This window comes from Oncorhynchus mykiss, chromosome 7, assembly GCF_057628025.1.
Source record: "Oncorhynchus mykiss isolate SJ-2025 chromosome 7, ASM5762802v1, whole genome shotgun sequence".
NCBI classification, from domain to species: Eukaryota; Metazoa; Chordata; class Actinopteri; order Salmoniformes; family Salmonidae; genus Oncorhynchus; species Oncorhynchus mykiss.
Genome location: NC_143028.1, coordinates 54,130,730 through 54,274,908, shown reverse-complemented (window position 1 = coordinate 54,274,908; position 144,179 = coordinate 54,130,730). Strand labels below are relative to the sequence as shown.

The 144,179-nt window shown below is 42.6% G+C and overlaps 6 protein-coding genes, 2 long non-coding RNA genes and 1 pseudogene across 14 annotated transcripts in view; 3 read left to right on the top strand and 6 right to left on the bottom strand.

Moving 5' to 3' along the window:
• LOC110528128 (vasopressin V2 receptor-like) overlaps positions 1–3,125 on the top strand; it is a 6,889-nt gene extending 3,764 nt beyond the window's left edge. Inside the window, exon 1 of the mRNA XM_090241349.1 lies at positions 1–3,125. This exon is cut by the window's left edge and continues 3,764 nt beyond it. The gene's annotated coding sequence lies outside the window, so the exon portion shown is untranslated.
• Positions 3,126–30,092: 26,967 nt separating this feature from the next.
• Positions 30,093–45,568, bottom strand: LOC110528985 (protein cereblon-like; annotated as a pseudogene).
• A 231-nt stretch (positions 45,569–45,799) lies between these two features.
• On the bottom strand, positions 45,800–47,357 carry LOC118965306 (uncharacterized). The gene is made up of 4 exons (XR_005052623.2): positions 47,328–47,357; positions 47,199–47,225; positions 46,453–46,475; positions 45,800–46,132 (listed from the first exon to the last, which is right to left on the bottom strand). It is a non-coding gene; the product is annotated as an uncharacterized LOC118965306 (long non-coding RNA).
• A 1,032-nt stretch (positions 47,358–48,389) lies between these two features.
• Positions 48,390–56,938, bottom strand: pa2g4a (proliferation-associated 2G4, a). The gene is made up of 12 exons (XM_021609950.3): positions 56,562–56,938; positions 53,347–53,475; positions 52,826–52,931; positions 51,690–51,759; positions 51,446–51,602; positions 51,200–51,278; positions 50,760–50,838; positions 50,490–50,623; positions 50,216–50,310; positions 50,005–50,132; positions 49,778–49,831; positions 48,390–49,695 (listed from the first exon to the last, which is right to left on the bottom strand). The coding sequence occupies exons 1-12, from the start codon at positions 56,644–56,646 to the stop codon at positions 49,630–49,632; spliced, it is 1,182 nt and encodes a 393-aa protein (XP_021465625.1). The 5' UTR covers positions 56,647–56,938; the 3' UTR covers positions 48,390–49,629.
• Positions 56,939–57,822: 884 nt separating this feature from the next.
• Positions 57,823–95,993, bottom strand: LOC110528126 (receptor tyrosine-protein kinase erbB-3-like). Its single transcript, XM_021609949.3, has 28 exons — positions 95,361–95,993; positions 87,320–87,474; positions 83,844–84,030; positions 83,357–83,482; positions 82,486–82,548; positions 82,227–82,345; positions 81,943–82,084; positions 81,606–81,719; positions 81,364–81,481; positions 75,165–75,238; positions 74,949–75,039; positions 72,051–72,268; positions 71,794–71,926; positions 71,577–71,670; positions 71,131–71,285; positions 70,994–71,047; positions 70,712–70,853; positions 70,421–70,540; positions 70,154–70,252; positions 69,203–69,388; positions 67,412–67,561; positions 67,063–67,138; positions 66,781–66,927; positions 63,052–63,149; positions 62,659–62,820; positions 62,405–62,464; positions 59,851–60,127; positions 57,823–59,567 (listed from the first exon to the last, which is right to left on the bottom strand). The coding sequence occupies exons 1-28, from the start codon at positions 95,437–95,439 to the stop codon at positions 58,678–58,680; spliced, it is 4,329 nt and encodes a 1,442-aa protein (XP_021465624.3). The 5' UTR covers positions 95,440–95,993; the 3' UTR covers positions 57,823–58,677.
• Positions 95,994–120,527: 24,534 nt separating this feature from the next.
• LOC110528124 (peptidyl-prolyl cis-trans isomerase FKBP11) lies at positions 120,528–123,731 on the top strand. Its single transcript, XM_021609948.3, has 6 exons — positions 120,528–121,234; positions 121,431–121,493; positions 122,473–122,563; positions 122,951–122,984; positions 123,225–123,295; positions 123,465–123,731. The coding sequence occupies exons 1-6, from the start codon at positions 121,064–121,066 to the stop codon at positions 123,662–123,664; spliced, it is 630 nt and encodes a 209-aa protein (XP_021465623.3). The 5' UTR covers positions 120,528–121,063; the 3' UTR covers positions 123,665–123,731.
• On the bottom strand, positions 123,721–130,485 carry drc2 (dynein regulatory complex subunit 2). Of its 2 annotated transcripts, none has more exons than XM_036983671.2 (9): positions 130,373–130,485; positions 128,629–128,861; positions 128,329–128,496; positions 127,904–128,073; positions 127,071–127,209; positions 126,477–126,674; positions 124,562–124,780; positions 124,270–124,422; positions 123,721–124,186 (listed from the first exon to the last, which is right to left on the bottom strand). In XM_036983671.2, the coding sequence occupies exons 2-9, from the start codon at positions 128,773–128,775 to the stop codon at positions 123,893–123,895; spliced, it is 1,488 nt and encodes a 495-aa protein (XP_036839566.1). In that variant the 5' UTR covers positions 128,776–128,861; positions 130,373–130,485; the 3' UTR covers positions 123,721–123,892. The 2 variants fall into 2 exon arrangements, with proteins under 2 accessions (XP_036839566.1, XP_036839565.1); XM_036983670.2 differs by having other exon boundaries at positions 129,103–130,460.
• Positions 129,435–131,917, top strand: LOC149982595 (uncharacterized). The gene is made up of 2 exons (XR_016497319.1): positions 129,435–130,487; positions 130,719–131,917. It is a non-coding gene; the product is annotated as an uncharacterized LOC149982595 (long non-coding RNA).
• A 2,685-nt stretch (positions 131,918–134,602) lies between these two features.
• LOC110528122 (zinc finger protein Eos) lies at positions 134,603–141,146 on the bottom strand. Of its 6 annotated transcripts, none has more exons than XM_090241346.1 (8): positions 140,724–141,146; positions 139,499–139,550; positions 139,266–139,364; positions 138,827–139,090; positions 138,468–138,635; positions 138,168–138,317; positions 137,896–138,023; positions 134,603–137,682 (listed from the first exon to the last, which is right to left on the bottom strand). In XM_090241346.1, exons 2-8 carry the CDS (start codon positions 139,533–139,535, stop codon positions 137,656–137,658), a joined length of 873 nt encoding a protein of 290 aa, XP_090097472.1. In that variant the 5' UTR covers positions 139,536–139,550; positions 140,724–141,146; the 3' UTR covers positions 134,603–137,655. The 6 variants fall into 6 exon arrangements, with proteins under 6 accessions (XP_090097472.1, XP_021465618.3, XP_090097470.1 ...); XM_021609943.3 differs by having other exon boundaries at positions 137,892–138,023; positions 140,724–141,125; XM_090241344.1 differs by having other exon boundaries at positions 137,892–138,020; positions 140,724–141,125.
• Positions 141,147–144,179: the final 3,033 nt, after the last annotated feature.

The following is a 144,179-nucleotide window of genomic DNA, read 5'->3' as shown; positions in this document are numbered from 1 at the left end:
TAGCCTACATTGGGTGTACAATGATCAATTACAGCATTATTTAATCTGCAGTTATTCTTCTGTTGTTTATGCTGTTACCAATAATATTCACATGTTAATAGTATCTTCTGATTGCAATTATTACGTCATCTTTTAATTAAATGCAATAGATTAGCTTCCAAAATGTTTGTTTTTTAAATGATTTTAAGTAAGCTACCTGTACTGTATCTCTAGCTGTACGATAACATGTTCTGATGGAATGGCTTGACCTGTCCTTTGTAAAAACCCAGAGTGCATTGAGTGAATGTTGGGAAAAAAATATTGGTTCCTTTCTAAACATTGCAATGTGAATGCAAAGAAGACTCGGACCACAAAATGGGTGAAGTGAACTGGCAAAAGAGTCCTCATTCAAAGGCAATGTGAATACAAAAATAACTGAGTTCACTTTAAGAGGACTGAGATTGGTTATTTTAAAGAGTGATATGATATGTGGTACACTTTTACTCTACCCAAACTCGGTCATGGGTTTGGGAAATCCTGCTCTACAGTATGAACAGGTGATACAACAGAATAATGTGGCTTTCCAAGGGAATGGATATTAGCATATTTTCTGCTCCATTTAGAATGTTGCATTGGAAGAATGGTTTGTCAGATGCAGCGTTTCAAAGATCAATACATGTAATCAGAAAGCCGTTATTAGCTGTTCTTTTCCAGGATCAGTCACTGTGCAGCACTGGGAAACTCGACTGTACTGTCAGCCTGTCAATCAATCAATCACAGGTAATGTGTATGTGTTTGTAAGCGATTTGGAGGCCAGTCTGAGGCCCCGCCCATGTCTATTTAACACAATCATGTCTACTGAACAAAGGGCTGTTAGAAGCAGAATGAAAAGGCTAACTGAAAGATTTGAAAAGGAAAGATTTGAAAAGTCCTTCACTAGTAAAGGTATGTGTTCAAGTTAGGGATGCACAGATGTGGAAATTCTGGGCCAATACTTACAGTGCATTTGGAAAGTGTTCAAACCTCTTGAATTTTTCCACATTTTGTTACGTTACAGCCATATTCTAAAATTGATTTAATTGTTTTTTCCCTCTCATCAATCTACACACAATACCCCATAATGACAAAGCAAAAACAGGTTTTTAGAAATGTTTGCTAATTTATATTTAAAAAAACTGAAATATCACATTTACATAAGTATTCAGACACTTTGCAATGAGACTCGAAGTTGAGCTCCGGTGCATCCTGTTTCCATTGATCATCCTTGAGATGTTTCTCCACCTTGATTGGAGTCCACTTGGGGTAAATTCAATTGATTGGGCATGACTTGGAAAGGCACACACCTGTTAATATAATGTGCCACAGTTGACAGTGCATGTCAGAGCAAAAACCTGTCACGTTCTGACCTTAGTTATTTTGTTATGTCTTTGTTTTAGTATGGTCAGGGCGTGAGTTGGGTGGGTTGTCTATGTTAGTTTTTCTATGATTTTCTATTTCTGTGTTTGGCCTGGTATGGTTCTCAATCAGAGGCAGCTGCAATCATTGTCCCTGATTGAGAACCATATTTAGGTAGCCTGTTTTCGATTGTGTTTTGTGGGTGGTTATTTTCAGAACTGAACTGTTTCGGTTGTTTCTTTGTTGTTTGTTATTCAGTGTTCAGTTTTTTCATTGAATAAGATGAACACTTACCACGCTGCGCTTTGGTCCTCACCTTCTTCCACCACAGACGATCGTTACTAAACCAAGCCATGAGGTTGAAAGAATTGTCGGTAGAGGTCCAAGACAGGATTGTGTCGAGGCACAGATCTGGGGAAGGGTACCAAAAAATGTCTGCAGCATTGAAGGTCCCCAAGAACACAGTGACCTCCATCATTCTTAAATGGAAGAAGTTCGGAACCACCAAGACTCTTCCTAGAGCTGGCCGCCTGGCCAAACTGAGCAATCTGGGAGAAGGGCCTTGGTCAGGGAGGTGACCAGATAATTCTGGGTCTCGACCCCGCCCTGTGCAACTGGGTCCTGGACTTCCTGACCGGCCGTCCCCAGGTGGTGAGGGTAGGAAACAACATCTTTACCCCGCTGATCCTCAACACTGGGGCCCCACAAGCGTGCATTCTCAGCCCTCTCCTGTACTCCCTGTTCACCCACGACTGCGTGGCCATGCATGCCTCCAACTCAATCATCAAGTTTGTAGACGACACGACAGTGGTAGGCTTGATTACAAACAACGACGAGACGGCCTGCAGGGAGGAGGTGAGGGCCCTCGGAGTGTGGTGTCAGGAAAATATCCTCACACTCAATGTCAATAAAACAAAGGAGTTGATCGTGGACTTCAGGAAACAGCAGAAGGAGCAGCCCCCTGTCCACATCGACGGGACAGTGGTGGAAAGTTTTAAGTTCCTCGGCGTACACATCATGGACAATCTGAAATGGTCCACCCACACAAACAGCGTGGTGAAGAAGGCGCAGCAGCTGCTCCAAACACAACCGTAAGGCTCTCCAGAGGGTAGTGAGGTCTGCACAAAGCATTACCGGGGGTAAACTACCTGCCCTCCAGGACACCTACACTACCCGATGTCACAGGAAGGCCAAAAAGATCATCAAGGACAACACCCACCCGAGCCACTGCCTGTTCACCTTGCTATCATCCAGAAGGCAAGGTCAGTACAGGTGCATCAAAGCTGGGACCGAGAGACTGAAAAACAGCTTCTATCTCAAGGCCATCAGACTGTTAAACAGCCACCACTAACATTGAGTGGCTGCTGCCAACATACTGACTCAAATCTCTAGCCACTTTAATATTAAAAAGTGGATGTAATAAATGTATCACTAGCTACTTTATATAATGTTTACATACCCTACATTACTCATCACATATGTATATACTGTACTCTATACCATCAACTGAATGTTGCCTATGCCGTTTGACCATCACTCATCCATATATTTTTATGTACATATTCTTATTAATCCCTTTACACTTGTGTGTGTGTATAAGGTAGTTGTTGTGAAATTGTTAGATTACTTAGCTATTACTGCATGGTCGGAACTAGAAGCACAAGAATTTCTCTACACTCATCTTAACATCTGCTAACCATGTGTATGTGACAAATAAAATTTAATTTGACCAAGAACTCGATGGTCACTCTGACAGAGTTAACTTATTCTAGCCAACTAGCTAGTTAGCATAAACTGCATCTTCTACCGGGGTGACCATGGTACTTTAAAAAAATGCAATTTCTAGCCATTTGTAGCCATTTATTTCCTTTCATAGTTTATTTGCCTAAACATGACCTTCATACACGTTGCTTTTTTTGTGTCAGAAATTAGACATTGTTCTTAGGGGGGTCTCATTACCCCCTAGAAACCTACTCACAAGGGTAGGAGTGCCACAAGCGGGGGTGGAAGGCAAAACAACTCAAATTATGTATAATTAAACAAAATGAATGCCAATTTCATGAGGCCCCGGATGATGTGAGGCCCCAGGCAATTGCCTAATGGTAAGAGCGCCACGGTGTGTGCGTGTTTGTGTGTGTGTCAGTCTCATTTCAGTCTGATCTAAGCAACATTACGACTCAGTTGTATCATGTACTACTTTGAAGCATACTTCATACACAAACGCAGAAAGACACATAAACAAACACACACAAATCGAATAGTTCTGTACTTCAGATACACACTGATATGGACACAGAGACACAAACACACACACATCTAACAGTTCTATACCTCAGACTAAGAATATACTCAGGGGATGTCCAAGTTCTTTGACGCTGTCCTGAGACAGATTAATGTTGTTGTGAACTGAAAACAATCTGGGGTCCTGTCCTAGAAATGCTGTCTGGCCTTAGGCCAGCCAAGGTCTCAATATTCTGCCTTCACAATTAGACACAGAATTTATAGGATTCTACACAGAGGCTCTTTCACAGGGGTTGAACTTGAATCCCGTGTACGCCGGCTTTAAATGTGCCAACATTCAAGATTTCATTATTTAATCTTTTAGGAAATCTAGGCTAAGAAATATTGAAACTTGCACAAATACAGACTGAGTTTGTTGGTGTGATAATTACAAACACAGTTTAATGTTCCATAGGTCCCCCTTGTCCCTGTGATATTAAGCTGTCACTTTGACACATACAACATCAGGCTACGTCCTATAATCATGGCTTTAGTGCCAAAGATGTATTGTTCCTCGAAGTTCTGCGGAATTGAAACACTCGAAGGGTCATTTATGTGCATTTAAGCATACAGACAGGCATAAACACACACACATTTTGAAACTTGACACCAACAATCACTCTTAATCCCAGGCATAACAGTCAGGCAGGTTATAAAAGGTAAACAAACGTAAGAGGTCTGATGGAACTCCTGAAGCACCATTTTAAATCTCGTATTTTTCCCCTTCATCAAAGGCTGGTATCTAAAATGAGAAAAGGGTGAAAGGGAAGAAAGCGAGAAATGGATAATTCATGTATACTCCAGCAATGTATGTGTGAGGGATGATCACTAGACTAGGGAGAATCAATCTGTATACCATTTAATCTCCATATACATATTTAAACCAAACACACCTCAAGCCACTCCACTGCCCTGAACTCGTAATGGAACCAACACTATGTTCCAAAACAAATGACTTGGCTTTGCTTTGTACCCAGCCAGCCTGTAGGCTACCAGGGGAGCAGGGGAAGGGGGACAGGCAGTTATCATGACAGACCTACAGGTAACTGCCAAAATAAAGGAAACACCAACACAAAGTGTCTTAATAGGGTGTTGGGCCACCACGAGCAGCCAGAACAGTTTAATTGCACCTTGGCATAGATTCTACAATTGTCTGAAACTCTACTGGAGGGATGCAACACCATTCTTCTATGAGAAATTACATAATTGGGTGTTTTGTTGGCGGTGGTGGAAAACTCTGTCTCAGGCGCCGCTCCATAATCTTCCATAAGTGTTCAATTAGGTTGAGATCTGATGACTGAGACACACACAAACATTTTGTTCTACCGTCCTGGGGACCTAAAATGTATTTCCATTCAAAACCGCTACCATAACCCGTAACCCAAAACCTAACTTCTAAACCTAACCACTCACCCCTTACCCTAATTCTAACCCCTAAATTTAAAATAGCCTTTGTCCTCATGAGGACGTGGGACATGTCCCCACGAGGAAGAATTTTCCTTGTTTTACTATCCTTGTGGGCACTTTTGAAGAACCAACACACACACCCTTTAAACCGCGATGCTCCTTTGTGACCCCTCTTTCAAAGTCACTGAGATCTCTTCTAGCCATGGTAGCCAAAATAATGGGCAACTGGGCATTTGTATACGGTTTATGCAGTGTGGGATCCTTGGGATATCCCTACCCTAAAACCTAACCTTAACCATAAACTGTACCTAACCTTAACCCTTACCATAACCATTTAAAATGTAAACTTCAATGGGGTAGGGACTTCCCAAGGATTCCAAATAACAAGGACACTTTATAAACATGACCCTAAGCATGATGGGATGTTTTAATTTCTTAATTAACTCAGGAACCACACCTGTGTGGAAGCACCTGCTTTCAATATACTTCGTATTCCTTATTTACTCAAGTGTTTCCTTTATTTTGGCAGTTACCAGTAGCTGACAATGACAGAACGCTGCGGACACAAAACATCTCTGCCACGTTAGAGACAGACTCATTAACTCTATCAGACCTCAGGAAAGACACAGATGCAGACATTTCAAGATATGCTGGTAAGTTTGATGAGACAAGACGAACTGGCAACAGACAAACAGAAAACACAAGTCTAAATGCACAGGGGATAATGGGGGAAATGGGCAACACCTGGAGGGGGGTGGATGAACAGATAACAGGTGAAACAGAAAATGGGGTGACAAACTATCTCTCATACTCTGGCATTATTGGCATCGGCAGGCCAATATCACTATAGAAACAACGGACAGGTGGTTTTTGTCTGGTTCACTATGGCAACCACCATGCCTTGATTTAGAGGGCTCCTGTGATTGGACAGAATCTTATCATGAACTGTAACTACCTCTGAAATATATAAATAGTCTGGGATCTGTGGGCATGCATTTTTCAGTGCAGTGGCACTGCGTATGGATGATTATCTAGGCAAGGGACCAGAACCGCTTCACATTTTCCACATAAGCTTGTATAGGCCTCCCAATTTTCTTGCCAACTCCAATCAAATCAAATTTTATTTCTCACATGCGGCAAATACAACTGGTAAGAGGACTTTACCGTGAAATGCTTGCACACCAATCTTCATGTGTGTTTTGCTCTATCAAAGTTGAGCTACACGTAAGGGTTTTACAGTTATTCCATAACTGACACACTGTTATCTCATCAAAAGAGCTCTCTGATGAACTGAAGTCGGGGGGTGTACATCCTCATAGGAGGCTACATATAGACACCGGGTAGTCAGGCTGATTGAGGTAGCAAGTACATGTAGATATGGTTAAAGTGATTATGCATATATGATGAACAGAGAGTAGCAGTAGCGTAAATGGGAGTTGGTGGGTGGTGGGTGGCGGGACACAATGCAGATAGCCTGGTTAGCCAATGTGCAGGAGCACTGGTTAGTCGGCCCAATTGGGGTAGTATGTACATGAATGTATATGATAAACAGAGAGTAGCAACAGCGTAAAAGAGGGGTTGGGGGTGGCACACAATGCAAATAGTCCGGGTAGCCATTTGATTACCTGTTCAGGAGTCTTACGGCTTTTGGGTAAAAACTGTTGGCCTTTTTGTCCTAGACTTGGCACTCCGGTACCGCTTGCCATGCGGTAGTAGAGGGAACAGTCTATGACTGGGGTGGCTGGGGTCTTTGACAATTTTTAGGGCCTTCCTCTGACACTGCCTGGTGAAGAGGTCCTGGATGGCAGGCAGTTTAGCCCCAGTGATGTACTGGGCCGTACACTCTACCCTCTGTAGTGTCTTGCGGTCAGAGGCCGAGCAATTGCCGTACCAGGCAGTGATGCTCTTTATTTTGCAGCTGTAGAATCTTTTGAGGATCTCAGGACCCATGCCAAATCTTTTTAGTTTCCTGAGGGGGAATAGGATTTGTTGTGCCCTCTCCACGACTGTCTTGGTGTGTTTGGACCATTCTAGTTTGTTGTTGATGTGGACACCAAGGAACTTAAAGCTCTCAACCTGCTCCAATACATCCTCGTCGATGAGAATGGGGGCGTGCTCTGTACTCATTTTCCGGTAGTCCACAATAATCTCCTATAGTCTTGGTTACGTTGAGGGATAGGTTGTTATTCTGGCACCACCCGGCCAGGTCTGTGACCTCCTCCCTATAGGCTGTCTCGTCGTTGTCAGTGATCAGGCCTACCACTGTTGTGTCGTCCGCAAACTTAACAATGGTGTTGGAGTCGTGCTTGGCCATGCAGTCGTGGGTGAACAGGGAGTACAGGTGGGGACTGAGCACGCAACCCTGGGGAGCTCCAGTGTTGAGGATCAGGATCCAGTTGCAGAGGGAGGTGTTTAGTCCCAGAATCCTTAGCTTAGTGATGAGCTTTGAGGGTACTATGGTGTTGAACGCTGAGCTGTAGTCAATGAATAGCATTCTCACATACGTTTTCTTTTTGTCCAGTTTGGGAAAGGGCAGTGTGGAGTGCAATAGAGATTGCATCATCTGTGGATCTGTTTGGGCGGTATGCAAATTGGAGTGGGTCTAGGGTTTCTGGGATAAGGGTACTGATGTGAGCCATTACCAACCTTTCAAAGCACTTCATGGCTACGGACGTGAGTGCTATGGGTCTGTAGTCATTTAGGCAGGTTGCCTTTGTGTTCTTGGGCACATGGACTATGGTGGTCTGCTTGAAACATGTTGGTGTTACAGACTCAATCAGGGTCATGTTGAAAATGTCAGTGAAGACACCTACCAGATGGTCAGCACATGCCCGGAGCACTCGTCCTGGTAATCCGTCTGGCCCCGCAGCCTTGTGTATGTTGACCTGTTTAAAGGTCTTACTCACGTCGGCTACGGAGAGCGTGATCACACAGTCGTTCGGAACAGCTGAGGCTCTCATGCAGTATTGCTTGCCTCGAAGAGAGCATAGAAGTGATTTAGCTCATCTGGTAGGCGCATGTCACTGGGCAGCTCACGGCTGTGCTTCCCTTTGTAGTCCGTAATAGTTTGCAAGCCCTGCCACATAAGACGAGCATCGGAGTCGGTGTAGTGTGATTCAATCTTAGCCCTGTATTCACGCTTTGCCTGTTTGATGGTGCAGAGAAGTGCCGTGATTAAAGGAAGAGGAAGAGTCACCACTTCCTCAGAGTTTGTGAAAGAGAAATACAATATTTTATAATACCATATGCCATTTAGTAGACACTTCTACCCAAAGGGACTTGTCATGCGTGCATACATTTTACACATAGGTGGTCACGAGAATCAAATCCACTATCCTGGCAATGCAAGCAACATGCTCTACCAACTGAGTTACAAAGGGTGAGTTACTGAAACTTTCCAGACAACGAGGGCCTACGGTCTCAGCTCTGATGATGTGAGTGATGACTCTTCCTTATGAGCAGGATACACGTGTATTGATCATATACTGTAGCGCCCACTCCAACCAAATCATGACTAGCTCCAATAAAGAGCACCATTCAGGCAGTCACAAAGCCACCAGGTGTGAGACGAGAGCCCTGGAGTGCTCTGTTACTCCTGACAGAGTGGTTAGCTCCAGCTGGAGTGGCTGACTTAGTTGACGTCACAGGGCAAAGAGTGGGTGGATGAATGAGACCTGTGACTTAGACCCATTGTGAGACTCCACAACACAGTCACAATGAGCTATTATAACATACAGTGTAGCTAGCTCTGTGCCTACCTGCTCTCCTACACACTGGCTAACTAAAGAGGACAAATAGCTGAGAGAGGACAGCAAGATGGAGAGAGATGCTGGAACTATTGAGAGAAAACAAAGATAATTGATTACCACACACCCACACTGCTTGAGTGTAGGCAAAGAGGAAACAACAATAGAGAGGCCATCCATCTTTTCTCTTGGGTTGTTTTGAAGGAGTTTGAGGTGTGGTGCTGCACAACTTGATTTCAGTTGTAACTCCCAATGTCTCATCATAACAAAACATATGCTGAGTGATAAAACCAAAAATGCTGTTGTGAGGGCCACGCAATGGCCCATAATGTCATAAAACTTTCTTGATGCTTCCCATTTGTTTCTAAGTGGCCAGCTGTGGATCAACAGTCGGCTATTGTAACCACTTAGTGAGGCAGTTTTCAGACACATATTAATCCTAGTCCTGGACAAAAAACATGCTCAATGGAGAATTCCCATTGAAATAGTTTTTCAGTCCAAGACTAGGCTTAATCTGTGTCTGGGACAACGGTCCAATGGACACAACGGGATGGAGGCTGAGTCAGATGTGCATGACGTCTCATAGGGAGCTCATCATACTAAATCCTTGATCAAACACAACACAGCGGATCCACCGTCGTCTCATTCCCAGCGCTGTTATCGGATTAACACATGCTGGGAATAGGGTTTTGGTGCATTTAGAGAAATCAGTCTCATTTCCCTTTGGAGAATCAGAACCATGCACAGAGTGTCACAGGGCCGCCACCGCATCCCCTCTGTCACATTACTTGGAGGAATTAACACGGCCCCTGGATTCTTCCCCATACTTTCCCCTTAGAGTAGTCTGGCCTGGATAGCAAACCATCTACTGGACCAGATTTACAGACATGGTGTAGTGGTGGTGATAAAGCTACCGGAACCCAATGAGCAGGAGGCCATTACCGGCTCCTGCCAAATCAAATATACAGTCACTTTGAAACTAAAGCAAACTGGTGATATCCAGTTTGTTCAGTCACACAACTATTGAGGGGTGTCATCAACCTAGTCAATGTTTTTGAAGATGCTGGAGGTTAATTCTGTTCTTTTGTGAATTGCATTCAAATGGCAAGAGATCACATTTTTCTTTGAATGCAGTTTATAATTACAATTTCTGAAGAGAAGAAAAAAAGTGTATTATTAGTCTACATAGAAAGACAACTTCTGAAATCCTAAAAGGTCATCTCAGGCAGAGAAGAAAAGGGTATTGAATATACAAGCTGGCGGAAGCTACTGTATGAACAGTGGTGCAGGAGGACTGTGTGTGTGTGTGTGTGTGTGTTACAGCATATATATATATATATATATATATATATTTACTGAATGATGGGACTAATGGCCCAGCATCAAAGAGCAACAACACCATGACAACCATCAGTTGTTATATCTGGCCTATTCCAGCATAAATCCCAGTGCAGTCAAAATCCATTGTTTTCTGTGTTTTGTATCGCATTGTATGGTGTCTAATCAAACAAGGCTAATTTTGACCAATGGGTAAAATAATGTTAATTTCAGAAACTCCTCTAAGCATATGTTTCTATAAAAGTTATTGGAGCTTTTAACATTGTAGGATGGCCTGAATTAGGGTGACCAATGGAGGCAAGAGGAAAAAGTGGTACAAAAAAAAACTGGAAAATTGCATCACATCAGCTAGTGTAGGCTAAATTCTGTAAAAGAATTAAGGCTACTGGCTACCCGACTGGCTCACTTTCCCATTTAACTAATCTTTCTTCTCGAATCATCAAGACATACAACAATATAGAGGTAAGATTGATATCAATTTTGAGACATGACATGTAATATTTTCATATTTTAGTATACACTTTTCAAATTCATTTGACATTTTCTCACAAAAACAAGCGTATCTCTGTGAAATATCAACGGAGCACTCAGCATATAACAAGCTTTCAGTTTCAAAGCATTTTACATTTCATTCAAAAACTTTGAAAGTGATGACCACAAAATGTAAAATCCTTAAAAGTTATGAGAAACCTGCACAGCTATGTCAACAGAGCTTGGTGCTTATTATTCAATGTTTTCGGTTACGAAATCCGACTTTTTGTATATAATGGTGTTGAAATGTTAGTGAAAGACCCCACTGAACAATTCAGAACATGAATAATCATATTTGTCTTGGTAAAATGTATTTTATAACATAAGGAAGTGAAATTTGATCACCGAAGCACGTTTTCACCCACTCTGGGCAGAGCAGGTGGACACCATATGTACTGTACAACAGCTGAAACTAACACTGTAAAAGTGTGATTTAAAAAAAAATCTGTGTTAATTCCTGCTTATTGAAAATAAAATGTACACAGGACCTTCTAATCAGCATGTTTGCATGGGCGGGAGTTTTTGGCTTTCCATGGAGACATCACCATGTAGTAAATTGGTTAATAGTGAGTTCCAAACCTCTGCCAATAACAGCTAGTTTTCCCCTGCCCACTCAGACTACTCCCAGACAGTCCTAGCTAAATTATTGCTTGAGAAAGTTTTTTGCTAAAAATATATTTTTGCTCTCATTTAAATAAAAATCTATTACAGTAAGGTTAAAAACTGCTGCCATTTTCTTCAATTCATCACTCACTTTGATAATCTTGTTCTATGGGCACGTGTGGTTTCTGAGTGCACATGTCATGGAAGTGGAGTGTATCAGAGAGTGGGTGACTCATAATAGCTTATTTGTTGTCCCTCTCAGATTCATCCCTCCCTCCCTCCCTGTTACTCTCTCACTCACCATTTTTCGCACTTATGCTTTTCCACCAAACATAGAAAAGCCACTGTGTTCCTCAGGGTACATGGATTTGGATTTAACTGAGTGGAACACACTGAGTGCTGAGTCTGCATAAGTAATCACCAGTCAAAATGTCCTCTTTAGCTCTGTTGGTAGAGCATGGCATTTGCATCAGCAGGTTAGTGGGTTTGATTCCTGAGACCACACACACATAAAAATATACACACGCATGACTAAGTTGCTTTGGATAAAAGCGTCTGCTACATGGCATGTAGAGTCGTGAAAAAGTAAGTACACCCACTGGAAAGTTGCCTTTTTTGTAAATATTTGGACAGATGGATATGTAATCTTCACTTCAACACTATTGACAGATAAAGGTAATATAATTTAACAAATAACACTGAAAGATTATACGTTGCAATCATTTATTCATCAACAATCAACGGAAATGCGATTTCATAGTGCGGAAAGAATAAGTACATCTCTAGCTTCAATGGCTTGTGTTGCCCTCTTTAGAGTGAATAACTTAATGTAGCCGTTTCTTGTAACTGTCTATCAGTCTCTTACATCAACTGGGAGGAATCCCCCCCCCCCCCTCTTCTTTACAGTACTGCTTCAACTGTGTCATGTTTGAGGGCTTCCTTGCATCATGCACAGCTCTCTTCAAGACCCTCACAGCATTTCGACAGGATTGAGATCTGGGCTTTGACTCAGCCATTCCATAACCCTCTTTCTTCTTTTTGAGATAATCTGCTTTGATTTTGTGTTTTGGATCATTGTCATGTTACAAGATCCATGTTCGGTTCAGCTTCAGCTTCAGCTTTTTGACAGATGACCTCACATTCTCCTCAAGAATTCTCTGGTACAATATAGAACTCGTGGTTGACTCGATTTTTGCAAGTTGGTCAGGCCCTGAGGCTGCAAAGCAGCCCCAAACCATAATACCATCGCTTCCATGCTTTACGGTTGGTAGATGGTTCTTCTGCTCAAAGGCATGGTTTCGTTTTTGCCAAACATGGCATCTGGCATTGTGGCCAAACTACTCCACCTTTGACTTATCTGTCCAGAGCACATTGTTCCAGTAGTTTTGGTCTTTACCCAGGTGTTGTCTGTGGCAAACGTCAGTCGTGTCTTGATATTCTTTTCTTCCTTCCTGACCTCCCATGTAGGCCAAGTTTGTGCAGTCTCTTTCTGACAGTTGACTCATGCACTTTGACATTGATTGTGGCAAGAGAGGCCAGTAGATCCCTTGATGTTACCCTGGGGTTCTTAGAGACTTCTATGAGCATCTTTCAGTCAGCTCTTGGGCTGAATTTGGTGGGACGACCTGTCCTAGGTAGATTGCCAGCGGTCTGGAATTTTCTCCATTTGTAGATGAGCTGTCGGACAGTGGAATGATGTACTTCAAATTGCTTGGAAATGGATTTGTAACCCCTCGCAGACTCATGGGCATCAATAATCTTTCTTCTGAGGGCCTCGGGTAGGTATTTTGATCTTTGAATGATGTGTTACCACACACCCGTATGGTTAAGACCAAACCAGCTTCTAATCCTGATTCTAATTTGAGCCATTTTATGTGATTGTAACGGTTTTCGTCTGGTGAAGGAGAAGAGGACCAAAACGCAGCATGGTGTGTGTCCATAATATATTTTAATGAAATATCACTACACACAGAAAAACAAAAGGAACAAGAGAAATAAATGAAAACCGACACAGTCCCCCGTATGGAACAAACACTGACACGGAAAAATAATCACCCACAAAACACAGGTGGGAAAGGCTACCTAAGTATGATTCTCAATCAGAGACAACGAACGACACCTGCCTCTGATTGAGAACCATACTAGGCCAAACACATAGAAAATATAATCTAGAAAAAAGAACATAGACAACCCACCCCAACTCACACCCTGACCAACCTAACACAAAGACATAAAAGTGTAAACGAAGGTCAGAACGTGACAGTAACTCTGCCACACTCCCCGTGTGCCCCCGCCCAAAAAATGTTTGGGGCTGCCTCTCGTGCCTGTTGCGCTTCCTCCAGCTCTGCCTTGGGGCGGCGATATTCCCCAGCCTGTGCCCAGGGTTCTTTTCCGTCCAAAATCTCCTCCCATGTTCATGAGTCCGGAGATTCCTGCTGCCCGATACCATGCTGCTTGGTCCTTGGTTGGTGGGTGATTCTGTAACGGTTTTCGTCTGGTGAAGGAGAAGAGGACCAAAACGCATTATTTTTTATCAGGGAGTCATACTGAGACCAAGGTCTCTTTTACAGATGAGCCCTGAATTACATAAATTACAGACATCAATATAAATACAAAATGCAAGCAGAAAGAAAAACACAGTCATAAAAAACAAACAGATGAATCAGTAATAAGATCCTCAATCAGCTTTCTGAATTGTCCTAGAGGCACCAGAACATCACATTTAACAACATTTTGAACATTGTTCCACAAAAGCTGATTTACCAAACTCCGTAGAGATCAAATTAATTTCCAGAGTTAAACATACGAGTTAACACACCCAGTCTCAGGGATGGTTAAAGTTTAGTAAAGATGTTAGGTACAGCGGGACTTTTTGCATAGCAAAAACATAGCAATGCATCAACATATGTGACATCAAAGAAGACCAACCAACTTTCTGGTGTGATGAGTACTAAAATAAGAAGACCTCTCCTTAAATTGCAATTTTTTGTGAAATTATTTTATTATATGTGAACAGTTTAGTTATTTTAGCAAATTGCTGTGTTCTATAGGAACACAGCAATATAGGAATTCTATAGGAATTGGAAGATATTTTTATTTTGTGGAAATAGTTTGGCTATTGAGAAATTGATCGACTTGGTTCTAGTAAGGCGCATCAGATGAATCATCAGGCAACACAAGGGAGGAATAGGATTGGGGGACTATAAACCCCCCAACAAGGAAAACAAGAAGAATTAGGACAGATTAACAAATACAAAACCAACAGAGGGAGAAAGAGGATGGATTTCTGAGGGATTTATGGAGGATAGTTCAGCCCTTGATAGGGAAACAAGCATTCAGATGAACAAACAAATAAGCAAAATAGCATTAGGTAAGGAGGTAGGAACATTCTAAACATTAAGAGAGCATCTTCATTTTTGTAATGTGTTGCTTAATTGAAAAACACATTTAGGATGAGTTTGTAAATTCACTCTGGCTATATTCTCTGATTTTAGAGCACTCTCGTCTGAGTGTGCCAGAGCGCGGAAAAACTGATGAATTTACAAACACACAACACCAGTTGAATATGACCAGTGTCAGTAAACATCAGCATAAAAACATAATTAAATTGTTGCCAGCAGCAAAGTGACCGTCACCAACACTCCAGATAACATGACAACAGCCTAACTAGCTCTGCTAGGGCGAGTAATATGGTCAGAGTGAGGTGTTCTCTCATTTGTGTTTGAAAGTAGCTAGCAAGCTAGCCAATGTTAGCCAGTTAGCGTGGGTGCTTGACTGTGCTCTGATCAACCCTACTCCCCGGCCAGAGTGTCCAGTGTGCGCTCTGAACAATCTGAGAGCGAAACACTGAATTTACAAATGGACAATCTGACAACACTGATTTTACACACGCCCAGAGCGCACTCTGGAACTCCAGATTGAATTTACGAACACACCCTTAAAACCTCTTAGAACTGCCCATCCCGGATCCGGTATATTTGTCATCATCAACCGCTGAATAGCATAGTGCAAGAATCAAAAAATATTACTAGAAAATATTCATGAAATCATAAGTGAAATATAGTGAAACACAGCTTAGCCTTTTGTTAATCACCTTGTCTCAGATTTTGAAATTATGCTTTACAGCGAAAGCAATACAAGCGTTTGTGTAAGTTTATCGATAGCCTAGCATAGCATGATGTACACTTAGCATCAGGAAGCTTGGTCCCGAAAATCAAAAAAGCAATCAAATTAACCGTATACCTTTGATGATCTTCGGATGTTTTCACTCACGAGACTCCCAGTTAGACAGCAAACGTTCCTTTTGTTCCATAAAGATATTTTTTTATATCCAAATACCTCCGTTAGTTTGGTGCGTTATGCCCAGGAATCCACCGGAAATAGAGGTCACGACAACGCAGACAAAAATTCCAAATTATATCCATAATGTCGACAGAAACATGGCAAACGTTTTTTTGTAATCAAACCTCAAGGTTTTTTTCAAATATCTATTCGATAATATATCAACCGGGACAGTTGGCTTTTCACTAGGACCGGGAGGAACAATGGCCGCCTCTCTCTTTTGCGCAAAAATCACTCTGAGAACCCCCACCTGACCACTTATGTAATGTGGTCGTTCACGCTCATTCTTCAAAATAAAGGCCTGACACTGTCTAAAGGGTTTAGACACCTTAGGGAAGCCATAGAAAAAGGAATCTGGTTGATATCCCTTTCAATGGTCAATAGGGATGCATAGGAACACATTTGTTTCAAAATAAGAGTCACTTCTTGATTGATTTTTCTCAGGCTTTTTCCAAACATAAAAATAGTGCCCCCTAGCGTCAAGAGGTTTTAAGGATCCGCCCTTTTCCCCCCAATTTTTGCCTAAAATGACATACCCAAATCTAACTGCCTGTAGCTCAGGACCTGAAGCAATGATATGCATATTCTTGATACCATTTGAAAGGAAACACTTTGAAGTTTGTGTTAATGTTAAATTCATGTAGGAGAATATAACACATTAGATCTGGTAAAAGATAATACAAAGAAAAAAACATGCGTTTCTTTTTGTATTTTTTTTTGTACCATCATCTTTGAAATGCAAGAGAACGGCCATAATGTATTATTCCAGCCTAGATGTCAGCAGTGAATTTGTATTATTCATAAAAGTGTATTGTTTAAAAATTGAATTAATCAATTAGAGCATTATTTAAATAAGTTATTTATTTCATCAAGAGGCACAGGTACATCATTCTAGAGCAGAGTGGATTTTTTTTAAAGAGGTCACCATGGAGATGAAAATGCCTCAACATTTTGATCAAATGTCTTAGAGAAGTTCATAACCCTGCTAGCACAAGCTCCCAACATGCCCCTGGGGAGGAAGATGTAGCAGATGAATAGCGTCAGTGACTTCATGAACCTAACTTGAAGACTTTTCTTTAACTGTAAGAAATTGTTAAGTTTCTTCATTTCTTTAAACTACCAGTTTCCATGTCGCTAAAGCATCTTTACCTGGCTCACTGCAATAAAATCTGCTGTAATGAGTAGGGCTGTTATGTTGAGCGGTCACGAGTCATGACCACAGTCAGCAAATAGGCTTTTCCAAGATCTGATGCTGCTGATGGTCATTAGTAGCCTACCAAACTTGCTAACTGCTTGGTACTCAGCACTCTATTGTCCCTCTAATCACTGACACCAATGCAAATGTATTCGAAAATCTAAACAAACACTTCATGAGAGCCCATGACACTTTCTATAGGCTATGCAATTGCATGAAATAACAGAGTGATGACCTCTATAAAAAATAGGAGCCCATCAGCTTTCTATAGGCTAGGCCTACTATATTTATTTCTAAAATGACCTGATATTAAGCACATTGCTTCTCTTTACAACAGGACTATAGCCTACCTTGCAGGCATGAAAACGAACCATGTGAAAAGTGTCCTCCATTTGCTATTTAAGTGCATAGATGACATGCATTTTTCCCCGCTGCCCGTTTCACGACAGGTGCAAGATAATGGTCCATTCTAAATCAAAACAAATTTCACACATATTATTTAGTATACGTAAAGACAAGATTTAATCAATAATAGTGGGACGGGTGACAATATTAGCCTATCACTTGTGAATGATGTCCAGTTTAAGGCAAACAGTGCATTCTTTTTTTTTTGTTGCTACATTTTCAAATCATAGTTGCACGCCTCATGTAGCCTAGCTCATAGGCCAATACATTTTTATACGGTTTGTATCACAACTAAAGTGGCCAAATAATAAATCACATTAATCCGCTTTACAACGGGTTTAGAGCCTAACTGGCATACATAAGCAGCGTGTGAGTTTCAAGTTTGGGAAGATCATTTTCACCATAAAAATGCACCTTTATAATAAAAGCAATAAATGCATAATCACATTTGCGGTCACTTTTGAGAATTGTGTTTTCCTGCTAATGGAACATTTGTGCTTATAACCTACTGCTGTGTGCGAATTGCTGCACTTATAATGTGATGGAATAGCCTAATAGTTTATCAACACTTTAAGCTAAACATTCTCATCTGTTGCGTCAGGCTCATTGCTTTATTTTTTTTTAAGCTAGTGGTTGTATTCATTTGGGATCTTTTGCATCCCACAAATGTTTGGGATATTTATTTCTAGCACAGAATAGGTCAACGTTTGTACTATGGGAGAATAGTAGATTGACATAGGCTAGTGCTTTGCTGTTCGGTAGGCCTACTCAACTTGTTGGCTAACTGAAAAGTAAATGTGGAAAGTTCTTCCAATATTGTCAATATGCACCTCGGAATTGGATAAAGATGCGCGCAGTTGCGTCCCAGAGGTGTCTGTCTTCAAGTCCCAATCACGTGATGGAGAGCCATGTGAGTGTGAGATGATTCTGGAAGCAGCCGAATTATAGAAGGGAATTATAATTATCATATTCAGCTACAAAAGGCACAGATTTTTTTTTAGGGGGTATTAGAGGGGATGCACCCGGGAAGTTGAGGCATTATCAAGTGCTTGTCAAATTGTGAATGAGAGACTGATGAAGTGTGTACAGCCTGCACAAAAAAAAACAAAGCAGAGCTCATGCCTTTCATGCAACTTTTTCAAAATCATAATTGGAGTCACATCATGCAGCCTTAGAAAGTATTAATAATCAAAACATAAACAGTGCATTCGGAAAGTATTCAGAAATATCACATTTCCATAAGTATTCAGAAACCCTTTATCTCTGTATTTTGTTGAAGCACCTTTGGCAGCAATTGCAGCCTTGAGTCTTCTTGGGTATGACCAGCCAAACTGAGCAATCAGGGAGAAGGACCTTGGTCAGGGAGGTGACCAAGAACCTGATGTTGGTAACTCAAAGCTCTAGAGTTTGTCTGTGGAGAACCTTCCAGAATGACAACCATCTCTGCAGCACTCCATCAATCAGGCCAGATGGAAGCCACTCCTCAGTAAAAGGCACGACAGCCCACTTGGAGTTTGCCAAAAGGCACCTTAAGACTCAGACCATGAGAACCAAGATTGAACTCTTTGGCCTGAATGCCAAGCATCACGTCTGGAGGAAACCTGACACCATCCCTATGGTGAAGCATTGTGGTGGCAGCATCAAGCTGTGGGGATATTTTTCAACGGCAAGGACTGGGAGACTAGTCAGGATCTAGGCAAAGATGAACGGAGCAAAGTACAGAGAGATCCTTGTTGAAAACCTGCTTCAGAGCTAAGAACCTCAGACTGTGATGAAGGTTCACCTTCCAACATGACAATGACCCTAAGCACACAGCCAAGACAACACAGGAGTGACTTCGGGACAAGTCTCTGAATGTCCTTGAGTGGCCCAGCCAGAGGCCGGACTTGAACCCGATCGAACATCTCTGGAAAGACCTGAATATAGCTGTGCAGCAGAGCTCCCCATCCAACCTGACAGAGCTTGAGAGGATCTGCATAGAAGAAGTGTGTGCAGGTGTGCCAAGATTGTAGAGCCATTCCCAAAAACACTTGAGGCTGTAATCGTTGTCAAATGTGCTTTTGTATTCTGTTTTTGCTCTGTCATTATGGGATATTGTGTGTAGATTGATGAGGGAAAAAAAACTATTTATTCACTTTTCGAATAAGGCTGTAACGTAACAAAAATCTGGAAAAAGTCAAGGGGTTTGAATACTTTCCAAATGCACTGTATGTTGTTCTCTAGAGTGCATAAAACTCTGATGATTTAAGCATATGTACTTTGACAGATGAAGTGTTCTTTTGAAAAGCATATTGATGAGTTTGTTATGAAGCTGAGAATAAAAATGGTCTTCTTCTATAGAAATATAGTAGAAAGCGGATTATTCAGTCAATGTTCCTATCATCACTGCATTCTCTACCAGAAAGTTGGTTGGTCTTCTTTGATGTCACATAGGTTGATACATTGATATGTTTTCATTTATAAAGCCCTTTTACAAAAATTCCCACTGTACCTAATATCTTTACTAAACTTTAAACATACTATTTAACACACCCAGTCTCAGGGATGGCTAACTCCGGAAACTCCTTTGGTCACTAATGAGTTAACTAAAAGCTGATTTACCTTTCTTACACCTTATTTGTGGAACAATGTTCAAAATGTTGTTAAATGTGATGTTCTGGTGCCTCTAGGACAATTCAGAAAGCTGATTGAGGATCTTATTACTGATTCATCTGTTTGTTTTTTATGACTGTGTTTTTCTTTCTGCTTGCATTTTGTATTTATATTGATGTCTGTAATTTATATAATTCAGGGCTCATCTGTAAAAGAGACCTTGGTCTCAGTATGACTCCCTGATAGAATTAATGTTAAAAAAGAGGTGGGGGAGAAGGAATGAGTAACATATGGAGAGATATACACTATATATACAAAGTATGTGGACACCCCTTCAAATTAGTCCATTTGGCTATTTCAGCCACCCCCGTTGCTGACAGGTCTATAAAATTGAGCACAGAGCCATGCAATCTCCATAGACAAATAGTGGCGGTAGAATGGTCTTACTGAAGAGCTTAGTAACTTTCAACATGGCACCGTGATAGGATGCCACCTTTCCAACAAGTCAGTTTGTCAGATTTCTGCCCGTAAGAGCTACCACCGGTCAACTGTAAGTGCTGTTACTGTGAAGTGGAATTGTCTAGGAGCAACAACGGCTCAGCTGCGAAGTTGTAGGCCACACAAGGTCACAGAACTGGACCGCTGAGTCCTGAAGCTCGTAAAAATCATTGTCTGTCTTTGGTTGCAACACTCACTACCGAGTTCCAAACTGCCCCAGGAAGCAATGTCAGCACAACAACTGTTAGTCGGGAGCTTCATGAAATGGGTTTACATGGTTGAGCAGTTGCACATAAGCCTAAGATCACCATGCGCAATGCCAAGCACCGGCTGGAGTGATATAAAGCCCGCCCCCATTGGACTCTGGAGCAGTGGAAACGTGTTCTCTGGAGAGATTAATCACGTTTCACCATCTGGCAGTCCGACAGACAAATCTGGGTTTGGCGGATGCCAGGAGAACGCTACCTGCCAGAATGAATAGTGCCAACTGTAAAGTTTGGTAGAGGAGGAATAATGGTTTGGGCTAGGCCCCTTAGTTCCAGAGAAGGGAAATCTTAATGCTACAGCATACAATGACATTCTAGACAATTCTGTGCTTCCAACTTTGTGGCAACAGTTTGGGGAAGGCCCTTTTCCTGTTTCAAAATGACAATGCCCCTGTGCACCAAGTGAGGTCCATTCAGAAATGGTTTATCGAGATCGGTGTGGAGGAACTTGACTGGCCTGCACAGAGACCTGACCTCAACCCCATCGAACACCTTTGGGATGAATTGGAACGCTGACTGCGAGCAAGGCCTAATCACCACACATCAGTGCCTGACCTCACTACTGCTCTTGTGGCTGAATGGAAGCAAGTCCATGCAGCAATAATCCAACATCTAGTGGAAAGCCTTCCCAGAAAAGTGGAGGCTGTTATAGAAGCAAAGGGGGGACCAACTCCATATTAATACCCATGATTTTGGAATGAGAAGTTCAACGAGCAGGTGTCCACATAATTTTGGTCATGTAGTGTATTTCGGATTACATTCATTATGGCCATGCAAATGGAATAAAATGAGAGTAGTTGGCTAAGTGTTAAGATAGAGCCGAGCAAGATAAAAGTGATGCAGACCAGAATCACAGCCAGGAAGACTAAAGAGACACAAGCCAGGCACTGGGGCTGTTACAGTAGCAGACAGTGGTAAAAAAAAGTGCCCAATTGTCATATTTAAGTCAAAGTAAAGATAACTTAATAGAAAATCACTCAAGTAAAATCCCTTTAAAATACTACTTGAGTAAAAGTTTAAAAGTATTTTGTTTTAAATATACTTAAGTATCAAAAGTATAAATAATTTCAAATTCCTTATAGTAAGCAAACCAGATGACACACTCTTCTATTTCAATTTACGGATAGCCACGGGCACACTCCAACACTCAGACAATTTACAAACAAAGCATGTGTGTTTAGTCCACCAGATCAGAGGCAGTATGAATGAGCAGGGATGTTCTCTTCAAAAGTGTGTGAATTGGACAATTTTCCTGTCCTGCTAAGCATTCAAATTGTAACGAGTACTTGTGTGTCAGGGAGCATTTATGGGGTAAAAAGTACATTATTTCTTTAGGAATGTAGTGAATTAAAAAGTTGTCCAAAATATCAATAGTAAAGGGCAGGAAGAATAGTACTTTAAATACCTCTCCCAGAGGCCAGTCACACACCCAGTATCCCCTCTCTCTGGGCAGGAAGAATAGTACTTTAAATACCTCTCCCAGAGGCCAGTCACACACCCAGTATCCCCTCTCTCTGGGCAGGAAGAATAGTACTTTAAATACCTCTCCCAGAGGCCAGTCACACACCCAGTATCCCCTCTCTCTGGGCAGGAAGAATAGTACTTTAAATACCTCTCCCAGAGGCCAGTCACACACCCAGTATCCACTCTCTCTGGTTAGCCCCTCGCTGGGCCAGCGACAGGAGGCTACCAGGAAAGCACTGACCAAGCCAGCACACCGTGTTGCACATGTACCTGTATGCCTACAACACACAGCGCAGACACACAAGTCAAGTCCACTCACATGCTCACCAATTACTGGAAATGACATATGGATACTCAGTACAGAGTGGATTCCTGCCACCCCTTTTCTTCCCACCTTTCCATTTTCACTCTTTTTCACTTTTACCCCATTCTGTCGAAAGGTTTTTCATACATGCTGCATCTCTCTATAGCTGCTGTTTCTGTCCGAGGAGTGCCTGGTGTTCCTTTGTTGGTTACAACAGTGAAGTGAGAAGAGGGTCTACTAGCTTCTAAAAGCCCTGCTGATTCTGCTGAGATGGACTGCAGGAACATGTGCACCTCCACATATGCCAAAGAACAAACAAGTATGCTCCTTACTTTAATTTGAGCTACAGTAGAACACTGAAAACATTCAGGGGCATTAGTGTGTCAGACTACACACAGGGCTGCCCAATTCCGGTCCTGGAGAGCCGAAACACTTCCGTTTTTTGTTTCTACCTGCTAATTAATTGCACTCACCTGGTGTTCCAGGTCTGAATTAGTCCCTGATTAGGAGGATAAAAAAAAGTTTGCGTCCTATCGGCCCTCCAACACCTACTTCTTGCAGCATCTGGTCTCCCATCTAGCCCAACCCAGCATAACTTCAGAGGCAAGCCAGCACTGGGATGCAGGGTAATATGGCTGCTGAATAAAAATTGAAGACTAATAATGTGTTCACCAGCCCCGTGAGACATGGTTCTATTACTCATCCCCCATGGTGATGGATATTGTCCCTTACACTGTATTGACCTTAAGCAATCGGTCACCTGGGGCTGCCACTGAGGACACAAACAAATACAAAAGGACAGCAATTTCCTCAATACATGTAGATACACACACCACACCACACGCACGCACACATACATACAGTACGCATTGAGGCATATTGACATGTCAAGATGTGTTTGTAGCTAATTGTCACAGATGTTACCGCCAACGGAACAGCGAGTCACACTGATGTACACTACTGTTCAAAAGTTTGGGGTCACTTAGAAATGTCCCTTGTTTTCCATGAAAACATACATGAAATGAGTTGCAAAATGAATAGGAAATATAGACAAGATGTTGACAAGGTTATATAAATAATGATTTTTAATTGAAAAAATAATTGTGTCCTTTCATCAAAGAATCCTCCATTTGCAGCAATTAAAGACCTACAGACCTTTGGCATTCTAGTTGTCAATTTGTTGAGATAATCTGAAGAGATTTCACCGCATGCTTCTTGAAGCACCTCCCACAAGTTGGATTGATGGGCACTTCTTACGTACCATACGGTCAAGGTGCTTCCACAACAGCTCCATACGATTGAGATCTGGTGACTGTGCTGGCCATTATAGACAGAATACCAGCTGACTGCTTCTTCCCTAAAAAGTTAGGGAAGAAACATAGTTTGGAGCTGTGCTTTGGGTCACTGTCCTGTTGTAGGAGGAAATTGGCTCCAATTAAGCGCCATCCACAGGGTATGGCATGGCATTGCAAAATGGAGTGACAGCCTTCCTTCTTCAAGATCCCTTTTACCCTGTACAAATCTCCCACATTACCACCACCAAAGCACCCCCAGACCATCACATTGCCTCCACCATGCTTGACAGATGGCGTCAAGCACTCTTCCAGCATCTTTTCAATGTTTCTGCGTCTCACGAATGTTCTTCTTTGTGATCTGAACACCTCAAACTTCAGATTTGTCTGTCCATAACACTTCTTTCCAATCTTCCTCTGTCCAGTGTCTGTGTTCTTTTGCCCATCTTAATCTTTTATTTTTATTGGCCGGGCTGAGATATGGCTTTTTCTTTGCAACTCTGCCTAGAAGGCCAGCATCCCTGAGTCACCTCTTCACTGTTGACGTTGAGACTGGTGTTTTGCAGGTACTATTTAATGAAGTTGCCAGTTGAGGACTTGTGAGAGTCTGTTTCTCAAACTAGACACTAATGTACTTGTCCTCTTGCTCAGTTGTGCACCGGGGCCTCCCACTCCTCTTTCTATTCTGGTTACATTTCTCGCATTGAATAGCCTTAATTTCTCAGAACAAGAATAGACTGACGAGTTATAGAAGAAAGTTATTTTTTTCTAGCCATTTTGAGCCTGTAATCGAACCCACAAATGCTGATGCTCCAGATACTCAACTAGTCTAAAGAAGGCCAGTTTTATTGATTCTTTAAATCAGAACAAAAGTTTTCAGCTGTGCTAACAATTGCAAAAGGGTTTTCTAATGATCAATTAGTCTTTTAAAATGATAAACTTGGATTTGCTAACACAACGAGCCATTGGAACACAGGAGTGATGGTTGCTGATAATGGGCCTCTGTACGCCTAGTGCTGACTGTAGTACTGTACTATGCTCTGATTTTACACAGCAGATCACAGTTTCTAAACCTTTTTCGTACCAAGGCATCTGGGGCTCCTTTTCTACTTGTTTTCTATTTCCACTAATCCAAGGTTCTTCTTCAATGGCATTTGTCTTATCTGAAGTGTTACCTACTGGTATACCAAACAAATGTTAAAAATGAAAAAATACAATCTCAATTGTATTGAAGAACATTTCTTACTGCATAGAATTACTTTGCTAAAAATGGTGATAATTGAGCTGAACAAATCAATCCTGTTTTACATTGTTAAAAAAAGAAATTGAACTACATGGCTATGGGAGAGGCAAGAGTGTTGAGGTTCTACATCACAGATACAGTTGATGTCGTAAGTTTACATACACCTTAGCCAAATACATTTAAACTCAGTTTTTCACATTTCCTGACCTTTAATCAGAGTAAAAATTCCCTGTCTTAGGTTAGTTAGGATCACCACTTTATTTTAAGAATGTGAAATGTCAGAATAATAGTAGAGAATTATTTATTTCAGCTTTTATTTATTTCATCACATTCCCAGTGGGTCAGAAGTTTACATACACTCAATTAGTATTTGGTAGCATTGCCTTTAAATTGTTTAACTTGAGTCAAACGTTTTGAGTAGCCTTCCACAAACTTCCCACAATAAGTTGGGTGAATTTTGGCCCATTCCTCCTGACAGAGCTGGTGTAACTGGGTCAGGTTAGTAGGCCTCCTTGCTCGCACACGCTTTTTCAGTTCTGCCCACACATTTTCTATGGGATTGAGGTCAGGGCTTTGTGATGGCCACTCCAATACATTGACTTTGTTGTCCTTAAGCCATTTTGCCACAACTTTGGAAGTATGCTTGGGGTCATTGTCCATTTGGAAGACCCATTTGCGACCAAGCTTTAGCTTCCTGACTAATATCTTGAGAAGTTGTTTAAATTTATCCACATAATTTTCCTCCCTCGGGATCCCATCTTTTTTGGGAAGTGTACCAGTCCCTCCTGCAGCAAAGCACCCCCACAACATGATGCTGCCACTCCCGTGCTTCACGGTTGAGACTGTGTTCTTCGGCTTGCAAGCATCCCCCTTTTTCCTCCAAACATAACGATGGTCATTATGGACAAATAGTTATATTTTTGTTTCATCAGACCAGAGGACATTTCTCCAAAAAGTACAATCTTTGTCCCCATGTGTAGTTGCAAACCGTAGTCTGGCTTTTTTTTTAAATAGTGGTTTTGGAGCAGTGGCTTCTTCCTTACTGAGCGGCCTTGCAGGTTATGTCGATATAGGACTCGTTTCACTGTGGATATAGATTCTTTTGTACCCGTTTCCTCCAGCATCTTCACAAGGTCCTTTGCTGTTGTTCTGGGATTGATTTGCGCTTTTTGCACCAAAGTACGTTCATCTCTAGGAGACAGAATGCGTCTCCTTCTTGAGCAGTATGATGGCTGCGTGGGCCCATGGTGTTCATACTTTCGTACTATTGTTTGTACAGATGAACGTGGTGTCTTCAGACATTTGGAAATTGCTCCCAATGATGAACCAGGCTTGTGGAGGTCTACAGTTATTTGAGGTCTTGGCTCATTTCTTTTGATTTCAAATCAAATCAAATTTTTGCTTGACATTCCCATGATGTCAAGCAAAGAGGAACTGTGTTTGAAGGTAGGCCTTGAAATAGATCCACAGTTACACCTCCAATTGACTCAAATAATGTCAATTAGCCTATCAGAAGCTTCTAAAGCTATGACATAATTTTATGGAATTTTCCAAGCTGTTTAAAGGCACAGTCAACTTAGTGTATGTAAACTTCTGACCCACTGGAATTGTGATACAGTGAATTATAAGTGAAATAATCTGTCTGTAAACAATTATTGGAAAAATTACTTGTGTCATGCACAAAGTAGATGTCCTAACCGACTTGCCAAAAATATAGTTTGTTAACAAGAAATTTGTGGAGTGGTTTTAATGACTCCATCCTAAGTGTATGTAAACTTCTGACTTCAACTGTATATCAGACCAGAAATTCCATAACTGACTGGTTACTTATTACTGGTTACACATTTAATTGTGTGGCTCACTGATATAACAAACAAACAAGACATCGATTTGGACCATAGGCACTCCATCCAGCCATCAACATCACACACAGAACCATGGTGACTGACGGATTCTCTGGATCCACTGCCTTGGGCCCTGCTTTCCTCAAGTCTACACCTGGCACCAAGCCAACTCTAGTCTTCACTGACCAGAGGTACTTCAGAGGCACAGTGTCTTGCAGTTAAATGGGCCTCCATCAGTTACAAAATAGAAATGAGTATCTCTACATGTATACTACAAACAGTGGGGAGAACAAGTATTTGATACACTGCAGATTTTGCAGGTTTTCCTACTTACAAAGCATGTAGAGGTCTGTAATTTTTTATCATGGGTACATTTCATCTGTGAGAGACGGAATCTAAAACAAAAATCCAGAAAATCACATTGTATGATTTTTAAGTAATTCATTAGCATTGTATTGCATGACATAAGTATTTGATACATCAGAAAAGCAGAAGTTAATATTTGGTACAGAAACCTTTGTTTGCAATTACAGAGATCATATGTTTCCTGTAGTTCTTGACCAGGTTTGCACACACCGCAGCAGGAATTTTGGCTCACTCCTCCATACAGACATTCTCCAGATCCTTCAGGTTTCGGGGCTGTCGCTGGGCAATACGGACTTTCAGCTCCCTCCAAAGATGTTCTATTGGGTTCAGGTCTGGAGACTGGCTAGGCCACTCCAGGACCTTGAGATGCATCTTAGTTGCCCTGGCTGTGTGTTTTGGGTCGTTGTCATGCTGGAAGACCCAGCCACGACCCATCTTCAATGCTCTTACTGAGGGAAGGAGGTTGTTGGCCAAGATCTCGCGATACATGGCCCCATCCATCCTCCCCTCAATACGGTGCAGTCGTCCTGTCCCCTTTGCAGAAAAGCATCCCCAAAGAATGATGTTTCCACCTCCATGCTTCACAGTTGGGATGGTGTTCTTGGGGTTGTACTCATCCTTCTTCTTCCTCCAAACACGGCGAATGGAGTTTAGACCAAAAAGCTCTATTTTTGTCTCATCAGACCACATGACCTTCTTGACCGACTGATCAAAACATCTGGCACATGAAACAAAGGCATGATACATCCTTGTAAAAGCAGCATACTTCCACATATACAAACCCCCTCTAATCCTGGATTTTACATGGTCTATCTCTCCATGAACCAATCCAGCAGAAATTAGGTTCTCTGAGAAACACATCAACAACTAACGGTGACCAGAATCCCAAATTGCTTTCTATTGATTTGTTTGTTTAGAGATTATGGGCCCCAAAGTCCTCTTGATCGGAGTCTATAACCCTATACACACCTAGCTGGATACTGCATGCAAAGTCACACCTATGGTTTAGAGCAGTTTGATAGTATGGCAATGCACTAGTGCGTGCCATGTCTGTGACAGATAGTATTGGAGCTAGATAGAGAGAGCAGTACAGACAAGTCCAGAGTAGCATGCTATGGGAAAGATTTGCCTGTGTTGCAGAATAAATATTGCTCAATTTCCCATATCTACAGTGCCTTGCGAAAGTATTCGGCCCCCTTGAACTTTGCGACCTTTTGCCACATTTCAGGCTTCAAACATAAAGATATAAAACTGTGGGACACAATCAATCAACAACAAGTGGGACACAATCATGAAGTGGAACGACATTTATTGGATATTTCAAACTTTTTTAACAAATCAAAAACTGAAAAATTGGGCGTGCAAAATTATTCAGCCCCCTTAAGTTAATACTTTGTAGCGCCACCTTTTGCTGCGATTACAGCTGTAAGTCGCTTGGGGTATGTCTCTATCAGTTTTGCACATCGAGAGAATGAAATGTTTTCCCATTCCTCCTTGCAAAACAGCTCGAGCTCAGTGAGGTTGGATGGAGAGCATTTGTGAACAGCAGTTTTCAGTTCTTTCCACAGATTCTCGATTGGATTCAGGTCTGGACTTTGACTTGGCCATTCTAACACCTGGATATGTTTATTTTTGAACCATTCCATTGTAGATTTTGCTTTATGTTTTGGATCATTGTCTTGTTGGAAGACAAATCTCCGTCCCAGTCTCAGGTCTTTTGCATACTCCATCAGGTTTTCTTCCAGAATGGTCCTGTATTTGGCTCCATCCATCTTCCCATCAATTTTAGCCATCTTCCCTGTCCCTGCTGAAGAAAAGCAGGCCCAAACCATGATGCTGCCACCACCATGTTTGACAGTGGGTATGATGTGTTCAGGGTGATGAGCTGTGTTGCTTTTACGCCAAACATAACGTTTTGCATTGTTGCCAAAAAGTTCAATTTTGGTTTCATCTGACCAGAGCACCTTCTTCCACATGTTTGGTGTGTCTCCCAGGTGGCTTGTGGCAAACTTTAAACAACACTTTTTATGGATATCTTTAAGAAATGGCTTTCTTCTTGCCACTCTTCCATAAAAGGCCAGATTTGTGCAATATACGACTGATTGTTGTCCTATGGACAGAGTCTCCCACCTCAGCTGTAGATCTCTACAGTTCATCCAGAGTGATCATGGGCCTCTTGGCTGCATCTCTGATCAGTCTTCTCCTTGTATGAGCTGAAAGTTTACCAAGACCTGGACGGCCAGGTCTTGGTAGATTTGCAGTGGTCTGATACTCCTTCCATTTCAATATTATCGCTTGCACAGTGCTCCTTGGGATGTTTAAAGCTTGGGAAATCTTTTTGAATCCAAATCCAGCTTTAAACTTCTTCACAACAGTATCTCAGACCTGCCTGGTGTGTTCCTTGTTCTTCATGATGCTCTCTGCGCTTTTAACGGACCTCTGAGACTATCACAGTGCAGGTGCATTTATACGGAGACTTGATTACACACAGGTGGATTGTATTTATCATCATTAGTCATTTAGGTCAACATTGGATCATTCAGAGATCCTCACTGAACTTCTGGAGAGAGTTTGCTGCACTGAAAGTAAAGGGGCTGAATAATTTTGCACGCCCAATTTTTCAGTTTTTGATTTGTTAAAAAAGTTTGAAATATCCAATAAATGTTGTTCCACTTCATGATTGTCTCCCACTTGTTGTTGATTCTTCACAAAAAAATACAGTTTTACATCTTTATGTTTGAAGCCTGAAATGTGGCAAAAGGTTGCAAAGTTCAAGGGGGCCGAATACTTTCGCAAGGCACTGTATCTGTCAATATGCAACGCATTCCATCTCCAGTGTCACTGCACTCAGGAACAAAACACCTCTCCATCCTCTTCCTCTCTATGTGTGTGTGTGTGTGTGTGTGTGTGTGTGTGTGTTAGAAAGTGACATTTAAAGGCAGGATGACCTTATTTGAGGGATTTGCTGCCATGGCTGTCGGGGGTTGGGTGGGACACCGAGTACTAAGGAGAGGCCCTCGCCAGTGGACAGGGTGTGTTGGCGACATGGGTGGCAGGGAGGTCCTCATGTTGCCACAGGCAAACCAGGCGGGAGCCCTCGTCCCCCTCCTGGCCACCTGTCTGGGGGATGCGGGGCAGCATTGCTGAGCGGGTCAGGCCCCAGAAACGAGGAGGGGATAAGTCCGTCTTGGTGGCCGTGAACTTCCAGCCCATGTGGGAGCCACAGATCTGACACTGAGCGATCGTCCAGGCATACCTGAGGGAGGGGGGAGGAGCGAGCGAGAGAGGCAGAAATAACTTCCATCAGTCCTTAGGGATTTGTGCAGCATGCCTCACTTCTTATTGTTGACATAAGGCATCTGACACAGAAACGAATAACCTAGTCTTCCAATTCCCCTCATCACACAGTATATGGCATACCAGACAGCATTGCTAATAGAGGCCTTGGACTTTCTGATGCTCTCATGCACATATATTACATAGAGAAAGAACACAGACTGTGTCTATTCAATACAATGCCCTCTCTCATCACCTCTCCATTTTCTCCTCAGAATAAAGCCCTTACTGGCTGTCACGTAGGAATGGCGGCAGGCCAGGCAAAGGAGGGAAGGCACACAGACAAACCACTCCACTCCCATCTGACACCTGTTCAATTTAGACACTTCTCAGGGTTCTCTTCCTGGCAACAACCTACCATTTGAATAACAATTATCACAAAGAAGCCCTTGCAATTAACAGATGAAAGACACCAATAAACAGCCTAAATCTGTCATGTTGTGTGTCTGTTGCTCTCTCCACAACATGTCTACTCAGAACAACAGGCTGTAATAACACTCTTCACCAGAAGAGCAGTGTGGCAGAGAGGTTTCTTCCTCCTCTTATAGCTCCCCACAGAGGACTTGAATAAGACTCATCTTGAACAGTGCCAGCCCATGGGGAGGATAAGTGGAGGAAGTTATTGCTGTCATTATTACAGGAGGCAAACACAGGAGCGCTGAGGACTGACGAGTGGCTTTGGTTGAAGATTCCTTACGTAACATAACAGAATCACTGAGAACCCAGGGGAGCCCAAGGGTCTTGGACATGTGTGTCACTTGAGAATATAATTTGTGAGTGTAAGGCTGTGGGTGAGTTTCTATAGTGTGGGGAATGGGTTAGTGTACATCTAAATGTGTGAGAGCGAGGGAATGTATGTATGTGTGTGAGGCATGTATAGAGAGGGGTTACCCTGGAAACCAGCTGTGGAGCGTAGACGGCCTGCGGACCAGGTTGAGGTTGCTGGCTTTGTAGACGGTCAGGGTCTCATGGACCGTGGGAGTTAACATAGGCTGCCATGGGGCCATACAGAGACAAGCTGCAGGTGTGTGTGTGTGGGGGGGAGGAGACCAGGGTAGAGATAATGTTTTTATTGTCTGAACCACACTGTACAAAAAAAAGATATTAAAGTATACGAATACATTAAAACTACAAATATTCTAGAATGACCCAGGTCGAATCAGACAGTGTAGACAGACAGAATGGGACAGTAGCCAGAGAGATGGTTATGAAACTTAACTAGATGAATGTCAAACAAGAGACACGAACTTGCTTAACCCTTCCTTGCGCGCGCACGCCACTCTGATGAGCCCATAGATAAAGTGTTGAGTGTTCAGGGACATTGATGAGAAACTCCATATTATTTGAGGTTTTATAGATTCAAGTTATTGTTACATTTAATGGGTCTTTGAGACAATCTTTTAAAGATGTAGAAATTCCACCGCCACTTCTTGGTTGCTAAAATACTATTTCCTTTTACATTTTTTAAATGTATTTAACCTTTATTTAACTTGGCAAGTCAGCTAAGAACAAATCGTATTTACAATGATGGCCTAGGAACAGTGTGTTAAGTGACTTGGGGCAGAACGAAAGATTTTGACCTTTCAGCTCAGGGATTCGATCTAGCAACCTTTCGGCTACTGGCCCAAAGCTCTGTCCAATACGCTACCTGCCGCCCCAAAAACTCGAACAGTTAGCTTAAGCAAGTATATAGTTTAGAGAATCATTGTACCATCTAAACTGCTGTGAAATAGCCTGTGTTGCATAAATGTACACATACATGTTATTCAATTATTTCATCCAAACTGCTTCTGTGTGGGTCAACGAGTGTCTGCATTTTTAGATGCCTGACCCGCTACAAGTCCCTCCTCTCCCATCTCCTCATTGGTTTTTAGGAGCATATACCCACATGGGTGATTGAAAGATGAAGGAGGTCCATATGCCAGTCCAGTCGGTTACAGTAACGCACCTTAATGTTGGTTGCCAACTGCCATATAAAATCCACAGAAGTAGAAAAGACTGAACAAGGAGAGATTACTAGAAACCAACTCAGTTTCCCCTTTAATCTGTGGATTAATTGTCAGAGTAGGGGACACACGATTTTGCATGAGTTAAAATGGGTCAACATTTTACTAATATCCAGCAACAACAAAAAAGGACCTTGTACATTTCAGGTAAAATAACAACCAAATGTTTATATCCGAGGACAAATTAGCTAGCAACAGCAAACTACAGTTGAAGTTTACAAACACTTAGGTTGGAGTCATTAAAACTCATTTTTCAACCACTCCACAAATGTCTTGTTAACAAACTATAGTTTTGGCAAGTCGGTAAGGACATCTACTTTGTGCATGACACAAGTAATTTTTCCAACAATTGTTTACAGACAGATTATTTAATTTATAATTCACTGTGTCACAATTGCAGTGGGTCAGAAGTTTACATATACTAAGTTGACTGTGCCTTTAAACAGCTTGGAAAAGTCCATAAAGAATTGTCATGGCTCTTGAAGCTCTTGATAAGCTAATTGACATCATTTGAGTCAATCGGAGGTGTACCTGTGGATGCAATTCAAGGCCTACCTTCAAACTCAGTGCTTCTTTGCTTGACATCATGGGAAAATCAAAAGAAATCAGCCAATAAGTCTGGTTCAACCTTGGGAGAAATTTCCAAATAACTGAAGGTACCACGTTCATCTGTACAAAGAATAGTACGCAAGTATAAACACCATTGGACCACGCAGCCGTCATACAAGTCAGGAAGGAGACGTGTTCTGTCTCCTAGAGATGAACATACTTTGGTGCGAAAAGTGCAAATCAATCCCAAAACAACAGCAAATGACCTTGTGAAGATGCTGGAGGAAACAGGTACAAAAGTATCTGTATCCACAGTGAAACGAGTCCTATATCGACATAACCTGAAAGGCCACTCAGCAAGGAAGAAGCCACTGCTCCAAAACCGCTATAAAAAAGCCAGACTACGGTTTGCAACTGCACATGGGGACAAAGATTGTACTTTCTGGAGAAATGTCCTCTGGTTTGATAAAACAAAAATAGAACTGTTTGTCCATTATGACCATCGTTATGTTTGGAGGAAAAAGGGAGAGGCTTGCAACCCGAAGAACACCATCCCAACCGTGAAGCATGGGGGTGGCAGGATCATGTTGTGGGGGTGCATTGCTGCAGGAAGGACTGGTGCACTTCCCAAAATAGATGGCATCATGAGGGAGGAAAATTATGTGGATATATTGAAGAAACATCTCAAGAAATCAGTCAGGAAGCTAAAGCTTGGTCGCAAATGGGTCTTCCAAATGGACAATAATCCTAAGCATACTTCCAAAGTTGTGGCAAAATGGCTTAAGGACAACAAAGTCAAGGTATTAGAGAGTGGCCATCACAAAGCCCTGACCTCAGTCCTATAGAAAATTTGTGGGCAGAACTGAAAAAGCGTGTGCGAGCAAGGAGGCCTACAAACCTGACTCAGTTACACCATCTCTGTCAGGAGGAATGGCCAAAAATTCACCCAACTTACTGTGGGAAGCTTGTGGAAGGCTACCTGAAACGATTGACCCAAGTTAAACAATTTAAAGGCAATGCTACCAAATACTAATTGAGTGTATGTAAACTTCTGACCCTCTGGGAATGTGATGAAAGAACTAAAAGCTGAAATCAATAATTCTCTCTACTATTATTCTGACATTTCACATTCTTAAAATAAAGTGGTGATCCTAACTGACCTAAAACGGGGATTTTTACTAGGATTAAATGTCAGGAATTGTGAAAAACTGAGTTCAAATGTATTTGGCTAAGTTGTATGTAAACTTCTGACTTTAACTGTACTTTCATAGCAGGAATATACATTATGCATAGGCTATTATTGTTGACCAAATAATGATTTTTAGAACAAGAACATTTTGCTGCAAAATCACAGAAAATTACCAACATAAGCAAAATGCTTCGATAATAAGAGCAAGGCAATGTCAGCGTCTGTAATATTTTCAGCTTATTGTTCCAGCTCTAGTCAGAGCGACGATGAGGAGGGTGAGGATGGAGGGATGGATTAGAGAAGAGGTGTTTTAACACTTGCACAGCTCTCAATGCATGGGAGAGCTCACAAAAGAAGGCAGCATCTCCGACCCACCACCTCAAGAGAGAGGAAATTATCATCACTTTTATAGGCGGTGGCTAAATATAACACTAGCACATTAGAGTAGAGGAAAGAGAGGAGAGAGAGAGACGGGAGTCTACCACAGAACAACAGGGAGGAGTAGGGGTAAGAGATTAGACCAGATCAGTTGGGGTACAGTGGGTACAGCTGGATGGATTCGTGGTGGGTGTAGGGGTAAATATCAAACAGTGTGTGGATACGGCTCTGTGTGTCAGACAGATGAACAAGTCCTCGCCTGGTTCATGCGTTGAGCAGTGTGCTTGGCCTTTAAATTGTAAGGTTTAGTGATGTGTATTTATGGCTCTGTGTGTGTGCACATGTCTGCGTCTGTCTGTCTTTGTGTGCTCACCCAGTCCATGATGTCCAGCTCACAGCACAGCCTCTGGATGGCACTGCCTATCTTCAGCAGCTGGAGCCGGAGGGCATCGTCTATGGGCAAACAGGCTGCCACTCTGTAGGAGAAATCTGATAGGAAGGAGGGATGGGGAGATGGTAGGTTACAGATCAGGATTTCAATCTGAGAGGTTGGAAGAAGTACCTGAAAATATGATGGTTTTTGTGGCAGAAATATACAGTAGCCTTTAGGGCAGGCCGGGGAGTTGTACCTATAGCGTTTGTGGGGAGGGAATCATCCTTGAGGTTCTCGTCCCACTCATGGAGCTGTCTCTTCACTCTATTCATCAGAGTCTCCAGGGGGACAAACACAAGAAACAAGGTTACAAACAGGATGTGTGTCGTCACTTAACTGGTAAAGTATTTTTCTAAAACACATTATGGAATAAATCAGCTCAAATCAAGTTCCATTGGCAATGTTCTGTCTGTGTACACACAGTAGTTACAGTGCATTCAGATAGTATTTAGACCTCTTGACTTTTTCCACATTTTGTTACGTTACAGCCTTATTATAAAATGGATGAAATATTTTTTCCCCCTCATCAATCTACACACCATACCCCATAATGACAAAGAAACAACAGGTTTTTAGACATTTTTGCTAATGTAGAAATATCACATTTACATGTGTATTCAGACCCTTTACTCAGTACTTTGTTGAAGCACCTTTGGCAGTGATTACAGCCTTGAGTCTTCTTGGGTGTGATGCTACAAGCTTGGCACATCCGTATTTGGGGAGTTTCTCCGATTCTTCTCTGCAGATCCTTTCAAGCTCTGTCAGGTTTGATGGGGAGCGTCGTTGCACAGCAATTTTGATATTCGGTCGGGTTCAAGTCTGCGCTCTGGCTGGGCCACTCAAGGACATTCAGAGACTCGTCCCAAAGCCACACCTGCGTTGTCTAGGCTGTGTCCTTAGGACCGTTGTCCTGTTGGAAGGTGAACCTTCGCCCCAGGCTGAGGCCCTGAGCACTCTGGAGCAGGTTTTCATCAAGGATCTCTCTGTACTGCTCCGTTCATATTTTCCTCTATCCTGACAAGTGTCCCAGTCCCTGCTGCTGAAAAACATCACCACAACTTGATTCTGCCCCCTCCATGCTTCACCATAGGGATGGTGCCAGGTTTCCTCCAGATGTGACACTTGGCATTCAGGCCAAAGAGTTCAATCTTGGTTTCATCAGACCAGAGAATCTTGTTTCTCATGATCTGAGAGTCATTTAGGTGCCTTTTGGCAAACTCCAAGCGGGCTGTCATGTGCCTTTTACTGAGGAGTGGCTTCTGCCGGAACACTCTACCATAAAGTCCAATTGGTGGAGTGCTGCAGAGATAGTTGTCCTTCTGGAAGGTTATCTCATCTCGACAGAGAAACTCTGGAGCTCTTTCAGAGTGACCATCACCTCTTTGACCAAGACCCACCTCCCCCGATTGCTCAGTTTGGCCAGATGACCAGGTCTAGGAATAGTCTTGGTGGTTCCAAACTTCTTCCATTTAAGAATGATGGAAGCCACTCTGTTCTTGAGGACCTTCAATGCTGCAGAAATGTTTTGATGCACTTCCCCAGATGTGTGCCTCGACACAATTCTGTCTCGGAGCTCTAAGGACAATTCTTCCGACCTCATGTCTTGGTTTTTGCTCTGACATGCACTGTCAGCTGTGGGACCTTATATAGACAAGTGTGCGCCTTTCCAAATCATGTCCAATTAATTGAATTTACCACAGGTAGATTGCAATCAAGTTGTAAAAACATCAAGCATGATCAATGGAAACAGGATGCACCTGAGCTCAATTTCTAATCTCATAGCAAAGGGTCTGAATACTTAGGTAAATAAGGTATTTCAGTTTTTATTTATTTCCAAAAATGTCTAAATTGTTTTTTGCTTATCCATTATGGGGTATTGTGAGTAGATTGTAAGAGGAAAAAAATTATGTAATCCATTTTAAAATAAGGCTGAAACGTAACAAAATGTGGAAAAAGTGAAGGGGCCTGAATACTTTCTGAATGGACTGTATATCTAGCCCTGAGAGGTTAAGACACTAACCTATAGAACAGTGTTGAGTACACAGAGTCATAGAGGGCGTAGACCCAGGGAGGCCACGATGTCATGTTAGCCCAGTGGAACTTCCTCTGATTAGAACACAGGCAAACACACAGAAAACATCACCTCAGCAGGAGAACATCTTCATTCATATGCCTTGTGTTACACAAACAACACTGGGTTGCAGGTCACATTCAGGGGGAGCAACTATATATAGAGGGGACATTATTCCTTTTCCACATGACAGAAAAGCATGTCTGTTCTAGACAAAACAAGTTTATCTGAACACTCCGTAAGATTGGGCCTACAGTTGAAAATGCGTCTCATGTTCCGTGTGTCTCGCCACCGAAGACTGTCACCACTACCTCTGCATGTTAAACATCCCCCTAACAAACAATTAACCTTCGCACCGCTCCTATTCTCCACACCCTGTCACTACCACCACACTCTGTTAACTTCAAGAGCGTGTGATAACAGACGGTGCATGACTTCACCATCAACAGAACAACATACACAGACATATAAGGTAATATTTTAAGGCAGGGGTTCTCAAACCGGGGTCCACGGAGGTACTGCAGGGGGTCCACGGAGGTACTGCAGGGGGTCCACGGCCAAATCTCTTTTTTTGGATATTACATTTTTTTATGAATATTACTAACACATTAAACTACTTTTGGCGTAGGGATCTGTAGAATAAGTTAAAAGTATGTAATGTAATACAATGTAATATTATTAATCTACAATGGATGTTCTTAACCCTGGTCAACATGGACCTGGGAGGCTCACAGGGATATTGGTATCCACAGTACTCCACCAATTATACATATTTCAGCATAACACCAACAACAACAAAAATTGTTGACATAAATGCACTGTAATTTAAGCTTTGAAATGGCAAAGTTTTCTATCTGCATCACGGCACTTATTTTAGAATTGCAGGATATTAGCTTTAAAGCTGCAACAACAAAACATCTATCTGCCCCATGACAAAATGTTCCTTCTCAGGGTTCGGTCCGTGGTTCGTCCGACCATGCACTGCCAAAGTCATAGTAAAACACCCTGTATGCTATTTCTATCTCACTCGAGTTGTGTTATGAGGTGGTCATTGGTGAATTTGCTATCATAAAAGGGGTCCCCGGCCCCAAAACATTTGAGAACTCCTGTTTAAGATATGTGATGTCTCATTTAAAGCTAGATTATGAGGGTAGTAGAGTATGTGTAGTATATCATGTGAATAGTGGTACATACTGACTGTACAAAACATTAGGAACTCTCTCTCCATGACAAAGACCGACCAGGTCTCATAGTGATGAGACAGACGATGGTTTTGCATATTTTAACTTCACTGGCGCCACGCAGTAAAACATTTAGTGTCGCAGCGCACAGCAGGGCAGCACACAAGCGACATTCAGAGTAATTTGCCTATTCCTATAGCCTGTTCCAATAACTATGTTATATAGCAAGAGAGGAATGCAGGCCAAAGAGAGCAGAGAATTCACCAAAGCAGCACAAAATGCCCAGTCAGAAAATACTTTCTCTCTCTGTCAAATGCATGGGCATAAGGCTATAGTGTGTCTATAGAGTCTTCGGTCTAGCTGTTTTAAAAGAATGTAGCCTCTTTTCCCTTCTCTTCATTTGATAGCCTTCAGTCATATTCATAGCCTAAGGTTAATAACTGTATGCATGGCTTTCTCCCGGTCAAACAATGAATATAACAGAGTTCTATCTCAAAAAGTTATTTGAATGGCATAAGGTAAAAACATAAGGTAGCCAAAGGTCTAATAATGAGAGAACAAACAATATCAATAGCCTATAGAAAAATCGAATGACAAGTTTAAGCTTATTAAAGATGCACTATCCAGAATTCGCTGCGCCATTTCCTGATTGCAAAAATTCAAATAGTTTGCCTAATTTCCGTTTATGTGACAAAACAAGCAAGTATTGTGTAGAATCTAAAGGTATTGTATTTTCAGCTGTTTGAAGCTGGGGAAAAAAATGCAAAAATGAAACAAACATAGAACAGATCTACAGCTTTTGACTTGCTTTCAATGCGATTGACAGATCTGTAACACACATTTCTATGTGAATTTGGTCAGGTCCCCCAAAAGTTACATATTGCAGCTTTAAGAAAGAAAAGCAAAATCAATGAGTGCAAGGCAGCATACAAAGACAAATGAGAAAACCTTTTCAAGGACAAGGACAGTAGGAAAGCGTGACAAGGGTTACAAACCAAAGATAAATTGTCGAAAATGACCTTGCTTTTGCAAATTATTTGAACAGTTTCTATTGTCGGTTTGACATGTGTGATTTTACTAGTAGAAAGAGGAGGAAGGGAAGCGCTACTAAGGTACACAATAGTACATTTTGGTAGATAGGAGGTGCTCTTTGGTAAAAGGGGTAAATTGGTCGTCAAAAAGAAAGGAGGACCAAGGCACTCTTCATATACTAATAAGTATTAATAAAGGCATTTTAATTAATTATATGAAGAGTGCCTTGGTCCTCCTTTCTTTTTGATGTGTGATTTTACATTGAAGCAGAAAGTAGCCTTGGACAGTGTACCAGCTGTTGATATACAGATCTCTGTGAATGACATCAAGAAATACATTCAACATGTCAACCCACAAAAATCATATGATCCAGACGGTGTCAGAAGCAAGGCACTACAGGCATGCGCAGACCAGCTCGAATTTCAGTTCCAGCGATCTGGTTTTGGCTGAGATGAAGGTTCACCTTCCAACAAGACAACGACCCTAAGCACACAGCCAAGACAACGCAGGAGTGGCTTCGGGACAAGTCTCTGGATGTGCTTGAGTGGCCCAGCCAGAGCCCAGACTTGAAACTGATCGGTCATCTCTGGAGAGACCTGAATATAGCTGTGGAGAAACACTCCCCATCCAACCTGATAGAGCTTGAAAGGATCTGAAGACATGAATGGAAGAAACTCCCCAAATACAGATGTGCCACGCTTGTAGCATCATACCCAAAAAGACTCTAGGCTGTAATCACTGCCAAAGGTGCTTCAAAAAAGTACTGAGTAAAGGGTCTGAATACTTATGTAAATGTGATATTTCAGTTTTTTAAATTTGTAATACATTTCTAAAAATCTGTTTTTGCTTTGTCATTATGGGGTGTTGTGTGTAGAAAGATGGGGGAAAAACCATTTCATCAATTTTAGAACACGGCTGTAACCTAACAAAATGTGGAAAAAGTCAAGGGGTATGAATATTTTAGCACCAGTAGTACATTTAACATTAATTCCTATAATTCTAATCTACATTGTTTGTTACTTTGGCGAAGGTAATTTCTGTTAATGCATTCAATATTATTATTCCAGTCTTCTCATTATCATTGTCGGAGTGGACATATTGCTTGCAGAGAGCATAAACCAAACTACATTTGTGAGAAACAAGTTTTGGTTTATTTCATTCCATTTATGAGTTTTGTAAATTTAGTCATTGTCTTTTGTTTGGAGCGCTTTTGTCAATGTTGAGTAAGGATGCGCACACATAGAAGTAGGCCTATAGGCTACCTGGCCTGATTATACATAGAATTAGGCCTATAGGCTACCTGGCCTGATTATACATAGAATTAGGCCTATTAGGCCTATAGGCTAACAAAGTATGTTTTTACATCCATTGAGAATTACAAGTTTCTCAACGTATTTGAAAAATCTTTCCAGCTCTCTCCCTTTTGATAACCACTCAGTGTGAAAGGGGAAAATATCATGCTCTGGTCCAGTGGAAACGTCATAAAATAGGCCTAACTGATTACTTCTTATCAGTGCCTGACTTGGACTGAAATAGGTTCCAGTACTCATTTTGGGTGCTGGTACTGTTTATATTTAGGTACAAGAGCTCCACAATATTGTTGAGGTAATATATAAGCAGTAGAACATTTGAAGTGACAGTACTCAGCTCCGGTAAGCTCCTGCCCAAGTCAAGCACTGCTTCTTATCCTTGCGCAAATAGCCTACAGTTGTGTCTGACACAAGTACACTGGCATGGAAAACTGAGGGCCCAGAATATTTTATACAATGTTGAAAGGCACTAAAGTAACTGCAAAAAATGTGACAACACAATGAACTTTCTGTCTTCAATACAAAGTGTTATGTTTTGGTCAAATACAACACATGACTAAGTACCACTCTCAATATTTTAAAGCATAGCGGTGGCTGCATCATGGTATGGGTATGCTTGTAATCATTAAGGACTATGGAGTTTTTCAGGATAAAAAAAATAAATGGAACTAAGCACAGGCAAAATCCTAGAGGAAAACATGGTTCAGTCTGCTGTCCACCAGACACTGGTGGAGATTAATTCCCCTTTCAGTAGAACAATAACATAAAACAGAAGGCCAAATCTACACTGGAGTTGCTTACCAAGAGAGTGAATGTTCCTTAGTGGCCGAGTTACAGTTTTGACTTAAATCTACTTTAAAATCTATGGCAAGACCTAAAAATGGTTGTATAAGCAATGATCAACAATCAATTTGGCAGAGCTTGAAGAATTTTGAAAAGAATAACGGGCAAATGTTGCACAATCCAGGTGTGGAAAGCTCTTAGAGACTTACAGCTGTAATCATTTCCAAAGGAGCTTCTACAAAGTATTGACTCAGAGGTGTCAATACTTACGTAAATGAGATATTTCTGTAAACTTTTCCAAAAATATGTTTTCACTTCGTCATTATGGGGTATTGTGTGAAGATGGATTAAATGTATTTATTTTCTTACCCATTTTGAATTCAGGCTGTAACACAACAACATATGTAATAAGTCAAGGTGTATGAATACGTTCTGAAGACGCTGTATGTGCTTTTGTCAGTATATACAGTGCCTTGCGAAAGTATTCGGCCCCCTTGAACTTTGCGACCTTTTGCCACATTTCAGGCTTCAAACATAAAGATATAAAACTGTATTTTTTTGTGAAGAATCAACAACAAGTGGGACACAATCATGAAGTGGAACAACATTTATTGGATATTTCAAACTTTTTTAACAAATCAAAAACTGAAAAATTGGGCGTGCAAAATTATTCAGCCCCTTTACTTTCAGTACAGCAAACTCTCTCCAGAAGTTCAGTGAGGATCTCTGAATGATCCAATGTTGACCTAAATGACTAATGATGATACATACAATCCACCTGTGTGTAATCAAGTCTCCGTATAAATGCACCTGCACTGTGATAGTCTCAGAGGTCCGTTAAAAGCGCAGAGAGCATCATGAAGAACAAGGAACACACCAGGCAGGTCTGAGATACTGTTGTGAAGAAGTTTAAAGCCGGATTTGGATACAAAAAGATTTCCCAAGCTTTAAACATCCCAAGGAGCACTGTGCAAGCGATAATATTGAAATGGAAGGAGTATCAGACACTGCAAATCTACCAAGACCTGGCCGTCCCTCTAAACTTTCAGCTCATACAAGGAGAAGACTGATCAGAGATGCAGCCAAGAGGCCCATGATCACTCTGGATGAACTGCAGAGATCTCCAGCTGAGGTGGGAGACTCTGTCCATAGGACAACAATCAGTCGTATATTGCACAAATCTGGCCTTTATGGAAGAGTGGCAAGAAGAAAGCCATTTCTTAAAGATATCCATAAAAAGTGTTGTTTATAGTTTGCCACAAGCCACCTGAGAGACACACCAAACATGTGGAAGAAGGTGCTCTGGTCAGATGAAACCAAAATGGAACTTTTTGGCAACAATGCAAAACGTTATGTTTGGCGTAAAAGCAACACAGCTGAACACATCATCCCCACTGTCAAACATGGTGGTGGCAGCATCATGGTTTGGGCCTGCTTTTCTTCAGCAGGGACAGGGAAGATGGTTAAAATTGATGGGAAGATGGATGGAGCCAAATACAGGACCATTCTGGAAGAAAACCTGATGCAGTCTGCAAAAGACCTGAGACTAGGACGGAGATGTGTCTTCCAACAAGACAATGATCCAAAACATAAAGCAAAATCTACAATGGAATGGTTCAAAAATAAACATATCCAGGTGTTAGAATGGCCAAGTCAAAGTCCAGACCTGAATCCAATCGAGAATCTGTGGAAAGAACTGAAAACTGCTGTTCACAAATGCTCTCCATCCAACCTCACTGAGCTCGAGCTGTTTTGCAAGGAGGAATGGGAAAACATTTCAGTCTCTCGATGTGCAAAACTGATAGAGACATACCCCAAGCGACTTACAGCTGTAATCGCAGCAAAAGGTGGCGCTACAAAGTATTAACTTAAGGGGGCTGAATAATTTTGCACGCCCAATTTTTCAGTTTTTGATTTGTTAAAAAAGTTTGAAATATCCAATAAATGTTGTTCCACTTCATGATTGTGTCCCACTTGTTGTTGATTCTTCACAAAAAAATACAGTTTTATATCTTCATGTTTGAAGCCTGAAATGTGGCAAAAGGTCGCAAAGTTCAAGGGGGCCGAATACTTTCGCAAGGCACTGTATATTGTTTAAAAGGCTAGTATATTATATCACCTCCCCATAGTGTCTAATGTGCTTTTCTACTAAAAGCATAAAAAGAATGAGTGTGCCATCTTGTGGAATAACTTGCTAAATATTTGTTGCTCATTCATACTGTACATAGAGACCATGTCAGAATAACCATACCTGCATTCTAAATAGTAGGCTTTTAGGGTATGTGAAAATAGAACGTTTTATAGTATGTGACATTTCTTTTTAATTGAATATGTTTTAAATGTCAGGATGTCATACTAATTTCTGCTTTTCATCTAGTAGAATTTGCTGCACACTATTGAGGAAGATAATCATATTTTTACACACACGTGTGTTTGATAACAGCTGATAATCAGAAAAGGGGACGCACTCTGCAAAAATGTACAAATGGTGAGCAAGAGATGACATCTTCTCAGTATGGATGAGTAATATGTTGATATTTGTTGCTTAATGCATGTGTTTTTATTAAACAGTAAGATCTAGTATGCAGTAATATTAGTACACCGTATGTAGTTTTAGTAAGAAGTAGGCAAGGTGGATTTCGGACAAGGCCAATCTCTACTTATAAGGCCATGAAGATAATAATGCCTTTATGAAAGTGAGAATGATGATTACATTTAGAGATGAAGCTCAAGTGACAGACAGATTGGATAGATTTTGGTCTTCTGTATAAGCTGTTTTACTCATTACTCTGCCCAGGTTCTACGAGGTTTCAGGTGGTTCTGTTCAGTAACATTTGGTTCCACTCACCCATCTGCCTGGGTTCTGATCTCATGGACCTTGAACCGCTGCCGTCCGACTACCTTCACTTTGACAGTCTCGATGCCGTACTCCTGCCCCTCCCGATAAGCATAGATTTCAGCTGTCGTCCCAAACTCTGCATGCACCTCGCCTGTCACTGGAGGGTAAGGTGAGAGGTACAGACAGCCCTAAACAGAGCCCATTCACCTTAGTCCCACCCTCTCCTTCTCTCCCTCCCTTCACTCTATACCTGTGTGCGAGCACAGCAAAGGTACGGTCTCTCTGGATGATTTTGCGCATCATTGCTGACCTCCTGCAGTCTGAAGAGCTGCAGCGGCAGGGTCTGTCCAGGGATAAGCATGATGGCGGTGAATGGAAGCACTGGGATGGTCTGGCAGCTGTCGTCATCGTACTGGGAGGAGGGGGGCCGAAGCACTTGTGCAGTGTAGAAAACCAAGAACTCTATACTCAATGATACAGCTGTACAACAATACTTTGTAGATGTAAATATGAAACCCACAGCATGTGAAGTTGGAAGACTTGGGTCAAAGTTTATGCTTGGTTTTTCTTCATCCTCACTGTCCCGAGTCTGTCTCCATCTCATCCTCTTAATTTTCTGTAAGAATAAGTCAGTGGCCATAAAGAAAGCAAATATGTACTTTCACTTGACCCATTGCAAAACAATTTCCCGAGTGATTGCGTTAATAACCTGTTGGGACATGAAGATAATCACAGAAAACCTAGGTTTGGCAAGCTACTACTAGTAGACTGGCATGACTAGCAGCTGGGAATTAAATGACATTAGCATGCGTTTTACTTAAGTACTTTACACCACCAACACGACATCAGTTATGTAACTAGCAAGATACATTAATGAAAGCAATCAATCCGTGAAAATTAGCTTCACTACGACAGTGATTGAGTTCATTATGCTGTCACATGAATGCCTCGTTTCTTTGAATAGAAAACAGATCCCATTAAGGTCCCATTACAATAACGTACGCTTCAGTACACTAGTCTACCAATGCAATTAAAGACCTTTGAACCGGGTAAGAGTTGTAGCTGATTGCCCATGTCGATATTGTCGTCTCCCATATCCTGTGGTTTTCTATAGCAGGGTAAGCATCCAAAAAACGACTCACTGTCGAGCCCAAGTGGACTGAGTTAATCTTTTCAGAATTATGCATTTTGGGGCTTGGAATTAGTTTAGTGGTGGACATGTTCCCATTAGTTGGACCTGAAGCCCGCTAGATAAGCGCTCCAAAACTGCCATTCCATTCATTTCATCTAAATCCTAAACTATTGTTTGTCATAGTACTATTAAACGACGTTTCTGAAAATTTACAGGAGCCCTTGTTTCACACTAAGCACGATCGTATTACACTCCCCCCCCCCCCCCCCCCCCCCAAAAAATAGAACCCCAAAGGCTATCCTTAAGTATGAGTCAAGAACCTGAACCCATATCAATACCCAAAGGCATTTCACAAACTAAGTGTGCTGCAATATGGTTTCAAGAGTTGCCTCGTTCTCATAAGGATTTTACTGTAGGGCTAACATGTGGCTTGAAAGACACGACCAATAAATCAATTAACAGGGAGCAATGTAGTTAGTAAACCAAATATTTATTATGGTCTTTACAACTGTGCTGGGCAGATGGTATAAGGCCAGAATTAAAAACGACCAAAGATTCAATCTCAGGTCTTCCTCGCCATTCTCCAGTAGTCAGCCAGAAGCCACTTGCAGAGTAGAAGACTGGGTAGCCGGGATCTGTCCTTTACGCCATTGCAACGTTTGCTTCAGACTACCACGTTCAGCTCTTCACATCATGGACTGCAGTCTTCAGTCACCAGAGAGGGCTTGGAGATCACAGCTGTAGGGTATGGATGGGCCAGTCTACTTAGACCTCTGCCTCATCTTTCGCCTTTTACGCTTCAGCCTACAGACAAGCGTGACAATGAGTGAACAGCACTACATTACATGCAAAACTACACAGCCATATCAGTTGAGATTGCAAAGTAACTGTAGGGACTTTAACAATGATTAAGTCTACACCAGTACTCAATGACAAAGTGTACACCCAGAATTGAACTCAATGAGCCCGAAATTGTGCTAAGCATGATTCTCAAAGTAAAACGCAAGTCCAGCCAATCTTGCAGTGTATCAATTGCTCTGTATACACGGAGCACCGTGTTTGGCTAATAACAACTTGTACCATTCATATCCAACATTTGAATTAAGGCAAAGAATGATTCTTACCTGCGCATACGCTTCTTCCTCCACTGTAATAAAAATAAAAAAAACACTTGTTAAGTGAAAATCCACATTCAAAACAAGCAAAGTATTTTGTTAACATGCTGAGTATGATTTGAGATTAACGTCACTGCATGTTTTGAATAAACATGGCACTAGAAATCACTACCATGTTGCATTACTGCAGGCTACAAAAGACACCAAAAGCAACATTGCTAGTACCTTTCATGTGCCACTGGGCCGTTCTAACTACACAAAAGAAAAATAAAACGCAACATGTAATGTGTTGGTCACCACGTTTCATGAGCTGAAATGAGCAAAGAAATAAAAATAAAAAGCTAATTTCTCTCATTTTGTGGACAAATGTTGACATTCGTTATTAGCATTTCTCCTTCGCCAAAATAATCAACCTGGTAGCTGTGGCATAATCAAGCCTATTAAACATGTGGGCGGGCAAGTGTCCCTGTCCAGTCATGTGAATGCCATAGATTTGGGCCCAATTAATTTTCGATTGAGCGACTAACTCCTTAAGGTGTTGAAATTGTTGCGTTAACATTTGTTAGTAATTATATATATATATATATATATATATATATATATAACCCTGCGACAAAGACCTACTAGTACACCAGTTAAGTTAAAACAAATAAAGGAAGCTAGAAAAAGGTTCGCCTGGCGTTAGCTAGCCACTGACGAGTAGTGACAAAGAGCCAAACAAAAACCCGCCAATAAGTTGATATTCATCAATTTACCTTTGCTCTCATCTTGTGGAGATGTGTCTGCAATAAAATATATAACAAAGTTGTTAGATGCAATGGATGCCAACCATTTATTCCAGATTAGTTTGGATTCGTTTCGGGATAGAATACTATAAGACTTACCACTAAAGCGAGGACACCAACTTGAAAGAGGATGTGACTAAGAAAGGGGAGGGGATTTATAGTGCCAACGCAAAACACACGTCATATTAAATTGCCCCTTGCTCAGCTTAGTGCTCACTGGGAGATGTAGGCAGAAAGAATTGAACATAAACTAATATTTTATGTTGGAATTATGCACCTGTGCACAGGTATGTTTAGTTGGTCTACAACCGTGTAAGTCTATGGATTCAGTTTGTAATAGCAAGATGGGGCAGACTTAAGCCATAAGACTAACAAAATGGCCACAAAGACTATCTGCATGGACCCTTCTATTTTATTTTGTAGTTTTGCACTGACTCTATGCACACTTTACTTTATGTAAACAGAGCCAAATATGTTGATACATTTATTTTAGTTTATTTATTAAAAGTCACCTTGTCCAAAATATTTACATGGCCAACATGAAACAGCCCTTATTTTAAGGGTTTCTAAAATCCCCTGAGATAATGTTAAGGTGGAAAAACGATTGGAACAATTTCCATTTGACACTAGATTTTATGGGTATTGTGACACCTCCACTATTGGGCTCTATTGTAAACATGGTATTGTCACTGACTGTTACTTACTTTGTGTACTTACTTTGATTTCTCATGTTTTTTTTCTACTTGACTTTTTAATGTACTTTTCATAGTAATACTGATTACTGCATTGTTGGGAAAAAGCAAGCAAAAAAAATACATTTTACTGTACTTGTACACAACTTTAAAAATGTGAAACTTTCCATCCATGTAACTTTCCTTTAAAATCTCATCAAGCAAATCAAAGGTTTAAAAACTCTGTGAGCAAGTTATTTTTCACCACACTAAATATCTGCGGTCCTCCTTACAGATATATATAATCAGAAGAACTCTGATCATGGTGAAACTGAAGGTCCAGGGACCCGTAGATAACATAGGATTTTCATCTGTGCCCTATACAGTCCATGAGTTGTGCTCTGATGGTAGAATTGTGTTTCATAGATCAAAAGCATCAATAGAATTATAGTGGAAACTACTTTTAAAAAATAATAAAAACACAAGGCACTGGTATTATAAAGTTTATTGAATGTTTTCTTCATTTTTTGAAAATAAAACAAAAACACAGGGGATCTGTATGTTGACTTACATGAACTCTTTGTGCATGTCTGAGCTGACCAAATTAGGGTACATGGGGAGGTTATTCTGATGGCTGGCTTAAAAAAATACTTGTATGCAATTACATCAAAAATGTGTGCATAGTTTCCACAGAAAAGTAAACTAAACTAACTAACTAACTGTCACTAAAATCATTCTACTACAACTGTTGTCAATGTAGCTTTGCCAGATAATGATATATCTTACTTAGCAGAATAATGGGTTTGCATAAAATATGATTTCATGCAGTTCTGATTGAAGACACGGTTTAAAAGCTCCACTAAAAAGTTTCATACGTTAGATGGTTGATAAAAATTAGGTATCGTTGAAAATAAAAACCTATTTTTAAAAATTGTTTGACTGAAAACGCACTACTTCCTAAAAAAAAAATCCCCTACCAGGAAAGAAGGGGCTGGCAGTAAACGTAGCAGGGTTCGTTCCCCATAAACTATTCAGGTGTTGGTGCGAGAATTCTGTTCTCTAAATTCTGTGCTCTAACCATCCAATTCTGTCATGTTTGAATAACTAACACTTGAACCAAATAGGATTCTAGGGCAAAACATTTGAGGGGCTAAGTCAGTCTCCTTCATGTACAATGAAAATACCAAGTCAGCTTATCAGGGTTTGGAATTATTACAAAGTGACTGGAACCCCAACATTATTTTACAACAAATATCATCCAGTTTAAATTAAAACTTGCTTTATTTACTCTTTTTTGTTAATTTAGAAAGTTTATAAAACTTCACCTATAGATGGCAACCATCCTGAAGTCAGGAAGTTACATCACCTAACAATAAGGTGTAAAAACACTGCTACAAAAGGTTATTTATCCATCATATTCCAAAAATGTGTTTCCCCAATCTAATATTCCAGTTAAGTATCAATGGCAAATATGTTGTTTACAACAATGTGTTACACAGGTGTGACCCTCATTCAGAATCAAATGAATGATGTGGGACACAAAATTGTATTTTTCAACAGATTTGAGATCTATCAGATTTATTCAATGGGCCATATGCTAGAAAAGGGCATGTGGGTCAAAAAGAGCTAACAGTTGGGGAAGATTTAGATTAACTTTTTAAGTTTCCATTCTTTGGGTGGGGGGGGGGGGGGGTGTATGTATGTCAGGGTGTTGGAAGACAGGTAGCCATCTACTCTGCCACCTTTTTGCTCTCCTCAGTTGGCTGTCCAGTAGCGGTTTCCACAGTCTTGGAGGCCTAGGAGAGAGGAAGGAGGGCACAGATAAGAATGGAGAGAGCGAAGAGTGTATCGACTTAATTAGTTTCTCATATCAAATACCTTCTTTTTCTTCTTCTTCTGTGTTTTGCGACTAGCTGAGCTCTGCAGTAGAGTCTGAAGGGGGAGAGCACAACAGAGCTGGCAAGTGTGGAAATATAACGGTCAAATCCTGCCGCCAACTCAGTTATCTAGTTCAGGCTCTGAGATGCAAATCCCTGTTCATGGATAGTTATTCATGTAATATGAGCAGTGAAGAGCTTTTCAGGTTGCCTGGGAGCCTTACTTACCCTAAGCTCTGCGTCCTGCACTTCGTGCTCTGACTTGTAGAGCTCTGGCTCAAAGGGTCCGCTGGTGATTCTATGGGGGCCGTTGGCCATCAGCAGCACTGTGAACTTAAACTGGGCCACAAACTCTCCTGGGAGACAGAGTGAGAGATGAGACAGGTAAATCGAAACAGAAGAGCACAGAGGATAGGAAAAGACAGATGCAGAGACTCACCCTCCTTCTCGTTGAGCACACTGAAAGGCTGAAGCAGTTCGTGTTTGGCACACTCGACCACGCCCAGGCGGGCTTTAGCCTCGTCCTCAAACGCCCTGAGAGGAGAGCAACAGGACAGACCCGTTAGCTGAGGAGGTTTCCAACAGACATTCAAAGCACCTGACTCAGCATCAGAGATGGTTGATGAATTTTTTAAAAATAAGAGTATGGTCTTGATATGGGGTTGGTTATAACATCTCTGACACTCCTAATGTGCTTCCATTTGGTATCCTACCTGAGAGTGAAGGGCATGGCGTCGAAGCGTCGCTCCACCTCACTGAAGAACATGCGGGAGGTCTTCATCTTCAGCCCGTACTGCTTACTGGGGTCCCTCTTGTAAATTGTGGTCCTCTGGCCTCCATCCCTGGCCTGGGTATAAGAGCATAGAAACATTGGACAGGCACATTTAGCCAGGTAAGAAATGTAAAGGAAAACGATTAGGGGCTTCTTAGGACAGTTCATTGGGGCAGTGAACAAAAAAAATAAACATCTCCCTCTCTTTTACCTTCCCTTCACCAGTGCTGATCAGGACATCCACAGCGTAGACCTCGTGCACCTCAAACTCCGCCTTCTCATGGTCCTTCCTGCAGACGGGCATCAACAGTAACAAATCCGAGCAACTCACGCAACTCAAAGCTTTCAGTTATCATTCAGTCTTAGTGTCCTCCTGTCTGTCTTTGTGGTATTGCACTTTGTCAAAGCACTATTCTCTGGGGTGACAGGAATTATTACAAAGTGTGACTGGGCGGCAGGTAGCCTAGTGGTTAGAGCGTTGGACTAGTAACTAGTAGCTAACAAAGTAAAAATCTGTCGTTCTGCCCCTGAACAAAGCAGTTTACCCATTGTTCCTAGGCCGTCATTGAAAATAAGAATTTGTTCTTACCTGACTTGCCTAGTTAAATAAAGGTAAATTAAAAGTGTTCAAGTGCTCGGACAATAATGTACCTTTGCTGGTCTGTGGGGTTCTGAATGATGGTTTTCTCTCCATCGATGATGTGCTGCTTCAGCTGATGAGATAACATACCTTAAACAGAAAGGCACCAAAAAACAACAACATTGCAAAGTTTTTCTCCCTACATTTGACTGTTGTCACACAACAGTAAACTTCATACGTTAAAGGTCAGATAAAACTGTTGATTCACTATCTTAGACCCATGAACCAGAGTCAACTTAACTAGCAAAGGCACTCACCCTCAATGGCCGTGCATTTGAATGACTGAGCAATCTTGTTCCATGCCTCCGTCACCTTTGAGTTCTGGTTGCCAGGCTTGACAAGGCGTAGGGCTGCCTCCGCACACATGTGAGCTGCATTGATCACATCAGCTTTCTTCCCTGTCACTGGAGCCTCCTACATACACAGGGAAGAGGTGGGAACTTTAAGCCTGTTGCGATGAGGGATCAAAAACCAAGTCATAAGGCCATACAAGGTACATACCTTAGTAGCTCCCACAACAAAACTATGAGCTACATTAGAGATGAAGCCATCAACATGGACACCAAGATCACTGCAGAAATAAAGGGGGCAGAGATGGAAAGGAAAAGGGGAGATGAAAATGTGATAAGTCATGAGGAAAATAGAAGTGCATCAGACATTCAGAATTATTTCTGCCAGGGGTGTGAATACTTATGTAAATGAGATATTTCTGTATTTCATTTTCAATAAATTTGGAAACATTTCTATAAACATGTCATTATGGAGTATTCTGTGTAGATAGGTGAGAAAAAAATCAATTTAATCAATGTTGAATTCAGGCTGTAACACAAACTGTGGAATAAGTCAAGGAGTATGGATACATTTTGAAGGCACTGTATGTAATTGTGTAAAAGGACTAGATGAGATTATTATTTCAATGTTGTGTTCCCAAAGATCATATGGGAAAGACGTCAACAAAAAATACAAGGTCAGACAAATACGAAAGAATCGAATGTGTGTGATTATATTACGTTGAGTGAGGATGTGCTGAGGGTAAGTTTTGTTACTGGTTTGTTCATGTTCACCTACAACAATACTGCAGGGGGCTCAATGTAGCTCAAAGACAGCAACACTAGCAATTTCATTGTCATGGTGGAAGGACACACCCAGGATTTTGTTATAGTAATGAAAAAGGTTACTTTTCAGATTCTAAGAATGGCACAGCCATACAGTACCACAGCATAAGCTGGCATTTAACCATTAGTTGGGTCTTAAACACATTACACTCACAATATTCCTAACAGTGACATTATTATATATTGACACAAAACAGGAAAGGTAGGGTCAGAGATGAAGACAAAAGTGGGCAATTCAACAACTAAGATGATGAGGCTTGTTTAACTACGCAATGGCCAAAGTGACAATTGAACACCAATGCCAGATGAACAAGACATGTAATCCAATCATTACTTAGAATTTGCCACATGACAGATAGACATACGGCACACAGACATACAGAGAGACGAGACCTAACAGAAAATACAAGCCAACAGCCAAGCATCAGATGCATGAGAACACAGCACACAAGATGACAGACGAGAGAGGTACTGGAGACACAGAGTGATGGGGGCCACGTTACTGCAGATGGAGGTTCCTACATTTTGACCAGGTCCCCATCTTTAAGTGTGTAGTCAGGGTCACTCTTCAGGGGAGAGAAGTGGCAAACACAGTTATTGACTGAGACGCTGGTAGGGAAGGCAATGCCTGGAAAAGGGAAGAGAGAACCACCAAATCTTTAATTTAAAATAATCTGTAGTGTTTGTGAGAGAGACCTGACTGATGTCAAATTACATCCCTATTCTTGCCCTATATCACTCTTCATAGTTCTGTCATCTCACTGGCATATTCAATGACCCATCCCACGTTCAGGCTCATTGTGAATGTGTGGCATGGACACATGCAGACTCCTGCCACAGGCTGAACTGATCAGGTGATGTTTCTAATTTGGAGACAGTATGACAACACATTAACCACATGAGAACAACCACTGCTTTGAACCACCTGCCCTACATAAACAGCTATGGGAGACAGGGCAAACAGTTTTATCAGTACAATAAATAGCCCCATTCCTCTTGCACTTCTCACCCATCCTTATCTCCCCTCTATCCCAGCCCCTCACCTTTCTTTAAATCCTTCTCCTTCCTGAAGACCTTGCCAGTCTCGACCATGATGTGAGCATCTCCCTTCTCACACAGGTTGACGACAGACACCCCTGACTTGGCCGCCTCAATCACCACACGCAGGGCCTCTGGATAACAGAAGAGAGGGCGGTCAGGGGAATAGGAGGTGGAGCGGTATCAGACAGATGAGGTCAAAAAGATTTGAGTGTAGAAGTGAGACCAAAGATGTCATTATTACATTCAATCACACCATATGCGTTCTCTATGAATAAGACTACCCATTATGGTTGTATTGTGTCATGATGAATCAGCAGCCATTTAACAAGTTTCATTGTCAGGTTACTTTTATTTTATTATTTTATTTCACCTTTATTTAACCAGGTAGGCTAGTTGAGAACAAGTTCTCATTTACAACTGCGAACTGGCCAAGATAAAGCATAGCAGTGTGAACAGACAACAGAGTTACACATGGAGTAAACAATAAACAAGTCAATAACACAGTAGAAAAAAAAAAAAAAAAAAAAAAAAAAAAGAGTCTATATACTATGTACAGCTGCAGCGATCGGTTAGCTGCTCAGATAGCAGATGTTTGAAGTTGGTGAGGGAGATAAAAGTCTCCAACTTCAATGATTTTTGCAATTTGTTCCAGTCACAGGCAGCAGAGAACTGGAAGGAAAGGCGGCCAAATGAGGTGTTGGCTTTAGGGATGATCAGTGAGATACACCTGCTGGAGCGCGTGCTACGGGTGGGTGTTGCCATCGTGACCAGTGAACTGAGATAAGGCGGAGCTTTACCTAGCATGGACTTGTAGATGACCTGGAGCCAGTGGGTCTGGCGACGAATATGTAGCGAGGGCCAGCCGACTAGAGCATACAGGTCGCAGTGATGGGTGGTATAAGGTGCTTTAGTAACAAAGCGTTTGGCACTGTGATAAACTGCATCCAGTTTGCTGAGTAGAGTATTGGAAGCCATTTTGTAGATGACATCGCCGAAGTCGAGGATCGGTAGGATAGTCAGTTTTACTAGGGTAAGTTTGGCGGTGTGAGTGAAGGAGGCTTTGTTGCGAAATAGAAAGCCGATTCTAGATTTGATTTTGGATTGGAGATGTTTGATAGGAGTCTGGAAGGAGAGTTTACAGTCTAGCCAGACACCTAGGTACTTAGAGATGTCCACATATTCTAGGTCGGAACCATCCAGGGTGGTGATGCTAGTCGGGCATCCGGGTGCAGGCAGCGAACGGTTGAAAAGCATGCATTTGGTTTTACTAGCGTTTAAGAGCAGTTATGAGTCATAACCTAGGGACTGAGGTCAGTCGCTGAAGTCCATAGCTGGAAACCAGCCAAACATCCAGTGCCAAACATTCAGAAAGTATTCTTACCCCTTGACCTTTTCCACATTTTATTGTGTTAGAGCCTGACTTTAAAAAAAATATCTACAAAATTTAGATTGTAGGCCAGTGACACACACACACACACACACACACAATACCCCATAAAGTCAAAGTGGAATTATGTTTTTAGAAATTTGTACAAATTAATTACAAATGAAAAGCTAAAATGTCTTCAGTCAATAATTACTCAACCCGTTTGTTATGGCAAGCCTAAATAAGTTCAGAAGAAAAACATGTTTAACAGGTCACATAAGGTGCACACGCATTGTGTGTAGTCTTAAAAATGATTTTTGAATGACTACCTCATCTCTCTACTTCACACATACAGCACCTATTGACATATATTTTTTAAATTAAATGTAACCTTTAACTAGGCAAGTCCGTTAAGAACAAATTCTTATTTACAATGACGGCCTACACCGTCATAGGTTAGTTTTGAGGAGTAACTACAATGTTGTTGATCCATCCACAGTTGTTTTCTCAGATCACAATCATTTAACTCTGTAACGGTTTTAAAAATCACCAATGGCCTCATGGTGAAATCCCTGAGTGGTTTCCTTCCTCTCCGACAATGGAGTTAGGAAGGACTCCCTGTATCTTTACAGTGACTGGGTGTATTGATACACCATCCGATGAGTAATTAATAACTTCACCATGCTCAATGCAGTGTCGGCTATTTTTACCCATCTACCAATAGGTGCCCTTCTTTGCGAGGCATTGGAAAACCTCCCTGATTTTTTGTGGTTGATTCTGTGCTTGAAATTCACTACTTGAATTTTTCTTTAACACAGTGAGTCCATGCAACATATGACTTGTTAAGCAAATATTTACTCCTGAAATATTCAATACTTAGGCTTACCATAACAAAGGGGTAGAATCATTATTGACTCAAAACATTTGTAAGTCTTTAAAAACAAAATTCCACTGACATTGTAGGGTATTGTGTGTAGATCTGTGGCATATGTCAATTTAATAATTTTTAAATTCAGTCTGGAACACCAAAAGGTGGAAAAAGTCAACGGGTGTGAATACTTTCTGAAGGCACTGTAGCCAACAGTATATCCGTTAGACCTAAATTTCACTTAACTTGAAACAAGTAGCTAACGTTAAATAGCTACCTACCCACACAGCTGGCTAACTATCAAATTCTGTTGTTCCAATTAATCTGTTAGTCAGGCACAATCATATAGCTACAATTTGTGTGGTTGACATGGAAACATAAATGCAGTTATCCCCAAACTGTGAACTAGCTAGCTAGCTATGACTTCTAGAGTAGCTAGCCAACTAGCTACATCTAGATAACTAACAAATAAGGTGGTTGGTTAGCTAGCTTGCTTGCTAAACTCGACAGCTAGCTGTCTGATGTGACTAACTGTTAAATCACCTACAGCCTACGTTGTTGACAAAATAACCGCGTTAACATTGTTCACGTGAGGTCAGCTTGCTAGCACCAAGTTACTAGACAACTAGGACTGGGCCCCATTTCCATTCCACACGTTTCTAAATCTGCGACTAGCATGTCAAAGCACATGGCTGTTGGACTGTGCCTTCTTAGTCATTGATTGGGCTTGTTCGACAGTACATGCGACTGCCAACTGGCTGATCTCCAACATCACCTTGAATCATAACGATTAATTATAATTTGTAGATCCGTCGGTCACAATTCACCCATGATACATTCACTGTTTTGACGCTCTCGAACAAGGCCATTGGTATGTGCCTACCTGTTATGGTGACTACACTGTCACTATGGGCTGTGTGTACGAAACGAATGGCATGCAGAGTAGGTCACCTCATTTCAAGTCATTCCGATCGGACACTTACGGTTGGCGATGTCACCTCCCATTTTGTACTTGGTGACAACCAAGTCCTCCGCGATGGTCTGTTCTTGTTCTTCGTTGTCAGACATCTTGACAACGTCTCTCTTTACAACACTTTTCCCGATATGTCAAGCTCCAAGACCAACACACATCCAAAGCTCCACTCCGCTGATAAAAAGCCCAGCACCCTCATTCCAGATTCTCCTCCCACCCCCTTCCTACGTAAGAACAAAAAACGTCCCAACAACCATGCCGCCAAAATGAGAAGTGAAGCTTCATGGTTTAGATTGTAGTTTTTCAATCCCCTTCAAGTTACTATACCTATACACGTAGCACCACAGAATAAACTACATTTCACACATTCATCTACATCCACAACATGGGTTGCGTCACAGGTCGTCTTTTTTTGTATTGGCACTGTGACGGAGCACCACCATGCCAAGAAAGGTTATAATCACTACTGACTCAAGTAGTAAATATTGTGCAAAATGTGGGTGACACATCATCATCCTAATCATCATACTCTCCGGTGACTCTGGAGCAGTCTAAGCTCTGGAGAAGAGTCCTTTAGATACAGACGGAAAATTATTCGGTGGTTATCATCAATCCAGACAACAGTGATCACTCAGACTCACTGAGCACGATATACGGAGAGAAACCCCATCCCAACAGAGGGCCTTACTGCCTTTGTCAAATCAAGTTGTTACTTTATAATGTGATAAAATACAAATACCACATGATCATCTGCTTTGAATTAAGTTTGTGTTAATCATGGAAATGGGAATTTCAGCGCTGTGCCATTTCTTTTGATGCCCTAAGGGGAGAGGAACATTTATGAGTGTCTTACAAGTAGGCTAAACATTTGAAAACATTCTGATTTATTCGAATATGGTAAAAACTGATTTGGTTTCTGAAAAGATACATGAATGAAGAAGCACTGAACTGGAGAGCTAGGACAAAATTACAGTAGGTGCACGCACACTTCCCAGCTGAGGAAACGGTCAGCCTGAGGCATGGATTTCAGTACCAGAGTGCATGCTGCGCTTTTAAGCATGGATGTTGTTCCTGGTGTTGAGCTCTAGTAATCTGCTCAAACCAACTGCAATAAAGATGACATGGAACGTGCCCCTTTATTTCTCACTTACCCCAATAAATGGGACTGTCAGAAGAAACAGCAAGACCAGCACAATATAAATGAATTAAAGATCTAGTATCAACAAACTGAATGAGAATTATGTCCCCCTGATCAATAACAATTATGTACATTCTTCAAAGAGTTTTATTATTTAAAAAAAGCAAAAAAAATATCACTAAAAGGTAACATTAACATATTAAAAACATGAAAATACAAGTGAAAAAGGAGATTGTACAAATACATTTTTTGTTCTTATAAGTAAACACAAATACAAAGCTTGTAATCTGGCCATTTCATTTAGTGCCTCCCTCACTCACAGTGCATTCCACTTGTAATACAGAAAGAAACCATCCCAAAACGTATGTTATTATGGATAAAAACATGATCAATGTAAACCTGTAACAGACACATTAAAGATACAAACATAGAGATTCTGGGTTTGAGTCCAGACTCTGCCGCAGCTGGCCTTTACCGGGAGACCCATGGGGCGGCACACAATTGGCCCAGCGTCATCCGGGTTAGGGGAGGGTTTGGTCGGCAGGGATGTCCTTGTCCCATCGCGCACTAGCAACTCCTGTGGAGGGCCAGGTGCAGTGCATGTTGACACGGTCGACAGGTGCACAGTGTTTCCTCCGACACATTGGTGAGGCTGGCTTCCTGGTTAAGTGGGCATTGTGTCAAGAAGCAGTGCGGCTTGGTTGGGTTGTGTTTCGGTGGACGCACGGCTCTCGACCTTCGCCTCTCCCGAGTCCGTACGGGAGTTGCAGCGATGAGACAAGACTGTAACTACCAATTGGATACCACGAAATTGGGGAGAAAACGTGGTAAAAAAACATAAAATAAAATATAGTTATAAACATGCCACACGTATTTTTAATAATGGATGGCTTTCTCCCCTCCCCTGGTCCTTCATTGATTTCAATTGGCATGGAAGAGCTACAGAGGAGTCTATCCTCTTCAGCGCCAGTGAGGGAGGTCCACTTCCCTACGTGTTCACAGCGTTAAGCTTCAGGAACAACCTGCTCTGCCAGTAGTCTGGATTGTCAAAGGAGCAATCTCCGCCACTAGGCTCCCCTACCCTTGGAAACAATTTTAGAAATGCCCCCATCCCTGTGTGCTGACCCCCTACGCCTCCCACTGCGCCTTCACCTTCTCTCTGCACATTCTCGTACTCCACTGGGTCCCCAGCTCCAGGGGCGGCCAGGGAATCCATGTCCTCATACTCATCCACCTCTCCCTCTCCTCCTCCTTGCATCTTCAGACCCTCCCTGCCTCGCAGATCCTGCCGCAGCTTGGGCTGCCTGTTAGTGTATTGATAGTCGTCCTCTTCTACATATTCTACTACGTATTCGTCGTCCTCCTCTTCCTCCACCTCTCTCTCGCCTTTCATCCGCTGTTTAGGCGTAGCTCCAGGGTGAGGCACATCTCGTGTTGGGGGATCGTCTGGTCTTTCACTGGCTTCTGGTCCAACACTTCGAATGTCCATGTACTTGTATTCCATATCACCGGAGCCCAGTTGCTCTGTGTTGTCTGAATCAGAGTTGAGAGCTGGGAATTCATAGTCCTGGTGTTCTTCATTCTTGGTTTGGCCTCCGCTGTTCTCCCCAGCTGATGTCCTGTACCCCATGCACTTTGAGTACTCTGTGTCCGGCACAGAAGAGCATTGCCTCTTGTTCATCTTCAGCCGATGTGGGCCATCTTTGGAATGTCCAGGTTGCTGCCTGGGGGAGAGATACATAATGGACGCCTGTTTGTTCATGTACTCATATTCCTCACAGGCACTGTCATGGTCCTCCGAGGGTCCTGATGGGTATGAGGAGACCTTGGACGTCTTCCAGTGAGGAAGGGTGACCTGGGAGCTAAACAGTAGGGTCTCTGTGGAGAAGGGTGACAAGAGAAAAAGGAGTGAGTAAGGTGATCCAGAGATCTGAAATGATCTGAGTACTCTTGCAATTAATACTGACATTCATATACTCAGAGTTATAACAATGCCATGCAACCATCCCCAAACATGTCATGCAAAACCATATACACTTTTTATATGGCTTAATGAACATTCATAAATGCAATATGTTCAACAGACAGAAACTCAAAGATAGATGTTTCTATGCATATTGTGTGGTATGTTGGTTTGCGTCATCTATCTCTGGTATATCACCTCTCTCAGTGCTGTCACCCAGTCCGGGGAGCATGTATCCGCTCTGGTCCTTCTCCCCCTCTGTGTCAGGGGGGGGGGTCTCAGACGGCCCCCCTGACATGCTGTCCCTCTGGGACATGTAGGCACTGTCCTCCCGATGCCGCTTTCTCCGCATGCTGCCAGCCAATAAAAAGTATTCACTCATCTCCAGCTCCACCACAGTGCCCCGCCCTTCAGAACTCTCTGACATGGTGCGGGCGGAATTGAGGCGAGAGCGGGACGCTGATGGCCACACCATCTATACAGGGGAAAAGGGAGTATAATGCAATATGAGTGATCAATCCTATAGGATTGATATAGGGTGGAAGACGTGTTAGCATGTTCACGTTTTCATGTACACTCCTGTTCAAAAGTTTGGGGTCAATTAGAAATGTTCTTGTTTTTGGAAAGAAAATCCATTTTTTTGTCCATGAACCTTTTTGGGATAGGGGGCAGCATTTTCACTTTTGGATGAATAGCGTGCCCAGAGTGAACTGCCTCCTACTCTGTCCCAGATGCTAATATAGGCATATTATTATTAGTATTGGATGGAAAACACTCTGAAGTTTCTAAAACTGTTTGAATGATGTCTGTGAGTATAACAGAACTCATATGGCAGGCGAAAACCTGAGAAAAATCCAACCAGGAAGTGGGACATCTGAGGTTTGTAGTTTTTCAAAACTTAGCCAACCGAATACACATTGAGATATGGATGAGGTTGCACTTCCTAGGGCTTCCACTAGATGTCAACCGTCTTTAGAAACTGGTTTGAAGATTCTACTATAAAGGAGGGGCTCATGAGACCTCTTTGAGTCAGTGGTCTGGCAGAGAGCCTTGGGCTCATGACGCGTGCTCCCGACAGAATTACCTCTCGTTCCAGTGCTTTTTCTGAAGACAAAGGAATTCTCCGGTTGGAACATTGATGTTTTATGTTAAAAACATCCTAACGATTGATTCAATACATCGTTTGACATGTTTCTAAAGGACTGTAACGGAACTTTTCGAGATTTTGTCTGGATGAAGTGCCTGCGCCCCACATGAAGATGGATTACTGGTCTGAACCCGGTCTGAACAACAAGTGGCTATTTGGACATAAATGATGGAACAAATCAGTAATTTATTGTCGAACTGGGATTCCTGGGAGTGCCTTCTGATGAAGATCATCAATGGTAAGTGAATACTTATGGTGTTGTTTCTAACTTTGTTGATTCCAAAATGGCGGATATTCCTCTGGCTGTTATGGGTTCTGAGCGCCGTTCTCAGATTATGCTTTTTCCGTAAAGTTTTTTTGAAATCTGACACAGTGGTTGCATTAAGGAGATGTCTATCTTTAATTCTGTGAATAACACTAGTATCTTTTATCAATGTTTATTATGAGTATTTCTGAAAAATCACCGGATGTTTTGGAATCAAAGCATTACTGCACGTAAGGCACCAATGTAAACTCAGATTTTTGGATATAAATATGCACATTATCGAACAAAACATACATGTATTGTGTAACATGATGTCCTATGAGTGTCATCTGATGAAGATCATCAAAGGTTAGTGATTCATTTGATCTATATTTCTGCTTTTTGTGACTCCGCTATCAGAACCCCTGCCCTAGAAAGGTTAACTAGTAAATAAATAATAACACCAGAGTAGGCAGAGTTGCAAAGAAAAAGCCATGTCTCAGACTGGCCAATAAAAAAAAAGATTAAGATGGGCGAAAGAACACAGACACTGGACAGAGGAACTCTGCCTAGAAGGCCAGCATCCCGGAGTCGCCTCTTCACTGTTGACATTGAGACTGGTGTTTTGCGGGTACTATTTAATGTAGCTGCCAGTTAAGGATTTGTGAGGTGTCTGTTTCTCAAACTAGACACTCTAATGTACTCTTGCTCAGTTGTGCACCAGGGCCTCCCACTCCTCTTTCTGTTCTAGTTAGAGCCAGTTGCGCTGTTCTGTGAAGGAAGCAGTACACAGCGTTGTACGAGATCTTCAGTATCTTGGCAATTTCTCACATGGAATAGCTGTCATTTCAGAACAAGAATAGACTGATGAGTTTCAGAAGAAAGTTCTTTGTTTCTGGCCATTTTGAGCCTGCAATCGAACCCACAAATGATAATGCTCCAGAAACTCAACTAGCCTAAAGACGGACATTTTTATTTCGTCTTCAATCAGAACAACAGTTTTCAGCTGTGCTAACAAAATTGCAAAGAGTTTTCTAATGAACAATTAGCCTTTTAAAATTATAAACTTGGATTAGCTAACACAACGTGCCATTGGAACACAGGAGTGATGGTTGCTGATAATGGGCCTCTGTACACCTATGTAGATATTCCATAGCAAAATCTGCCGTTTTCAGCTACAATAGTCATTTACAACATTAACAATGTCTACACTGTATTTCTGATCAATTTGATGTTATTTTAATGGACAAAACATTTGCTTTTCTTTACAAAAACAAGGACATTTCTAAGTGACCCCAAACTTATGAACGGTAGTGTATCTTTGTATGCAAAATGGTCATGGTTCATCTCCAGTGACTGACCTGAGGATTATCCAGTCCTGGGGTCATAGGCAGGTATCCAGCCTGACTGCTGTGAACACCCTGAGGGGAATACAGAAATGGGACAGCACAGGATGGGGATTAGAGGAAAACAGGGTCCCAAAAAGGTGGTTCGATCTACCCATGTTACATAGATACGGGCCAGGGGTTTCCTAGATAGGACACATGATCCGGAAAAACTTGTGGCTCCTTGTATAGTGTATGAATATGGAGAGATGCCTCATATGAGCCCTCACCCTGTGACTGTCCATTCCTGAAAGTCTCGAGAGACTCCTGGCCTGTGACCGGTAGAGAGGGGGCGTGCCGTCCTCATCCTGGTCCTCCTGCCCCGCCTCCATGTCATCCAGCTTTGTGCTTCGTTGGTGAGATACATCTGAGGGAGAGTCTGACGGGCTTCCCTGGTGGAATGCAACTTCAGTCATCATAATCATCAACTTCTCCAACAACATCATTATTATCCTCATGAGCTGACATTTGGTTTGGATGAACAAGAGTGTGACTGTCAAGTAAACGGCACAGTCTTTGGACTGTAATGACTGGCATTTGGGAGTTGAAAAGCACATTCTTAGCATATAGATTTGTAGGGCTACTGGTAACTGATTTCTCCCAAAGATGGCATTCTGTCTTACCTTGATCACAAGGTACCTCGGCGGGTCCCTGGCCATTCTGGTAAACTCATTGGCCAGTTCCTTGAAGGTGGGACGGACATTCTCGTCAATCATCCAGCCTATAAATTATAATAATGCCACGTGAGTCCCATTGAAAATAAAGTGCCAGTTGTTTGTGCATTCTTTATCAACTATACTTTCAGATCAAAACTAATTATTTAAATGTAATACATCCAGTGTACTCTAGGGACATGTGGGTGAGGACATGTGCAGCACAGTTCTGGACATATTGTAGCCTGTTTAGGCTCTTGGCAGATGCGCCAACAAAAAGGGTGTTAGAATAGTCCAGACGGGATGAAATAAAGGCGTGTAGGAGTCGCTCAGCTGCAGGTTGTGATCGCATAAGTCTTAACCTGGCAATGTTCCGTAAATGGACATATTAAACTTTGGTCATACTCTTGATGTGGGCATCAAACGAGAGCTGACTGTCAAATATCACACCCAGGTTGTCAACCTGACTGGAGGGGAGGACCTTGACACCATCAATATTGAGGCTGTAGCTGCTGATGTTGTTGATGATAGTGTGAGTGCCAATCAGGACGACCTCTGTCTTTTTTGCAGTTTAACTGCAGGAAGCTCAACTGCATCCATGCCTTGATGTCCTGCAGGCAGCTAACCAGGAGTGCAGTGGGCATTGGAAGTAGGGGTGCTGAATTTAAAAAATATATTAATAAAAAAAAACGTATATATTTTAGTGTACCCTGCGTGCACAACCCATGTGGAATTCCAGGTCTCTGGCAGTGTTTCGAACTGCCGATCTGTGGTCATGAACACCGAGTTAATCTCAGCCTATGCTGCCTTTCAGTCCCTTGACTTTTTGGCCCTGACGGAAACCTTGATCACCCCAGGGAGCACTGCTACTCCAGCTGCTCTTTTTTTTTTCTCTCATAGTCCGAGAGCATCTGGTCATCACGGTGGTGTCACGGGTCTACTCATTTCTCCTAAGTGGAGATTTTCCATCTCCTCATTTGAATTCCATAATGTCACTGTCACTTGTCCACTCAAGCTTAACATTATTGTAATCCATTGCCCACCAGGTGCCCTTGGAAAGTTCCTCAATGAGCTTGACACGTTGATAAGCTCATTTCCGGACGATGGCTCGCCGCTCTTCGTACTTGGCAACTTCAACCGCCCAACGTCTGCCTTTGATACATTTCTTTCCAACTCTGTTTTTGTCTCTCTTTCCTCCAACCCTAACCACAGCCCCTACCCAGATGGTCATGCGCCGTCGCAATCTTCACTCTCTCTCCAACTACACTCTCCTCTGCTATCCTTTAATCTCTCCATTCTGCTAAATCCTTCTCCCTCCTGTCTCCTGATTGTGCCTCTTCATCCCTACTCTCCTCCCTTTCCACATCCTATGACTCACACTGTCCCATTTCCTCCCGGCTGGCTCTGCCTTCACCTCCTCTTCCGTGGCTGAGTGACTCATTGCGAGCTTACAGGACAGGGCTGCGGGCAGCTGAGAGAAAATGGAGGAAACTAAACTAATCCTTTCAATCGCTCCTCTCTACCTTCTCTTCCTCTGTATTTGCTGCTAAAGCCACTTTCTGCCCCTCTACATTTCAAGATTCTGCCTCTAACCCTAGGAAACTCTTTTCCACCTTCTTCTTCCTGCTTAATCCACTGCCCCCTCCCCCTCCCTCCTATCTCTCTGCAGACGACTTTGTCAACCACTTTGAGAAAAAGGTTGACGACATCAACTCAGCCTATTGAGTCCACTGATCTCACTCACACAGAACTACCCTACAAGGTGACGTGGAGAGGATCTGTGTCTGCACCATGTAGTCTCCCTAAAGGTGTCCCCCAGAGCTCGGTTATAGGCCCTCTCCTCTTCTCTCTATACACCAAGTCACTCAGGCTCCGTCATATCCTAACATGGTGTCTCCTATCCTTGCTATGAAGATGACACTCAACTAACTTTCTCCTTCCCCCCTTCTGACACCCAGTTGGTGACATGCATCTCTGCGCGCCTGGCAGATATCTCAACTTGGATGTCGGCCCACACAGGCTCAATCTCAACAAGATGGAACTGCTCATCCTCCCGAGGAAGGTCTCCCCGCTCAAAGACCTCTCCATCAAAGTTGACAACTCCACAGTGTCGCCATCACAGTGCAAAGAACCTTGGCGTGACCCTGGACAACCCCCTGTCATTCTCTGCAAACATCCAAGCATTGACCTGCTCCTGCAGGTTCATGCTCTACAACATCCATAGAGTACGACCCTACCTCACACAGGAAGCGCCGCAGGTCCTAATCCAGGCACTTGTCCTCTCCTGTCTAGACTACTGAAACTCACTGTTGTCTGGGCTCCCCGCTTGTGCCATCAAACCCTGCAGAACACTGCAGCCTGCCTGGTTTTCAACCTTCCCATGTTCTCTCATATCACCCCACTCCTACACACATTCCACTGGCTTGCAGTTGAAGCTCACATCCACTACAATACCATGGTACTTGCCTACGGAATAGCAAGAGGAACTGCCCCTTCCTATCTTCACGCTATGCTCAAACCCTGCACCCCAACCTGAGCACTCCATTATGCCACCTCAGGTCTCTTGGGAAGCTCCGGCTCCAAGCTCCTCTCTGTCCTGGCACCCCAATGGTGGAACCAGCTTCCCCCTGAAGCTAGTCCCTGCCCATCTTTCAAAAACATCTGAAACCCTGCCTCTTTAAACAGTATCTTAAATAATCGTCCTCCTCACCTCAACCCCCCCCCCCCCCCCCCCCCCGCCCCCCCCCCAAAAAATACATAAAAATTAAATAAACTTAACCAGCACTAGCACTTGAGGCACCCCCCTATCGGACTACCATTGTGTGTGACCTACTAGGACCAATGGCTACAAACTTGTAGCGATCAGTGAGATAGGACCTAAACAAGTTCAGGACAGTGTCTGACAGGCCAAGGGGCTTCCCCATGCAGTTTAGCAGGATGGTGTGGCTGACCGTGCTGAGTGCTGCACCGAGGTCCAGCAGTATGAGGATGCTGGCAGCCCCAGAGTCAGCATTCATGAGGAGGTCATTAGTGACCATTATCATGGCAGTCTCAGTGTTGTGTCTAGCTCTAAAACCCAACTGGAAGGGCTCAAGTAGGTTGTGAGTGGCCAGATGGTTTTGGAGTGGGCCAGAAACAGCTTACTCAGGAAGGGCAGGTTGGAAATAGGCCTGTAGTTCTGTAGGTTGTCAGGGTCAGATCCAAGCTTTTTAAGTACTGGTGTGACTGCGGCCAGTTTGAGCTGAGGGACACATCCAGTGATAATAAACTTGTTGATCATTTCAGTGAAGAAAGGCTCCAGAGCAGGTAAGCAGGTCGTCACAAGGGAGGTGGTAATAGGGCCAAGTGAGCAAGTGGTGGGCTTCATTGTCCTAACCAGCTTGACTACATCAGCTGTAGTGACTGTGGTGAAGGTGGAGAATCTTGACTCAGGGAGGGTAGGACTCAGTAGCTCAACTACTGGGGCTGGAGAGGGCAGGATGGTGTTATTCATGTTTTAAATTTTGCTTTGGAAGAAGCACAGGTATTGATTGCACCTTTCTGGGGAGGCTGAGGTAGAAAAATTGTTCACAGGTTGGAGGAGCTTGCTCACAGTAGATAACAGCACCCGGGAGTTACCACTGTTTCTTCGGCAGAGTGGCTAGAGGGATAACTAGGTATATTGGTATTGAGGGTGAAGGAGAGAGGGTGGTCACTCACACTTGACCATGACCATGTAGACATCTATGGTGCAGATGGGTGGCTGGGAAAGACGCTCGCCCTTCTCCAGAAGGTCTGGCACTTCTTGTGGACACATCGCCGAGTAGGGCTCCACCCCATATGACATCATCTCCCACACTGTCACTCCTGCAAGACAGAGAAATATAATAGACACTGTAAAATGATGGTAATTCAACATACACACAAGTACTTTGAACTTACTTACCGTTGATATAAAAGTCTATAAAAGCACATGAAACCCACACACAAACGGTGACTCACCATAGCTCCAGACATCACTTTGATGTGTATATCTGCGGAACAAGATGCTCTCCAGAGCCATCCATTTAATGGCCGTCTGTGGTGAGAGAGACAAGACAGGGAACTATGTCACCATGAATTACATTGAGTTCAAAGCCTGTGGCCATTGGAAAAAAACATTATAGTTAGTGTTCATGGCAGCAATACAAAACACGTATAGAAACAGGGCATTTATCTAGTCAACATCTCACTTAAGACATGACAGCAGATGCTTCTAGACAATTTTGAGCAAAAGATCAATAATAGGCTGAGACATTATCCATGTCTAGTTTTTCCATGTGACCTAACGAGGACGTCAACACACTTTCACCTCATTGTAGAAGTACTTTTTGTCATCGGGGTAGAGCAGGTCTGTGATGCCGTAGTCAGAGATCTGGACCATGTAGTCACTCTTCAGGAGCACATTACGGGCTGCCAGGTTTCTGTGGACCATCATGTGTTCCTGCAGATAGTACATACCCTGACAGGGGAGAGCACACATACCTCGGTCACATACACAATCACACACACCTTTATCACATACACTTCTATCATATACAGTGCCTTCAGAAAGTATTCACACACTTGACATTTTACAAATGTTGTTAAGTTACAAAGTGGGATTAAAATGTATTTAATTGTCTTTTCTTTTGACAACGTTCGACACACAATCCTCTGTAATGTCAAAGTGGAAGAAAAATTCAATGATTAGAATTACCTATGGCAGCGGTTACAGCTGTGAGTGTTTCTGGATAAGACCAAGAGCTTTCAATACCTGGATTGTACAATATTTGCAATAAATAAATTCTTCCAGCTCTGTCAAGTTGGTAGTTGATCATTGCTAGACAGACATTTTCAAGTCTTGCCATAGGTTTTCAATCCGATTTAAGTAACTGTAACTAGGCCATTCAATGTTGTCTTGGTAAGCAGTATATATTTGACCTTGTGTTTCAGGTTATTGTCCTGCTGAAATGTGAATTTGTTACCCAATGTCTGCTGTAAAGCAGACTGAACCAGGATTTACTCTAGTATTTTTCCTGTATGTACTTAGCTCTATTCTGTTTCATTTTATCCTAAATAACTCCTTAGTCCTCCCTAGTCCTAGTCCCTAGTTTATCAAAAAAATAAATACAGCAATCACGTAATACTAACACACATTATTCCTCTGAAAAATACCCATAACATGATGCAGCCACCACCATGCTTGAAAATATGAAGAGTGGTCCTCAGTGATTATGTGTTGGATTTTCCCGAAACATAACGCTTTGTATTCAGGACAAAAAGTTCCTTTCTTTGCCCCATTTTTTGCAGTATTACTTTAGTGCCTTATTGCAAACAGGATGCATGTTTTGGAATATTTTTTTATTCTATACAAGCTTCCTTCTTTTCACTCTGTCATTTAGGTTAGTATTGTGGAGTAACTACAATGTTATTGATCCTTCCTTAGCTACTGGCGTGACTAGTAGTCCCAAAGGGCGGCGCACAATTTGCCCAGCGTCGTCCGGGTTTGGCCGGTATAGGCCGTCATTGTAAATAAAGAATATGTTCTTAACTGACTTGCCTAGCTAAATAAAGGTTCAATTTTTAAAAATTTAAAAATATTATCACAGCCATTTAACTCTGTAACTGTTTTAAAATCACCATTGGCCTCATAGTGAAATCCCAGAGCCGTTTCCTTCCTCTCCTGCAACTGAGTTATGAAGGACGCCTGAATTTTTGTAGTGACTGGGTGTATTGATACACCATCTAAAGCGTTATTAATTTACAAAAAAATTGTTGCCCTTCTTTGCGAGGCATTGAAAAACCTCCATGTTCTTTGTGGTTGAATCTGTGCTTGAAATGTACTTCGACTGAGGGAACTTAGAGATAATTGTATGTGTGGCGTACAGAGATGAGGTAGTCATTAAAAAATCATGTTAAACACTATTATTGCACACAGTGTGAGTCCATGCAACTTATTATGTGACTTCTTAAGCAAATTTTTACTCCTGTATGTTTTTATGCTTGCCATAACAAAGAGGTTGAATACTTATTTACCCAAGACATATCAGCTTTTCACTATTAATTCATTTGTAAAAAAAACACACACACACACACACACACACACACAATGGTATCTCACCTTGGCAATCTGCACACACCAGTTGAGCAGCCTCTGTGGGTCCAGGCTGTCCTTGTGGCGCCTGATGTGTTCCAGTAAGGACCCCTGATTGCTTAGCTGGGTGACCAGCTGGAGACTAGCACCTGGACAGACACCTAAGAGCCTGACGATGTACTGGTGGTCCAAGCTACCCATCACCATCATGTGCTGCAGGGGTTATCAGAAAAAAATCTAACAGCATTAATAACAGTTTATTTTTCCCCCTAGAGATTCAGTATTTAATAGTTACATGTACATGGTTGCAGGTGTGATTGCAGGGTAAAGTGAAAATCCTAGTCCTTGAGCTCCATCATGCAGAACTAAGTGAAATAAAATAATGAAATGGTAATAAAAAACAACAATATCAATATAAATAGCACTATATACAGTACAAGTAAATAGTTTGGACACACCTACTCATTCAAGGGTTTTTCTTTATTTTTTATTATTTTATACATTGTAGAGTAATAGTGAAGACATCAAAACTAGGAAATAACACATGGAATCATGTAGTAACCAAAAATGTGTTAAAAAAATCTAAATATATTTGATATTCTTCAAAGTAGCCACCCTTGATGACAGCTTTGCATACTCTTGGAATTCTCTCAACCAGCTTCATGAGGTAGTCACCTGGAATGCATTTTAATTAACAGGTGTGCCTAGTTAAATGTTAATTTGTGGAATGAGTAGGTGTGTCCAATCTTTTGACTGGTACTGTACATCATAACAACTGTAGCTGTGATGAATAAATAAATGTCCATTGGGATGGAAGCAGAGGAAAGACTATGGGGTGGTAATAACATACATATTAACAACTGCAACAGTGATGTATGTCGGTGGGGTGCAGCAAGAGTCAAGATAAGTGGGTATCAGGTCAGTATGCTTTAAGGGGCAGGGGTTCTTGAGAGTGGGTGTGTGAGAGTGTTTTCTTACCTCTGTGATCTCATGGAAGGTATTTTGCCCCATTCGATCATGAATAGTCTTTATGGCCACAGGGATCTTCACTGAGTCTCCCTCAGGAATCCAAATGCCCTGAGAAATATGGAGGAAAAGAGAGGAGAGAGGGGTTGCCTCACAATGAAACGAAGACAAGTAAGGTAAGTAGCACAATACATGTAGGGCCTACGGGAAAATCGGAGAGGTGCAGGGTGATGATGATAATAGGGGCTTTAAGAGGGCGACGGTTGATGATGTAAACACCTTGTGGACGGAGCCGAACACACCGGTGCCCAGTAGCTTGATCTTACGGAGTTCAGTGACCTTCAGAATCCTGGCATGAACTTTGACCACTTTCTCACCAGGGTCCAAAGGCTCAAAACTCTACAGAGACATGCACGTCATGCACACAATTAATATCGACACATATCAAGACAATAGACTACACATACTCTTATTAAGAGTATTCATTATTAATTAATTATAATTCTCTCTCTCTCTCTTTCTCACACACACACACACACACACACACACACACACACCATCCCTTCCCACCTCTCCACTCTCCAGGTATCGCCTCATGGCTCTCTTGCGCCGGATGGCAAGACCTCGGCGGTACAGAACACTCATCACAAAGATGGAGAAGCCCACTATCACTGCTGCCAAAACTCCCAAAACAATTCCTGTAATGGATTGGCTGAAAAGAGACATGTATCAGCCAATCAGCACCTGATATACAATAATGAATAATGCTACGTTCTAGACTAAACAAAACTTACAGTGAGGAGAAATCAGGTTGTCAGTCACAGGTAGAAAAAATATAGAAACTACACTCACCCATCAGTTAATCTGGTGGAGTCCAAACAGTCCCCAATTCCGGGGCCTGAGCAACTGAAAACACAGAGCAGAGAGATATTTAACACACATGCACACGCACACGCACACACTCCCCCATTCTCTAACTCGTCTCTCACCCCTGGGTGCAGTTGAGGTGGCAGGGCTCACAGCGTCTCTGCTGGTTGGGGTATTTAAAGATGAGACCCTTCTCCCCCATCACTCCTTCAGGGCATGAGGAAACACAGTGAGGACCGTCCCTCAGACTGGCACACACCACACACTCATTAGCTCCCTGCAGAGAGAAAGTGAGAGAGTGAGAGGGAGAAAGAAAGAAAGTGAGCGAGCGAAGGAGCGAGAGAGGCGGCGAGGGCGGTAGAGGGGGATGGAGAGATGGAGACAGTTGACAATATCCATGTAATTGTGGTTCAAAATATTATCCACAAGGCGGCAGTGAAGCACTACATTTCAGATAGTCCTGAAAACTTTGAGAGACACTTTTCAACTAATCACTCTGAGCTCATAGAACTGTCTTTTTAAGATGCTTTGAGAGAGGTCTATGGGCAGATGTTAGAGGTGAGCATACCAGTCCTATGCAGGTGGGCTGTCCCTCCTGGACCTCACACTCCGAGTGACAGGGCATACACTCTCCCTTCGGACTTGTAAACTCACGCCCCTTCCTGGAGAAAAGCAGAGATTGAGATTGGAAAAATAGGTTAAACACATAGTCACGTACACACATTGAGACATACTGACAAATCAACATTATTATAAAGATGCATTTTTTTTGAATGAGTACTGACCCGGTGAGAAATCTGCACTGATTGACACAGGTTCCCCCCCGGCTGTAGTTCTTACAGGATAGACACTGGTCTGGCCCAGGACCCCAACACCCCTCCGACGAACACAGAGGGTCACACATATGCCCCTCCGCAACTACACACACACAAAAAAAAAATATGCAAAAAACTATTAGTAATTCACTAGTGTACATGCAAAAAAATTTACTTAATGATTTTGAAGATGTCACCCAATCTCTCTCCTCTATCCCCCGTCTCACCACATTGGCTCTGGGGTCGGTTGTCCTTGACGTCGATGTTCTTCTGGTGGCGCTGTGGGCGGGAGCTACTACTGAAGAGGCGTGTCCAGTTGACGGTGTGGTGGTAGCATAGCTTCCTGTTTCCTGTGATGTAGACACCGCCGTCATTGATACTCTGCAGTGAGCGCAGCCCCAGGTAGGTCAGTGACGGGATACGCATCACCAGCATGGCGTAGCCCCTGGAGAAGAGGGAGGAGGGAAGAATGTAGGAGGAGGAATAGAAGCAAGGTAGAGGGATAGGGTGATGACAGGAAGAGAGAGAGAACCATTAATGTGGAGGGAATGGAGGATATTTCAGAAAATGTATATTGGTGCTGGGAACATAAATCAAGTCAGGAAAGAGAAGCAAATGAATCCCAGATAAGGCATTGCTGCTCCCAAACATGAATTAATTGTCTACATGTAGACAGAAAATGTGTGTGTTATTATGTATAGAATTCATATGCTATTGTGGTAGAGACTCCTATTAGCCAATGTGGTCATCAGTGGAGACTGCTCACGGGAGGAAGGGGAGGACCAGCCTCCTCAGTGAATTTCATAAACATTTGAAATGTAAAACATTTAAAAAGTTATTTAGATAAAACTATAGTAAATACAATGACATTTCACCAAATAACTGATTAAAACACACTATTTTGAAAAGAAGGCCAACAGTAGCCTCAACAGCACTCTGTAGGGTAGCACCATGGTGTTGCCGGAGGACAGCTAGCTTCCGTCCTCCTCTGGGTACATTGACTTCAAAACAAAACCTAGGAACCTAGGAACCTGGTTCTCTCCCCCTTCCATAGACTTACACAGTAATTAGAACAACCTCCGGAAGGACGTCCTCAAACCTATCAGAGCTCTTGCAGCATGAACTGACATGTTGCCCACCCAATCAAAGGATCAGAGAATTAATCTAGTACTGAAAGCATAAACTACAGCTAGCTAGCACTGCAGTGTATAAAATGTGGTGAGTAGAAACAGAAAGACAATAGTTGAACAGTTTTGAACAAATTACTTTCTTCCAAAATGAAGGAGAAGCAAGAGCGAAATAGAGAGTCATTTTTTTCACTTTCAGTTTCCCTTACTTAGCTAGCTAGTTTAGCCTACTGAAACACCCTGCTCAAACAGAGGGATGCTATGTTAGCTAGCTGGCTATGACTTTCCAACACAACACTGGAACTCTTCCAAGTCAAGTTGTCACTGTGACTAGGGTAGGCAATCTAGTTTCTTTATGTCTATGTTGGTGTGGTTCCCAAGCAGAGGCAGCTGTCCATCGTTGTCTCTGATTGGGGATCATATAAAAGTTGTCCTTTTTCATTTGGGTTTCGTGGGTAGTTGTTTTCTGTTTAGTGTCTGCACCTGACAGGACTGTTTCGGTTTTCCCCTCTTTGTTATTTTGTTAGAGTGTTTTGAGTATTACATTTATCATGAACACTTACCACGCTGCGTTTTGGTCCACTTCTTCATATGACGATCGTTACACAAGTTAAGCTTTTGGTATTAGTAATTTATTGTCACCGGGGCCTGCCGGTGTAACTGCTTACTGACTGTACACTAACTTTACTGTATGATTTTAGCGGGTTTACTAACACGTTAGTTATTTTAGCTATGCTGACTATGACGTTACTTTAGCTTATGGTGATAACGATGTAGGCTGTTTGTAGAGGTTTGGCTTGGAAAGGTTTTTTCGCCTGGTCGCATACAGCTGATTTGTTGTGCATTGAAGTCCACAAGCGAAGGGAAGAGCAGGAATACAAGGTGGGTGTTATGAGAGTGAACTCTGTTACACGTGATCAGGGGTGTAATCATTCTGTCGATTCTGTTGAAAACGTTCCTTAAACGTAAGCGAACACAACAAAACGGGGATAAACACACCTGAATTTGTCCAAGAGAAACTCTCATTTGCAACTGTTGGACTAATGATTACAGCCTATATCAGCTAGATGCAGGCAAAAGCGTGCAAGGCGGTATTGAATGTCACTGTCTGTCACCTCAAATTTGTCTCTCGACCTGTGTGCTCCTACGTTGTAAACTTTCATTCATAAGCTAGGTTGTAGCAACCTCATGATGGGTATATGGAAAATTAGAGGATCATGTAGTAGCCTACACCTATAACCTGTTACATTGAACTGGGTGAACAGAATATGAATGAGAGTCATCCAATATGCTGTAAAAGAAATAAGGCCATGCTCATGAAAAGAAAATCATCCTCCTTCATTTTAAACGGCACTGACCTCCACTGGTGGTCATAAGGTATGATCAAGTTCAAAATACAATCATGAGGATTATACCTCAACTACACTAAAATCCCCCACCCATCACCAGCTGAGACACTTCTCATACAGTTCAAGACCACTCGTAACCACTTCAGAGGATTTTTGTTTTGTTTAGCATTGTCTGAGTATGACGCTGTTTTTTCAGTTCACACAGTATCAGGAAGATTAGTAGTCAGATTACTAAAACAACTGTCACACACACTACTGGACTTTTTAGAGTGTCTGCCGCTGATGGAACAAATGAGAGAGAGCGAGAGAGGAATAGAGAGAGCGAGAGAGGAATAGAGAGAGCGAGAGAGGAATAGAGAGAGCGAGAGAGGAATAGAGAGAGAGAAAGAGAGAAGAGACCGAGAGAAAGGGGAGCAAGAGCAGGGGATGAGAAATGGGGTGAAAGGGGATGAGAGATAAAGTGGTGACAAGACACACAAGACACAACAGGCCAGTCTATGCATGCATGTCTACAATGCAGTTAAGCACAGATGGAGATGGAAATGGGTTCAGTGGACACATACTGTAGAAAGTGATATTTCTTAAGTGCAAAGAGACAAAGACACAAGTCTAATGTCAGAGAGTGCGAAAGACAGAGATAGATGGTCACCTGTAGAGGGTTCTTCCTTGTATGGTTCCCAAGTTGGAGAACACCGACAGGTCAGTCAGATTTTCAGGCCACGACTGGATACTCAGAACGTCTGGCAACCGCAGAAGGTGTTAAAACACAGAACACCTTCCAAACACGAATACATCATATCACTCACACCGCTGCCACTAAACAGACACATGCATTTGAAACTTCAACATACACACAAGCACACACCTGTGATCTCTCTCACAGTTCTGAAGATCTTCAGTTTCTCTGGGTCCAAAGCTGTGATGTTGTTGTAGGGATCACTGTGTATAGAAGATCATCCAACATAAATAGTGAGGTCCATTGAAAGGTGAACACATCAAGTTGACATTACTGTGCCATTTTGAATATGTATACAGCAGCAGTCAAAAGTTTGGACACACCTACTCATTCCAAGGTTTTTCTTTATTTTTACTATTTTCTACATTGTAGAAACTATGAGATAACACATATGGAATCATGTAGAAACCAAAAAAGTGTTAAAACAAATGAAAATATATTTAAGATTTAAGATTTTTCAAAGTTGCCACCCTTTGCCTTAATGACAGTTTTGTACACTCTTGGAATTCTCTCAACCAGCTTCACCTGGAAAGTTTTTCCAACTGTCTTGAAGGTGTTCCCACATATGCTGAGCACTTGTTGGCTGCTTAACCCTTCACTCTGCGGTCAAACTCATCCCAAACCATCTCAATTGGGTTGAGGTCGGGTGATTGTGGAGGCCAGGTCATCTGATGCAGCACTCCATCACTCTCCTTCTTGGTCAAATAGCCCTTACAGAGCCTGGAGGTGTGTTGGGTCATTGTCCTGATGAAAAACAAATGATCGTCCCACTAAGCGCAAACGGGATGGCATGGGATGGCATATCGCTACAGAATGCTGTGGTAGACAGGCTGATTAAGTGTGCCTTGAATTCACTGACAGTGTCACCAGCAAAGCAAAGCACCTACACAGCGTCATCCATGCTTCACGGTGAGAACCATACATGCGGATATCATCCATTCAGCTACTCTGCATCTCACAAAGACCCGGCGGTTGGAACCAAAAATCTCAAATTTGAACTCCGTCTCTCAGATTTTCACCCACCTAATGTCCATTGCTTGTGTTTCTTTGACCAAGCATGTCTCTTCTTATTATTGGTGTCCTTTAGTAGTGGTTTCTTTGCAGCAATTTGACCATGAAGGCCTGATTCTCGCAGTCTCCTTTGAACAGTTGATGCTGAGATGTGTCTGTTACTTGAACTCAGTGAAGCATTTATTTGGGCTGCAATTTCTGAGGCTGGTAACTCTAATGAACTTATCCTCTGCAGCATAAGTAACTGGGTATTCCTTTCCTGTGGGGGTTCTCATGAGAGCCAGTTTCATCATAGCGCTTGATGGTTTTTGCAACTGCACTTAAAAACTTTAAAAGTTCTTGACATTTTCTGGATTGACTGCTGTTCATGTCTTAAAGTAATGATGCACTGTCAGTTTTCTTTGCTTATTTGAGTTGTTCTTGCCATAACATGGACTTGGTCTTTTACCAAATAGGGCTATCTTCTGTATACCACCCCTACCCTGTCACAACGCCACTGATTGCGCCTGAGGGGATGGCTGCCCTTTTATTGGCTCTTAACCAACCGTGCAATTATTATTTTTGTTCCCGTGTTGTTTGTGAATTATTTTGTACATACATAATGTTGCTGCCACCTTCTGGACATCAGAACAGCGATTACTCACCTCGAATTGGACGAAGAATTTAATGAGTCTGATGGGAAGGATATACTCCAAACGCCCTCATCCCTGTCATTAGCTGGAGATAGAAACTGAGATTTTGTGGAAAGAGATCGGGGTGCCTTGTGAGGATCATGCTAATCTGCCTTTGCCATCCGTACTGCTAGCCAACGTTCAATCGCTGGAAAATCATTGGGATAAACTGAAAGCACGTATATCCTACCAACGGGACATTAAAAACTGTAATATCTTACGTTTCACAAAGTCGTGGCTGAACGACGACATTAATAACATACAGCTTGCAGGTTATACACTATCGGCAGAATAACACAGCAGCCTCTGGTAAGACACAGAGTGGGAACCTATGCATATTTGTAAACAACAGCTGGTGCACGATATCTAAGGAAGTCTCGAGGTTTTGCCCGCCTGAGGTAGAGTATCTCATGATAAGCTGTACACCACACCATCTACCTAGAGAGTTTTCATCTGTATTTTTCATAGCTGTCTACATACCACCACAGACTGATGCGGGCACTAAAAACTCACTCAATGAGCTGTATATGTCACGCCATGATCTGTTTCATCGGTGATTGTCTCCACCCCCCTTCAGGTGTCGCACATCTTCCCCATTATCCTCTGTGCATTTATCCCTGTGTTCTCTGTTTGTCTGTTGCCAGTTCGTCTTGTTTGTCAAGTCAACTTCTCCTTCTGCTTTTTCCCAGTCTCTCTTTTTCTCGCCCTCCTGGTTCTGACCCTTGCCTGTCCACCTGCTTGACTATTCTGCCTGTCCCTGACCCTGCTTGCCGTCCTGTACCTTTGCCCCTACTCTGGATTACCGACCTCTTCCTGACCCTGAGCCTGCCTGCCATCCTGTACCTTTGCCCCACCACTCTGGATTATCGAACCCTGCCTGCCTTGCACTGTCGTTTGCCTGCCCCTGTTACTGTAATAAGCATTGTTACTTCAACACAGTCTGCATTCGGGTCTTACCTGAAATGTTATAGTACGAACTGGCCATGACTTACCCAGCAGACTTGGACCAGCTCCGCAATGCCATCTTCTCCCAAGGAGCCACCATTGGTAGGCATAAGGAGTTGCTTCGCGGTCTGATGGAAGGGTTTCAGGCCGTGGCTGAATGTCACGACCTAGCTTTGGACACCTGGTACCCCGGCTGGTAGCAGCGCCATCACCCCGGTTTCCCAGGAACCCCACTTACCACCCCCGGAGCCCTACGATGGAGATTCCAGAACCTGTTGGGCCTTTCTGTCCCAGTGCTCCCCTGTTTTCAAGCTGCAGCCTTCTTCGTTCCCCTTGGACCGCTCGAGGATAGCGTACATCATTACGTTGGTGGCCGGGAGGGCACTCGCCTGGGCCACGTTGGTGTGGGAGCAACAATCCGCCATCTGCCTCAGTCTGGAGGTATTCGTGGTCGGAGGTGACAAAAGTTTGAGGCGCCGGTGTCCAGTGGAGAAGCTGCCCAGAGGTTACTCCAGCTTTGGCAAGACTCCCTCAGTGGGGCTGACTATGCGGTGGATTTCCACACGCTAGCAGCGGAGGGTGCCTGGAACCCGAAAGCGCTGTTCGACACTTTCCTGCACGGAATATTGGAGGAAGTAAAGGACGAGCTTGCAGCTCGGGAACTACTGATGGATCTCGACTCACTCATCGCTTTGACCATCCGGCTCGATGGACGGCTATGGGAACGTAGGAGGCAGAAGAGGTCTGATTGCTGTCCCAATCTCTCACTCAAGGATCCCACCTTGCATCTGATGGACTCAGGAAGTCCCCGGCGTCTACGTCCCAGACTGCCAGTTTACCTCTTCCCAAGCCAAAGCAGCTCGGCAGGGCTAGGCTGTCTCCAGCCGAACGCGTATGCAGACTTAACACCCAGAGTCTGTATTGTCTGTATTGCGGTACTGCCTATCATTATGTGTCTACCTGTCCCTTCAAAAGACCTAGCTAATTGGTAGGGATGAGTACTCTGGTGGGTCCTAAGGACCATTTAGCTTCTCCCCCTAATCTCCCCCCTCTCCATGCCACCCTGCTGTGGGGGGCCCAGTCCAAGTCTCTCCAGATACTCATCGACTCGGGGGGGCGATATGAGTCTTACGGACATTTCCCTGGCGTCCGAGCTGGGCATCCCCACTCAACCCCTCTCCTTTCCCATGAATGTTAGAGCGCTAGACGGGTGTTCTATAGGCCGGGTCACCCACCATACCACCTCCATCAACCTACGAGTGTCGGGAACCACAGCGAGACGATCCAATTCCTGCTAATTGATTCTCAGCAGGTTCCTTTGTTATTGGGATTCTCTTGGCTCCAGTGACACAATCCCTCGATTGACTGGTCTAGTGGTGCCATTGTGGGCTGGAGCCCGTTCTGCCCCGGACATCTCCGCCATTCCCGCGGTGTATCAGGACCTCCGGAAGGATTCAGTAAGGCCCGGGCCACTTTGCATCCGCAACACCCACCGGTACCCAAGGATGTTAAGCCGGATGCGCTGGCACACCGCTATAGCCCCTCTGGATTACCGACCTCTGCCTGACCTGACCATGAGCCTGCCTGCCGTTCTGTATTTTTGCCCCACCACTCTGGATTATCGACCCCTGCCGTCCTTGACCTGTTGTTTGCCTGCTCATTGCTGTAATAAACATTGTTACCTGAACACAGTCTGAATTTGGGTCTTACCTGAAACGTTGTAGTATACCGCCATGAGCAAACAGGAAAACGCTCATCCAAAGGTGGCGCTCCTAATGGCCAGGGACTAATGCAGTGAAACTTAAATCAGTTTTACCTCATTTCTATCAGCATGTTAAATGTGCAACCAGAGGGAAAACAACTCCTTTACTCCACACATACCCCGAGCATGCGCTGACCAACTGGCAAGTGTCTTCACTGACATTTTCAACCTCTCCCTGTCTGAGTCTGTAATACCAACAGGTTTCAAGTAGACCACCATAGTCCCTGTGTCCAAGAAAACAAAGGTAACCTGCTTAAATGACTACCGACCCATAGTACTCTGTAACCATGAAATGCTTTTAAAGGCTGCTCATAGCTCACATCAACACCATTATCCCAGAAACCCTAGACCGACTCCAATTTGCATACCGCCCCAACAGATCCACAGATGATGCAATCTCTATTGCACTCTACACTGCCCTTTCCCACCTGGACAAAAGGAACACCTATGTGATAACGCTATTCATTGACTACAACTTAGCAGTCAACACCATAGTGCCGTCACAGCTCATCACTAAGCTAAGGACCCTGGGACTAAACACCTCCCTCTGCAACTGGATCGTGGACTTGACTCCAACACCATCATTAAGTATGCAGATGACACAACAGTGGTAGGCCGGATCACCGACAATGATGAGACAGCCTATAGGGAGGAGGTCAGAAACCTGACCGTGTGGTGCAAGGACAACAACCTCTCCCTAAATATGATCAAGACAAAAGAGATGATTGTGTACTACAGGAAAAGGAGGACCGAACACATCCCCATTATCATCGACGGGGCTGTAGTGAAGCAGGTTGAGAGCTTCAAGTTCCTTGGCGTCCACATCACCAACAAACGAACATGGTCCAAGCACACCAAGACAGTCGTGAAGAGGGAACGACAAAACCTAAACCTACAAAACCTAAACCTCAGGAGACTGAAAAGATTTGGCATGGGTCCTCAGATCCTCAAAAGGTTTTACAGCTGCACCATCGAGAGCATTCTGATGGAATGCATCATTGCCTGGTATGGCAACTGCTCGGCCTCCAACCGCAAGGCCCTACAGAGGGTAGTGCAAGCAGTCCCGGAGCACCAAGTCTAGGTCCAAGAAGCTTCTACCCCCAAGCCATAAGACTCCTGAACAGGCTATTTGCATTGCCCCCACCCTCTATGCTGCTGCTACTTTTGGTTATTATCTAGTCACGTTAATAACTTTACCTACATGTACAGATTACCTTAGTTACCTCGACACCGGTGTCCCTGCACATTGACTCTGTACCTGTACCCCCTGTATATAGCCCCACTATTGTTATTTACTGCTGCTCTTTAATTATTTGTTATTCTTCTGGAATTTTCTTAAAACTGCATTGCTGGTTAAGGGCTTGTAAGTAAGCATTTCACTGTGCGGTCCACACCTGTTGTATTCGGTGCATGTGACACATACAATAGGATTGGATTTTGATTTGATTGCCTCAAATGCATGAAGAAGGAAAGAAATCACCTGAAATGCATTCCAGGTGACTACCTCATGAAGTTGGTTGAGAGAATGCCAAGAGTGTGCAAAGTTGTCATCAAGGCAAAGGGTGGCAACTTTGAAGAATCTTAAATAACATATTTTGATTTAACACTTTTTTGGTTACTACATGATTCCATATGTGTTATTTCATAGTTTTGATGTTTTCACTACTATTCTACATTGTAGAAAATAGTAAAAATAAATAAAAACCCTTGAATGAGTAGATTTACTGGTACTTAACTTTTTACTGGTACTGTATATATTTAAGTATTTTGTATGTTTATTGGATAGAAAGAGCTAGAGCTGAAAGGTAGGAGAGTGCTGTAAAAACATTGGGCCAGATTGGAACATAAGCTAGTAGCAATACATCATACATGTGCTCCAGAGGCAGCTAGACTACCCCATGCCATGCCATTTTGATAGAATATTGCTGCTGTCACTCACCCTTTAATCCCGGTGACCAGGAAGTGAAGGCTACCCTGGATCTTGGTGCAGTTGATGAAACTGTCAATGTTCTGAGAGTCCACTGTCTGCCTGGAGGCTGTGCCTGTTCCTTGACAAGCTAGATATTTGAGGAGAGGGGAGAAGAAAGGAGAAGAGAAAAGGGCAGGTTGCTGGAGTAGAAGACTCTCTATAAAGCAATGATAGTTGAAGGGAGTATGTGTGGGCACTGGACAGCCGGGTACCTTTGGGACAGAGGCCTCCACAGGGCTCACACCTCTTCACTCCTTTCTTCTCCATCTCCGTCTTATAAGAAGGGCAGCTGCTCACACACGAGCTCCCGTCCACCACAAAATTAGCTGAGGAGGAATGTAATGTGAGAGAGAAAGAGTGGGGCAGAGGGACAGGTAAAGGGAGAAAACCAAATCATTACAATCCACAGGGAAATCCACAGGAAGTTTGGACCATGCTAGAAAATTGATAGATTGAATGAGGATAATGAGTGAGACATGATGGTCATGGTTATGACCAGGAGTTGACTGGTGAGGGGAAGTGGGGAGAGCATGCTGTGTGTGGACTCACTGGGGCACTGGGCCACACAGATGGAACTGTACTGGTACTTGGCGCTGGGGTTGGGCTCCAGTTTGAAGGTGTGCTTGTTGTAGATGAGGGTCTGGGGACACTGGGGCACACAGGAGCCTGAGTTGTTGAAGTTACGGCAGGCCTGGATAGAGAAAAAACACAGTTATATGATACTGTATGCATTGCTTAGTAGTATAGTTGTAACCCATTCATTTCTATCCAATGACTATCAGAGCAACTTTTAAGACTTCTTTGCGGTGTGTTTGTGTGTATAGCAAACTCACAAAGCAGTCGGTATCCAGGGGTCCGGTGCAACCTCCTGCACACTCCATATGACAGCATTCACTAGGACTCCTCCCGAAGCAGCGGCCATTACACTGAGGGGCACACACTGTCTTCGTCACTGGGGGGGGGGGGGGCAGAGAGAGAGATAGAGAACTTTGAGCCAAGCAAACTGACTGAGCTGGGTTGTAGGACATTACATGAGAGCGAAGCTATCTAGTGTTGTCAGAAAATGAGAGCCAGGGGTCAAAAGTGACTCACAGCTCTGGCAGGTGTCATTCCTGGGCCCCCAACATGGACCTCCGCATGCTTCATCACATGGCTCTGAAAAACATGTCAGACATTTTAGAAAATGTAAAACTACATCACACAAAAACATAGAAGAAGACGGCCAGCATCCCGGAGTCGCCTCTTCACTGTTGACATTGAGACTGGTGTTTTACGGGTACTATTTAATGAAGCTGCCAGTCGAGGACTTGTGAGGTGTCTGTTTCTCAACCTAGACACTCTGATGTACTAGTCCTCTTGCTCAGTTGTGCACCGGGGTCTCCCACTCCTCTTTCTATTCTGGTTAAAGTCAGTTTGCGCTGTTCTGTGCAGTGAGTAGTACACAGCGTTGTACCAGATCTTCAGTTTCTTGGCAATTTCTTGCATGGAATAGCCTTCATTTCTCAGAACAAGAATAGACTGACGAGTTTCAGAAGAAAGTTCATTGTTTCTGGCCATTTTGAGCCTGTAATCGAACCCACAAATGCTGATGCTACAGATACTCAACTAGTCTAAAGAAGGCCAGTTTTATTGCTTCTTTAATCAGCACAACAGTTTTCAGCTGTGCTAACATAATTGATAGTTGCTGATAACGGGCCTCTGTATGCCTATATAGATATTCCATAAAAAAATCTGCCATTTCCAGCAACAATAGTCATTTACAACATTAACAATGACTACACTGTATTTCTGATCAATTTTAAGTTATTTTAATGGACAAAAAATGTGCTTTTCTTTCAAAAATAAGGACATTTTTAAGTGACCCCAAACTTTTGAACAGTAGTGTATATAGTAGCAGTCCTAGCACTAATCTGAATACATGTCATTTCTGTGAGTACTACCATCTACCTGATGCTATACTCACGTTCAGGCCCGTTCTCATTGATGATGACTTCAGAGTCTCCATCCTTCACTATGTCCAACCAGTTCACCTGAGGGGTATAGCTCAGGAACTTATTCTGAATGATCTGCACCCCTCCCTCCAGTATCTCTTTGGAACACACACACACACATACACACACACAAAGGAAGATGAACAATTAGTTTAACAGGCCAGAACACGTTGGTGAGTAACCAAATCAAAACGGGCACAAATTTGTATTTCTCTCTCCGCAGTGCCTCCTCTCATCTCTCATGCTACAGTTGGGAATTGAAATTTGAATTTCATTGTACTTCCTGGATTGACTGGAATTTACCCCAATCCTGCTACTGAAGTTCGTATGGTAGTTGGCATGTGGACCATGATAACCATGTTGCTGTTCATGATGATGATGTGTATCACTTAAAGACTTATCTTCATCACAATAAAAAAATGTGTGTGTGTGTGTGTGTGTGCGTGCGTGCGTGCGTACCTGTGAGGTGTGTGAGGCCCAGCTCCTTCAGTCCGTGTTGGCCGTCCTTTTGGTAGTTGACGAGGACAGCCAGAGCAAAGCGCTCCTCGTACAGAGTGGTGCCTCTTATGACACGGAGCTGGTCCAGCGGCAGCCGGCTGAACTGGTTAATGGCAATGAGGATGTAGCCCGTCACTTCTCTAATAGACTACGGGGGAGAAGAGGTCAGGGAAGAAGGTAAGAGGAAAAGAGAAAGCGGAAAGAAAAAGGTGTTACTGTAGACGGAAACAGGATACGGATATGTTCCTCATTGTTGATCTTGGAGAGCAGCAGTGTGAGCAGGCATTTGTCACCTGATTCAATTGAATCAACTACACATCAAGACCTTGATTTGCTCAATCAGGTGTGTTAGAACTGGGCTGGGAAAAAAGCCTGCATGCAAGTATCCCTCTAGTATGCGGAGTAAAGAACATTTATGTAGCGCAGTGGTTCCCAAACTTTTTATAGTCCCGTAACTGCTTGTTGCAATTTCGATGAGGCTCTCGTGTTCAGATATTGGTAAGTGGACTGGAGGCAGGGCATGAAAGGGATAACGAATCCAGTTGTTTGTGTCTTCCGTTTCAGGGAAGTACCTGCGTAATTGTGCACCCAGCTCACTCAGGTGCTTCGCTATATCACATTTGACATTGTCCGTAAGCTTGAGTTAATTTGTGCACATAAAATCATACAATGATGGAAAGACCTGTGTGTTGTCCTTGTTAATGCAGACAGAAAATAGCTCCAACTTCTTAATCCAAGCCTCAATTTTGTCCCGCACATTGAATTCAATTGAGGAGAGTCCCTGTAATTCAGGCGAGAAAAAACATCACTCAGATAGGCCAGTCGTGTGAGAAACTCTCATCATGCAAGTGGTCAGACAAGTGAAAATTATGGTCAGTGAGAAAAGTTTTAGCTCATCTCTTGATAAAAAAAAAACGTGTCAATAATTTGCCCCTTGATAACCAGGCACTTCTGTCATATGTAAAAGCATTACATGGTTGAGAAAGAGTTCAGGGGCCTTGCTTTAACAAAGTTAACCATTTTCACTGTAGTGTCAAAAACATATTTCAAGCTGTCAGGCATTCCTTTGGCAGCAAGAGCCTCTCGGTGGATGCTGCAGTGTACCCAAGTGGCGCCGGGAGCAACTGCTTGCACGTGCGTTACCACTCCACTATGTCGCCCTGTCATGGCTTTTGCGCCATCAGTATAGATACCAACACATCTTGACCACCAAAGTCCATTTGATGTCACAAAGCTGTCCAGTACTTTAAAAAATATCCTCTCATGTTGTCCTGGTTTTCAGTGGTTTGCAGAAGAAGATGTCTTCATTAATTGACCCAGAGGCGAAAGAAACGTACACCTATTTAGGTGAGGTTGTGGCACTTAAAAATTAAAGAAGAGCCGCACACTCTAGGAGCTCAGATGCAATAATTTAATAACCTAATAATCAACGTTTCGACAGAGAAGCTGTCTTCATCAGGGTATAATTCCTTAATTGACCCCCCATAAACGTAACGGACATATACCAGGAGCTGTGCCAGGACCACCACATCTGTTGACTCATCCAGCTGTGAAGCATATACTTTACTGGCTTGTATGCGAAGCAGTAATTGTTTCAAAACATCTCCTGCCATGTCACTGATGCGTTGTGAAACAGTGTTGTTTGATGGCATTGTCTGTATAGTTTTTTGGCCTTTTCCCCCAGCATTGTCCCAGCCATATCTGCGGCAACAAGAAAAATGAAGTCCTCCACAATAGTATGGGGCTTGCCTGTCCTAGGGACTTGGTAGCTCACCATATAAGACGCTTCTAGCCCCTTCTTATTAATGGTATCTGTTGCTTTTATACATGTCTTACTACTCAAAAGTCTTTATTCTCACTCAAAAATCTCATGTGGCTTATTTTTCAAATTGTCATGTTTCGTTTCTAAATGTCTGCGCAAGAGTGAAGGTTTCCCGCGAGAGAGTAACGGTTAATGTGATTGGATGTGAATTATTTGACTAGGCTACCTGTATTTGACATTGTGTTGTTATTTCACTGAACACTAGATGGTTTCATTTTATTTTTGGTAGTAAAATGAGGCTACTCAGGCGAGAAAAAAACCTCACCCAAATGTATAGCCCCATTGGAAAATATAAATGTACTGTTTGAAAATATGAAGAATTGGCCTCCCGGGTGGCGCAGTGGTTAAGGGCGCCCAGGCGCGCCCAGGCTCTGTCGTAACCGGCCGCGACCGGGAGGTCCGTGGGGCGACGCACAATTGGCCTAGCGTCGGGTTAGGGAGGGATTGGTCGGTAGAGATCTCCTTGTCTCATCGCGCACCAGCGACTCCTGTGGCGGGCCGGGCGCAGTGCGCGCTAGCCAAGGTTGCCAGGTGCACGGTGTAGCCTCCGACACATTGGTGCGGCTGGCTTCCGGGTTGGATGCGCGCTGTGTTAAGAAGCAGTACAGCTGGTTGGGTTGTGTATCGGAGGACGCATGACATTCAGCCTTCGTCTCTCCCGAGCCCGTACGGGAGTTGTAGCGATGAGACAAGATAGTAGCTACTACAACAATTGGTTTACCACGAAAGTGGGGAGAAAAAAGGGGTAAAAATAAAAATAAATAAAAAAAATATGAAGAATTATATATATATTTTTATATACATATTTTTTTAAATATGAATCACGTTTTTATTTGGTGTATCTCCGACGGCATTGCGTACGCATGCCCCAGTTTGGGAATACCTGATGTAGCGGATCATGTACTGACATCTTAATTCTAAAATTCAACAACTTTGACTATAACATCACAACATCCCTCTTACTCTCTCACTCATCAATTGTTACCATGACAGCCGTAACATTAGGTAACTACAGTACAGATGTGGGATCTTAATTTGATCACCCTGTTGCAGGAGAACTTGTAGTGTATTTGAGGTTTAAAAAGGCTTTTGAATGTATCAACTCCTACAAAAAAATGTCCATTCATTATAATCCACATAATATTTTACACTTCCTGTTGCTGCAGGATAATTTTCCTGCTGTACCAAACTGGCTCAAATTAAGATCCTATACCTGTGCCATGACAGAAACTAGTTACAGGCAGAGGCATATACAGTATATGGCTCTGTTTACGGATAACTAACTGGTTTTCATGGCTTTGTGTTAAGTTACCATGGCTGTGTGATCAGTTACCATGGCCGCGCCACAGTGATAAAGGTTTCACAGGGGAATGTAAGAGGACTCATTGTGTACAGGAGACAGTGACATCATCCACAAGAGACACACAATGATAAAATCTCTGTGTTGTTCTCTGTGCCCCAGAGGGAAGTGTGGCCTGACATGTCTGATTGTGTGTTTAGTGTTGGCACTATATATATAGACTTCTATTGACTGGAGTAGATGATACATTCTCCTGGTGCAAGACACACACACATACACACCTGTTGCCATTCATCCACCTGTTCATCCCCTCACCTGAAGAAAGGTGAAGTCCCTCCAGTGTTCCATCATGGTGATCTCCAGGTTACCCATGACGATCTCACAGCCACTGTACATCTCCTTCATTAGCGTGTACTGCGTCTGTGAACTTCCTGTCACGCTTAGTGCATTTTGGGTGCCGGAGCATATCACTGGGGGAAAGATGGGTAAAGACAGTTCTTCAGTTTTAAGGATTTCAATTTTTAACTCTAGCCTATGTTGTTGTTGTACTGACACATTTTGTGTAGTTTTGATGTAACACATCAGGACACAACTTACAGTCAAATCTGACTATGACTAATACATGTTAGTGCTAGGAATAATAAATAACTTGTTCACGTTTCCTTCTCATTCCCTTTAGGCTAGTGCTACATATAATACAGTGACTGACTGTCTCTGGGGCAGACCTACAAGGCCTTGTTAATTGTGGACTGTAGGAGTCCAGTCCTTTTCCCTTTCAATGTCATTGCAACTGAGACTGTTTTGCTAATCAAATCTTAGCCAGATGTCCAAAGAGAGAGAGAGAAAAAGTGAAAGAGGGAGAGAGGAAGGAAGAGAGGCTAACTAGATAATAACATGTGTTTTTTAATTGTAGTTGCTGTTGCTGTTAGTAGACACTTTAGAGAGAGAGAGAGAGAGAGAGAGAGAGAGAGAGAGAGAGAGAGAGAGAGAGAGAGAGAGAGAGAGAGAGAGAGAGAGAGAGAGAGAGAGAGAGAGAGAGAGAGAGAGAGAGAGAGAGAGAGAGAGAGAGAGAGAGAGAGAGAGAGAGAGAGAGAGAGAGAGAGAGAGAGAGAGAGAGAGAGAGAGAGAGAGAGAGAGAGAGAGAGAGAGAGAGAGAGAGAGAGGTTCAAATAGTGTTAGGTCCAGAGTGAAATTATAGTTTCTTAAGGCTCATCACAATATTTCCCTGTGAATGGATGTTAGAGAGGAGAGGAGTATGGAGGAATGTGAACACACACACAGAGCCAGACAGTGCACACTGACTCTACCTTGTTAGAGGGTCAAGGGACATTCCTGAACACTAATTTAGCAGCGTGCTACATTAGACCAGTGCTCTTCTATCCTGGTCCTGGACACCCACAGGGTTGCACATTTTTGCTATAGCCCAGCATTTGCATACATGTGCAACCCGCATTGTGAGGTTGCATGAGAATAATAAACATGTAAAAACAAGGATCAGAAATTATTATATAATGAACCACCAACTAGATCCAAGGTGTACAAGCTACAGTCAAGCACAGTGTACTGTAGGAGTTCTGTTCAGCTCAAATTGGACCATGGACTTTGTGCAATGTATACACATTTGGTCATTGGAAACCCATTAGATTGTAATTATGTTCTTATGTGTACATTTCCCAATGAGAACCATGTTATCACTACCCCACCTAGGTTAAGCGCTGGGAGAAGCCTGAGCTGGGTCACTGCTATCAGTAGATGGCTTAAAGCTGTTGACACTCAACCAGTTCAATTGCCTGTTGAGAAATAGTCCTGTGCACCTGCACATGTACACCCAGGCACACACAATCACGAAAGTATACAATCACCACACAAACACTAATGTGTATGCAGGCACAATAATTGAACACAAAGAAATGAAGAATCCATGTATACCAGGTCAACAGATGAAAAAGAACACACATACAAAATGTTCCATCACAGTAATTTACATTAACACACTCACAAATACACAGACAGGCAGAGCAACATGCATGTTCAAATATTGCTGGAGAAGTGAAGAATCTGAATGGGCTGATTAGGTGGGTTCCCTTGGTATTGAGACACTTCAGTATTTGCAGATGGCAGACAGAGAGAGATGGAGAGGGGTGGAAGAGTTCACAGAAAACTCACACACAGTAACCTAACATGCTTGGAAACATTACTGCCATAGACAGTAACCTAACACGCTAGAAAACATTACTTCCATAGATAGTAACCTAACATGCTAGAAAACATTACTGCCATAGACAGTAACCTAACACGTTAGAAAACATTACTGCCATAGACAGTAACCTAACACGCTAGAAAACATTACTGCCATAGACAGTAACCTAACACGCTAGAAAACATTACTGCCATAGACAGTAACCTAACACGTTAGAAAACATTACTGCCATAGACAGTAACCTAACACGCTAGAAAACATCACAGCCATAGACAGTAACCTAACAGCTAGAAAACATTACAGTCATAGACAGTAACCTAACACGTTTAAAAACTGCTATAGACAGTAACCTAACACACTAGAAAACATTACAGCCATAGACAGTAACCTAACACGTTTGAAAACATTACTTCCATAGACAGTAACCTAACACGTTAGAAAACATTACAGCCATAGACAGTAACCTAACATGTTTGAAAACTGCCATAGACAGGAAACTAACACGTTAGAAAACATTACTGCCATAGATAGTAACCTAACACGTTTGAAAACATTACTGTCATAGACAGTAACCTAACACGTTTGAAAACATTACTGTCATAGACAGTAACCTAACACGTTTGAAAACATTACTGCCATAGCCAGTAGCCTAACCCTCTAGAAACATTACTCAGTCCTGGATTAGGTTTAGTTGTAATTTTCATTCATGTTTCCAATGTTTTAACACTCAAAAAGTGGAGTGGAAAGAAAAGGGAAGAAAAGAAAGACAAGAAAGAAAAGAGGGAGGAGGAGATAAACACGTTTTATAAAGTGATATAAACGATGGATGAGGTAAACAGAAACTTGGCTCAGGACACCAAGAGATTACTGCATACCTTAGAGGTCTATGTATGTTTTTTTATTACTTTGGTACTATTTTCACAAGTATATGCTGAATTTTTAAAACTTGTAATGCAGTCAGTATTAAATTAAAAACCTTTCATTGTGCATTTATTTTGTTTGTAAACATCTTTCACCAATCAACCACTGATCCAAAAATATACGTTTACTATGAAATATAATGAGTATTGTATTGATATTGTATTACAGCACTGTAGGAGCTGGAAAAACAAGCATTTCGCTACACCTGCTGTAACATCTGCTAATCTTTGTAAGCGACCAAAAAACGTTGATTTGTTACATAATAGTCATCATCATAGTAGTACATTCGAGTACATATCATACTTTCTATGTTTGGTATTTGGTATTTTGGAATTTTGGTTCACAGAAAACATGAAACATGACATAATACAGAACATTAATAAACAAGAACAGCTCAAGGACAGAACTACATCAATTTACAAATGGCACACATAGCCTACATTTCAATACATACACATAAACTATCTAGGTCAAATAGGGGAAAGGCATTGTGCCGTGAGGTGTTGTGCCGTGAGGTGTTGTGCCGTGAGGTGTTGTGCCGTGAGGTGTTGCTTATCTGTTTTTTGAAACCAGGTTTGCTGTTCATTTGAGCTTTAAGAGATGGTAGGGAGTTCCATGCAATAATAGCTGAATAAAAACTGTACACTTTCTCAAATTTGTTCTGGATTTGCGGACTGTGAAATGACCTCCGGTGGCATATCTGGTGGGGTAAATGTGTGTCAGAGCTGTGTGTAAGTTGACTATGCAAACAATTTGGAATTTTCAACATATTAATATTTCTTATAAAAAGAAGAAGTGATGCAGACAGTCTCTCCTCAACTTTTAGCCAAGAGAGACTGGCATGCATAGCATTTATATTAGCCCCCTGATGACAGTGATGAGCAAGACATGCCGCTCTGTTCTGGGGCAGCTGCAGCTTAACTACGTCTTTTCTTGCAGCACTCGACCACACGGCTGGACCATAATCAAGATAAAACAAAACTAAAGCCTGCAGGACTTGCTTTTTGGAGTGTGGTGTCATAAAACCAGAGCATCTCTTTATTACAGACAGACCTCTCCCTATCTTTACAACCATTGAATCTATGTTTTAACCATGACAGATCACAATTACATTTTAGTCATTAGCAGACGCTCTTCTCCAGAAAGACTTACAGTAGTGAGTGGATACATTTTTGTACTTTTTCCCGTACTGGTACAATCTACGGTAAAACCAAGTAATTTAGTATTCTCAACTTGTTCAACAGCCACACCATTCATTACCAGGTTTCAGCTGAGTTACAGAACTTAGGGAATGATTTGTACCAAATACAATGCTCTTAGTTTTAGAGACGTTCAGGACCAGTTTACTACTGGCCACCCATTCTAAAACAGACTGCAACTCTTTGTTAAGGGTTTCAGTGACCTCATTAGCTGTGGTTGCTGATGCGTATATGGTTGAATCATCAGCATACATAGACACACATGCTTTGTTTACTGCCAGTTGCAGATCATTGGAAAAATAGAAAAGAGTAGAGGGCCTAGAGAGCTGCCCTGCGGTACACCACACTTTACATGTTTAACATTAGAGAAGCTTCCATTAAAGAAAATCCTCTGTTCTATTAGATAGATAGCTCTGAACCCAAGATATGGCAGATGTTGAAAAGCCATAACACATACGTTTTCTCAACAACAGGTTATGGTCAATAATGTCAAAGGCTGCACTGAAATCAAACAGGACAGCTCCCACAATCTTGTTATTATCAATTTCTTTCAACCAATCATCAGACATTTGTGTCAGTGCAATACATGTTGAGTGCCCTTCTCTATAAGCATTCTGAAAGTATGTTGTTAATTTGTTAACAGAGAAATAGCATTGTATTTGCTCAAACACAATTTTTTCCAAAAGTTTGCTCAGAGCTGGCAGCAAGCTGATAGGTCTGCAGTTAGAACCAGTAAAGGCTGCTTTACCACTCTTGGGTAGCGGAATGAATTGGTCTTCCCTCCAGGCCTGAGGACAAACACTTTCCTCCAAGCTCAGATAAAAAATATGACAGAAAGGAGTGGCTATAGAGTCAGTTACCATTTTCAGTAGCTTTCCGTCTAAGTTGTCAATGCCAGGAGGTTTGTCATTATTGATCGATAACAATAATTTTTCCACCTCTCCCACACTAACTACAAAATTCCAACTTGCAATGCTTTTTTTCATTATTTGGTTTTTAATACATAAGTCCTGCCTAAGTTTGCCCACTTTGCCAATGAAATAATCATTAAAATAATTGGCAACATCAAATGGTTCCATCATTCTTTATATCATCGATCTTGGCTTCATAATACAGTTTATTATTATTTTTGTTGAGTTTAGTCACATCATTTCTCAATTTGCAGTAATTCAGCCAGTCAGATGTGCAGCCAGACTTATCAGCCACTACTTTTGCCCCATCTCTTTCAACCATACAGTTTTTAAATTCCTCATCAATCCATGGAGCCTTAACAGTTCTAACAGTCAGTTTCTTAACATGTGCATGTTTATTAATAATTGGAAGAATACATTTTATAAATTAATCAAGTGCAGCGTCTAGATGCTCCTTATTAATCACATCAGACCAACAAAGATGTTTAACATCATCCACATAAGTCACAGCAAAACCTTTTGTATAATCTCTTAAATATTATTTTAGGCCCAGTTTTCGGAACTTTGTCTTTCCTGGATATAGCCACTATATTGTGATCACTGCAACTAATGGGTACGGATATAGCTTTAGAACAAAGTCCTACAGTACTAGCAAAAATGTGATCAATACATGTGGATGATCTTGTTTCTGTATTATTTGTAAACACCCTGGTAGGTAGATTAATAACCTGAACCAGATTCCAGGCACTGATTACAGTGAGAAGCTTATACTTTACAGACATATATTTTAATTATGTAGTTCTCAAAAGTAATATGAGCATTGCATTGTAAAATACAATTACTTAATATGAACAATGTGAAACATGTATTTCTGGATTAAGTTTGGTGAAAAAGTGTGTGTAGGATTTTGTGTGTTGTACTTAGAGTTTTGAAAGAACTGCCTTTTTGATGATCTATTTTGAGGTTTGTACTAAGAGTTGTTAAAATGTACCACATACTGGTGAAAATTGCATCAGTGATGCAGGGTATTATTTGTGATAGATGAAAATGGTAAATATTCACTGTAAGGGGTACATCTACCTGTGTTGCGAAGGGAACACTAGTGTTGACTGAGAGGTTCACATTGAAAAGTTCAGGGGTTACACAATAACATGCTAGAGTACATGCCTCACTAACCGGTGCGACAACATTTTTTTGTGACGTATCCGTAAATAAGAACAGGTGTCCCTCTAGTGAAGCAGTAAACACTGAGAGGATTACCTGTAAGGCACAAATTGTTTTGTGTGGGCAGTTATTGTGCAATTACAAAGAAGGAAATTAAATCAAATCTATAAATACATATTGGAACCATTTAAATAATAATAATAATAATAATAATATTGCGATATATCGTCAAAAATAATATCCTGATGTATAACTGTATTATAAAACCTGAACAGGTAAATTGTTTGTTTTTATTAACCAAAAATAATGCATTTTCTACAAGGGTGTGCATCATAATTCAATTAAGGTCTTTACCAGAAATCACTAAATTATCAATCATTAAAAATACATTTGTGTCATATAACAAGAATTAAATTATTCAGATAAATATGCTACAGTCACAAACATCTGAGCATTAGAATAGTCATGCCAGGAATGTCAACCCTCAACCCTCACACACACACACACACAGACAAACATACGTGCACACAGACACACACACACACATACATACACAGTTCCAGGTGATAGAAAACAAGCTTGAAGAGATTGAGGAAAATCCAAGCTTCAGAGATGCCTGAGAAAGTGTTGTGATAGGTATATTTTTATGACATGGCAGTTGTTGTTATCTCTGAACCCTGATATGAGTTTATGGCACACAGGGCCTTGTAATCTTGAGCTCTGTGCCACATCCCCGATGGCTAAGACAACAAACCACTACCTGACCAGTGCTCATGGTCACATATAGGACAATTAATGAACCAGTCCATCAATCAAATTATATTTCATTCAATTTGACTGGAGCCAACCTGTTACATATAGGACCAGCTGTCCCTCAGAAAATAAAGTGTGAGTATTCTAACATGCAGATTCAACTCTGGTGCATTGTGTAATAAACTATTTATTAACATGTAAAAAAATAAATGGATCCATGCAACATTTACCAGCAATGAATGAATTGTTTACCAGATATTGATGAGGAGTTATAGATCTCTAGAGAATACATTGAAATAAGGATAGTGTGCTATGCAGAGGAAATAAAGTATTGATTTGATGCTTTTCAAAATCTATATGAAATATATTTGTACTGTTGAGTGACATGTACAGTATGAGTCTATTTACTTCAGCCTATTATCTTCCATTGACTGTCACCTGATGGGGATCACCTGTGCCCTGACCTGTTGTTTACATGGTTTTCCTCCTGCAATGCACCACCTTATTTACCTACAGCCGGATGACATAAGTACAGAGGCAAAGTTCAGCCAGTGTTCGTGGTTGTTTGTGATTCGAATCACAACACCTCACTCTGACATGGAGGCTATACACACTCACACCTGACACACTATGAATACCAGGTGAATACACTGCACAGATTTGAAAGTATTTTCCAGGAACACTTTTGAAGTGCAAAGTGAGAAAGACACAGAAAAACAGAAAGTAAACATTGTTTTCTTAGACATTTATAGGGAGGAGCTGCATGGCAAGCGATAACAGACACAACTGACACAAACACATACAAGCACGCTGTTTCGAATGTCGGCTAACTGAAGTCGACTAACGCACAGCAAACAGGTTCAGCACATATGAAACTGGTTTTGTCTCTAGGGTCAGATTCACAGCACCGATTTAGGTGAGGACAAGTGATGCCATATTGACTATTTTATGTACACAACTGTGGGATTGGTCCCTCCTAAAAAAACACGAACCACATTGAGATTATTGACAAAATAATAGGCAACTTTATTGGGGCGTAAATGCCGTATGCCACAAAATGAGACACTTTGGGCCAATTCCCAAATGACTCCTCATTTTCACAATAGTTTTTTTAAACAGAAATTTGGGCACTGTCGGGGGAAGAGGAAATTACTTGAGCGAAAGTCTAATCAATTTGACGGCAAGCCCAATACAGGCACGAAACTTACCTTCTTGAGTTTGAGCGCAGGTGAGCTGGAGCCATGGTAGCGCGACGCATAGCGCGAGCACCTTCCGGAGTCCCCTCATTCCGACAGTTGACACACTTTATCAAACATTACGAGCTGGGAGAGATGTACAATATCGACTACCCTCCACGGTTTCCTCCTGCTCATGAATTGTTAGTCAAATAAATCAATTAAATGTAAACATGTATCCCCTGCTATGTACCGTATCTCAAAGAGAACAGGCTAAGTAAATACATTCGGATTTAAGAGTCCCCGATCTTGAACGTTCTCTCTGCAGCAGAAGACTACTCAGCAGATTCGAATGGATTAAAACATTCATTTAATTTACAGAAAAACTAAACGTAAAAAGCCTACTCGTATGCCTATTGACAAAAATATAGGCGAGGATAGAGCGAGTGTATATCGGTTTGGCACAGTTTACAATCTTTCAACCTCTCTGATGTGTAAAATCATCAGTAGTCACTGATTGGACAAGAGACTGTCGTTGAACCAACCAGAGACAAATGCGCCGTCTGTAGGCTACTCCAAAACTGTCTGCGTCAAGTCTACAACGTAATACTTGCAACTAATTGTTTAAGGAAACGATCTTCACTCCACTTCTATACTGAAGTGACTGTTTCGTAGCAGGTTAGGAGAATTTACGCAGCAGGCAAGGATAATTGACATAACAGGTTAGGAGACTGGGGTTAAGGTTGAGAAATTGGTCTCCTAACCTGCTACGAAAATCACCTTGTATCGAAGTGTCCCGAATTGATCATTATTGAACCATCTTTGTGAGTAAATAAACTTCCTATTCATCATGTTTTTTTTTTATTCGCCTATATTAGTCGTATTGGTCATGTCAATATGCAAAATACAAATAATTTTCGTATCATCTTTCTGATTTCTGTAATGTCTTTTGGATATCCTTCCATAATTATATACATCAAGTATTTGAAAAAATAAATTGTAGACATTCTTGTAGCCCTACCAATTAATGATGATTAACAACACTACACACAATTGACTCAACATCGTTTGGTATTCCTGGCTTATCGCGGGGCTAATGTAAGTCCACCATTGATAAATGTCTAGGTAGCGTGGACTGGTCACTCTTTCTTTGAAGGGGGCTGGACCAGCGCTATCAGAATGACAGCATTGTCCACGGGTCAAATTTACTTCTCAACCCCTACAAGCCCGTGCACAGAGGGGGAAAACATTCTTGCATTCTCTCGTGTGCGTCACTGAAACACTGTTTTTCTCAGTACATCAAATTAATTCAACTATTTAAATGTTGGTATTCTGTAACAGTGATGAACTGATGATTATCCTAGTAGAGGACCTGCATATGAATATACTGTCTATATGTCATCATTAAGGTTGTCGATTGAACAATGACTCAGAATAGTTCACACACACGCACACACGCACACACACACACACACACACACACACACACACACACACACACACACACACACACACACACACACTGAGGGAGAGAGACTGAGTGGATGAGCCAGCTTAACAACTGCTCTCTTGAAACTGGCTCTGCCTGTAACTCCAGTCTGTGTGAGTGTGTTTGTCAGTGACTGAACAGACAGGCACTAATTGAAATCTTTAAGAGTGTATTGACGCACCCATGAGTCAATCTAATGAACATAATTTTAAAAATCCCTATCAAAATCCATTAGTTTAAGCTAGAGAAATTGGTCTGCGTCTCACATTCGCCAATGTCACCCTTATGCATCTGCCTGGAAAGTGGCAGAGATACAGCTGTTTGTCAGACCAGGAGACATCCCAAAAATTGGTCTTCTCACAAAAACGTCTGCAGTGTCCCACATTTTGGGCTACAAACGAATGACCACTCTATGGAAAGAAGAGACTCACGAACATGATGGTGTTCTCCATTTTGCTCTACTACCCCCACAAGTGTCTCAGGACTTATCTGAACATAACCCATACAAATTAATAGAAGTATGGAGGTAGTTTTGTGCCAACAAAAATAAGGGGTTTAATATGTGTCCCAACATTTTTTTTCTTGAGGTTTCTTATATCTCCTAGATAATAGGACAGACACTCCCATGATTTTTTTTTACTGTTTTTTGCCATTTATGAATGTGTTAATCAATGCGTTTCTATGGGCTATAATCTTTTATTCAATATTGTATCAAATCTTTTTTTTTTTTTTTTTTTTTATACATAAAAGGTTCCTAAAATTCCAAATCATATAGTTAAATGATCCATGGTATGCTCATCTTAAAACAATTCCATACAGTGCCTTGCGAAAGTATTCGGCCCCCTTGAACTTTGCGACCTTTTGCCACATTTCAGGCTTCAAACATAAAGATATAAAACTGTATTTTTTTGTGAAGAATCAACAACAAGTGGGACACAATCATGAAGTGGAACGACATTTATTGGATATTTCAAACTTTTTTAACAAATCAAAAACTGAAAAATTGGGCGTGCAAAATTATTCAGCCCCCTTAAGTTAATACTTTGTAGCGCCACCTTTTGCTGTGATTACAGCTGTAAGTCGCTTGGGGTATGTCTCTATCAGTTTTGCACATCGAGAGACTGAATTTTTTTCCCATTCCTCCTTGCAAAACAGCTCGAGCTCAGTGAGGTTGGATGGAGAGCATTTGTGAACAGCAGTTTTCAGTTCTTTCCACAGATTCTCGATTGGATTCAGGTCTGGACTTTGACTTGGCCATTCTAACACCTGGATATGTTTATTTTTGAACCATTCCATTGTAGATTTTGCTTTATGTTTTGGATCATTGTTTTGTTGGAAGACAAATCTCAGTCCCAGTCTCAGGTCTTTTGCAGACTCCATCAGGTTTTCTTCCAGAATGGTCCTGTATTTGGCTCCATCCATCTTCCCATCAATTTTAACCATCTTCCCTGTCCCTGCTGAAGAAAAGCAGGCCCAAACCATGATGCTGCCACCACCATGTTTGACAGTGGGGATGGTGTGTTCAGCTGTGTTGCTTTTACGCCAAACATAACGTTTTGCATTGTTGCCAAAAAGTTCAATTTTGGTTTCATCTGACCAGAGCACCTTCTTCCACATGTTTGGTGTGTCTCCCAGGTGGCTTGTGGCAAACTTTAAACGACACTTTTTATGGATATCTTTAAGAAATGGCTTTCTTCTTGCCACTCTTCCATAAAGGCCAGATTTGTGCAATATACGACTGATTGTTGTCCTATGGACAGAGTCTCCCACCTCAGCTGTAGATCTCTGCAGTTCATCCAGAGTGATCATGGGCCTCTTGGCTGTATCTCTGATCAGTCTTCTCCTTGTATGAGCTGAAAGTTTAGAGGGATGGCCAGGCCTCCTTCCATTTCAATATTATCGCTTGCACAGTGCTCCTTGGGATGTTTAAAGCTTGGGAAATATTTTTGTATCCAAATCCGGCTTTACAACAGTATCTCGGACCTGCCTGGTGTGTTCCTTGTTCTTCATGATGCTCTCTGCGCTTTTGACGGACCTCTGAGACTATCACAGTGCAGGTGCATTTATACGGAGACTTGATTACACACAGGTGGATTGTATTTATCATCATTAGTCATTTAGGTCAACATTGGATCATTCAGAGATCCTCACTGAACTTCTGGAGAGAGTTTGCTGCACTGAAAGTAAAGGGTCTGAATAATTTTGCACGCCCAATTTTTCAGTTTTTGATTTGTTAAAAAAGTTTGAAATATCCAGTAAATGTCGTTTCACTTCATGATTGTGTCCCACTTGTTGTTGATTCTTCACAAAAAAATACAGTTTTATATCTTTATGTTTGAAGCCTGAAATGTGGCAAAAGGTCGCAAAGTTCAAGGGGGCCGAATACTTTCGCAAGGCACTGTATGTAAGCTTAGTAGAGCCCCCCCCCCGTCCCCCCCAAAACACCCCAACATGTTCTTATTTGTGCCATTGCCATAAACCTACTGTTGTTATGCAATGTTAAAAAACGAATAGTAAATATCTCTTTATAGCCAGAGGTTCGACCAGGAAGATCTTCTCAAAGATCTTATAATTTCAAAAAAGGACCTCTTGTTTCATCTTGGTTAACAGTGAGGTATGGGGTCAAATACAAAGATAGACAGTTAAACACAAGCATGTAGAGGTTGTTTCACAATATCTTCATTCAGCTAGACTAAAGTTGCCTTCATGTTAGGCCAGGCAATGAAACATTTCATATGCATATGGCAATAACATTTTTGAAATGTTGGCCAACATGAAAAGATGCACAGGTTTATTACAGAAATGACTTAGCGTGATTATGTCCTGGCTCTAGGTAAGATGTGATGGAGCACTCCATACCAGTGGATCCCAACTCTGGTCCTTGAGTACCCCCAACGGCACACATTTTTTGCCCCGGACGAACATACCTGATTCAACTCATTGAGGGCCTGATGATAGGTTGAATCGGTTGTGCTTGTCCAGGGCTACCATAACAATGTGAACTGTTGGGGGTACTGGAGAACCGAAGTTGGGATCTAGTGCAGATAGAGGGCTATAGCCAATAATACTCTGATTGTTGATTATGTCATCTACTTCTGTTGAATTTGTCACCACATCTGTCAGATACATTTCAGTAACGTTCACACAGAGCCTATGAGACAGGTCATAGAGAAAATTAGTCTATTTTCCTTTGTTTTATTACATCACTTTACAGCTTTACAAGGTGTCCATGACACCCCAGATACTTGATAATTCATCAATAAGTCACTAGGTAATTCATCTATTTCCCATTGATTATCATAATTTATGTTCACAGACAACATCACATTTTTGTACCTGTCACGCCCTGAGAGAGACGTTTTATTTGATTTGGGGTGGGCATTCTATATTCTCTATTTCTTTGTGTTTGGCCGAGTGTGATTCCCAACCAGAGGCAGCTGTCTTTCATGGTCTCTGATTGGGGATCATACTTAGGCAGCCCTTTTTCCCTCCTTCAGTGTGGGACCTTGTCTTTGTTTGAGTGCATGTAGTTTGCACGACAAAGCTTTTCGTTCATTGTATTGTTTATTTCTAGGTGGAACATTTAAATAAAAGAATGTACGCCTACCACGCTGCACCTTGGTCTCTTTCCGATGACAAACGTTACAGAAGATCCCACCACCAATGGACCAAGCAGCGTGGTCAGGAGGACTGGACCTGGGAGGAAATCCTGGAGGGAGCAGGACCCTGGACAAGGGCTGGGGAGTATCGTCGTCCGAAGGAGGGGATAGAGGCAGTGAAAGCGGAACGGCGACGTTACGAGGAGTTGGAGCCTGTTCCAGCTCCCCGCACTTGCCGTGCTACAGGGGGTATTCAGCCAGGACGCGTTGTGCCAGCTCTGCACTCCAGACCTCCAGTGTGCCTCCACGGCCCAGCATATCCTGCGCAGGCTCTACGCACTATGCCTCCAGTGCGCCGTCATAGCCCAGTGTGTCCTGTGCCAGCTCTCCACACTCACCGAGCTAAAGTGAGTATCCAGCCAGGATGTGTTGTGGCAGCTCCACTCACTAGGCTGCCAGTACGTCTCCTCAGTCCGGTGAGACCTGTTCCACGTACGAAGCCTCCGGCGACGATCCCCGGTCCGGAGCCTCTGGCGGTGGTTCCCAGTTCGGAGCCTCCGGCGACGATCCACGGTCCGGTTCCTCCGGCGACGATTCACGGTCCGGAGTCTCCGGCGACGATTCACGGTCCGTATCCACAGAAGTGGAGGGATCAGCGTAGGGAGTGGGGGGTGATTACTATTTGGTTATGTCAGGGTGTGATTTGGGGTGGGCATTCTATGTACTCTATTTCTTTGTGTTTGGTCGAGTGTGGTTCTCAATCAGAGGCAGCTGTCTTTCATTGTCTCTGATTAGGGATCATACTTAGGCAGCCCTTTTTCCCTCCTTCAGTGTGGGATCTTGTCTTTGTTTGAGTGCAAAGAGTTTGCACGACGAAGCTTTTCGTTCTTTGTATTTTTTATTTTTTTCTTGGAACATTTAAATAAAAGAATGTACGCCTACAACGCTGCACCTTGGTCTCCTTCTGATGACAAACTTTACAGAACCCCAAAAACCAACTACTAGAAATGAACCAAGCACACTCCTCAAACACAGGAACCCAAAGGAAGACAGAGGACAGAACCCCCTTGTTGACCAATTTTGCATTAAGGAGCAAAAAACAAAACATTTCATAGAAGGTATATAAAAACTGTAGAATGGTTATACATAAGGCAACAAAACTCAAATTATTCAACACAAACAAGTAACAGATGCTGTATGCATGTGAATACTGGACTGTGTGGTTTGCATATGATTTAATAGTGTTACATATTACAACACTCACCAAAAAGACAGTAACCTCAGTTCTGCTGGTATCAGTGGTGGTAGAATGACTTACATCTGGACAAGCAACTAAATCAGAGTGTTTGATGTGTTGAGTCTTGACAGAATACAATCAGAGGGAGGTTTGAGGTCAGGTATTGTTCTAGTAATGCCATGAATATTCTCAGTGCATTCCATTTATACTGTCATTTGCTTTAGGTGTTACCAACATACTGTATCTGACAGGTCAAATAGAATACAACTCCTGAAAAATACAAAGATAAATGGTTTCACCCTGCTTATTTGTAAGTAAATAATTAAATATATTAAAATGAGCATGTCAAATAAATTGACACAGTCATGAATACATACATCAACAAACATCATATTCATATTCAGTCACCTATCAACTTAGACAATTATGTCTTCCTCTGATCCAACTCAACACAGACAAAAGAAACTCAAGTACGAGCAATATGATGCAGTTTGTGACTCCTAACTAGGGAAGGCAGGCAGTAGCAGCTTGTGTTAGTGAGGAGAGGTGTGCACATCTTTGTGTATAAGTGTCTGAGTCAAACTGCAGGACATCACAGTTGCACATAATTTCCAATACTGGCATCACACATCTCACCACTTGGCTAAAAGAGACTCAGCAGTGATGCATCTCTTTATCCAGTTATGGAACACACTCTTGTGTGTGAGAGCAGCTGCATTTGAACTTTTGGCAATATAAGCATCCAGCTATCTATTGTGACCATCTATTACACAGAAATCAGTGCAGTTAGTCCATGCAGTGCTAGCACCATTAGGCAGGTTAGAGGAGACCAATGATAAAGTCCACATGCCCATAAGGAACTGTATATTCACCTGATCACAGTGGAAACATGGGAGGACAACTACAAGACCTATCTCAGACTGATTTCTGATATTACAAGGGAGCGAAGGCAGGAAAGAAGGCATTATCTTCTGGTTCTGGTTACTAGGAGCCCATGGGAATCTATCACTATATGTCAAACAAATACAGCACAACACAGGTCACTACTTAAGGGAACAGAATAGAGTGTGTGAGCCAATGAGGCTCACAATGAAGTTTCAGACAGCCAATTACAAGCATGTGATGTCATGATTAGAGAAGTTTTGTTATATTTGTTGCATAAATCCACATACACCGCCTTCTTACCTGGCAAATCAAACACATGCCAGCACACACACACATTCTCATACAACACATATACACTCTCAAAGATACATACTTGCACACACACACACACAAAGTGCAACACTGTTGCTCACAAAAGAAAAAGGAACAAAAAGCTTATAACAATCGATACAAGGTATGAGTGAAGTGAATAAAAACCCTGTTTAAGTGGAGAAAATCCTCTGTTACTCCACAGGAAGGGAGAGAGGAGGACACGAAGAGAAAGACAAACCACGTCAACTGGATCAAAAAGAGCTGACAGATGGAAAGTCAAAGCGACACAGAAACATTCAAAAACACATTCAAGGAATGCATGTTTGAGTCACATTTTGTTTCAATACTGTATCTATACTAATATTCATCTCACCCATTGTCAGGAGCTCGACACAGGAACAGCAGACGTGTGTTTGGTTGTGTACATTTGTGTTTGTTTGTATGCATGTAGCCTATGAGTAATGAGCATATGGCATAAGTATGACATTTCAGGTAAGACCCAAAAGCAGACTGTATTGAAGTAACAATGTTTATTACGGCAACAGGGGCAGGCAAACGACAGGTCAAGGCAGGCTGGGGTCAATAATCCAGAGTGGTGGGGCAAAGGTACAGGATGGCAGGCTGGCTCATGGTCAGGTAAGCAGGCTCAGATTCGGGACCGGCAAGGGTCAAAACCAGGAGGGCGAGAAAAAGGGAGACTGGGAAAAGCAGGAGCTGAGAACAAAAACGCTGGTTGACTTGACAAACAAGACAAACTGGCACAGACAGACAGAAAACAACAAATCAGGGCATGACAATAAGAGAGTCAGTAATCACTCAAATCCTCATCATCCAACAAACCACCATCCACTCAATACCCTGTGAAAGTGACGGCCACTTCCGCATTGCTTCCTTATCGTTTTCGCGCTTGAAGACCATTGCTACCATTTACACATTGGATACCATTAAAAAAACTACAAAAGTTGAAAAACTACAAGGCTGAGGAGGCAGTCACTTCCGTGTTGCTTTCACAGCACATTGAAAAAAAATAAACAATGGCCGAAACCTTAACAAAAAGCAACGAAGCCAACCTGACAAACTCCCCACACCCACTATCATACCACCAACTCACCAACCCCCAGTCCCAGTGGTGTTGTCCTGCCTGTAGTGCTGAGAGATTAGTGCTTTTTGAGGTCAGTTCGGTTTCGGTTCGATTATTAAAAAATAATCACTCATATTTTTTTCATGAAATGCACTATGCATTATGTTGGTTGAATACTATAACAACAAAGAATAAAACTATTAATACAAGTACCATGATGGTAGTGACTGCCCATTAGTGCTTATTACTTATTAACCATCATTTAGTCACATTATGTCACGTTAATAAAATATTTCAGTTGTTATTACATTTGTTTATTTGATGACTTTATTATTTCATCCCAAGTCATCATCTCATCTCTATAGAGCTGCTGCTTAAAGCTGTCTGACAAAATCACTATTTTTGTAGTTCTTCAAATTAAATAAGGCATACTTTATGACTGCTGAATACCAACTATCAATCACTTAGGTCATGTATTTTCAGGTAGAGATCCCTCACGAAGCAACTGCGCATTCTTCTGTCTCTTACATAGCAGGCATAACAGAAACACGTAGGCCTGTAATGGATAATGGTCTTTGTAGTTAATTATCACTTTTTCTGCGTTAAACTATGTAGAACATTGGCCTGTTGGAAAATACAACTCCCTACTATATTGTACAGTTCAGGCTTGATCTGATTTATCTCTAGAGAAACTGCAGCGCAGTGTGCGCATTGAGCTCACAGGAAATACCTGAATGAAATGGAATGGAAGGCCGGTCAATTAGTTGTTTTAAAAAAACTAAAAATAACTGACATTTCGGTTAATTGCTCAGCACTACCTGCCTGGTTCACCTAGTACCTCTCCCGCTTCTCACTTCTTGTTCTTCAGTTGGTTGGCCAGCCAGTTCAGTCCCTTGTAGAGGCTGTACCCACTGGTGGTGCATGTGGCCTGGATGTACCAATTACGGTGGCGCAGGGAGTGCAGGCCCATCTTGTCTGTGATCTCAGCCGCGTTCATGGCATTGGGAAGGTTCTGTCAGGGGTCAAAGGTAAAATGTTAGCAAAAGCAGACATGTTGAGCCCACAGTCATGACAGTTATGGGGACAATGGGGTGATTGATGGGTTGAGTTCAATTTTCTAGTTTGGATTAAGGTAATCTTTCATTAAAATGTTCCAAAATCGAGTAGCCGATTAGTTTCTGTGTGCCAAGATTAGGGTAAAGGAGATAGGGTGCAAGCCAGGCAGCATGCTGTTTGTCAGCCTGCCAGCTTAGCAGGCAGCTTATTCTTGCTTTTTTCTCTTTTTTTCTTCAAAAATAAAAAAAACACACAAACAACGATAGTGAATAAATACTTAAGTGGATACAAATTTTCTTTCCATCTTTTTAGTTTTTCTTTGTTTTGTGTTAGTAGATAATGGAGTCTGCCACTTGCACAGTCAGTGTAGTCAGCTCAGCTTTCCCTATTGAGACCGTGTCTGTGCCTCGACCTAGGTTGGGCAAAACTAAACATGGCGGTGTTCGCCTTAGCAATCTCACTGGAATAAAGACCTCCTCCATTCCTGCCATTATTGAAAGAGATTGTGATACCTCACATCTCAAAATAGGGCTACTTAATGTTAGATCCCTCACTTCCAAGGCAGTTATAGTCAATGAACTAATCACTGATCATAATCTTGATGTGATTGGCCTGACTGGAACATGGCTTAAGCCTGATGAATTTACTGTGTTAATCTTGGATCTACCCATCCCGGATCCGGGAGAATTGTCATCAACTGACACTAATTAACATAACGCAACGGACATAAATATTACTAGAAAATATTCATATTCATGAAATCACAAGTGAAATATATTGAAACACAGCTTAGCCTTTTGTTAATCACCCTGTCACCCTGACCTTCATATGTTTTCACTCACGAGACTCCCAGTTAGATAGCAAATGTTCCTTTTTTCCCAAAATATTATTTTTGTAGCCGAAATAACTCTGTTAGTTCTTCACGTTTAGCTGAATTGCGGAAATTGCGGTCACGACAACTCCGAAAAATATTCCAAATTAGCTCCATAATATCGACAGAAACATGGCAAGCGTTGGTTATAATCAATCCTCAAATATCTATTTGATAATATATCAACGGGGACAGGTGGCTTCTTAGTAGGAAAGAGAGGAAAGAGAGAAAACAATGGCCGCATTTGTCTTTTACACACAAAACACTCTGAGAGCCTCCAGCTGACCACTGACACAATGACCACTGACACAATGTTGACGTTCAGGCTCATTTTTCAAAATAAAAGCCTGAAACTATGTATTGTGACACTAGACACATTAGGGAAGCCATAGAAAAAGGAATCTGGTTGATATCTCATTCACTGCTCAATAGGGATGCATAGGAACGCAGAGCTTTCTAAATAAGAGTCCCTTCCTGATTGGATTTTTCTCAAGCTTTCGCCTGCAATATCAGTTCTGTTATACTCACAGACAATATTTTTACAGTTTTGGAAACTTTAGTGTTTTCTATCCTAAGCAGTCAATAATATTCTAGCATCTTGTCCTGACAAAACAGCCCGTTTACTTTGGGAACGTTATTTTTCCAAAAATGAAAATAGTGCTCCCTAGATTCAACAGGTTATTAAATGAGGCCTCACCTCCTGGTTACACTAGTGACCATATCCCCCCCGCATCCCACAAAGGCGGAGGTGTTGCTAACATTTACTATAGCAAATTTAAATTTACAACAAAAAAAACTACATTTTCATCTTTTGAGCTTCTAGCCATGAAATCTATGCAGCCTACTCAATCACTTTTTATGGCTACTGTTTACAGGCTTCATGGTCCATATACAGTGTTCCTCACTGAGTTCCCTGAATTCCTATCGGACCTTGTGGTCATGGCAGATAATATACATTTTTTGGGTGACTTTAATATTCACATGGAAAAGTCCACAGACCCACTCCAAAAGGCTTTCGGAGCCATCATCGACTCAGTGGGTTTTGTCCAACATGACTCCGGACCTACTCACTGCCACAGTCATACTCTGGACCTAGTTTTGTCCCGTGGAATAAATGTTGTGGATCTTAATGTTTTTCCTCATAATCCTGGACTATCGGACCACCATTTTATTTTGTTTGCAATCGCAACAAATAATCTGCTCAGACCCCAACCAAGTATCATCAAAAGTCGTGCTATAAATTCTCGGACAACCCAAAGATTCCTAGATGCCCTTCCAGACTCCCTCCGCCTACCCAAGGATGTCAGCGTTCAAAAATCAGTTAACCACCTAACTGAGGAACTCAATTTAACCTTGCACAATACCGTAGATGCAGTCGCACCCCTAAAAAGTAAAAACATTTGTCATAAGAAACTAGCTCCCTGGTATACAGAAAATACCCGAGCTCTGAAGCAAGCTTCCAGAAAATTGAAACGGAGCTACACCAAACTGGAAATCTTACGACTAGCTTGGAAAGACAGTACCGTGCAGTATCGAAGAGCCCTCACTGCTGCTCGATCATCTTATTTTTCCAACTTAATTGAGGAAAATAAAAACAATCCCAAATACATTTTTGATACTGTCGCAAAGCTAACTAAAAAGCAGCATTCCCCAAGAGAGGATGGCTTTCACTTCAGCAGTGATAAATTCATGAACCTCTTTGGAGGAAAAAATTACAGATTCCTCTTTAAATCTGCGTATTCCTCCGAAGCTCCGCTGTCCTGAGACTGCACAACTCTGCCAGGACCTAGGATCAAGGGAGACACTCAAGTTTATCAGTACTATATCTCGACACATTGATGAAAATAATCATGGCCTCTAAACCTTCAAGCTGCATACTGGACCCTATTCCAACTAAACTACTCAAAGAGCTGCTTCCTGTGCTTGGCCCTCCTATGTTGAACATGATAAACGTCTCTCTATCCACCGGATGTGTACCAAACTCACTAAAAGTGGCAGTAATAAAGCCACTCTTGAAAAAGCAAAACCTTGACGCAGAAAATATAAAAAAAACTATCGGCCAATATCGAATCTCCCATTCATCTCAAAATGTTTTGAAAAAGCTGTTGCACAGCAACTCACTGGCTTCCTGAATAAAAACAATGTATACGGAAAGCTTCAGTCTGGTTTTAGACCCCATCATAGCACTGAGACTGCACTTGTGAAGGTGATAAATTACCTTTTAATGGCGTCAGACCAAGGCTCTGCATCTGTCCTCGTGTCTCCCAACCGTCCTGTCTCAGCCTCCAGTATTTATGCTGCAGTAGTTTATGTGTCGGGGGGCTAGGGTCAGTCTGTTATATCTGGAGTATTTATCCTGTCTTACCCAGTGTCCTGTGTGAATTTAAGTATGCTCTCTCTAATTCTCTTTCTTTCTCTCTCAGAGGACCTGAGCCCTAGGACCATGCCTCAGGACTACCTGGCCTGATGACTCCTTGCTGTCCCCAGTCCACCTGGCCGTGCTTTGCAAGTTATTGAAGATCTTTAATTGGCTTTATCTCACAAAGACACAGAGACAGACAGCTAGAGACAGTCTATCTCTCTCTTTTTATTTATTTCACCTCATTTTTATATTCTGTCATAAAGATCATATATTCATATTTAAAAAATGTTGAATAACAAAGGACCATAGTAAGTGCCAAATAAGGTAACAAAAGAGTTGACTATTTCATCTTCAATCATCCATGAATCGCCTTGTGACAGGGGGAAGGAAGCTTGGTGTGTGCAACAGGGAGAGGCAATTAAATGGAAGCTTCACATCTATGGGTAACAGTTGACGTGTTATGCACTCTACACGCTCAGTTTTTCACCACAAAACGGCCAAAGGAGTAGAACCAGCTCACCGTAAAATGAATCACTAATCACATGAAATAAATACATCTTCAGAAATGACTTTGTCAAATCAACAAAATAAATAGGCCTTAACAATCATAGTGAAAACATGGATAAATATTGTGATTAAGTGGGTTAAAATCTTCCTAAAAGTCACAGAGGATGCTGAATTTTGGCACTTTAGCAAGTCTTTATTAATATAAAATCTAAGTTATTGAATGTGTTCTATGCAAAAGACAACTTCATTTAATATACCAGGCTTCTCAAATGTAATATTTGTAAACAATTTCTACTTAAAATATCAAAGGGACGCAAAAAGGCACTAACTCGTGGTGTGACCCAGCAGCTTTCCTTGAGGCTGCATGTTTATTTTGGACTGTCTTTGTCTTTACATTAATACCCTCCCTACATCTGATGTCATCAAGAATAGCATAATTGGTGAATTTATATTATAATTGCTGTGTATTTTGTTTTTTTAATCCAGAGGGAGAAGTGAGCATTGGCTGTCATTGCCCTGTTGTGTCGCATGTTGTCTTGTCCATAAAATGTGGAATTAGAATAGGATCTCTATGGCCCTGTCCCTGGTGCCTCTGATCTGTCGGATTCACTAAACACAAATGCTTTGATTGTAAACTGTCTGAGTGTTGGAGTGTGCCCCTGGCTATCTGTAAATAAATTAAAAACAAGAAAAACTTGCCCTCTGGTTTGTTTAATAAGGAATTTTGATACTTAAGTATATTTTAGCAATTACATTTACTTTTGATACTTAAGTATATTTAAAACCAAATACTTTTAGACGTTTACTCAAGTAGTATTGTACTGGGTGACATTCACTTTTACTTTAGTAATTTTCTATTAAAGTATCTTTACTTTTATTCAAGTATGACATTTGGGTACTATTTCACACCATTAGCCTAGTAGACTATCTTCATATAGCAACATTATCCATCCTCCTGATTTTGCCTATATGATTCAAGTCTACAAGTGTGTCATGTATTGTCATGTTGTGTCTTGTTTCTGTCCTTTCCCTTCACCCTGTCTCCCTCTGCTGGTCGTTATTAGGTTACCTTTTCTCCCCCTCTTTCCCCCAGCTGTTCCTTGTCTCCTCCTAACTACCTCGTCACCCCTTTTCCCACCTGTTCCCTTTTTCCCTCTGATTAGTCCTCTATATCTCTCTCTGTTTTTGTTTCTGTCTTTGTCGGATTCTTGTTTGTGTTATTCATGCCTGAACCAGACTATCGTCATGTTTGCTGCAACCTTGTCCTGTCCTGTCGGAATCTGCCGGTCCATCTGAGCCTACGTATGTTTTGTTATTAAAGAAGCTCTGTTTACGTTAATTCGCTTTTGGGTCCTCATTCACGCACCGTAACAGAAGAATCCGACCAAGAATGGACCCAGCGACTTCGGATCCTCTCCACTCAGCCGTCGAGATCCAGGGAGCGATGCTAGGCAGACACGAGCAGGAATTGTCTGCTGCTCGACATGCCGTTGAGACCCTGGCCACCCAAGTCTCCAACCTCACAGAACAGGTTCACCATCTCCACCTCGATCCACCGGCCACTTCCAGGGCTTTCGAATCTCCGGAGCCCAGAATCAATAACCCGCCGTGTTACTCTGGGGAGCCCACTGAATGCCGCTCGTTCCTCACCCAGTGTGATATTGTGTTTTCTCTCCAGCCCAACACTTACTCCAGGAGCACTGCTCGTATCGCCTACGTCATATCTCTCCTTACTGGACGGGCTCGTGAGTGGGGCACGGCAATCTGGGAGGCAAGGGCTGAGTGTACTAACCAGTATCAGGACTTTAAGGAGGAGATGATACGGGTTTTTGATCGATCTGTTTTTGGGGAGGAGGCTTCCAGGGCCCTGTCTTCCCTATGTCAAGGTAATCGATCCATAACAGACTACTCTATTGAGCTTCGCACTCTTGCTGCCTCCAGTGGCTGGAACGAGCCGGCTTTGCTCGCTCGTTTTCTGGAGGGTCTCCGCGCAGAGGTAAAGGATGAGATTCTCTCCCGGGAGGTTCCTTCCAGCGTGGATTCCTTGATTGAACTCGCTATTCGCATTGAGCGACGGGTTGATCTTCGTCACCGAGCTCGTGGAAAGGAGCTCGCGTTCTCCGTTGCCCCCCTCTCCGCATCACTACCATCTTCCTCTGCCGGCTCGGGTGCTGAGCCTATGCAGCTGGGAGGTATCCGCATCTCGACTAAAGAGAGGGAACGGAGAATCACCAACCGCCTCTGTCTCTATTGCGGTTCCGCTGGTCATTTTGTCACTTCATGTCCAGTAAAAGCCAGAGCTCATCAGTAAGCGGAGGGCTACTGGTGAGCGCTACTACTCCTGTCTCTCCTTCAAGATCCTGCACTACCTTGTCGGTCCATCTACGCTGGACCGGTTCGTCAGCTTCCTGCAGTGCCTTAATAGACTCTGGGGCGGAGGGCTGTTTTATGGACGAGACCTGGGCTCGGGAACATGACATTCCTCTCAGACAGTTAAGGGAGCCCACGGCCTTGTTCGCCTTGGATGGTAGTCCTCTCCCCAGGATTCAGCGTGAGACGCTACCTTTAACCCTCACTGTCTCTGGTAATCATAGCGAAACCATTTCTTTTTAAATTTTTCGTTCACCTTTTACACCTGTTGTTTTGGGCCATCCCTGGCTAGTTTGTCATAATCCTTCTATTAATTGGTCTAGTAATTCTATCCTCTCCTGGAACGTCTCTTGTCATGTGAAATGTTTAATGTCTGCTATCCCTCCTGTTTCCTCTGTCTCTTCTTCACAGGAGGAGCCTGGTGATTTGACAGGGGTGCCGGAGGAATATCACGATCTGCGCACGGTGTTCAGTCGGTCCAGGGCCACCTCTCTTCCTCCACACCGGTCGTATGATTGTAGTATTGATCTCCTTCCGGGAACCACTCCCCCCCGGGGTAGACTATACTCTCTGTCGGCTCCCGAACGTAAGGCTCTCGAAGATTATTTGTCTGTAGCTCTTGCCGCCGGTACCATAGTCCCCTCCTCCTCTCCCGCCGGAGCGGGGTTTTTTTTGTTAAGAAGAAGGACGGGTCCCTGCGCCCCTGCATAGATTATCGAGGGCTGAATGACATAACAGTGAAGAATCGTTATCCGCTTCCTCTTATGTCTTCAGCCTTCGAGATCCTGCAAGGAGCCAGGTTTTTCACTAAGTTGGACCTTCGTAACGCTTACCATCTCGTGCGCATCAGGGAGGGGGACGAGTGGAAGACGGCGTTTAACACTCCGTTAGGGCACTTTGAATACCGGGTTCTTCCTTTCGGCCTCGCTAACGCTCCAGCTGTCTTTCAGGCATTAGTCAATGATGTCCTGAGAGACATGCTGAACATCTTTGTTTTCGTTTACCTTGACGATATCCTGATTTTTTCACCGTCACTCCAGATTCATGTTCAGCACGTTCGACGTGTCCTCCAGCGCCTTTTAGAGAATTGTCTTTTTGTGAAGGCTGAGAAGTGCACTTTTCATGCCTCCTCCGTCACATTTCTCGGTTCTGTTATTTCCGCTGAAGGCATTAAGATGGATCCCGCTAAGGTCCAGGCTGTCATTGATTGGCCCGTCCCTAAGTCACGCGTCGAGCTGCAGCGCTTTCTCGGCTTCGCGAACTTCTATCGTCGTTTCATCCGTAATTTCGGTCAGGTGGCAGCTCCTCTCACAGCCCTTACTTCTGTCAAGACGTGCTTTAAGTGGTCCGTTTCCGCCCAGGGAGCTTTTGATCTCCTCAAGAATCGTTTTACATCCGCTCCTATCCTTGTTACACCTGACGTCTCTAGACAGTTCGTGGTCGAGGTTGACGCGTCAGAGGTGGGCGTGGGAGCCATTCTTTCTCAGCGCTCCCTCTCTGACGACAAGGTCCACCCTTGCGCGTATTTTTCTCATCGCCTGTCGCTGTCGGAACGTAACTATGATGTGGGAAACCGCGAACTGCTCGCCATCCGCTTAGCCCTAGGCGAATGGCGACAGTGGTTGGAGGGGGCGACCGTTCCTTTTGTCGTTTGGACTGACCATAGGAACCTTGAGTACATCCGTTCTGCCAAACGACTTAATGCGCGTCAGGCGCGCTGGGCGCTGTTTTTCGCTCGTTTCGAGTTCGTGATTTCTTATCGTCCGGGCTCTAAGAACACCAAGCCTGATGCTTTATCTTGTCTCTTCAGTTCTTCAGTAGCCTCCACTGACCCCGAGGGGATTCTCCCTGAGGGGCGTGTTGTCGGGTTGACTGTCTGGGGAATTGAGAGGCAGGTAAAGCAAGCACTCACTCAAACTCCGTCGCCGCGCGCTTGTCCCAGGAACCTTCTTTTCGTTCCCGTTCCTACTCGTCTGGCCGTTCTTCAGTGGGCTCACTCTGCCAAGTTAGCCGGCCACCCTGGCGTTCGGGGTACGCTTGCTTCCATTCGCCAGCGTTTTTGGTGGCCCACCCGGGAGCATGACACGCGTCGCTTCGTGGCTGCTTGTTCGGTCTGCGCGCAGACTAAGTCTGGTAACTCCCCTCCTGCCGGCCGTCTCAGGCCGCTTCCCATTCCCTCTCGACCGTGGTCTCACATCGCCTTAGATTTTGTCACCGGACTGCCTTCGTCAGCGGGGAAGACTGTTATTCTTACGGTTGTCGACAGGTTCTCTAAGGCGGCTCATTTTATTCCCCTTGCTAAGCTTCCTTCTGCTAAAGAGACGGCACAAATCATCATCGAGAATGTTTTCAGAATTCATGGCCTTCCGTCAGACGTCGTTTCGGACAGAGGTCCGCAATTCACGTCTCAATTTTGGAGGGAGTTTTGCCGTTTGATTGGGGCTTCCGTCAGTCTCTCTTCCGGCTTTCACCCCCAGTCTAACGGTCAAGCAGAACGGGCCAATCAGACTATTGGTCGCATCTTACGCAGTCTTTCTTTTCGCAACCCTGCGTCTTGGTCAGAACAGCTCCCCTGGGCAGAATACGCCCACAACTCGCTTCCTTCGTCTGCGACCGGGCTATCTCCTTTTCAGAGTAGCCTCGGGTACCAGCCTCCGCTGTTCTCATCTCAGTTCGCCGAGTCCAGCGTCCCCTCCGCTCAGGCTTTTGTCCAACGTTGCGAGCGCACCTGGAAGAGGGTCAGGTCTGCACTTTGCCGTTATAGGGCGCAGACTGTGAGAGCTGCTAATAAGCGTAGAACTAAGAGTCCTAGATATTGTCGCGGTCAGAGAGTTTGGCTCTCCACTCAGAACCTTCCCCTTAAGACCGCTTCTCGCAAGTTGACCCCGCGGTTCATTGGTCCGTTCCGTATTTCCCAGATCATTAATCCTGTCGCAGTTCGACTTCTTCTTCCGCGATATCTTCGTCGCGTCCACCCGGTCTTCCATGTCTCCTGTGTCAAGCCCGTTCTTCGCGCCCCCGCTCGTCTTCCCCCCCCCCCCCCCATCCTTGTCGAGGGCGCACCCATCTACAGGGTCCGTAGTATTTTGGACATGCGTCCTCGGGGCCGTGGTCATCAGTACCTAGTAGATTGGGAGGGGTACGGTCCTGAGGAGAGGAGTTGGGTTCCCTCTCGGGACGTGCTGGACCGTGCGCTGATCGATGATTTCCTCCGTTGCCGCCAGGTTTCCTCCTCGAGTGCGCCAGGAGGCGCTCGGTGAGTGGGGGGGTACTGTCATGTATTGTCATGTTGTGTCTTGTTTCTGTCCTTTCCCTTCACCCTGTCTCCCTCTGCTGGTCGTTATTAGGTTACCTTTTCTCCCCCTCTTTCCCCCAGCTGTTCCTTGTCTCCTCCTAACTACCTCGTCACCCCTTTTCCCACCTGTTCCCTTTTTCCCTCTGATTAGTCCTCTATATCTCTCTCTGTTTTTGTTTCTGTCTTTGTCGGATTCTTGTTTGTGTTATTCATGCCTGAACCAGACTATCGTCATGTTTGCTGCAACCTTGTCCTGTCCTGTCGGAATCTGCCGGTCCATCTGAGCCTACGTATGTTTTGTTATTAAAGAAGCTCTGTTTACGTTAATTCGCTTTTGGGTCCTCATTCACGCACCGTAACAAAGTGATAAAGCCTATAGCCAAGCCTATTCAGGATGGACACCATTTACACCTAGGTGGCTTCTTGGCTGTTAGCAAAAATAGCAAGGAGCATGTTAGCCTACTTTTCAAGAGATGAGAAATGCTGACCAATAAGCTCATCTCGCTTTTAGTTTTCAAATGAATGTGTCAAAGTATGAAAATTATTTCCCAAAGGTGGAGTGTATGTTTCATCACGAGAAGCAAGCAGAGAGCCATCGTCATGGCAACACACCCCCATTCAATTGTACATAAATGCATGTGATGTTAGAGCCAGCTACAAGCCAGTACATCTATGAAACAAAAGAATATACAGTGCCTTGCGAAAGTATTCGGCCCCCTTGAACTTTGCGACCTTTTGCCACATTTCAGGCTTCAAACATAAAGATATAAAACTGTATTTTTTTGTGAAGAATCAACAACAAGTGGGACACAATCATAAAGTGGAACGACATTTATTGGATATTTCAAACTTTTTTAACAAATCAAAAACTGAAAAATTGGGCGTGCAAAATTATTCAGCCCCTTTACTTTCAGTGCAGCAAACTCTCTCCAGAAGTTCAGTGAGGATCTCTGAATGATCCAATGTTGACCTAAATGACTAATGATGATAAATACAATCCACCTGTGTGTAATCAAGTCTCCGTATAAATGCACCTGCACTGTGATAGTCTCAGTGGTCCGTCAAAAGCGCAGAGAGCATCATGAAGAACAAGGAACACACCAGGCAGGTCCGAGATACTGTTGTGAAGAAGTTTAAAGTTTCAATCACCTAAACACTAGGTTGTAAAGCTTTAAGCATGGGCATATCATGCCTTATAGGTGTGCTGGTAATGGCAAAATATATCAAATCCTTATTGAAGCATACAAACTGATAATGCAAAACAAATGATTTTGGCGTGATGAATTGTACATCAGACATAGGCACACACATAGCGGCAGGAAGTCTATATTGGTCTTTTGTCAAATATGTAAACAATGTATTTGAGTGTTTACCAGCATTTGTCTGATAATTATCAGTACAATAAAGCTAATCTGATAACACTTGTGGAATATAAAAATACTTGCTTGATATATGTTTTCCAGTTTCTTGAAAATCTCTCATCCAGAGCAGTTTACAGTAGTGAGCATACATATTCATACTTTTTCTTACTGGTCCCGTGGGCATCAAACCCACAACCCTAGTATTCAAGCACCATGCACGACCAACTGAGACACATCATCACAACACAAAACATCTGATGTCTCAATGTACCCAATGAATGTATTGTGCATCGTTTTTCTTCATGGTGATGTTAAGTCTGCAGTTACTGGTAAATTGACATTAAATGGGATAGTAAGGATGGTTAATTAATACTGCACAAAATGGTTGTTTTTCATGCTATTTGTTCAAGAGAAACATATATTATTATTGAGGTGGATGTTTGTGTCTTTTCTCATCACTTTGCACCTTTAAATGTAAATGTTTGAGGACAGGGTTGTGTTCTTTCTGGATTCCATTAAAATGACAATCACAGAGAAACAAATATATATATTTTTTACATTTATTTAACTAGGCAAGTCAGTTAAGAACTAATTCTTAGTTACAATGACAGCCTACCAGGAAACAAGGGTTAACTGCCTTGTTCAGGGTAAGAACGACAGATTTTTAGCTTGTCAGCTCAGGTATTCTATACAGTAACCTTTCGGTTATCGGCCCGGCACTCTAACCACTAGGCTACCTGCTGCCCCAACTATTGAATTCTGCAAGATGCTGTTCTCAATTATACAACTACCTTTTTTGTCAAAGTGGAGATGCTGGACAAAAATGTTTTGTCCGCACTACAGATGTCTATATCGGTAATAATACACTGCTCAAAAAAATAAAGGGAACACTTAAACAACACAATGTAACTCCAAGTCAATCACACTTCTGTGAAATCAAACTGTCCACTTAGGAAGCAACACTGATTGACAATAAATTTCACATGCTGTTGTGCAAATGGAATAGACAACAGGTGGAAATTATAGGCATTTAGCAAGACACAATAAAGGAGTGGTTCTGCAGTTGGTGACCACAGACCACTTCTCAGTTCCTATGCTTTCTGGCTGATGTTTTGGTCACGTTTGAATGCTGGCGGTGCTTAAACTCTAGTGGTAGCTTGAGACGGAGTCTACAACCCACACAAGTGGCTCAGGTAGTGCAGCTCAGAGGACTGGCCACCCCACATAGCCTGGTTCCTCTCTAGGTTTCTTCCTAGGTTTTGGCCTTTCTAGGGAGTTTTTCCTAGCCACCGTGCTTCTTCACCTGCATTGCTTGCTGTTTGGGGTTTTAGGCTGGGTTTCTGTACAGCACTTTGAGATATCAGCTGATGTACGAAGGGCTATATAAAATAAATTTGATTGATTGATGATTGATCCAACACAGACACAGCAGCCATGGCAAGTTCTTGAAACACGTTGATATCAGCTGCATCCCTGAACTCCCAAATCTCACTCCAGAAGCCCAGTGTGTTTTTTTTTGTCTCATTCCATTTACTAAGATGAATCTTGTCTATCTCTGCAGGGGAGTAGCCACGGAGTTTGGCAATTTTTTATATTTCTCCAGGGCTCTTATTGTGCTGTAGAGTTTCCTCCACATTGAAAACTGACATGTACTACAATGCTTCTTATTGGCCCTTTGAGTACATCAACATTTGCTAGTGGATTCAGCATCCTGCTGCTCACAGACTTGATCAGGCTAACCAAGCTGTCAAGTAGCTTAAGAGGATCTACTTGCTCTCCCTCAAAAGCCTTGATGGCCAACTGTACCTCACCCAGCACTACTGTACCTCACCCAGCACTACTGTACCTCACCCAGCACTACTGTACCTCACCCAGCACTACTGTACCTCACCCAGCACTACTGTACCTCACCCAGCACGACTGTACCTCACCCAGCACTGACTTAAAAAAAGTCAGATACAATAATTTTTTGAGGATCACTGTACACGGAGTATAAAACCTCAGCCATGTAGCAGTGTTCACTGTACCAGGAGTATAAAAACTCAGCCATGTAGCAGTGTTCACTGGACTTGGTGACTGCGAAATGCAGCCTAAGCTCCTCCCACTGGTCCAAAATGCGTGACACCGCAGGTTCAATGGAGAGCCAACATGTGGCACACACCTTGGTTATCTGTAAAGGTTTCCCCCCACAGTTGATGGTCTCATATATGGCCTTGTAGGCTTCCCTGTACTTTGGAGACACTGAAAACCAGTTATAAGTCTCTTGCACCAAGTACTCCACACTACGGGGGATGGTGTCATTGGAAGCATGACTTACAGCAAGCTGCAGAGAGTGGCACACACAGTGAATAAGAATCAGATATTTGAGGCCATACTCCTCCTTCAGCACTTTATGGACCCCATTGTTAATCCCCGTCATAACAGAGGCATTGTCAGTCTCTATCCCCAGGAGTTTCTCTTTCTTAAGACAACACTTCTCGAGGAAAGCCACAACAGCACGGGCTATAGATTTGGCATATCCTCCCTCCAACTCAACAAGCCACAGAACTGTTGATACAATTGTCTGCTTGGTGTCACTAAAGTACCTTATCACAACCCCCAGGTACTTAGAAACACGTACATACGTAGACTCATCGAGGAGGCTGAAACGCTGGTCACCCACATCTAAGACCAACTTTTTCAGAAAGTAGGGTGCTAGAACACCATTAATCATTTCTGTGCACTTTGTCCTGTGCATTTTGAAGTGGGTAGCAGCAGTGGAGTCTGAGAAAGCAGCTCTACGTGCTTCTCCAATGTGATCACATGCCAGCATGGGACAGTGTTCAGCGATAGCTAATGCCATGGTGGCCTCAGCCTTTTTTGCAGAGTCAATTCTTTAAACCATAAATGGCAGCTTTTGAGTATGTTTTTGAGTTGTCATGTGTTTTTTTACATCACTAAGTTTGGCGTAGAAATCGGCCTTACAATACAGTATGCCCGTGTATCATCTCCAATAAACGGCTTCAACCAGCCTTTGAATTTAGGGTTTGATTCCCACTCCTTTCTGTATTTTTGAGTGTACATTTTAGACTGAGACATGATGAGCTAGCCAGCTAGATGTTTCGCTTATGTCACAGAGAGGCACACACACAGTGGCAAGGTGAGTAAGTGACTGAGGCTGTGTGAGTCAAATGCAGTGATTTATTTTTGTGCAGTGATTTATTTTAGACAAAGAACATTTTACATTTACATCCCGCCCTGAATATAAGCCAGGGCGGGATCAGCCAGCATCGGCTTCCCGCTTGTGCGATTCTGGACGCGGTGGGGTGAACATCTCCTGCTCTGACTGCAGCTGGGAGGGACTGCTGCGCGAGGACTGGGCTGCCTGTGAGTGCTTTGTGACGGGGATTGGGCCCACGGCAGCACCCGCTGCTCGTTGAGAAGAGTAAGAATGATAGGTGCTTTCACGTCAGTCTCCAAAAGTCTCCAATAACACCAGAAAAAGTCGCTAGATCTGTCGCTAGTCGATTTAAAAAAAAAAAATGTTGCTAGAGGGGCATGAATGCTTGCTAAATATAGCAAAAAGAAATCGCTAAGTTGGCAACACTGGACTCGCCTCGGTCCTTTCTTCTGTGGGGTTTATTGGTGGTTTCCATCCAACTTTATGGTGCATTACTGCCACCTACTGTACTGGAGTGCCCCCGCCTCCAGACTGTGTACGTACGGGAGTCCTATTTTAAAAATGGACCAACAGAAGTATATATAGTGGGGTTCCTGCCAATGCCCAAATGCAGGAACGCTGCAATTGCGGGCCACAATCGCACCCTTCTCTTTTAAAGAGCTACATTTTAGCCAATGATTCATAAATACACTAGATGACTAATATGGGGTGCTGTGTTGAAACCAACGTGCCTCCATCTTGTAAAAAATATTTTGGAAGCTATAGAAATGCATTTATTAGTGTCTATATTTGTTTTTGCCACGTGTTATATTACAGACACCTTAATGAATATTTTAAAACTATATTATTGTGAGATAAACAAATTTTTAAAAATTCTTAAGCTATAATTTTTTGGAGATTTCTAACGTTACTAAATACAACAACAAAAATGCTTTAATACATGTACTTTTGTCCTTGAAACCTTTAATTGAAATACTGTAGAATTCCATTAATTCCTATGGAGGGCTGCTTATATTTTCTTAAAATCTGTGCCACTCCATTTAGTATGAATTGTTACTTTATGTTACGTTACATTACATTGGTCTATGTAAATCCAGGACACTGAAATTAGTATGATATGTTATGTTTGGTCTGACATTAGATTACTTAAGACAAAAATGAAAGAAGTGTGGTTGGATGTATAATGCGAAAATATAGCATCCCAAAGGTTGTGTGTTCGAATCTCATCACAGACAACTATAGCATTTTAGCTAATTAGCAACTTTGCAATTACTTACTACTTTTTAGCTACATTGCAACTACTTAACATGGTAGCTAACCCTTTAACCTAACCCCTAGCCCTAACCTTAATGCCTAACCTAACGTAGCGTATCATGCTAAAGCAGTCAAACTTATATCATACTAAAGCAGTCGAACGTAGCATATCATACTAAAGCAGTCAAACAAAATATGTCATACTAAATTATCAAGATGTAGGATACTAAACATCTTGCAATTCATTTGATAGTGTACGACCGCTACAACATTGGTTGGTCAATGTAATGTAACATATCACACTAAATGGGGTGCTGGATTTTAGTAGAATATAATACGTTTTGCTCTGAGACCAGGTTGCACTGGGGAGTGCCAATATGGCGGACCGATGGCTTCAAAGCCTCAATGGTCAACCATAACATCAACAATCTAGGGTTTATATATAAATAATTGAGTCCAGCTGGCACACAGGTCAGTATAGACGGTGGTGACTGTCGTGTGAGGTATGGAAAGTAAACAAACAAGCTATAGCGCTAATCAGATACAGCACAACGGGCAGCAACCATGGGAACCCCCATGATCTGAGGTTTCAGATCGCGATGAAAGTAGCCTGGTCCTAGGAAAGTTGAAAGGACATATCCTAACTGCTGGGGCTTTTATCAGACTCACAACTGCCCTCAACCGACACGAAGAATGTAACTGCACCGTTACCCATCAGCAAGGGACTTCTGGGTTGCTGGCGGAATGTTTAAGGCGGGCACTTCGGCGACCCAGGTGTTTTAGGACAACGTCCGCGGTTCGGCTGCCCTGTTATCGCCATAGCCTAATATAACAACACATCAGCCTTAACCGGCGTCTAGCCTGCTTTACCTTCGATAGTCAATCGTCGGCGCTTGCATGCTCTACAGTTTCACTGAAGTTAGTTGGATAGTTTTCCAAAAGGTCGGATTTACAATGAAAGCCAAGACTGGGGTCATCCTAGTCATGCTTGCTGCTTTCGTTTATGTTGCAGCACAGGATGCTGAAGCCGAGCAAAATGTTGTGGAAGAGTTATTGGTGGAAACCTTGGTGAGTTCTATTTTCTCCAAAGCAGCGATAGGAAAGTGGCGACTCTTGCACGTGCCGAATACAATGCATTGCAACATTCAGACCAAATTGAAACCATGTAGGCATATCAGCTTGTTATTGTTAACATTGATAATGTATCGCTTATTTATTTGGAATGCAAATTACTTGATTTTTTCCCCTTCTCCCCCTTCATAAGGTGAAACCCGAAACTTGCTCTATAATGTCAGAAATGGGAGACACGCTACAAATCCACTATACGGTAAGAAAAGAGTGTAAATAAATAGCCTAACGAACATTTTCAATTTCAAAGGTAGGCTAGGCACCGCCCTGTTTGACATAAGCCTACATGCTTATTGAGACAAATGTCGATTTTTATGAAATCTGGTCAAAAGTGTTCTCTGCAGTTGAAGTGGTGCTGATTCATTGCACCTCGATACATTTGACTGGATACGATGTTGCCTATGTGGCACGGTGTGAAGCAGCAAGTTCATTTTTCACTAAAGACGGGGGAATTCGTGCGCCAATCAAATATTGTCAAATAAAAGCAACTTTCAGTTTTGCATTACACTTAGTTTGTAATCATATCTGGGATGGCAAGTAAATTGCGTGTTTTAACCCATGTGCAATGAATGGACACGTTTTCCGCGTGCCAAACATTCTACTCGGTAGGTAGTGTGATGGGGGAGCTGCAACACGTCAGCACTCCTGCTCATTACCAGATTTCTATAACATGTGGTTTTGATAAGTAAAATACCTAACCAGTCGTTGTAAGATCTGTCATGTCTGAGCAGGAGAACATGACCAAACCAGAAAGGATGATGCATAACTGGGCCTAAAATCTGTCTTCAGCAGTAGGTGGCGTTTTCTAATCTTAACCACACTGCCAACCTTACATTAAAACCAAAAAGCACATTTTGTTTTCATTTTTACGATAAAGCCATTTTTGACTGTGGCTATTAACTAGTGAAACCCCTTGTGCTGGTTGTTCACCGGTGTGTCTGCCATCATTGGCTAGAATGGTCCCATGTGACTTCATTGACAGACGAGGTCATTGATTCAACCAGTGTGCCCAGTGCAGCCACTCCTGTAAATAACGTTAAACAGTATGTCAAGTGTTTCACAATTTACTGTGACTTGAACGGGATATGCATCTTAACCTTCTATTTAGATTAGAATCACAGCTTAGGTGCAAAATCTCTTAACATGCACCTACCATATTGTTCCAATGCTCTGAACAGGGTAAACTGCTGGCAGATGGCAAGGTGATTGACTCATCACTGTCCCGGGACCCCCTTGTTGTTGTGCTGGGAAAGAGGACTGTTATCCCTGGTAAAATCACAACCATTCAAAAAGACAGTTTGACAATATATTGATCACACAAAACAGGAACACTAGCTTAAGTTAACAGTATTCTAAACTGGGTGGTTCTAGCCCTGAGTGCTGATTGCATGACAGCTGTGGTATATCAGACCTTATACCACAGGTATGACAACATTTCTTTTTACTGTTCTAATTAGGTTGGTAACCAGTTCATAATAACAATAATGCACCTGGGGGGTTTGTGGTATGTGGGCTGTATCCAGCCCTTAGTGGTATATTGGCCATATACCGCACCCCTTCGTGCCTTATTGTTTAAATATACCTTCAAATATAGCTCACACTTGCAGTGCAGTGTTTGTTATTGCATCATTCACTGGGATACTGTATCTCCAACAGGTCTGGAACAGAGCTTGGTAGGAGTTTGTGAAGGGTAAGTAAACAGTCAAGGTCTGCCAATACAACATTTTGAAGTGGACTACATTCATTTAGAACCACTTCCACTAGGAATTCAATATGACTTGGCTAAGCAAGGACAATGTTTCAAATATCGATATTACCACTACGTGAAGCAAATCAAAGATCCTGTCTCAAATTACTTTGGTAAAATGTCACAAATAGTGGATAACATAAATCTATGAGAATAACCTTGTTCTGTCTTATGGTCCTCTAGACAAAAAATCAAGACCACTATTCCACCACACCTTGCCTATGGAAAGCGAGGATACCCTCCCACCATCCCAGGTACTTAAACACATCTGCATACACACACAATAATAAATACAGCAATAAATGTCTCACCTTGATAACTGTCTAGCTAGTCCAGCACCTTTTCAAAGGTCTGGCTGAGCACAGCAACACACACAACTCAGTAGTTGATCCTCTCTCACTCTTCTTCCCTCTGTCCTGTTAGCTGATGCTGCCCTAGAGTTTGAAGTGGAGGTGATGTCACTGATCCAGGTAACCCCATGGCAGAAGATGGTGAACGATGTCTTCCCTCTAGTGTGTCTGGGCCTGGTTCCCACTCTGCTGGGCATGGTGGGCCTCTACCTCTATAACAAGGCCAATGCCCAGCGGTCAGGCAAGAAGGCCAAGAAGAGAAAGAATAAATAAAGGAAACTCACAGAACTATTTAAATAATAAAATGTAAAAACAACAAGGAAACGTTGTTATTATCGGATGGAATAGTCCTCTTTTATTTGATGGATATTGTAAGACACCTGGTAGAAAGAAGTAACACACAAATAGAATAAGGAATTGAGTTCTGTCAGAAGGAGTGCATTCTGGCAGTTTGAAGTTAACCTAGGAGTGATGGTGTGTGATGTGAGCCTGTTATTGAGTCTACAGCGTGCGCTGCACAACATGTGCTGCCTCAATGACAGTGTGGCGCTTGCGTTGGGCATCAGCAGTGGGTTGAACGGCGAGGGTGGGCCGTGACACCATCAGCAGGGGGTTGCGATGGCGGAGGATCTCGTCACTAACGGAGATGCCATCCAGGTACTGGCGCAGTAAGATCCGCAGTTGCTGGTTCTCCTGGGTCAGAGCTCCTCTCTCTCGTTCCAAACACAGCCGCTCCAGCAGAACCTTGTTATAACGCTGCCAGAACCGCTCCAGAACCAGGTAGTCCAGCATGGCCTGAGCACACCGGGTTACAAATGAGAAGTTGGGTGGGAGTCACAGATCAGATCAGTGTGTGTATAATACAGTACTATCTATACCTGTGCCAGCTCCTCAGATGGAGGCTCCATAGCATTAGCTCTCTCCTGGCTCTCTTCCTCAGCAGTGAGAGATGAGGTGTAGAAGGGCAGGACTTTCTCATGTTCTGTCTCCAGTTTACGACACATCTCAGCCAGACGCAGCAACCTCTCCCCCTGATCCACAACATCACAGGACAGGGTGTGAGAATTCATAGGAAGTGAATGTGAGTCAGTACACATGCATAAGTGTGCTGTGTATGTTTGGTTGCAAAATGTACATACTGTATGTGTCTACATGCATTAACGTTAGCACCTTAGTGATGATGCCCTGTAGGTTCTTGGCAGCGGCGTTGCTGTGCACGGTGAGGTTGGTGAGCTGGTTCCTCTCGGCTGTGCGGGCACGGCTCAGCTGGGCCTTGAGCTGGCGAGCCTGCAGGGTCACCTCCTCCCTGGCCGCCCTCAGGCCCCGTGCTGCCCCCTCACTCTCCTTCTGGCTGGAGTTCAGCCTAGAGCGCAGAGCAGATATGGAGTCCTGGAGGGGAGAGACACCAATACAGTGGGAAACGAGCACTCATGCTGACATACACAGAGGGCATGCATGAATACTGTATTCAAATAAAGTTAATAATACAATCATATATAACAGATGAGCAATATAAGCATTCTATTTTCATATGGTAGACTGTTGCTCAGAGTAGTCCTCTTGACCCTGTATTCTACATAGGAGGAATTCAGACCCGAGTTACGTGCCTGTAAATGGAACTTAATTCCCTTTTTCTGCATTTTTCTCTGCGTATTCTGACCTTGATCTTAATTCCCTCATAATTTCACCCCCTTTACTTGCGAGGAAACCATGAATAAGGTCAAGCAACCCGTCGGTTCCAAGTTTAAAAAAAAAAAACGACTTTATTTTTACCCGATAGTAATAACGCCATTCTCCATGCACTGTAATTCATAAATTAATAAAAAGCTAGGTAAATGAGTAATCCGTTTGGATAAGGGGATTGTAAATATAAATAACAATTGGTTTATTTTAATTTATGATCGCTGGAGACAAATTTGAAATCAGTAATATGGCTGCAAACTGAAAAGCTTATCAACATGACAGGTATTTATGCTCCTTTCCCACAGTACGAAATGTTGTGCCGCTATGCATAATTTAAATCGTATGGCCTTAACTTTTAAGGATAAATCTTGGAAATGCATAGCCGAGCAGAATGACAGTCATGCCAAACTGTACCTTTGTGCGCTCTAGAATGTTTTAATCATATTCCCCAACTTTTCCTGTTTCCTCCAATGTTCTATTGGTAGCGACCATAAGTAATAACCACACATATTAATTCCCTTCATTCCATTGTTTGATTTTGCCGACCTTTATTTGTTTCCTCTAAACGCTGTCCTGTCCATGTGGTTGTTGCGGAGGGTCGCTAGCAGTAGTAAATCATTTTTATTTACAAGTTGTCCAATATTTTGGGACATGTAGCCTATTTGAATAATTATGGAAGGAAGACCAAATGTGGCAGTTTAAACCTGGAGCTTGGCGCACGGTTCACGACAACTGGACTGTTGTCATCACAGTTCCATCATCAGTGAGGATTAAGGTAGATTTATATGACTACACTTTTCTCCCCTTCCAATATTTCATGGTTTGAACAACTGAATATGGCAACTTTCAGGATGAACCAAACCTATGTATTTTTGATTAATCAATATGCGTTGTGCATAAAGGCACTCCAAACCATTTTTTAAAAATGTATTATGTAGATCCATAAATACTTTCCTAATCCTAAATAATCAACAGATTTTTAAATCTACTAAACGGAGACTAATATGATTAACATATTTTGATGGCTTTCTTCATTGATCTCTAATACTCAGAACCCGTTCTCTAGATATATATTCTAGTGAGTCTTGAGAAAATTATAATTAAAAGGTACACTGTATTTAACGGGATGGCTTTTGATAAATGTACTGAAAATCCTATTAAATGAAAACTCCATGAGAAAATCTGTTGGCCAACAAGTGGGAGGGTTTTCAGCAGTTTAATTAAATGTATTCAGTGCGGATATTGGAGGCACACCCACAGAGTTTGTTGCACACCTGCATACGGTAAGTCTGAATACCAAATACTGAGAAGTGTTTCAATCAAAACATGTTAAAAGGGCATAGATTTCCTACGTCTGAATCGGCCCCCATTGGAAAAGTAGTCTCTGTAGCCCAACACTGACCTGCATCTTCTGCAGCCTCCTCATCTGCGTGTCGATCTCCTGGGCACTGCGCTGGTCGCGGGTCCTCAACGACTCAAAGGCGATGTGACGGTCCTCTGTAGCCTCATTGTAGCTGCGTAGGGCCTGTTGGAACTGACGCCACAGGCCCTCCACCGTCCCCTCTAACTGGATCCTCAACGCATGTTTCTCCTCTATGTTCTAATGGGAGAGGGAAAGGAGATCCCAGACAGGGAATGTAAGCCAGCTCACACAACATCCCCTAACAGCTGGTTCAAGGCTTGTTTTGTTCTGTTGTTCATAACGATTAAGGTTAAAGGGATACTTCGGGATTTTGGCAATGAGGCCCTTTATCTACTTCCCCAAATGATGAACTCAGATGAACTCGTGGATACCATTTTTATGTCTGTGTCCAGTATGAAGGAAGTTATAAGTAGTTTTGTAAGACAATGCTAACTAGCGTTAGCCCAATGGCTGGAAGTCTATGGGTATCTGCTAGCACGCTAAAGAGGAGAAATGATCCTAGACCAATTGTGAGGATCTGCAAATGGAGAGAGGGGAAATGAAAGAGGCTGGTTGTCTGAGCCAGACCCCTACTCTGTTCTTGATGTCGTCTCTGGTGCTCTGGTAGTCCTGGCGAGCCTCCCCGTCTACCTCCATGTAGAACTGCTCCATGGCAAAGGTCACATCCTCCAGGTAAGCACACTCCTGCTGGTGCTGGGACAGGATCTGCTCCCTGGGAAACACACACACACACACATTTAAGTCATTTAGCAGACACTCTTATCCAGAGCGATTTATAGTTAGTGCATTCATCTTAAGACAGCTAGGTGAGACAACCACATATCTTAGTCATAGTAAGTACAATTTTCCACAATAAAAAAGCTATCAACAAAGTCAGTACTAGTAGGAAAAAGTCAAGTGTGAGTGTTAGTTCACCAAAGGCAAAGTTTTTTTTTTTTTTTTGGGGGGGGGGGGTGGAATTATTTAAGATACACACTCTCACACACACACTATCACCCACACACACACAACAGGAGGCTGCTGAGGGGAGGACTGCTCATAACAATGTCTGGAATCGTGTGTAATGGCTGGAATGGACTGAATGGTATCAAACACATGGAAATGATGTGTTCCACACCATTCCATTTACTCCGTTACATCCATTACTATGAGCCCGTCCTCCCCAATTAAGGTGCCACCGGTCGCCTGTGACACACACGCAGCTGTCAATTCACATATAACACATATCTAGTAAATATCAAACTTGCATCAAGGTTACAAAATCTTTTCATCTAAATAGTTTTGTGCAGCATAATTCAGTTATTCATTGTTGTGCAGAACTGTGTATAGTGTCTCTGGATGTCTATTAGAGAACTGGATGGATAGGTCTATCTGTCATGGTGTGTGTGAGAAGGTTTTACACACACCTCTCAGAATTGAATTCGTAGCTCAGTCCCTCCAGGCCGCTGTTCCACTGCTGCTCCAGGGATGCCAGCCTACCCTTCTGCAGGGCCAGCAGGCAGTCCACACACTCCAGGTGAGAGCGCAGGGCCTGGGCTGACTGCTGCTCTGCCTCACTCAGGTCACACACCAAACACTACAGCAGAGAGAGAGATATAGACTGTCACACCACAGGCGCCCGGTGATACCTACATTTGGGAGGACGTAATGGCTGGAACAGAATTCATGGAATGGTTTCGAAGACATCAAGCACATGGTTTCCATGTGTTTGAAACCACTCCATTCCAGCCATTATTATGAGCCGTCCTCCCCTCAGCAGCCTTCTGAGTCTCTTACACACACCAAGAAGAAGTCTCTCGCAGATGCTTGTGGAAATAAATAAATACCTAACCTTGATGACACTGTCCTTCCGGTCCAGCACCCTCTCAAAGGTCTGGCTGAGCACAGCAATGTCACTGCGCAGTTCAGCTGCCCGTGTCTGGCGGAGAACTGCTCGCCACTGCTGCGTCAACTTGTGCAGGTTCACTGCACTGTTGCGCTCCTCCTTCTGCAGCTTATCCTGGTTGCATTACGGGTAGAGATGATGGGGACAGTACTTAGAGGTCATGCAAGGACATTTTGAGAATAGAATAGGCTTAACAAGTTGCATCAGGCTGTGTGACTTTTCATTGGGTTACATTCTTGAACGTACTTTGAGAAATTGAGTTAGCATGTCTTCCTTCCTTTTGGCCATCTCGTCCTCTGCCTGGGCCCTCTGCTGCATGTACAAGAGTCTCTCTTCCTCCGTCATCCCTGCCTGCTTCCCTGCTCCCCCCTTTTTTGCACCCTTCTTTGGCATGGTTCCTCTCTCAAGCTCCTCCTGGGGTGCTGTTTTGGTGTCACTTGGCCCACTTCGCTCTCTTCATTCAGAATGGGAAGCCAAGACTTAAGAGGTAAGACAGACATACTTTTAAAAAATGAGGAACCCACACAAAACAGCCTAAACATTTAATTAATATCAAGTTGGTTGTCATTGTCCAATAACCAAGCAAACGCATAGTAAAGAAAACTCATGACCAATGCCTAGCTACTGTCATATGGTCTTGTCCAGAGCCTGCCATGTCCATGCAGTTTACAAACACCCCGTAATTGTATTTGCGACAACTAACATGATGCGATGTCTTACCTGTGTGAATTCTAGAGATATGATAGCGGGATCTCCACAAAATGAGTTTGTGTTTGGTCTCCTAGCAACATTCTAGGAGTTAAACCCACCCAGGGGGCGCGCCAGACTGCACATACCGCGCCGCCAATGTGCCAAAAATAAAGTGCTAGGAAAAATGCTATGCATCGACAAAGCAATCATTATCAATGAATGAACAATATCATAAAATGAATTACTTTAGTATCTTGTGATAATGTGCAAAGTAGGTTTATCAATACCCAGTTGCAGAAACGATACATTATGCAAATAAAGCAAGGGTAATTTGCGTAACATAATGGTAAATGTGCCCTTTCTTGGGAGACATTTCTCGCTGTCCAGGACAGACAGGAAAACGTAGACGCATGCTTTTACTCTCTAGCAAATTGAAATAATTTACAATTAGCATTGAAAGGAAAGTATTGGAATGCCGAAGCGAAGCGCCAGTCAATTTGTAAGATCAACAAAGAAACTTCGATTGTACAAACAAATGTTTGTAAATTGCGGATTAATGGAAATGCATAATGGGAAATTACGTCTATTATTAGCAAAGATGCCACATACATATCCTTCCGCAGAAAAATAGTATTGTTATTTTGTAGAACTAAAATAAGTAAACATTTGATTTATTTGATAATAGCATAATTATGCAAACTATATATTAAAAACAAATACATATGAGTGCTTTCTGTGTCATTCACAACATCCAGGGTTGCTAGAGAGATATAATTCGGTCGGCACCCATCCCTCAGCTCCTGTTCAAAATGGTGAGTGCTTAGCTGAATTGCCCATGATTTTGAAAACGAATTAGTTTTCTAAAAACTCTCATTGTTGTGAAATGTACGGTCGGCACCCATGCTTCCGGTCCAGTTCGTTTATATTCTGATGCAGAAAAAATGGAACGTAGTCGCCTTATTCAAGAACGTCACTGCGAGTTCGTTGCAATAGTGTTTCTATTTCCGGCAACATTCGCGTGACGCTAGCGCATGCAAAAGTGGTACTTTCCTTTGAGAGCTTGAACGTTTTACACTGACAGAACCGCACAAAATCTTAAAATCAATCACCCTGACAATCATTATATGTTCAGTACGAGGCTGTCACAATTTAATGAAGGAGGCAATTTTTACAACCGCTACGTCGATCTGTGGAGTCCCATATGACCTGCATCCACCTCCTAAAGACACAGTCTTTGCGGCTCTGGCTCAAAGCGTTTAATCTAAAGAAATCACCAAAACGTCCCTTTGTATGCTCCTACCAATTATTTGACAATAAGTTTACAGTGGAGCATCCACACCCAGAAAAATGGCTTGGCTACGATACTCCACTCGTGAAGACGCGTCGGGTGTTGGTCAGGCAGTCATCAGTGACAGGTAACGTTAAGCCAAACGCTTGAGCAGTTTGCATTCTCTCATTTTGTGTCTCCCTCTTGCTCTTGTAGCTAAGCAGTCTCATAATAGCACAATTTATTTCCTCTACAACTCAATAAAAAATATGTATATATACCTAATTACTATGATTATTACATATTATTAGGAGCATCCATGCAGTATGGTGTTTTGTTCTAAATTGTCCATTGACAAGCCATACTGATTTCTTAACAGATGACACAACAGGTTCAAGTTTTCACCAAATTGAAAATGGGGATTGGCCAACACGAATAGAAAGAATGGATTTACCTTCAGAGAAGGATGCCCAAACCCAATGGGAAGACCCATCTCTAAGTGATCACAACTACAGCTCAGGTGATCATGTAAAGCTCACTACCTGTGAGGCAGGGATACAGTGCCCAGCAGCACCGCTCTACAAAACCCTGCTGAGGAATGAAGCACTCTGTTGACTGCATACAGGCTTGTCTCTTGCTGCCCTTTCTACCCTCCTGGTAGAACATCTTCTACCCTTCTACAAAGGCAGCTTTTAATTAGACCAACTTCTGATGACACTGATGAAGCTCAACTTGCTGCAGCAGTACCTAGCAGAAAGGTTTGGTGTTTTCCAGGGTATTGTCAGTTGAGTGATTAGTTATTGGATTGACATGATGGAAGAGAGTCTGAGGGAGTACATTCCATGGTTGCCAAGGGAGATCATCCGTGCTACAATGCCACAATGTTTTAAGGACTACTACCAAGGACCAACCTGGATTATCGACTGCTCAGAAATTGCTTTACAGAATGCAAGAATCTGTATTCAAGGGGGAGTCATTCAACCATTACTACACCCAGAACACTATCAAGTACCTTGTGGTCGGTCTGGTGATGTTAATTTCTTCATCATATGGAGGTAGATGTAGCAACAAATATATAACGTTGCATTCTAGGTTCTTGGAGAACCTCTGTCCAGATGATGAGGTCATGGCTGACCGGGGCGTCACAATCCATGAACTGGTGTATGAGAGGAAGGTTAAATGAACAATTCCAGCCTTCACAAAAAGAGGCGCACAGCTGTCAGTGGAGGACACCACATGTACAAGATTGATATCCAACGTGAGGGTTCATGTGGAACGCGTAATTCAAAGGCTCAAACGGTTTCGAATCATCTCACAGTCAGTGCCAATCGACCTCTCATCGAAAATGGACAAAATACTTAGAATCTGTGCTGCCCTGTGTAACCTGTGTGGTGATATCATTCATGAAGATGCTGAATCAACTGATCAGTCAAATGCAATTCACAGGGTTCATTTCCCATTATGAATTAAAGTTGTCTAAAGTTACGTTAAATACATTTCAATTCATTATATAACAACTCAACTGAATTATTTGTTTTACATACTCATTAATATTAATAAAAAACAAAGCCATAAAAATCATTTCTACAGTACTGTGACTGTTGATGCAGTAAGTCAGGCTTTTTAATTGAATATTGTATAACTGTGGACCAGCTAGCTAACTAGATTGCTAATTTGCCGGTACGGTATGGTTGGTTAGCTAGTTTCCTGCATATTCTTGCAAAGACCACTGCACTAATAGGAAACTCTTAGGCAACAATTATAAACATTTTCTCTTTTTGTATGTTGAATAAGGCTTAAGTTGAGGAAACTGAACTTGAGCCTGCTTGAAACATGGGTTTTGTTTTGGTTGACCAAGAGTCGGTATATCGCAGGTTGGTTCTTTGTATGCACTGTATGTTTGTGATAAACAAATTATTCTACCTATATTAATTATACTGTAATTACTGATGCAGCATTTGTGATGTTTTTAGATCAGTTGATTGAGCCTTGCTAATGGGAGTAGCTAATTGGCTGAAATGAACCTACACAAAGGACTGGAGTTGAGGAACACTTGTGAATAACTCGACGGTGAGCCTCTGCTGATGTTTCAAGATATTCATTATGTCTTTGTTTATAGACTAAGAAGAGACGGAACTGTGGTCGTGCCAAGAAGGGCTGTGGGCATGTGCAGGGACAAGGCCATAAAAAAAGTTTGTCATCAGGAACATTGTTGAGGCTGCTGCCGTAGATATCTCAGAGGCTAGCGTGTTTGAATGTGAGTAGATTGTTGAATGGTCTGAGGGCAACTAGTCATGTGATGCTAGCATTGAATGGCACTGGAGCATGTATTTTGTTTGATTAGATCCACCAGATCCTTGGTTTATTACACTTCATACTCAAACATCCTTTCTTCTGGCAAGCCTGTTTTGCCCAAGCTCTATGTGAAACTGCACTACTGCGTGAGCTGTGCCATCCACTGTAAGGTGGTCAGGAACCACTCCACAGAGGCCAGGAAGGACCGCACACCACCATCCCACTTCAGGCCCAGTTGTGAATACTCAAGCACCAAGCTCTGCCATGGCCATTAAATGGTGATCATGAATGTCGAACTGAGTATGTGCTAGTTTTCTTTATTTCCTTTCAATTTGTCCAATTAAGACCTACACAACCAGGTGAGGGGGAGTTCCCAAATAATCAGTGACCGTAATGGATCAATCAAGTACAAGGGAGGAGCGAAAACCCATGGAATGAGTTTGACACCTGTGGCCTGCATAAATCCTCATGTCTGGGATATCTGCTTGGATTGAGAGAATCCTCAGTCAAATACAGAAACTGACATTTCCATTCTTGCTTTTCCTCTAACGATGGCTGTTATTCCATGATGTGATTGTGGAATACTGTTCTGATGGAATGTGTTCTCTTTCTACAGGGTGGCCCACCCAGAGTTCTTCCACAGCCCATGTAAAACAGATTGATTTGAATATATTTTTCACTTGCAAAACATTTATAAACATCTTTATAAATATGAATGTCTTATCATTGTAGAAAATATCAGCCAGTCAAGTGTATTTATTTGGAATACTCTCCTTCAATACAGTACAAAATTTACAGTAGTTTAATCTTGATACACAAATACTTAATTACATTATGGTACATGAAAAAATGCTCTGCAGTTCAAGCGAATCCACACAATTCACAAGGGCAGGAGTAAAGGTAACAGAGCAGATAGTCAAGTCAAAGGGAACACAAACACAGTGCAATCAAGAAACCTTGAAAGGGAAAGGAACATTGAAACGAGGGCAAAAACAAGCACACATCAGTAACAAAATATTTTTATCTGAAGCTGGGGTGACTTAAGGGGAAATACAAAATAAGCTTTTCTCATTTGTCCTTTAGATTTTTGTGAAAACTTTTAAGGTTTAGCAGACCACATTGTTACCACATGCACCAGGATTTAAAAGCATAACGGCAATCCAGTGTAGTACACCAAATAATAAAATCCAGGATCACCTCCTTTACTTTTTTTCAAGTATTTGCTTACCTTCTGGTCAAAATGGATTTCATGTAAGAGAAACTGCACTGGTCACTGCCAGGGCAAGTATGAGACATCCTGTCCTATTATCCTTGTCTGGTTAGGTTAACTGAATTGGCATTTTCACACTTACCAAAGCCCAGACATCTCTGCTAGTATTTCAGTTGACAAGCTCTTTAATATAGCTCTGTTAGAACAAGCCACCTATCTACTCTGGGACAGGCAGAATTCATTCTTATAAAGACCCGTAATATCATACATTGATCATGCCATCTCAAACTTCAATCTTTGGCAGTTAATGTACATTATTGTGTACATGCCATTTGGTTTACAGAAAAAACTGTTTTTGCATCATAACACATGAGTAAAGTCACAGGCACATTTGTAAATGGAAGCTATTGTGAGATGAGTCAGAAGCTAGAGTTTTGTGCTGTGCCATCAGCCTGAATTGTGGAACGACAAGGTCATGTCAATGTAGCTAGGTGTCGGAATGGTGACTGATGTGAAACAGCTATAATTAACACTCATTAAAGTCCCCCCCCTAATATCTGTCACATACATTTGTTACTTCTTCTTGAGATTGACCCTGGACCAAGTGTTCTGTCCTCAAATCTATGTTGAGCCAACATCCTCAAACAGTGAACCTCAGGGAGTAAGGCACAATAGACCAATTTTTAAAGAGAAACAACAGATCTGGAGAGATCCTGCCCTTCGAATTAGTGTGAAACGATGCACAACTTCCACATCAGTTCAATAATCAAACAATTTTTTATTTACATTCTAAATATTCTCATTTGAAGAGTAATTACATATCCGTTCATAAGGCATTACATTTAGAACAGCAGTACAGATTAACATTAATGCAACTATGCCCTGTAATTAAATAGTTTAAGATCTTTTCTGATATTTTCTTGTACTCCACTTCAAAGCCACATTCCTTCTTTTTTGGTAAAATGTATTAAAATATCAAATAGTGAAGATACAGAGCTGTCACTGTCAAAACATAAAAGGTCAAATTAACCACCAAAAGAAATAAACATTCACCAAACCTTTATCCCCCCCAGAGGCAATTATGAGGTAAAGTTTCATTTATTTTATAAAGAAATCCCATGGCAGATTTTCCAGTCTGTCATACTTCATCTGTGTCATAAGTAGGGCCAGTAGTTTTTCTCGACCATAGAAAACTCTGGGGCCCTAATCAAGAGCTATAAACCCCACGGGCTTCCAAGTTCATTCACTGTGAAGACAAAGAGATTAGGTAAACAAGTAAGGCAACTGCCAAAACCAATCAGGACCTAACTGACCCCTTACCCTCAGTTTCCTAATCTGTCAATGTAAGTGCTTTTTTTAAATTCACAAGTGCGTATTCATCAAGTTCCCCAAAATCATTGAACAAGAATAAGCATTTCAACGTCACTTCGGATGAACCATGTACTCAATCTCAACCACAGAGGACTGTGGACAACCACAGACACTACTCATTTATGCCTTAGCAGCAGGTGACAATCTTCTGGATATGTACTTATCAACTGAATATTTTAAAATCTTTTATATGCCCGAGTGCTTTTTTAAAACATGTTTATTTCCTTTTTGGACGATGTAATACAATTTACATGATTAGGCTACTTAAGAAATGAGTGACTGTGCAAATCAAAGTGACTAGTGAAGGGCAATCTAGAATTCAGCATGGGCAGGCTACTTAGCAGGGGCAGACAGGATATTTCATGTTATATCATCAAAATAACTACCTCTTCTCATCCATAAAGATATATGTTGGCAAGACATGGCTGTTAATACATGTCCCCCAGGCCAACATCATGAAAGGCACAGTACAATGAATATACAATTGTTTTAAGTCTCACTTGTAAATAATAATCATGTTTAGGTTTGTTTTGTAGTACACAAAGCAGTGGGATATCAAGGACATAAAATGGCCAAAAATCTTATCCCAGCCCTTTGTTGACGTCAACTCCAAAATAGTGGCAGTGGCTCTCTTCTTTTGTGGAATGAGTTTTAAAAAGTTTTATTTCTTTCAACAGGCTGCACAGAGAAAGGTGCAGGCCATAAATGTAATCTTCTATAAAATATAAATTATCTCGGCAGGTATCTCAGTGCAACAAAAGCAATTAAAAGGAAACAAAACAAACATACTGCACCCCACCCATTCCACGACATTCACACTGCTAAAAGCCTACAACTCTCATTTAACTTAACTTCCAAAATAACAAACACACACATATACACAAACTGAAATTCAAAAGTGCACTCCTCATTGAGGCCAACCCCTCAAATCTCTTCTGAACATTTAACTTGGGATCCTGGGTCCAGTCTGCACCGCAACTTATTAAAATAAATGACCAACAGTAATATATACCATCTACACACAATCTTAAACAACACTGTCTGCCACACCCCCAGGGACTAGGAGTGTTACGGAATGGAATAGATCCGTTAAGTGCTTTTCAAATAGAGCTTTGACAAATTCCAAGGAAGCCTGACTGTTCTTGTTTTTATCTTGGTTAAAATATTGATTACAGTGCAGTCGACGAAACAACTCAAAATGTCACATTTAAATCACATTGTCTAGATGGTAGCATCACTGTTTTGTGCACCCAGTTTTTACCAGGATAAGAGAGGAAAGGTAGACCACAGCAGAGAAAGGCACTTTGAGGAAAAATTTTTTAAAAAGTACATTCACTCCCTTTACTTCAGAATAAAATCTATTTGAAAGTGCATTTTCTCATTAAGAATTCATGCATTTTGAAAAGTGCATTCAGAGTGGTGAGGATTCTCTTTCCTTTTTAAAAGTGATGCAATTGACCTAATGTGCCTATTTGAAGTCAAGGTTTATGTGGTAACAGTATCAATGCCTTTGCACAAATAATTTACTAAAAGCAGTTTCGTACTACCCCTACCCCCTATTGTGATGCAGACCAAACCCAAGCAGGCCCTTCTCTCAGAGTAAAAAAACAAACAAAACCTAAGTACTGCCCAGCCATCCCTCAGCCTAGCAGGTGCTCCCCGCGGACAATGTGCGAGGAGAACTCGTAGCGGTCCTGGCTGCGATGGCCACAGATGTTGCACTCAAAGGGCTGGCGGAAGCCGTGGCAGCCCATGTGGATGGTGAACATGACGTGGTCCAGGAAGAGCACGCGGCAGTGCTCGCAGCGGAAGGAGCGCAACACGTGCCCCTCTCCGTCCACCACTCGAAACACCTCCCTGGAGGTGGGGGAGCCTGGGGCCGGGGGGGTGGCAGAGTTGCCATCCTCTTCCCTCTCCCTGGCGTGGCTTGGGCTGTGTCTGTCCCTACCCCTGTGGTGCAGTAGGGGCGGAGGGGGTGGGTGGTGGTTGGAGTGGAGGTGGTGATTGTTGTTGTGGAGAGGCAGGGCAGGCGCCACATTGCTTAACACTTCATCCGGCATGCTCTCAGTGTCTGTGGAGTCCTGGCAAACGTTGCTAGGCGAAGGGGCGTGGCTGAGTCCAAGAGGTAGGTCCTCGTGACCCTCTGCAGCCTCCCTGCCCCCCACTCCTGTGGACCCTAGGCCAGCCCCGGCCCCCATGCAGTCCAGCCTCGGCCCCAGCGGCGCCATGGGGGTGTGAGCCGAGCTGATGACTGGCCGGAGCTCTGACAGGCAGGAGGGGTGAGGGGGTGGCAGCCATAGGGGTCGGAGGCCTTCAGATCCACCAGCTCCTGGCACCCCCAGGTAGCCTCCTCCCAGGACGGTGTAGTGTGGCTGGTCCAGACCGTGTTGTTTCTCCCCGTCCTTGTCAAAGGCGGCGCTGAGCTCGAAAGGTGTGTCAGCTAGACTGTGGCGCATGTGCTTCTGTCCTACAGGGCAGATAGAAGGCAGGGAATCACACTGTACCACAACTCAGAGAAACTAGTGAGGTGAAGGTAGGTCTTTTTTTTTTTTTTTTTTTTTAAACAGACACCTGATCTCATCAATGATGTTGTACCCTTTGTGTTACCTGTGTGTGTGTGTGAGAGTGGTGTCTTTGCTCACCCCACCCCTTTACACATTCCAATTATGTGCTGACCTACAAATTTCTGTGGTGTGAATCTCTTGCGTTTGGTGATGCTGTTGGCCAGCCGATCGATGAACGTAATCTTGTCTGAGGAAGGTTGCAGCAGGTTGTCAGGCATGAACTCCAGGTCCCTCAGCTCCTCTACTATAGAAGACATGATCACACCGTAGATAAAAGCAGTAACATGCAGTGTTTGTGTATGTATGAATGTGATTTAAATGTCAAAGTTATCAAGGCTCTATAGGTTGCTCTGTGTGCGTGTGTGTGTGTGAGTTTGTTTGCCACTACCTTGAGTGTGAGCACTGGCTGGCTTCTGTGTCTCCAGGCTCTGCAGGTAGCTGTGGCAGCATTCGCGGTGCTCTTCCAGGGTGCTCTGCTGCTTGTAGCTGCGTCCACAGTAACTACACTTATAGGGCTTTCCCACTGTGGGAGATGACACTGGGGACAAAGTCAACATACCGTAAATACAGTACATACAGAATGTGTGTGTGTGTACTTTGCTCAGGAACTGACAGGCTCAACTCAGATCCTATTTTCTTCACCCAAGTGTGTGCGATAATGTGTGTACAATAAGTGTATCCCTCTCACCCGAGTGAGTGCGGACGTGGCCGGTGAGAGCGTCCCGTCTGCGGCATGCATAGCTGCAGAAGGGACATTTAAAGGGCTTCTCCCCTGAGTGCAGCTTAATGTGACGAAGCAGGTTCCCCTTCTGTGTAAAGGAGGCCCCACACTGATTGCACTGGAATGGCCGCTCACCTGGGGGAGGCACATACCCGTTTACACACCCCGAACAAACCAAATTTCAAACCAGTTTGAGTAATTTGAAATCAGTTTCACTCCCAGTCACGTGCCCAAATCACAATGTCAACCTGGTTTCGGGGCAGATCTGCTCCGCAAACTAATCTTATCGTATAAAGGACTAATCACTCAATTAATTGGTCAGTCACCTGTGTGGCTGCGTTTGTGCACCATGAGGACATTGGGCCCAATGCAGATCATCCCACAGACGTCACACTTGAGTTTCCCATTGGGCAGCCGGGTGGCACCTCCTGGTGACATGGGCTCCGGACTGGCCAGCTCCCTGTAGCCGCCTCCTGCCTCTCCTCCCTGCTCAGAATCCCCCTCCTCCACCTTGTCCCCTTTCTCATCCTCTGGTCCTGTGCCACGGCCCACCTCCTCGTCACTGTACAGTTCCACTTTGATGGAGTTAGCTGGAGAGAGACAGTGAATAGACCATGAGAGTGACATATGATGAGAGCAGACACAGCTGTGCTTGCTAAAGTTGAATAAAAACATCTGAGCCACAAAACCAACTACCATATGCTCCCTTGGGAATAATAAAGTTCCCTACTTCTACAACAAAGGAATTGACTAACTGGAACTTACCACTAAGAGAACGGCTGGGGGAAGTGTGCTGGCTGTTGGGGGTGCTCACTGTGCGGCCTCCCACGGCCCCTGAAAACTCCCTCGAAGAGTCTCCACTGCCTGCAGTCCACACACACAGACAGACACACCACACAGGCCTACTGACATTCTATTCAGTCATCTCAATAATGTCACAACCATAAGGTCAGTAAGTCAGCTAATACAAAGGACTGTCCATGCCCTGCCCTCCATACCTGACATGTAGGGATGGCCATTGCAGTCTTCATCCATTCTATCACCAGCTAACTGAAGGAAAAAACAAACAGGTAGACAAGAGCCTCTAAATTATTACAGTTGTTCTTCTGTACACACATTCACAGTTCCAGGAAATGCATAGTAGATGAAAATTCCTGAAGTGCAACTGGCCCTCATTGAGCCAAGCCCAGCAATTTCAGGGGACATGAAATGGAGCTAGATACAATGGCCTTTTGTTGAACACTTAGCTATCAATTTCTTCAAGACTGTGGACTAGGCCTATACTGTCTGTAATTTAGGATAGTTGGTTGGTAGAGCTAGATTGCAATACAAGCAAATATGCTACCAGCCATGTACATAACAATTAAAGACTAACTGGGCAAAACCAAGATACATTTGGCTAAGTTTATGTAAGGAAGAAAGTCACTAACACTCAGTCAATGTGTATCGAAACATCTAGTTAGCTACTTTACTTGTTTACAGTGCGACAGCCTAAAAAGCTAGCTACTTTTATAGATGGTTATGAACGTTATTATAACCACCAAACATACTTTATTCGTGCTGGGTAACGTTACCCGTTTTAGGCTCACTTTGTTGGGGGTTGTAACCTGTACTACCTTAGCAAAAATAATATTGTGTTAGCACAGATGAAAGGGTTAGCTAGCTAGTTATGATATTTGACGTTAGTCAGATGGCTCATTTAGTTGGCTAGTTTGTTAGCACATGCTAGCTAACTGAGCTCAGCGACCACTAGCTAGCTGTCTGGCCAGCCTGCCAACTGATAACGTTGTTAACGAACGTTACTACTGTAACTAGCCAATTGCTTTCAGATACCTAACATTGGTTAGCTAGCTACCGAAGTCAGAAAGACCGACAGTGACAGTTCGATATAACAAAAACAAAATAGTAAAGAACATAAAATAGTACTCTTGATGATGCCTAGCTAAATCATATCGATTGCAAACATTGTATATACAATTGTTTACTCTCAATTCCACGTTTTAACATGTCTGGCTGGCTGGCTAGCTAGTTACATTAATAATGTTTCTTAAGCGGTTGCTATGGTACCCACCGCCCAGAAACATTCACTATTGCTACAGCTAATCAGTTGGCTAGCCTATCTGGCTGTTGGCATCGTCAGCTATACACTTAGTTAAAACCATTTAAACAAAACATCTGTAGAAACAGCATCTACACAAATCTTTTTCCGAAAATCTTCCGTACCTGTCACGATAGGCCTCGATTCTGTGATTTTATTTTTCTGGTTCTCCGCTTGTTTTCTCTTGCGGCGACAGCATCTCCCGGCAGCATTTACCTCAAATCCTAAACAATTTCCGGGATACAGACCGGTTTAATCCAACTCCCATGGATTCTCATTAAGAGAATGTCGTGTATCGAGTTTGTGGCTCCGCTAAGGACTGCCATCTTCCCCCACTGACCCACGTGTTGCACATTAAATGTCCCATAGGACCTAGGATTTACAAAGTCCCGTTTTTTAATTCAGAGGAAAATATTATAGTTTTTTATTCCCTGTCGGCAGTCTTTCTTTCATGCAATGATTTGTTGCACACTCTTGGCAATTCCCTTTTCACCAGTGTTGTATTTTTACTAAACTAGGCTGCCCTTGTATTCATCAAATATGGTTTAATTTAGGCTGCAGCCCACTAGCAGTATAATTTTTGTTCCCTAAAGATTTTGATGAGTGGAGGGTTTATGAAAATCAAGTGGTTGGGAAGAAGAAGTGTAGTAAAATCGTTTGAAGGATAAAATATCAAGCATAAGACAGCGAAAGAGTCGGGTACAGTCACTGATCATGTCTAATAATGCAGATTGACTTCAAACATTTATACTGACCTGGGTGAAAAACAAACTCAATCACATATTTGTATTCCTAAAACTAGACCTTTGGCACTGGTAGTAATGTTAAAGACAGTATATGAAACAGTTTAGATCGGCTGTTTTACTTATCTGCCACAGGGTGGCACTACTGCTGTACAGTGTGTGCGTGTGTGTGTGTGTGTGTGTGTGTGTTTTTGTGTCCAAAAGAGAAAATGTGATTGCATGGTACATCCAAATAAGGCCATGTAGAGCCTGAAAACTATCGGAATAGGTTTCCGTTGATTTAATTGCATGATATCAGTTGAAATGTGGCATTCTGGTGTCTCTCTGGTGTCTTGATTCTTGACTCTTGATTGTGTACCTTTGTGTATTCCATGTGTAACTGTGTTGTTTGTGTCGCACTGCTTTGCTTTATCTTGGCCAGGTCGCAGTTGTAAATGAGAACTTGTTCTCAACTGGCCTACCTGGTTAAATAAAGGAGAAATACATTTTATACATTTTCTCACATACAGTGCATTCGGAAAGTGTTTTTCCACATTTGTTTTTACGTTACAGCCTTATTCTAAATGGATTCAATTGTTTTCCCCCCCTCATCAATCTACACACAAAACCCCATAATGACCAAGCAAAAACTGATTTTAGAAATTTTTGCAAATGTATATCACATTTACATAAGTATTCAATATCTTTGCTCAGCACTTTGTTGAAGCACCTTTGGCAGCGATTACAGCCTCGAGTCTTCTTGGATATGACACTACAAGCTTGGCACACCTGTATTTGGGGAGTTTCTCCCATTCTTCTCTGCAGATTCTCTCAAACTCTCATCAGGTTGGATGGGGAGCGTTGCTGCACAGCTATTTTCAGGTTTCTCCAGACATGTTAGATTGGGTTCAAGTCCAGGCTCTGGCTGGGCCACTGAAGCAATTCAAAGACTTGTCCTGAAGGTGAACACCTTTGCCCCAGTCTGAGGTCCCGAGCACTCTGTAGCAGTTTTTCATCAAGGATCTCTCTGTATTTTGCTCCGTTCATCTTTCCCTCGATCCTGACTAGTCTCACAGTCCCTGCCTCTGAAAAACATTCCCACAGCATGATGCTGGCACTATGCTTGACCATAGCGATGGTGCCAGGTTTCCTCCAGATGCAACGCTTGGCATTCAGGCCACAGAGTTCAATCTTGGTTTCATCAGACCAGAGAATCTTGTTTCTCATGGTCTGAGAGTCCTTTCGGTGCCTTTTGGCAAACTCCAAGCGGGCTGACATGTGCTTTTTACTGAGGAGTGGCTTCTGTCTGGCCACTCTACCATAAAGGCCTGATTGGTGGAGTGCTGCAGATGGTTGTACTTCTGGAAGGTTCTCCCATCTCCACAGAGGAACTCTGGAGCTCTGTCAGAGTAACCATCAGGTTCTTGGTCATCTCCCTGACCAAGGCGAGAGTCATCTCCCCCGATTGTTCAGTTTGGCCGTGCGGAAAACTCTAGGGAGAGTCTCGATGGTTCCCAACTTCTTCCATTTAAGAATGATGGAGGCCACTTTGTTCTTGGGGACCTTCGATGCTGCAGACATTTTTTGGTACCCTTCCCCAGATCTGTGCCTCGACACAATCCTGTCTTGGAGCTCTAATGACAATTCCTTCAACCTCGTGGCTTGTTTTTTTCTCTGACATGCACTGTCAACTGTGGGACCTTTTATAGACAGGTGTGTTCCTTTCCAAATCTTGTTCAATCAATTGAATATACCACAGGTGGACTCCAATCTGTCACACCCTGATCTGTTTCACCTGTGTTTGTGCTTGTCACCACCCCCTCCAGGTGTCGCCCATCTTCCCCATTATCCCCAGTGTATTTATACCTGTGTTCTCGGTTTGTCTGTTGCCAGTTTGTTTTGTCCGTCAAGCCTAAAAGCGGGTTTCCCCTTGCTCCTGTCTTTTTCTATAGTTCCTGTTTACTAGTTTTCCCGGTTTTGACCATTCTGCCTGCCCTGACCCTGCCTGCCGTTCTGTGCCCTTGACCTGTCGTTTTGCCTGTCCCTGTTCTAGTAATAAACTTGTGTTACTTCGACACTGTCTGCATCTGGGTCTTCCCTAAAATGTGATACAATCAAGTTGTAGAAACATTTCAAGGATGATCAATGGAAACAGGATGCACCTGAGCTCAATTTCGAGTCTCATAGTAAAGGGTCTGAATTTTTGTATTTTTTATTTATCCGTTATTTTACCAGGTAAGTTGACTGAGAACACATTCTCATTTGCAGCAACGACCTGGGGAATAGTTACAGGGGAGAGGAGGGGGATGAATGAGCCAATTGTAAACTGGGGATTTTTAGGTGACCGTGACGGTTTGAGGGCCAGATTGGGAATTTAGCCAGGACACCAGGGTTAACACCCCTACAATCATCAAATCAAATCAAATCAAATGTATTTATATAGCCCTTCGTACATCAGCTGATATCTCAAAGTGCTGTACAGAAACCCAGCCTAAAACCCCAAACAGCAAGCAATGCAGGTGTAGAAGCACGGTGGCTAGGAAAAACTCCCTAGAAAGGCCCAAACCTAGGAAGAAACCTAGAGAGGAACCAGGCTATGTGGGGTGGGCAGTCCTCTTCTGGCTGTGCCAGGTGGAGATTATAACAGAACATGGCCAAGATGTTCAAATGTTCATAAATGACCAGCATGGTCGAATAATAATAAGGCAGAACAGTTGAAACTGGAGCAGCAGCACAGCCAGGTGGACTGGGGACAGCAAGGAGTCATCATGTCAGGTAGTCCTGGGGCATGGTCCTAGGGCTCAGGTCCTCCGAGAGAGAAAAAGAAAGAGAGAAGGAGAGAATTAGAGAACGCACACT

Coding starts and splice junctions, on each gene's coding strand:
- pa2g4a (XM_021609950.3), bottom strand. CDS start 56,646: ATGTCTGACAACGAAGAACAAGAACAGACCATCGCGGAGGACTTGGTT. Junction 51,279..51,445: donor CAAATGCACGGCCATTGAGG/GTGAGTGCCTTT, acceptor TTTCTGTTTAAG/GTATGTTATCTCATCAGCTG. Junction 50,133..50,215: donor TGTGCTCAACGAGAAGGAGG/GTGAGTCTCTGC, acceptor TCTGTCTCCCAG/GAGAGTTTGTGGCCCAGTTT.
- LOC110528126 (XM_021609949.3), bottom strand. CDS start 95,439: ATGAGGGGACTCCGGAAGGTGCTCGCGCTATGCGTCGCGCTACCATGG. Junction 81,482..81,605: donor TGGAGGCCTCTGTCCCAAAG/GTACCCGGCTGT, acceptor TCAAATATCTAG/CTTGTCAAGGAACAGGCACA. Junction 72,269..74,948: donor CAAGGAAGAACCCTCTACAG/GTGACCATCTAT, acceptor CCTCTTCTCCAG/GGGCTACGCCATGCTGGTGA.
- LOC110528124 (XM_021609948.3), top strand. CDS start 121,064: ATGCTCTACAGTTTCACTGAAGTTAGTTGGATAGTTTTCCAAAAGGTC. Junction 121,235..121,430: donor AGTTATTGGTGGAAACCTTG/GTGAGTTCTATT, acceptor CCCCTTCATAAG/GTGAAACCCGAAACTTGCTC. Junction 122,564..122,950: donor AAAGAGGACTGTTATCCCTG/GTAAAATCACAA, acceptor TATCTCCAACAG/GTCTGGAACAGAGCTTGGTA.
- drc2 (XM_036983671.2), bottom strand. CDS start 128,775: ATGCCAAAGAAGGGTGCAAAAAAGGGGGGAGCAGGGAAGCAGGCAGGG. Junction 128,497..128,628: donor TGCTAACTCAATTTCTCAAA/GTACGTTCAAGA, acceptor TAATGCAACCAG/GATAAGCTGCAGAAGGAGGA. Junction 127,210..127,903: donor TACGAATTCAATTCTGAGAG/GTGTGTGTAAAA, acceptor TGTGTTTCCCAG/GGAGCAGATCCTGTCCCAGC.
- LOC110528122 (XM_021609943.3), bottom strand. CDS start 139,535: ATGGATGAAGACTGCAATGGCCATCCCTACATGTCAG. Junction 138,024..138,167: donor AGCCAGTGCTCACACTCAAG/GTAGTGGCAAAC, acceptor TGTCTTCTATAG/TAGAGGAGCTGAGGGACCTG. Junction 137,683..137,891: donor CACACCACAGAAATTTGTAG/GTCAGCACATAA, acceptor TCTGCCCTGTAG/GACAGAAGCACATGCGCCAC.